The following is a 143,461-nucleotide window of genomic DNA, read 5'->3' on the forward strand; positions in this document are numbered from 1 at the left end:
ACCATGCCACTCAATGTCTACTCAATAAAAAAAACAGAGAAAAAAAAAAGTGACTTGTGCGGCAAGCAAAACAAGTAAAAAAAGTGGCGCAAAATTTCAAATTTTGGGCATCACAGTAGCGTGAGTTAACTCACGTTAGTGTTAACCTTCTACGTGAGTTAACTCGCGCAACCCTTACAACTAGCGTGAGTTAACTCACACTGAGCCCTACGCCTACTAAAATGAAAACGATACTACCAGCAAAACCAGCAAAAATGAAAGAGTTTTGATGGTACATTACCTATTCTTTGATGCTTGATGAGCGTAGAAATTTGTTTCCTGACGATTTGCAATGATTTGGAATGAAGATTTTTACCCAAAATTTTGCACTTTTGGAGTTTTTGAACGAAAATAGTACTTAATAGGAATTAACATGCGCTACGTGACTTAAGTCACGTAGCGCATGTTAACTTGCGTATGAACATTTCGATCATTTACTTTGAGAATAAACGGAACCATTTAGGTAATGAGCAGATGTAAGATTGTGATGCATGTGAGATTAGATTTTTAGAAGGATTTTTACGGTCAATATTTTTTAATTTAAGTTTCAATGATTTATATTAAGAATTTATAGGCTCTGAAACAATTTTAAGAATGTATCAGATTCAAATAAATTCATTAGTAAAGTACAATTTTTTTACATTAGAAGATCGCAAACCTTTCATGACACATAATTATCAAATATAAGACTAGATTGCGGTGAATAAAACTTAAACCAACTCTTCATATTTATAATAACTCTCCTTTTTTCTTCTCATTACCCAATATAAGACTTCGATGAATATCCACTTTGACATAACATATCCTCCTTTCATTTAAAGTCTCACATATCTTCACTTGAAGGGCGAATGGTAGTATGTGAATAGGGTAGCAATGACTACCCCAAAAGATTTTTTCTTTTGTTGAAAAAATAGTATAGTTTTGTACGTTGCTATCCCATTAATATATTACTTGGCTACTCCAAACAATTTTGTTGGTTTAAAGAGGGATAATATTAATAAAATATTGATAATCTATTTAATTTAGCGTCAATTATAGATGAATTTGACTTCTTAAAACTTTACAGAGTTCAACTTTTATAAACAATCTTTGTTAGATTTTAGTTTCTTCGTTGCTGTTTCATTAAATATAAGCAAAAATTATTGTAAATTTATTTTCATTATTGATTAAATTTCATATATTAGTTTCAAAAATATATTTTATTTCTTCTTTATATTTGACCCCCTCATAAAAATTATGCTAGCTTCGCCGCTGCTTCACTTTGTCGTCGACTTCAACTTCAAAGAGGGAACAGACATTCTTTTTATAAACCACATTTGCAAAAGAAGTATTCTTCAACTTTAATGTATTCTCTCTCATTCTTTCAAAAAATATGTATACTCTCTCATGCTTTGTAGATAATCTGTGAATTTCGGATTTATGCATTGTAATAAGTAAAAGTTGATCCTCTCATCTAACAAAGAAATATCCAACTTCAAGGTAGCTATAACACCATCTAAGAGAAAACTAAAATAAGATGACAAATAACCTCTCTTGAATGAATGGCGCAACATGATTTTCATTCTTCCCTTGATCGGAACCTTGCTTTGATATCGGTTGTTGAGAAACCCATAAAAGAAAGTTTTTTAAAAGTGGAAACACAACCACAAAATGAGCAAAACAAGATATAACTCACATATCGATTGTGGTTCAACACTTCATACCTACATTCACAATTTCAACAAAATATTTTAGTACTCAAACTACAACTATTTACAATAAAAAATTGCTAACTCTTTCATGACACACAACAACCCAAACTCATATTACACCCGAGAGACTAGAGATGTGTTGGCGAAGGAAACTCAAACCAACTCTCCATAGCAAGTGTGAGGTCAAAGTCTCACATTGGATAAAAAAGTGATTATTGAATAATACTACCTTTGTTCCTTATATTAGAAACAACTATAGAGCGAACTTAGACACCGTATCTTCACATAATATTATCGATTGTGGTTCAACACTTCCCCTACATTCACAATTTCAATAAAATATTTTAGTAGTCAAACTAAAACTATTTACTATAAAAAATTGCAAACTCTTTCATGACACACAACAACTCAAGCTCATATTACACCCGAGAGACTAGATATGTTTGGTTGAAAGAAACTTAAACCAACTCTCCATAGCAAGGGTGAGGTCAAAGTCTCACATTGGATAAAAAATGATTCTTGAGTAATACTACTACCTTTGTTCCTTATATTAGAAACAACTATTGAGCAAAATTGGACACTGTATCTTCACATGATATTATCATATATATATATATATATATATATATATATATATATATATATATATATATATGAGCCTTTTTACTTATATATTGTTTAACATTTACTTTTTAATCTAACGTGAATTTTTTGAATTTATACTTATGATCTTGTTAACTAGTGTCTTGGAGGCAGTCTTTAAACATTTTAAATTAAGTAATTATTCTTTCAGTTTTTAATGCACTCTATTACAGTAACTTTCATAAAAAGTTACCATTTAAAGTCCTTAACTAATGCCCATAAACAATTAGTTAACATTTCCCTTATTTGTTTATTTTTGAGTAAACATTTCCCTTATACTTAATACATCAACACTGGCTTCCACGGTGCTGGGTGAGAAGATAGATACCGTAATGATGATAAACAAGAGACAACAGCTATTTTCTTGATGTATTGTTGATTTATATAGATTTGACATGGAGAATGTGATGTGAATAGACCAACATTATTTTCAAGTCGGAATCTAATGTGACTCAAAATTGAAGGAGGTAATATCAATTGCAATTTTGACAAGTCCAACGGTACCTAATAATAACATTTAATATTCACAATTATCCTTTTTTTTTTTTATACTTTTGTGAGCATTACTGACCTATTCTTCATATTCGATTCCAACGTGTACCGTATTCTTTGTTAGGAATAATATAATTGTAATCCAAGTTTGAGATGGTTCTATAAGAACTGGAAACTAAATTCAAATAAGGAACTCCAATTAAGGCTATTATGAAAGTCTTACAATGGAAACAAAAAATTGTACTTGTAATGTTAGGGAAAAAAATGAAGTGGTGGAGATTGAAAGAGGAAATAAGTGGTGTAGAAGTAAGGGCAGAGTCAAATGGTACAAGTCTTGTGTTGTGGGTGTGGTGTGGTCCAATCCAACGGTTTAGGGTATGGTGGCGTTGGTCCTTTTGGGGACATGGTTGGTTGGTGCCCACTGCCCAGGAAATGTTAGCTGAGAGAATTTGACGATTGACTTGTCTCTGATATGGCCAGCAAGTAGCAACCTACACCACATTTACCCCCTCTTACCAACTCTCATGAGACAAAAGGTTTGAAGTATATAGTAACATAATCCAAATTACAGCCATTAACATTGCTAATTATTATCCTTTTTTTTTTTTTTTTTGTTAATTATCTTTGAACATGGACATGATTAATTGGCTTAAACTCGGTTTGTATTTAAACAAACTTCGACATTTTTGCTTCTCAAATTTTTTACAATAGTTGTTTGGTGATCTTGACGTAATCGAAATTCTTTTTTCTTCTCAAATGTTGTTGTAACACCCAAGGCTGACGAGGACGGGGAGTGGTCGCCGGTGCACAAGGCACGACAATGAGCGGCTCCTGACAGCTTCTAGAGGAACTGAATCACACCGGAATGAGAGGGTTCCTGAGGCCGTGCAGGTATGGGACTGCATGGTTGAAGGAAAGCTTATAAGAATTGTTGGATACTACCTATATCAACAAGATGCATCTTCTTTTCGGTAGCTCATTCCATGAGAACTCCACAGTTAAGTGTGCTTGACTTGGAGCAATTTTGGGATGGGTGACCTACCGGGAAGTTTCCCGGTAAGTGTGCGAGTGAGGACAAAACACGCTGAAAAGACTCGTGTTGGTTTGTGGGGTCAGTCGACAATGCTAAAAGCAGTCTGGGATGTTACAAATGGTATCAGAGCCGACCTCTCCCAGTACGGTGTGGTTCGAGGACGAACCAAGCGGAAGCTGGTGGGCATGTAACACCCAAGGCTGACGAGGGTGGGGAGTGGTCGCCGGTGCACAAGGCACGACAATGAGCGGCTCCTGACAGCTTCTAGAGGAACTGAATCACACTCATCTCTTGTTTCTCTAGCTTTCTACTTGCGAGATATAAGATAGATGACTTAAAAAGAACTCCTCCACTCATTCTTGCATCATCTTTAATGTTGATAGCAGCTGTAACGCCCTATTTCTATTAAAGCGATAAAACTCGCGAATAAAGCATATATTTAAGAAATAGACGCTACATCATCATACAATATTTCAAATTCAACATGCATGCATAAAAATCTCAACAGTCGCAGCGGATATATAAACCATTCACTTCGAAGCATACATGTCATGGATCAAATAATACATCAACATAGATAAATCTCTAAATCCCAACAATGGGTAAATCTCCAACATGAATAAATCCAAACATATAATCTAGACCAACATAAACAGACGCCTACATCAGAGCCATCCTAGACTCTACAAACACCGATACCGGAGATAGCTCCTCATATCCACCAAGCAACAATCAACTCACCAGAGCAAACTAATCATGCACAACGTCTACCCATCCATACAGACAGGTAGGCGGTCAAAACCACTGGGGGTAAGTATTACATCATCATAATCCACATAACAGTTAAGCATGAATAATTCAATTCAAATATCATGTACTTAATCAATGATAATAATAATATCCAGATGTATACACATACCATAATATCAATATCTTACATTAAGCAATCACCATTCACACGTGTCATGAACAATCATCAATCACATTTCACCAAATAGACTCATGTCATGATATGCACCTAGTTCGACACATGACACATACATGCATATGGTACCAAATCACTTCAAGGTTGTCACCTATATCTAGACCACCAAAGGTCTCTGCAAGACCGAAGCCCACAATCTAGATCACTGATGGATCTCTGCAAGGTCGAAGCCCACAAACTAGATCACTAAATGATCTCTGCAATGCCGAAGCCCAATGATGCAACAAAAACATCATATAAAATCTCAACACGACTATGATGCATGGACATGTAGCAAAGACTCGATAATGCAACATCACCTCACAATTTTCACAACAATATAGAGGACAACTTCCAAATATATTGATCATCTCCACAACAATTGCATCACCAAGTGTACGTCCACACAACGATCAAGTCATAATTCAAATAAGATTCATTATCACATCATCAATAATCAACAATATCATTCAACATTAACTACCTCATATAGTTTTACCATTTCAAGTATTTCTCACATTCTAAGTAAGAGGACATACAACATCTTATGACAAATATCATATCCAACATATAACCATTCATTCACACATCTTCACTTAGTCATATAAGAATAGTCACGATAGATCATAAGACAATTGACTTAAAAGAACCATTTCCGATAAAGTCTGTGTCAAGTGGCAAACGACCAACATTGACAATTCCCAAAACAAGGTAACAATATAAAGTTCGAAAACTCTCAAAACAATCTTAATCAATCATGCAGTCATGAGCTTAAGCCACTTACAAACTATTAAACCTTAGTTCAAAGAATAGCTTAAGTTCGTATGAGAAAACCCAAGTTCACATTTTCCATAATCCCACCCGAAAATCAAGTTTAGGCATGGCAACAAAACCCATACCCGTGGTTACCCGCCCGAACCAAACCCAATTTGACGGGTTTTCCCCGTTTTGATTGGGTTTGGGTATGGGTATGGGTTTTCCCCGATCTCAAAACACGGGTATGGGACGGGTAACAGGTATATAGGTACCCACCCCAAACCCATACCCAAACCCGTCTCAAATGTAAAAAACTACTTTATGTTGATATGTTATGTTATTTTGTTTGATAATTGTCATGTTAATAAAAACTACCATTGATATTTAAAGGATCAACTAAATAATTTTCTCTAACAAATGTGAAAGTGAGCTTATTGTTGGATAATGTATTACAACGTTGCTCTTGCGGATGCAAAAAAACTTCTATTTTTTTATTAAAAAAATTATTCAATACGAGGACGGGGATACCCGAACCCGTCAGGGACAGGGATGGGATTCAATTTCTCATCCCTGTTGGGTATGGGTAGGGTAATGGGTAAGTATATGAGAATCATGTATGGGGACGGGGAAGGTAAAACCCGTCCCCACCCCGCCCCATTGCCATGCCTAATCAAGTTTGACATGTTTAAGACATTGTACTAACCTTACAAGCCTTGTCTAAGTCTATATGAACTATAGACCAAGCTTGCAATCCTTTTTGTTCATAAAATTCCAATTTTCGACAATTTCCGAAAAATCGAAAACGACACAATTACAAGTTTCAAACTATTTGGAAAATTGAAGTTTCGACAAAGCCAAATGTGTTCCAATAGAAAAGTAAGGGAAAACAACAAAAGAACACTTCAAAACGATCGCCTAGGACCCCTACACGACCACCCCCAAGCACTCGGACACGGAACAACGTTCCCGTTGTCCTGTCCTAGGCGCCTGGCGCTAGAGGTGCAGCGCCTAGCGCCCTTGCTCAGGCGCAGCGCTCCGTAACGCACGTTTTCGAGTGTTTCTGCCGCGGGTTTTTGCCAATTTTGCTCCAAAATCGAATGTGTAAAACCCCCAATCGTCAAAAGTGATCCGAGGCATAACCCGAGATTCTAACACGTCGAACTCGCTCGTTTCGTGGCATTTTGAATAAGTTATGAAATTGTTTAAAATGATTTTTCTCAAAACAATAAGTCTTCAATAACAACAACAATTCATTTCTTCCAATTCAACACAATTCAACAACAACATCTCAACATAATTCATATCCAAGTCATGAAATGAGATTATCATCAACAATTAACCACAACCACAACTTATAATCATGCATGCCATCATATTTGAACAACATGTCATAATTCACCAATTGAATATAATTCACAAACTACCCATTTTTACAAAACCAACAACAACAACTTATTTCTCATCATCAAATCATGAATTATGAACCCCTAAACCATGAATCATCAACAACAATATCACTTAGCAACAACCACATCAATTGAACATGAATCTTACAACAATTCAACAACAACATAGCATAATTCAACAATTTGAGCATATTTCAACATATATCACTTTCTCATACTTTGAACATGAAATTTCACTAACAACAATTCAATTATCACCAATTTCATAAATTCAAACATAACATCATAATTGGAGCACGGATTTTAACAATTATGAACAATTAATCATTTACTCAATTAAGCACTTATTCATACAACAATTGAAAAATTGCACTAAATGATTATGATCAATTCTAACTCCCTTACCTTAGTTAGATCAATTCCCTAGCTCAAGCTTCATTTTAACTCCTAGGTTCTATCATCTTCTTGAATCTTCAAGCTCCTCTTCTCTCTAACCCTTTTTATTCTTTCTCCCACTTTCTCTCTCTACCTCTCTCAAAATATCTATGTAATGAAAATTGTGTGTTATTTTCTCTTAAGACAACCCTTATATAATTTATTCTCTTAATGGGCTTAACCCTAAACCTTAGTGGACTTAACCCACTCCAACTCAATTCTAAAATGTTTTTACACACTCAACGGTAAATTACTAATAACGGTCACTTAACGGTAAAATATCAACAACGGTCACATAACGGTAAAATACTAATTATTACCCCAGTAACTTAGCAAAATAATGGTTCTCACTAAACACTAAAAATAATTATCATCAAATTACTAATTTACTCTTACACCTAAAATGACCAAAATACCCCTGAGTCCAAAATGACTAAATTACCCCTCTAACACGGAAATCCATGAAAATGCACCCAATGATGAATGATCACACACAAGCACATATAAACACATATTAAAACAATTAAAAATAAATCTAGCGAAAATCGGGTTGTTACAGCAACTGTCTTGGTAACCAAATAAGACCTGGATTTGGTGGTCTGCTTTGTCACTTTTCTGGGTCATAGGTATTTGGTTTCTTGGGGGTTTCTTTCAGGATCATCTAATATCCTCCATGCTGAGCTCCCTGCCATTCATCAAGGCTATTGTTGGCTAAGCAGTTGAATTACTGTGATCTGACTTGTTTCACAAATTCTCTTCATAATGTCGATATTCTCCAGACATCAACTCCAAGGTTTCACAAACATGTTAGTTTGATTCAAGACATCATAGACATTGTTAATCAAGATTGGCAGTTCACATTGCTCACCCGCTCCAAGAAGAATATAGTTGTACAAACTTTCTAGATAAGGGACCTTCTCTCCCCATACTCTACGGGAACTTGGTTCCCTAGAGCTTTGTTGTTTCCCTCTTTTTTGTTTTGTTTTCCTTTCGCTTTAGCTTCAAAAAAAAAAAAAAACTTAGGATGTTGTCTAATTGACTTCTCTTGTGAAATGCATTTTGGTTATACGATAATAAAAATTGATTTTGAATAAATTGATTATGTAAAATTGATTTTACTTAAAAGTTCGTTGAATGTAAAATAATTTATGTTCGCACATATTTATATAAAATTAAGTCAAACGAGTGCAAAAATTATGTTTAAATTCAAAAGTTACAAATCATACATTCAAGTTAAAATCAATTCTAGAAGCAAAATCAATTTTATTCGAGTACAATCACACATATCAAATTCAATTTCACACATGAATAATCAATTCTAAATGTTCCAAACATGGAACCAAACATAAGACGAAGTAGTTTGCTGACTTACATTGTTAAAATATAACAACAGCTCTCGGTGTCCAAATTTGTTTGTTGCTCTTCACTTTCGTACAAATCTGACTCTGGGTCCTAAATATTAGTGTCGAATAAATTATGATAATTAAGAAAATTGGCACTCCATCAATTTTTTTTTTTTTTTTGTTGTTGACAAGGTTGGCACTCCATCATATTGATTTTATTTATTCACATAATGTAACCAATTCAATATTCATACAAAACTACATCCACGACTGACTATCATCTTTTATTTTATTTTTCATACTTATACATTTCAATTTTAATAAAAAAAAAAATCAACAAAAGGGAGAAAAAAGTAAAACCACGTTCTATTTAAAATTAGAGTATAAATAATTAAGTTTTCTTTAATTTGTATAAGCTATAATTTTTGGACACAGCTCAAGTGTTGTTTTTCTAAATAAATGAAATGTCATTTCTAAAATTGTTGAGATCCTCATTTAGCCAACACCGAGTTTGTTGGCTTTCCTGTCACAATCCAACAACAAAAAAAATCAAAAATTAAGAAAATTAAAATAGAAAAAAAAAATATGACAGAATTCAGAGGAGAAGAAGAAAATCAAAAGAAGAATATTGCAGCATTTGATTTTCAACAATACAGCTAATTCTGTCTCTTATTTTTTGTGTGAAGAATTTAAATTAATTCCTCTCATGATCATCAAATTCAAAAGAGAGATATAATATAATTATAATATAATGTCTTGGCAGCCTCTCCAGGAGGAGGCATTGTAGATTATCTCCTGGAACAAAAAATCATAAAATTCAAATATATGTCTTTACATATTGTATTCTAAGGTGTTCAAATGTTTTATAATTTGTAGCATATTTTTACAAATTCTTTGTAACATTATACATAGAAAAAAGATTAGAAAAAAATGGGAGACATTTCGCCAGAGAGAAAAGCAGGTTGTGGATTAATGACAACAGTATTTGGAAGACGGTCGAAAAAAACATCCTCTGTGGGTTCTGCTCCCATACCAAACAACGTTAATGATCCAAAACGACGACGTGGTGGTTCTAAAGAGGTTGTTTCTGTCGATGCACCTTCACAAAATGTTCCAAACACTTCAACAACTCGTTCTGTTTCCAAGACTTCTTCTTGTTCATCAAATAATAATCCACAGAAAACGACAATGCCACGTGGACCATCAAAGGTTTTAAATTCATCAACTACTGAGGGGTATGTTAATCAAGGTAGGAGGGTTCCAAAAGAAGCTGTTGGTATTTCAGGTGAGTTAGAAAGCATGATCAATGATCATCAAAAATCCAAAGGAAGTAGTACTCTTATTCGCGCTTCGTCTGGCAATGTTATGTTGTATGGAAATTTAGGGAATCTTAGGCAAGGAGATAAAAATAATAGTTATTCAAATGCAATGGATAATTATAACCAGTATTTTGAAAATGCAAATTCAAATGCAAGAGGAGGACACACAAATAATGTGACGAGTGTTCGTAAAGAAACAAAATCATCCACCAAGTTGAAGGAAGAAAAATCAGGTGGTGGTTCACTTTGTAGGGCTATATCAACTAGAATGGATCCAGAGCAGTTGAAAATAATGGGGAATGAGGATTATAAGAATGGAAGATTCGCGGAGGCGTTATCCTTGTATGATGCAGCTATTGCAATTGATCCCAAGACGGCTTCTTATAGAAGTAATAGAAGCGCTGCTTTAACTGCTCTTGGTAGGCTTCTTGAAGCTGTGTTTGAATGTAGGGAAGCTATTCAAATTGATCCTCATTATCATAGAGCTCACCATCGTTTAGGAAATTTGCACTTTAGGTAGGTATACATACAATTATGCAATATTAATTCAACATTTTTATTTGACCTTGTTACCAGATACACATGACTTTTTGCTTATATTTAAGAATGGAGCGGAGAGAGTGACTAATAATGTGCGTTTATTATTGCTGATTACAGATTAGGAGAAACAGATAAGGCCCTTTATCATTATAAACAAGCAGGACCCGAGGCTGATCCTGATGAGGTTGCTAAAGTGAAGATTCTTCAAGCTCATTTAAGTAAGTGCACTGAGGCTCGCAGGTTAGGAGATTGGAACACACTAATTACTGAGACCTCCAAAATTCTATCATCCGGTGCAGATTCTGCTCCACAGGTACTCATCAGTTATTAACTGGCCTACATATCATCATATCTTCAACGACTACTTTAGTTTCTGGCTGCACTCGCAATTACATTTACGCTACGATTCTAGATATTTTAGTAAATTGTGGCTGCAATTGTGATTGCGATATATTGTGGCCGTAAAAACAATTGCAGGCCGCAAATTAAAACTATTACCCTAATGTATCTTTCTATCACGCGCACATACATGTTATGTTTCATTTGATTATGTGCTGATATATATGACACTGGTTGCATTCAAGATATTTGCACTGCAAGCCGAAGCGCTGATAAAACTCCGTAGGCATCAAGATGCAGACAACGTGATGTCAAAGTGTCCTAATTTTGACGTTGATGATTGTACCAAATTCTTTGGACCAATTGGTAATTCAAATTTGTTAGTGACACGAGCTCAAGTTGATATAGCTGCTGGCAGGTAGTTAGCACTACTAATTTAGTTTCTACTGATAATTTGAATTTGAAAAAATATTGTAACTTGACAAATCACAATCATTTAATATTGTGTTATCAGATTTGATGATGCTTTAGAGGCAGCGCAGAAAGCAGCTAGACTAGACCCTAACAACAAGGTAGCAAACAAGGTGTTGAGAAAGGCTCGAGCTGTGACAGCTGCAAGAGGAAGAGGAAACGAGCTTTTCAAGGCATCGAAATTCTCTGAGGCTTGCGTTGCATATGGAGAAGGGCTTGAGCATGATCCATATAACTCTATTTTACTTTGCAACCGGGCAGCTTGTAGATCAAAACTCAGCCAATTGGAGAAAGCAGTTGAAGATTGTACCGCGGCGCTTAACTTACGCCCATCTTACACCAAAGCAAGGTTGAGAAGAGCTGATTGTAATGATAAGGTAACTAATATACATGTTTCATAGGACTTCATGAATATTTTAAATTGTTGGGATATGTCTATTCATATGATTTGTAACTAAAAAGGCTTGGCGGCGCAGCTTGTTGCCCGCGTGCTTTCTATTCAAGTGTAAATAATGGTTTATATATTTTATCGATTATAGATGGAAAGATGGGAAGCTTCAATAGGAGACTATGAAATCTTGTTAAGAGAGACACCAGAAGACGAGGAATTAAATCGAGCATTGTTGGAGGCTCGGGCACAACTTAAGAAACAACGAGGTGGATGAAAAGCACGACATTATATTGTTATAGGGATCGAAGATTGATGAAGATATCAAAGGAATAAACATTTGCAAGTATGACACACTTCGTGTTGGGTGGAGAAAAGAGCTTTTTTTTTTGTGCACCGGCTATTAAAGAATAACACACATGACAATGTGATCAATTCTTTCGAAAAGGAACAGAAATGTATGATGTTCTTAGCCGAAAAATGAAATTCACTGCAGAACTTTTCAGATGGAAAAAACACAGCACTACTTGTTGAGGCTAAAGGTATTAAAGTCACTAGTTAGTTATAGTAGAACTTGCACCTGTTATGCTGTGTCTCATGTACTCTTTTTGGTTTTCTTATTTCTTTTGTAAGAAACTGTATAATATTACTTGTTTATGAAGAATTTCAACTGTGTATATTAGATTTGTTCATAATCATATTATCATTTGATAGGCTAGCTTGTTCTCCTGTTTTCTGCTTCTACCACCTTCTGTCTTTCTTTGGCATACATGTCATCTCTGCACTTCTTCATATTTTGTTTCTTGAGAGGTTCTCCATATTCTGTTATTCAATGTCAAACAGCTTTTTGGATTATATTTATAGAAAGATTTCAATTATTGTGTAAGAACTTTCTGCAGCTTTGTGACAGTAAATCTTGTTCTAGTAACAACGATTTATCCAGCATTGACATGTCCTTGTCTACTGCCACTAACTAAAACCTCATAGACATCAATATCAACAAACAATACAGTAAAAGCAAAAGATAAACAAACATAAATAAAGATTAAGTCAACTAAGAAGGCAAAGTTAACAAAAGAAATTAAGACAACGAAAATGAGAATAAGAAATTAACAAACTCGGATTGTCTGCGGTCACTTACCGTGGAGACTGACCTCGATCGAGGTCAAAATTATGAGAGAGGTAGTGAGATTGTAGTGCGACCAAGTCACCGAAGGCCACACATTAAAATCACTAGTCACTGAACTGAATTTATTAAACCAAAATTCTGCAACCCTTTGTCATGATAATTGTGTGAAATGAATGTATAAATTACAAGCATGTTTTCCTAATGCATTGCATCACATAAAGATATTAAACTACCATACATATTATAAATAAAAATAATGTGCCAAAAGTAACACATAAACTTGCAGACACTAAAAACAAAACAAGAATCCTTCTTTCTTCTCCAGACATCTCAAAAACACTCATAGCCACTTATTTTCATCTGACTTTACTGCATCATTACAACATAAAAAATAATGCCAAGACTACAAAACGCCTTGGCAAAGCCAACATTTTATTCAATGATAATACATAAGGGTTCTAGATGAAGAACCGAAGTGACAACTCTACTTTGCAACCTAAACAAGGTCACACGTAGAACACTAACGGTATAGTGTCCTACACGTGCACAGTAGAGGCCAAAATTGAGAAATCAGACCCAGACTCAGAACTAACGGCATCAACGGTCTTTAGTTTATGATGGGCCTGGCCCAAATTATTATATTGGCAGTTGTTCCTAATAGCAGAAAGCTCGTATGGCGATGTGTCGGTAGCTAGCCACTGTTCCACCTCGAACTGCTGTTGAGCACAGGGAATGTGGGCCCCAGTGGTGGTAACCTCCACATAATTACAATACCAACCGTGATGAGAACCCGACCCATCTGAAGTCAAGTTCATATTGCAAACAGGTCCATCCAAACAAGGACCTCTACCACTGAATATATCAAGGTTGCCCCGCTCAAAGTAGTTATAACCCGAACCCATTAACCCGCCCCATGCCTCAAGATCCCTAATCAATATACCGTAACCGTCTGCGTTGTACAACGTGAGGGTCATGATTGAGTCTGTCCCTGCCTTGATGATCGACCCGGTTCTAACGTACACCGTGTACACACAATCATCCTGCAAACATTTATATGTGTGATACAGTGTCATTTTAATCGTATCAAATTGCAAACACATCATTAAATGTCTTATTCTCTCTAACGGACTAATGAAAAACACATTTGAATATTAAGATATGACTAACAAAGATAAATAATTACTGATACTGAAGTGAAAATCTTACAGATGTAACGGTTCCGGCGAAGCAAAACGAGAGGAGAAAGAAGAGAGCGAAGAGAGTCGTTGGATTTGCCATGAGATGTGAAGTGGGTGAAACTAACTTTGTTCAGAGATGAAGTTCATAAATAGAGGACTGACATGTGGGTTTGTGGGGGATGAATAATTGATCAAGTTTAGTACCACATGGCATATGTGAAAATATATCAAATTAAAATAGCCTATGTATGGTCCATGATTAGAGTGGCTCCATACTAGGGTCCCCTTTTAGGATATTTTGTGTGTGAAATGACTGTATAAGATATGATGGTGCATGATAAGCTCTAAAGCCCTAATACTTCAAAATGGTTGATGTATTCTATTCTCTGCGTATCCTGCACCGATACCTGTCCGATACTTTCCGATACGTATCAGAATAGTATTCGAAGATTAATTTTTATTTTTTTTTAATAATTATCTGATACTTCCCGATACGTATCAGGAAAGTATCCGATAATTATCCTGCATCTATACCTGCCCAATAATTCCCAATTAACGTTAAATAAAATAAGGCTTAATTACCTTTTTGGTCCTCTAACTATTTAATTGGTATCGGATTGGTCCTCTAACTAAAAAATGATTTATTTCGGTCCTCTAAGTTTCTCACCGTTACTACATTTAGTCATTTCTGTTAGTTTTATTCAAATAAACGTTAGGGTTTGTGTTATGTGGGTACCTGACCTCTTATTTCACACATACATATGAACTATAACATTTACCAATAATATCAGTCATTATTTAATCATAATACCTTAACAAGGCATAGAACCAAAATGATACTAATAAATAAAGTTAGAGGACCCACATAACAGAAACTCTAACATTTATTTGAATAAAACTAACAGAAAAGACTAAATGTAGTAACGGTGAGAAACTTAGAGGACCGAAATAAATTAATTTTTAGTTAGAGGATCAATCTGATACCAATTAAATAGTTAGAGGACCAAAAATGTAATTTAGCCATAAAATAACTTAACTCTTGAGTATAGTGCTTCTTTTTTGTATTGATATAGTATAACACTGACAATGTTTCTTTTGGATATAGTATAGCACTTATGGTATTTTTTTTTTTTTGGATATATTGTTATATAATTGACAAATCGTCACTCTCTTAATCATCAATATTATTTATATTTATGTTGACGTGCTACGAGCCTATGCCTGATTTCTTTTGTTTGTTAATATGTTTGCATATTAAAAAAATGGTTATAATTATATTGTACATTTAATTATATAATTTTTTTATTAACGTATCCCAGCCGTATCGTATCTTGATTTTTGAAATTTTCCCGTATCGACGTATCAGTACAGTATCGTATCCGTATCGTATCTCGTATCCGGACTTCACAGATGATAAGATATGGAGGCACTACTCCAAGACCCAAGCTAGTTAACAATTTAATTATCATAATTCCTTCAAAAAAAATATTAATTATCATAATTCTCCTTATATTGTTGATTTGATTATTGATCTAGGGTAATAAGAAAGATGGTCTCTTTCGAGGAGCAATCCGTCAAGATGCAAAGTGGAAGGAGTAGTTACAATAACTTCCACTGTCAAATCAGAATAAGAACAAAAAATGAGAGATATCAAACAATAGAAGTTATGTATCTTGCATTTGTGATCTTATAGACATAGATGTGTAGTTGTTGGGACGTTGATGAGAGACTCTTACATAAGGTGCTCCATCAATGTTGAGCTCATTGTCGATTCCAAGTCGTTGAGATGTTATGGAATGGGGGAGTCCAAACTAGCCCTTGAGACATTCATGGGATTGGAAAAATTCAATGTTTGTTGGACTGGATCCTTGGCGTGTTTGGGTATGCGATTTTGAGCCTAGTATAATGGAGTGTAGATCAGCTCCAGTTTTTAATATCCATTTACTGTCCTGTTCTTTGAATGGATTGAAGACACGTGTCAAAAACAGTTTCAATGACTCAGATTTTAAATTTGCAAATTAAGTTATTTTTAATAATTAAAAAAAAGAACAATTTCTCTTCTCTTCTCAGTGGAAAAAATAGAAAACGATCTCTCTTCTCTTCTCCGTCGAAACAAAACACGCTCAAATTTAGCAGCACACATTCACCACTACTCAGCCCTACTCCGCAGCTGCGCTGCCGTAACTTCCTGCCGCATACTAACGAAGATGATGGCGAGTTAGAGAGGGAAACCGGAAATCGGGTCGAAACACTGTTGAAATGCAGAAGAGAGAGAAGAACGACAACATACTAATGAAGAAGAGGAAGGTGGGGAGAGGAGTGACGGCGGACAGGGGTGAAGGAGGAGGGCAGAAGCGTGCACTGTTTCTCGTTGTTTTATTTTTGTTTTTGTCAAAGCAAAACACTGATTTTGTTTGTAAAATCTGATCCGTTGAAATTTGACCCTGCCACATGTCACACATCGGTTACATTAACTGGAAACTGGAGCAATTTTGTACTGGAGCAAATCTGCACTCAGTATAATGTGGATTTTAGGTCTCGGGCGAGTCCAAAACATTATTAATAAAATACATTGATCTTGTTTCTTAAAATAAATATGATATGTATAACAAGGTTTTATTATATATGCTCAACAAAAAAAATATCATATCTTGTATTTAATTTGCTCATGATAATAAATTATTATGCACATTTTAAGTGATTGTAACGAGGTTAATGAGTAGTTGAATAATTTTAAGGTTTTGTTAACCGATGTCCTAGTGTATTTTATTAAAATTTTCAAGTAAGTAATTATTCTTTGGAAAAGTGGCATCCCCCTCCTCCGAAACATTTCAAGCATAGTATTGATGGATTGTATATTGGTAGTGGTACTGGACTTGCAACTTGTGGGGGTCTCATAAGGGATTCTAAGGGCTTATATGTTAATGACTTATCTTGCAACATGGGGCGTTCTACTTCAAGTATGGTTGAGCTTTGTGGTTTGTCCATAGTTTAATAATGGCCGGTAGATTGGGTTTCTAATTTCTCATTATTGTTGAGACGGATGCCCACATTGTGGCTAAGACGGTGTATAGTTTGATTTAACAAAATTTCCATGTCTCCATGCTTCATTAATTTTATTGATATTTGATTTGATGTCGTGTCTCGTTGATTAGTTTTTGTTGTAATTTATTTTGAAAATGTTATATTTTAAAAACAAAAAACCGAATCTTTTAGTTTCTTAAACTTTAGTTCGCATATAGTTTTCTTGATGCATCGTTTTTACATAAAAGACAATCCCAAAAGTCCAAAAGCATGTGGTGCCCATTTCTTTATTCAATATAAAATATAAGGGTTCTAGACGGGGAACCCGATAGGTGACCAATTCTAGTTTGCGACCTAAACAAGGTCACGTAGGACACCCTACATAATAAATAAATTAAAACCATACCAAAAAAGTTTCGCTAAAATATATTTCCCAACAACACTAACAAAACAATCAAATAGAGCCACATCTTGATTGTTGACAATACCATTATTAGGTGGGCAACAAATAACCATAGAGATTTATTAACTCAAAATAGAAAAGTCGGATCTGGATCCAGACCCGGATCTAATGCTATCAACAATCTTTAATTTATGACGGGTCTGGCTCAAATCATTAGGGCAATAGTTCCTAACAGCAGAAAGCTCATAAGGTGAGGTGTCGGTAGCAAGCCATTGTTCCACTTCAAACTGTTGCTGAGCGCAAGGAATGTGTACTCCAGTAGAAGTAACCTCAACATAATTACAATACCACCCATGATGAGGACCCGACCCGTCTGAAGTCAAATTTACCGCACAAACAGGTCCTTCCAAACAAGGACCTTTGCCACTGAATATATCAAGGTTGCCCCGTTCATAGTAGTTATAATCCGGACCCATTAACCCACCCCATAACTCAAGATTCTTGATGTATATACCGTATCCGTATGAGTCATATAGCTTGAGTCCAATGATTGAGTCTGTTCCTCCTTTGAAGATCGACCCGGTTCTAACGTACACCGTGTACACACAATCCTCATCCTCCTACATGTTAGCATTGAAATATTTGATCAATAACAAACATAAAAAAAAGTCACGTAGATATAACTCAGTTGATAGATGCATGCAGAGACATTTGATATACACCAACGCGATTACATAATCTGACTTCATATGAGTTTCACCGCTAGATTATTTTAAAAAATAAAATAAAATATAGGATTATTTATTTATACTAAAGAATGAAGAGAACTTCTTACGGATGTAACAATTCCGGCGAAGCAAAACGAGAGGAGGAAGAAGAGAGCCAAGAGACTTGTTGGGGTTGCCATGATCAGAGATAGAGGTGAAGTGGGAAATTAACTTTGTTGAGTGATGATGGATACATATACAATGTAGTAGGTGTGTTCATAAATAGAGGAGTGACATATGGTAGATGGAGAATGGAGGATGAATTGATGAACTATATTAGGACAAGTTTTGATTAATTTGCTTTTTATTATTTATTTATGGAAATGTTACTGTCATGTCCTCATCGGGTTGGAAACCAGCTGCTTCGAAAAGAAAATGATTGATAACAAGGAAGTTTTTAAATGGTTTAAAAAAATTCATTTTTTTGGATCTATTTTTTAATAATTTTACTTATTATTGATATGTTTTATGGAAACTTAGATTTTTTTTAAGGAAAAAAAACTTAGTATTTTAAAAAAAAAATTATTTACATGATTTTTTGTGATTATATATGTGGACTTTAATTAATAAAACATACAGCAGTCCACCAATGATTAAGAGTGTAAACAAATGATGACATTTTATTTTAAACAAAATAATAGACTTTAATTTTTTTTTTAAAAATAACATTAATTTTCTTATTTTAATTAATAGTAAATGACAAACAACAAATACTATATAGATCCCTTAAAAAACAAATACTATATAGATTTATGATATTTCTAGAAAACTAGAACCATTTGGATCCATCGGAAGAATATGCGGGTCTTGGCAAAAAAGGTTCCTTTTTTTGTAAAGGAAAAAAAAAAGGTTCCATTTGAAATTGATATGTTAAATAAAATAAAAGGATTTAATGCAAAGCAGGTTTAGTCGATGCGGGGACCTACAATAATCATCAATTCAATTTTAAGCATTATTTTGTAGTCTTTGCCTATACAAGTAAAGAGTAAATAGTCAATTTCTCCTTGAAATTGAAAGTTTCATCAATTATCTCTCTGAAATTAATAAAACTTCAATTACCCCCCTGAAATTTTACAACGTTAGTCAATTTACCTCATCCGCCAAATTTTTCTATTAGTGAACATGACGTTTTGCAAATACCCCCATGAAGTTTTGCACTTATGTGCAAAATGCCCCCAAACTTAAAAATTTATATTATTTTTTTCTTAAAAACAAACAATTAATAGTTAAATATTAAAACTAACTATTAATTTTGGAATTTGGGAAAACTATATGCATATATACATCAAAATAGGCTCCAAAGTGGGGAAAAATATGTATTTTTTAAAGTGACAATAATGGGATGATTTGTGGATTAATATTGGGGGTTGTGTAGTTTAAATGGTTTGAGCAAATTGTTGAAGAAGTTGGAGGAGTTAAAATACTAAGATGGTGAAGGAGAAAATATAAATTTAAATCTGATTATTAATTTGTTTATAAACCTCTAAAAATAATAATTTGTCTATTAGAAATAATCATTATTGTCACTTTAAAAATACACATTTTTCTCTATTTTGATATATATATATATGTATGTAGTTTTTCCAAACTCCAAAATTAATAGTTAGCTTTAATATTTAACTATTAATTGTTTGTTTTTAAGAAAAAAATAATATAAATTTTTAAGTTTGGGGGGCATTTTGCACATAAGTGCAAAACTTCAGGGGATATTTGTAAAACGTCATGTTCACTAACAGAAAAATTTGACGGAGGGGGTAAATTGACTAACGTTGTGAAATTTCAGAGGGATAATTGAAGTTTTGTTAATTTTAGGAGGATAATTGATAAAACTTACAATTTTAAGGAAAAATTGATTATTTACTCCATAAACAAATTTGCGTTGTTTTTTTTAACTAAAAGTAAATTAGTGCTATATTATACACAAATTTATTTTTTAACATCGGATCAATATATCATGTTATATCTCATCTAATTCAGTGGTGAGATTATACATTGGATCAATACGTCAAATTTATTTTCTAACATTGGTACATAATATATCTCACCGTTTTCCTTTTTTTTAGGGGAAAATATATCTCACTTGTGAACAACAGAATTAACTTATTTTATATATTTGAATCCATAAAATAAATGCTTTATATTTCCAATCACCATGGGTGTGGTTATGATTTTTGGTTGTGTAAAGTAAATCAATAAATAAATAATGAGTTATATACATAGACATCCTTATGTGGCAATATATCCCTTGACATCTATATAAAAATTTGACACGTGATCATGTGGACCTCGTACACGCACACTTCCTCTTTTCTCTCCTCTTCTCTCTTCTTAATGTATGAGATGTACAAGGGTGTACGGAAATAAATGATGTCTGTGTAACATGTTGTTATTTAAAAATAAATGAATAAAACTTTAATCTTCTTTGAATCAAGTATATGACTTCCACTGTTTTTTGAAATATAATGATAAATCATCTTCCTCAATGATCAGCAAAATTGCCATTTTATCAATTCAACCATTTTGTATTGTGATGATCAATCTTTATCATGTTAGAGATAAATTGCAACACATATGTACTCTATTTCACTTGCTTCGCATCTCTTCTTCTCACTAATAAGTTGATGTATTCACAAAGAGTGATGCTAAACATCATGATAAAAAAATCCAACCAATGCATCGCGACAGGCAAATTCTAATGGTAACAAAAAAAAAACAAAAAAGGCCCCACCAACCATACAATGCTGTTCCAAAAAATAAGGAGTTTTTTTTTAAGCGATCGGGATGATTCATGAATCACCCTTTCGCTGGAAACAACATTTCTAAGTCACAAAACCTCTTTATTCATCTCCTTTTCATTCCTTTGTTTTGAAATTGTGATTAATTAGATACACTCTCTAGTTTGCGAGGGGTATTAGCAAGTAAATAATTTTCGTTAACTTCGTAATTCCAAACATTTTGTGTTAAAAGTTGAATCATTTAGTTAGTTCGCGATGGTAGGGAATTTGATAAGGTCAATGAATCTCATTGTCGTTTGTCTAAGGTTGTAGGAGATAACAATGATGCTTCTTCTTAGATTGATTTAGCTAATCAGTAAGAAGATAATTTTTTTTCTTTTAAAGTGCGGTGTTTTGAACACCTACCCTGTTGATTTTTCTTCAAAAAGAAGGATTTTATCTAAGAGGAGTGTTATTTGAACAACCAATTTGGTGACAACTTATTTGACAACCATATTTTACAAAGAAAAAAGTGATATTGACACGGAAATCATAACAATAGAGAGATAAAGTAAAAAGTAATGTGAGTATGAAGAGAGAAAGTTGTTGCAAAAGTTGTCACTAAATAGATGTTCAAATATCATTTCTCTTTATCTAATAGACTTTATATTTTGGCTATTAAAATGTGTTAGGTGCATGTATATTTAGTAAGGGGTTTGGAGTATATGTCGTTTGTTGGTCTTGGAGGAGAATACTTTTCATGTGTGAATTTGAGTTAGGTTTAGAATGAATTTTTTTTGTTTATAATTGTTTTGTGCAAGCGATTGTATTTGATCGATAGACATGACGAAATGTTCTTAGTGAATAATACATTGTCAAAGGACTTATAAGGTGTCAAGAACATTCATATATTTGAATATTATTCATATTGTGACATTATTTGGAATAAAAATGCACCTTTGAAAGTGCCTCTTTTGTATATAAATTTTTTTAATAACAAGTTTCCTACAATGCGGACTGTTGAATCACTCTTCTAAAGTTCAGATCAGCTATTAAATGCGTGTAACTGCGTGAAGCATTTACAGCAGGTGATCTAGATCCATGATTTGAGTCATCGGTGAAATCATCCACTTGGTGAAAACATCAACCACGTGAATGGTTTAATGTTTTGTTGTTAGCTTGTGGTCTACTTCAAGACACACACCAACAGAATGATGAAGCCAATATCCTCGGTGATGAATCCTGTGGAACCTAATATCGAATATCGTTAAAAGCCCTAATCCATTAATCACAAAAGAAAGCACATCAGTACAAGAAGACAAATATTATCCTGCCTTTGCTTTCGCTTTTTTCTCCATGAAGAAGTCTTAATTTTTTGGTTACCAATGAAGAAGTCTAATTGATAAGGGAGTTATAAACTAAACGAAAAACTAATACAGTATGAACTTTATAATAAATGCTTAAATTTAGGTTAAGTAAATGTAGGCCAAACAATGACGAAGGCTTGGATTTGAGCTTTTTTGGGTTGATGTAGATTATGAAGAAGAAAAAATAATCCTTAGAATTTAATTTAAACATTTGGAAGAAGAGGAGGATTGCGATGAAGGGAGAAAGTTGCTGGAATTTTGAAAAAATATTGATGATGAAGAGACGAAGTTGCTGGATTTTTAGAGCAGCAAATTTTGCTATTAAATTGACCTCTGCATATGTGGAATGTGACAGGGTAAACATATCGGTGTTTAATGTTGCACATCAGCGTATTTAACGTTTGAATTTGTTGGAGTGCCTCACTTCATAGACGCATAATAAATTGAGTGACAATTTGACTATTTCAAAATATATAAGGACATAGTTGGTTGATGGTAACAAATTTAAGGATGAAGTTGCGTACTTGCTTTCATAAAATTTAGGGTAAATTATACTGTTGGAACAAAATGTGTTTTACAATGAACCTTATTAAGTTTTGATGATAACAAGGTATTAAAAATTGTCAATTGGTTATTACTAATAATTGTTCAAGTGTACAGGACCAAAGGCTACTCAAGTTATTTCAATAGGTCTTGGAAGAACAATGGAAAGAAAAAGAAATTCTGAGCATCTGAAGAAAACTGCTCCTGAAGCTGAAGTGCTTCTGAAGTAATGACGTCATCAGAAGCAGAAGGTCATCAGAAGCAAAAGTTTTCATCAGAAGCAATATCTTCACCAGAAGCTACGTTTGATCCTTTAATCAAACTGAAGATTCAAAGTAGCTGATTCTCAATTCAGTCTTATCCAAGAAGAACGAAGAATTGAAAGGAAGGTATCAACGGATATATGGATAGCACTGAGCACTTGTCTCTCGTTAATAGAGTTGACAAAGTACAAGTGTACAACCACTACCTCCACTACTCTGTTTTCTGTCTACGCTACAAGACAAGACAACAGCCATGCCTGCAGAAGTTGTATGTTCAAGATGGGAATGAATTTGAAGTTTATTCTTCAAAGGACTACACCCAAATCAGGCAAAGGATTACTGGTGGATAATCAAAGGATTTCAAACGACTCTTTAGACGTGCTGATTATCTCAACGTCTCTTTCACGCCTCTATATAAAGGAGTGAAGACTTGAAGATTGTAGATAGAGATACATAAGTTCAAAAGCGCCAAAACTCTGTCAATTTGATTCTACAAAGCACACTGAATTTCTGCACTGATTTGATACATCTTAGAAATTCAAAGTCTAGAGTCTTTATTGTATTGTATTGTGAACACCACTGATTGTATATCAAGTGTTCAAGTCAAACTCAATTCTCTGTATTTTTGTTTGATCAGAAGTCTCTTGCCTGCGTGCTTGAGCATTAGAAGTCTCTTGCTTAGTGCTTGAGCATTGGAAGACTCTTGCGTGTGTGCTTGAGCATTTTTGTGAAGTCTCATACTTAGATAGTATTGAGCATTTGTAATCTTTGTGATTATAGTGAAATCTCCTTGGAAGTGCAAGGGGGACTGGACTACTTCCGTGTTGTGGAAGGAACCAGGATAACTGCTTGTGTCTTTGTCTTTCTTTTCTCTGCTCTGTTCTTTTCCGCTGCAATCTGACTCTGATCATTTCATCAGAAGCACTCAAACTGCTTCTGAAGTTTTATCAGAAGAAGTATTTTTTTTAAGAGAAAAAGAAAACACAATTCAACCCCCCCCCCCCCCTTCTTGTGTTTTTCACCTTCATATACTACCCTCCCTTGAGGTTTTTCTAAATGACAAACACCTCCTCTAGTTTTATAATAGATATTAACCTCCCCTAAGTTCTTTTAAAATAGTTAAATACATCCCTTTAAAGATTAACACCTCCTCTAATTTTATAATAGATATTAACCTCCCCTAAGTTCTTTTAAAGTAGTTAAATACATCCCTTTAAAGATTAACACCGTTTGCTAGCTAGCTGTTAAAAGTCAACACAAACAACTTTTTTGTAGTGTAAAAAACAAAATCTTCGTTTCCATGGAGGAAGACGATTTCATTTGTTGATGGAATCTAGCTTCAGAGCATATTAAAATACAGTAAAATAAAAAGAAATTATTATTGAACCATGTTGTAACCTCTGAAGCCCCGATACTTCAAAAATGGTGAAGTATCGTATCCGACACGTATTCGATACCGATATGTCCCGATACGGGTATCAGAAAAGTATCGGGCAATTAATATTTATTTTTTTAAAAAACAATGACCGATACGTGTCGGATACGTCCCGATACGCGTATCGCAAAAGTATCGGACAGTTAATATTTATTTTTTGAAGGAAAAAAAAAGACCGATACGTGTCGGATACGACTAACTTGTACTCCGACACAACTTACTTATACTCCGACACCTATCAAGTCTGACAGCGCTATCAAAATCATATTGTCTCTTCTAACCTAAAAAAATAGGGTTTCTCGTCACCACATAGCAATAGCTATTCTCTCTTCTACATTACCACTGATTGAATTCTACTCCGTTTCTCTTCTCTCTAATGTTATGTTTCTTCTGCTGTTTGTTTTCGATTAAGTAGTCAACATCAAACAAAGATGTTCTTTTTTTATAGTACTTATGATGTTCTCTTTGGATGGTACTAATGATGTTTAGCTATATTCTATCTAATTTGTGCGGAAAAAATATATAATTGTCACTTGTTTTGATCATTTTCATTAATGTGAATGTTTGTTTATCATCATTTTTAGTTATGTTTATACATTGTGCACTTATACTATTAATTTTAAATTTAAATTTTTAATAACGTATCGAGGCCGTACCGTATCGGAATCGTATCGTATCGGTATCGTGTCAGGTATCGGGGCTTCATAGGTTGTAAAAGTAAGGAGCCAATTTAGAAGAATAGAGTCTCTATCCTTTGTAATGATTCTACATCTTGTTTCTTCTCCACCCATTTGGGCACGTGATTACAGAGTCACATATTCCTTATTTTGCTTTTTTATTTCAATCGTTTCATGATTCTAGTTCTACATCTTGATTTCAAGTTTTATCCTGGAAAAAATGGGCATTTATATTTATTTCTCTGTTTTATTATCGTTAAAAAGTGGATGGTGAGAACTTTGCCAATTGCAAATGGATCAATTTTAGCAGTAGATAACATGTAAATCTTAAGAGTGAAAGAAGAGTTTTCATTGTCTTTAATTGATTGAAAATTGTTTTAACGGAGAATGGATGGAGATAACAGCAGGGGGGGTCTTTTTGTTGAGTGAGAAAATAGAGGGGAGGTGGGATGTAATTAGATAAACCTCAAGGGAGTTTAATGTAATTTACCCTAAAATTTAAAGATATCCAAAATAAATGAAGCTAGTTGGTATGATTTTGCTTTCCGTCAAATAAAATAGGCATATTGATTTTCTCTTGAACTTAACTCAGTCGGTATAAACATCACATTATATATGCAGAATTCGGGATATAAATCCTCAATTTTCCGCTTATTCACCTTAAAAGGTTGATTCTCTAGACACCATGTTTATTGAAAAAAAAAAACATGTTGATTAGTCATCCAAAATAGGGTAATCAATCAAATGTAAAATTGGGGTAAACCAACCAACGATTAGAATATTCTAAATTCAACCAATTGAACAAGCAATTTCAAGCTAAATTTTTAAACACAAGTATAATTTTTTTTTGATAATACATTGATGGATACTTAAAAAATGTTATCACGAATTCTAATTATGCTTGAATTCCAATTTATTATTAGTTATGTTTCAAATCTAATTATATTATTATTCTAAACTTAATCCTGGTAAATCCTTTTATAAACTTTTACATGTTCTTTAGATTATAGGATACTATTTACAATCCCACATATTTAATTTGAACCTTGAAGACTTCTTGAGTCTTGATGAGCTCTTAGAATCCAACCCACACTTTATGTAAATATCTATATTTTATGGATTTCAGAATATTTTAAAAAAAATGATATTGCATATCAAGTTACCAACTAGTTATAGTTTAAGGTATATTGGTTACATTTTTTTTTTTTTAATAAAAAAAAAACTAAAAAACATCAGTTTTCATCTGTTTGTCTCAATATTTTATAAAATTTGACAATACGAAAAACTAAAATCTAAAATTTTCTTCCTATGATGATAAATAATTTTTGGTAGTTTTTCTTGAATTTTTTTCTAAATGAATTTTCAAAAATAAAACATGATTTTTTAATATGGCAGTGTTACACCCAAAATTCAAATTATGTTTCGAGTAAATTAACAAGTCAAAATCAAGTGACAATTAATGTGACTTTGTGGAATGCTCAAGTGTAGTAGTCAAAACCAAGTCAATTTTACTATAAATGAAATTATTGAAAACATGTTGTATCACAAAACAAACATATATACTCGAAGAAGGATTTCCTTGAAAATAAGATAAATGCATTTTGAAGAAAGACAATGCCAAAGACAATTGCATAATCAAATAAATCATAAAAATGTAACTACCATGTAAAGAGTGCTACTACAAACGAAATTATTGAAAACATGTTGTATCACAAAACAAATATATATACTCGAAGAAGGATTTCCTTGAAAATCAGATAAATGCATTTTGAAGAAAGACAATGCCGAAGACAATTGCATAATCAAAGTGTTTCAAATCATAAAAATGTAACTACCATATAAAGAGTGCAAGTGAAGTTCAAATGAGTGGTTACACTTGAGATTTTATCAACTTTCAAATTTCAAAAGATTGGAGGGAACTTGTCAATGAAGTTTTTAGGTGGTTTAGGACATTTTTCATCCATTCAAGTAGTTAGTTTCTTTTTAGTCTATAAATAATAATCTCGTAACTCCATGTAAAGTTGTTCCTTTCCATTTCATAAAACTATACCTACTAGATAAATAGATCCACCGTCACATGATAAGACATTTTACTAACAATGTTGAAGAGAACGATGTATGCAACTCGATATATCGTTTTTTTTGTTTTGTTTTTATTTTTATTTTTTATATCTTTGCAAGCTTTGCATATGTACATTTTCCCCTTTTTCTTGTGCATTTAACTTTATCATTTTCGTCCACACGTTACTTGCATCTTCATAGAACATATCAATTAACGTGAGTCTTAGATTGACCTTTCAAATCATATGTTGGAAAGAAAGGATTTTCACACTAATAAATAGACAAAACACAAAACATCTTTTTTTTAAATATCCATTTACACATGAATTTTCCATGCCCTTTAGCTCTTAAATAAAAAAACTGCAAATCAAATAAACAATTTTATGTCAATAACATTCATCTAATTTTTTAAAGGAACTTTTTTTTAGGTTTTTTAGGTTTTTTTTTGCATGGTTCTTAATTAAATTCACTATGATTTTCTCAAATTCATAATTTTTTCAAAGTTTGTTATGCACAAAAAATATATATTTTTAATTAAAAACTAGTATATGAAAAACACCTAAAAAATTGTACCTAAATTTTTTTTAAATTGACTTATGTCGTCGGATTATTATTTATTTTAGACTTTAAAGTTTGAAGTCGGCCCAAGGCTATTTCCAATGAGGTGACAAATTAAAAAACCCCACCCTTCAAAAAAAAAAAAATTAAAAAACCCCAGTCGACATAACATTTGACCTAAAAAAAAGGACGACATAATATAAATGTTGATTTTTAATTACACAAAAGGACAAATGGAAGAAATTAAAATCAAAATCAAAATAAAATTCATATGATTGAATAACAAAGATTTTGTCAAAAAATAAAATAGAAAATAAGAAAGATATTTTTGGTAGATCAAATAACAAAATTTTAAAGTGCATTTAAAGAGAATAAACAAATATCCTGGTAAGTTTAGCTCAGTTGGTTGGGACAATACATAAAATATGTAAAGAGAACAATAAAGATTTAAATGTACTTTTGACATTTTTATCTTATTTTAAAAAAAAAGTTAATATGCGACAAAGAGTTTTTTTTTTTTTGGTAGAAAAAGAGGGCTTACGCCCGAAAAAGAGTTATTTTTAATATGGTTAAAAATGTTTTTAAGTATCCCGTTTAGGATCGAAACTCCCTCACTCACTTTTTATAAGTATCTTATAGTATTTCTTTTACATGTTAATTACAATATACTATGATTTTTTTTTCTTAAATGAGCTATTTATAGTACCTCTCAGTATATGTAAGAGATATTAAAAGGCAAATAAATTAATGAGTTGTTTTTTGAAGAAAAATATTATTTTTTATCATCTATAATTATAATAATTAAATCTTATTTATCAAAAGTGTCAACGAAATAAAATTAATTTTTTAAAATTTTTTCTACTCATAATTGAGAACATTGATTATTTTTGATGATAATATGTAAAAAAATTATTATAATTCTTATAAACAATGAAATGATGTTTTTTTTTTATTTTTTATAAAATGATGTTCTATAAAATATAAATATTAACAAATAGCTATTTATTTCATAAAAAATGATCGTTAATTTATAAAATTATAAAGCAGAAGTACCGATACACCTCACTTGTGAATATATCTTAGAAGTTCCCATATTAAAATGCTTATAAAAAAGTGAATGATGAGGGAGTTTTGATCATCCATTTCAAGGGTGATTAAACCACCTCAAATTGCCAATTCGATCAATTTCCCAAATCCAAACAAACATACAAAAACTACAATGATTTCTTCACAAAAATTAAGGATCCAAGTCTATCCATCTATTCCCAAATTAATGACTACATGTGCATGCATCACCTTAACCATTACATCATTCACAAATTACAAGTTCACTACTACTCTCTGTTCTTACTTAACAAAGAAAAAATCTCACTATCGTTCACATGAAGTATAATCATCATATTCTCTGAATCCAGCTCATTTAATACTCATATACTTTACTTAAAATGAAATCAGACAAAAAATAATCTCACTTGGGACTCGTAGACAGCACAGCAGAGTGTACTAGAAAACCAGCAGTGATCAAAGCATGCAAAAACACACTCCATGTCCATGCATATATATATATATATATATATATATTATATATCCATCCAAAAGGACACACAGAAACACCCGGCACTAACTCCGGTTTTTCCTCAAATATCGGTTGTTCCCTTATGAGATTCATTTAATTTCCTTACACCTTTCTAAACCGCCATATTCTCCTAATTTCATATATAAACACAACTCCACCACCTTTTTTTCACATGATATATACCATATTATAACTAACTCTCACACACATCTTTCATTCTTATCTTGACTACATTTATATATATCCTTTCTTATAACTGAAGCTAGCCATATGGTGGTGATAAGTGAAGAAATTGATCCTTATGGCGCGGAAGCCGAAGGAACTGAAGAGGTAACAGAAACTGAAACAGAAAGTGTGGACTATGAGGAGCTGAAGAAACGTATGTGGAAGGATAAGATCCTTTTACAAAAGCTCAAAGAAAAACAAGAGAACAACACTGAACCTGAGCAACAAGCAAAACAAGAAGCATCAAGAAGGAAAAAGATGTCAAGAGCACAAGATTCAGTACTCAAATACATGGCAAAGATCATGGATGTATGCAAAGCCAAAGGTTTTGTCTATGGAATCATCCCTGAAAAGGGTAAACCGGTATCAGGTTCGTCTGATAGTTTACGCGAATGGTGGAAAGATCAAATCCGTTTTGATCAAAGCGCGCCACTCGCGGTTGCAAAATACTTACCACTCCTTCGAGAAGACGAACATTTTAATACTATAATGGCTGACCCAAATTCTTACATACATCTCCTCCAAGATTTACAAGATTCAACTCTTGGTTCGCTTCTTTCTGCTTTAATGCAACATTGTGTGCCACCACAGAGGAGGTTTCCACTCGAGAGGGGAATTTCTCCTCCCTGGTGGCCCACAGGATCAGAAAATTGGTGGGGTGAACAAGGTTTGTTGGCCCAAGAACAAGGCCCACCACCTTATAAGAAACCACATGACCTTAAAAAGGCATGGAAAGTTTCTGTTTTGGCTGGTGTTATAAAACATATGTCACCTGATTTGGAGAAATTAAGGAAGTTGGTTACTCAGTCAAAAACTTTGCAAGATAAGATGACCGCAAGAGATAGTGCTACTTGGTCTAAAGTTATGAATCAAGAAGAAGCTTTGCTTGGAGTTACTGATAAATGCCATAAATTGACTATTTCAGAGGAAGGTGAAAGCTCTGGCGGTAGTAGTAGCAGTAGTAGTAATAACAGAAGCGAGAAAAGAAAGTTTGTTTTTGATGTTGGTGGTGATGATGTAGAGGGTCCACAGAGTAAGTTACCTATGGCTATGAGTTTAACACACCGTGTTCCTAAGTTGCTTGATTGTGATGCAAGAATTGAAAATGTTGATGATTGGTTGAAAATGGGAGAGATTGAAGGTGGGAAATTTGGATGGGATGTTGAACATTGGCTGAATGATGTGGATGATCATGAATTCGAAGCGGCACTCGAAATGGTGAAAGGTAATAACAACATGGATTTTACTCAAAATCAAGAGCATAATCTACATGGTCAGGAGGAAGAAAAATCTATTTGGGACTTTAGATATCAATATCCATCGCAAGACTAAATAGAATGTTCAATGCAGTTAATTAACTATACTATAGTATTAGTATCCCCTGTCACGACTTTGATTTGTTGTAATGCTTTAGATTTACTAACTTTAGCTATATCTATTTACCATATTTTCAGATATGTCTTAATTCTTACCATATTTGAATTGTTACTGATAATAAATATAGGAGACACAATACCACACTGTGGAGTGTTTTCTTCTTTAATTATTGAGTATCTTGGTGGAATGTATTGTAAAGTTTTATCAAGAGTGTTATAGGGATGCTAAATATCACAAGCAATGAATTGTTATGTTCTAGATCTGTCCGAAATTAGAATCGAGTAGTCAACTAAAGTGTATGAAAGTTGTTCGTTTATTCTTCTCGTGTTATTTTTAGCAGCACTGCTATAGCTCGCGAGGGATTTTGTCCCGACGGAATCATGACTCGTTTACAACCATATAATTTTGCTCCTACCACAATACAAGGGAGGGTATTTTTGTAATTAAGAAAAAATACATTTAGTTGAAATTAGCCCGTTGTGAGAATTTCGTTAGCTTATCTGTCACGATAACTAGCATTATTCTAATTTTAGTAAAACATAATTTCTCTTTTATTAATTTGGTTCTTAGAAAAAATATACAATCAAACAATACATGACTAAGTTGTAGCTAGTGATGAGGAAAAAGTCTAGTAAGTACGAGTCATACGACAAAAGACTACAAAGATATTTGATATGTATACATGAGGTGCATATTCAAACGCATCCACAACACCAATACAAATGAATCAACAAAAAAAGTAGTAGCTAGTAACTACCACGTTACGCTGTAAAACTTCAACAACAATACATCATTATAATCAATATATACCACAATTAAGTGGCTTAATTACTTAGAAGAAGAAAAAACTGATTTGTAAATAGTAACTAGAACTTAGTACCAACTATGATGTTCACAACAAATACTTAAACACTAGTAAATAAAACATGTCATAGTAATTAGTGAATAAAACATAACAAACAGAACAGATTATTGTTACTGATCAAACATCTGAATCAGACAAGTAATATTTAAGGAGTTGATGGCAATATTGAGGCAAGGGATCATCCTTGAAGTAACCCATAGCATTTGCATAGTGAAGATGGTTGAGGACACCATTTTTATAGTGAGTGAGCACAATGCTGGATCTGTTACGCCCAGGGTCAGGTGTATTACACGATGATATTGGGCTGCTAACAAGCACAGTTTTGCAAATATTGTCATGGTGGTCATTCTCAACCATTATGTTGTATGTTCCTGTGGAATCTGTCACTCCTTCCGTGTAGAAAACTTCGTCCATAGTCTTCCGGTCTTGGCACCTAATTCCCACCTTTGCACCTAATCAAGAATCGTCACAATAACATACACACATCAATCATAAGAAAACGTTAAATTAGAAATGATTTGATTCGTATATGCAAACGGTGCAAACCTTTTTACACTAAGGTGTAAAAAGTGATATGTTTAAAAACGTACACCTAATCAGGTGTAAAACATACACCTGATCATTAAAATGTTTGACTTCAATCGTAGACAGTGTAAAAACTTTTTACGCTAAGGTGTATAGAAAGTGATGTGTATATATGTACCTTGGATGTAAAATGTGGCGTTGGTTTCGAATCCAGCACGGCAAGTATCACAATAAACGCAACCTTTGATATGGAACATAGCTGTAGCAAGTAAAGGGAGGATAGAGATGAGGGAGAGGGCCATTAACAGCAACACAATTCTTGCCATGATGATTAGCAATGAATTTGGATACCAAGATGAATGAAAAAGAGAGAGGAGGAGAGAACTACTTGAGTTGAGACTTGAGGGAGGTTTGGCTAAATATATTTTTTAGTGCGCGCGTCTTGTGCGCCATAAAAAGTGAATCATGTCAACATTACTAGTGAAGTGAGATTAGTGCATTAAATTTCACATGCTCCTTCTTTCTTCGTGGCTTCCGTTTTTATCTATGATTTAGATTTGTTTAGGAGTTCGAGGTTTGAATTTGAAGGCTTACATTAGTTTTAGTTATATAATTATTCCTTTCTGTCACTATTATAAGTAAAAAATTATTTTTTAGGTTCATTGAATAAATGATGTATGTGGTCTATATTAATGGTCACATACAACACTCTTTCAATGAACCTAAAAAATAGTTTTTTATTTATAATAATGACCGGAGGGAGTAGATTTGAGATGCAGTCAATGAGATTTTTTATTAGAGATCTCAACGAAATTTGCATCTCATAGCCTATCAAACTACTATGAAGCACGGATATTGATAAGGACATCGGACACGATACGACACTGACACGTGGACACGGATAATAATTTAAAAAAATGTCATAGTTCAACATAATCATATGTGTTGGTGTCGACACGACACATATGTGTGACATCGGGACACGGTTAATACGAGAAATGTTTGTATTTCACAGCTGCCAATCAACCTCGCCTAGCACTCAAGAGACGGTATTTCATTTATTTTCATTAATTTAATAATATTATTAATGATAAACTTTTTTGATTTTTTTAAGCAGAGGTGATTGCTCTGTCACTAACAATGTTGATAGCTACGAACTGATTTGTGTGTGAAATATGTAACAAAGGATTTCAAGGGGGTAAGAATCATCAACTTTATAGAAGGGGTCATGATCTACCATGAAAATTGAGACAAAGGTAAGTTAGAGTAGACATATTTTTAGAAATCGTGGTTGAGCCTAATACAATCCCACAAAACCGTCTTGTGAGGTGAGGATTGCCTCCACTTTATAAACACATTGTCAGGTCATCATCTATCCGATGTGGGACTCTTAACACAGTCCCTCACGACCAGCATTATTGGGCTTGGTTCGTGGACATAAATGGTGGGTGGCCCGATAGCAGAAACCTGATGCATATGGTTTATGTTTGTCCTGAATCAACTTGTGTTCATCATGATCATCTAGAGCTTTAGGCGTTCATCATGTTTGTCTTGAACCAATTTGTTCGATCTTTCGTTAAACATGGATATTCCGGCATTATTGCTCCTCATACCATAATTAATTCTTTCCTCTAATTTAACGTTTCTCCTTTCTCTTGCCTCTACACTTCCGCTTCTCCCTTGAACCCGACCGCCGTGTTTTCTTTTGACCTTCACACTGGAAATTCTAGCACCTTCATCATTTAACCATTTAGATTATACACAACCTCCATTTCGATGTTGTTATGCCCTTAAATCAACACCCATTTTTTGGAATCATCATCGTTCTCCATCTCAATTCGGACAACAAATTTATTCTCTGTATGACCAATGTGGCCATACAAAGAACAGAACACCTCCAATTTCTCATACTTGAATTACAATGTGAACCATTCTCCTCTATTGATTTTGATTTGATGCCCAAACTTCAATGGTCTTCAGAGATCAATCTTAAATCCAAACCGCATATATTTCCTCTAGAGTCTACTCCTGTTATTATTTTCATACTCTAAAAATTCACCAATGTAGTTTAAGAACAGTTTTCCAACCTTCTCGAACATCATGCCTGTTGGTAAATTGCACCCAAAAATCCACATGAAATTACGGTATCTCCTTAATAGCAACCCCAATCTTCACTCTATCAACCACCAAGAAATGTTCTCAAAATTCCAAGGTCCTTCATTAAGCATTATCTTCATATCTAAAGGATGAGAAAATTGAACAAATATAGATTGACTTTGCCTCCTTATGTACCACCACTTCCTTGGCCTCCAAACCAGTGTGGACCTAATTTCCAATCGACTTTTAATATTTTATACTTTAGTGACCAAATTATCGATCATTATTTCAATCGATAAACATATTATAGTATTTTTTTTTTGAAACAACAAATTTTATTCGAGATAATGCAAGGACCATATACTCGCGGAAGAGGAAAAAAAGAATACAAATAGGTACCACATATATATGGAACACCCCAAAAACAACGCTGCATATTATAGTATTTCTAATTATTATTATTTTAAATTTTGGTGTGGCTATAACCACACCTTGCCATAACGTGGATCCGTCCGTGCTCTAAACCTCTGTCATCCTAATCTTCATAACATTACCACGTATAGAGTGATCATGTAAGAATCTCCCTACAAAATTGTAACTTAACAAATGTTGACCTAACTTTTCTTTATCTTCACCCTCAAATGTTATACCTCCCAAATTCACGTTTGCCATCATCACACAAGGTCGACGCTGGGAGCTATAAGAAAACAAGAGTTAAAAATCACTTTTGTTGAGAGCTTAGTCTACTCACAAACCCTAGTAGAGCCCTTTATCACTCTATTAACATGTGCTGATATTAATTTTTTTTATAAGAGAGTTATTTTTACATCCCACATTTTTTTTTAAAAAAAATCCGCATCTTTACAGATTTATCAATTCTAATGAAGAACAAAAACAATTTTTTTCACCCAGATAGACAGAAATGATTTTGAATATCATCGGAGGTGAAACAAACTAGAAAAATATCTCAATGTTTTTTTTTAAAAAATATGAGGTATTTTTCTTTACATAACACCACCGAAGTATTATATTTAAAAGGTTTCTCTTTACACATCTAGGATTGCTCACAAACACTTAAAAAACGATAGTTAACTATCGTTCACTATTCATCGATAGTTAAAAACCGAATTTTGCTCATTACCCAAATGGTTTCGCTCATTTTCAAAGTAAAAGACCATTTTACCCTTACGCAACTTAACACGCGCTAGTGCAAATTGGAACGTGACTTAAGTCACGCTGGTGCAAAATGAAACGAAACTTAAGTCACGTTACTTGACTTAAGTCACGCTAGTTCTGAATCTGGTAGAAAGCATGCACCAAAACCTACAATGAACAGCGTGAGTTAAGTCACGCTAGTTTTAACACTAGGGTGAGTTAACTAAAGCTGATGCTTCTGCTACGCACGCTGCAGACCAGACTGGCAGTGGCAGTAGCTGCTGCATTTGTTCCTTCATTCCCTGTTTAGTGAACATGCAATTATTCGATAATAATTTTTGTACAACCATTCATTGATTCAACCAGAACTCATAATTTAGAGAACGAATAATTTTAGACACACAATTTTAACGAAAAATAACATAAATGTCATAAATAAGCCCAACCGTGCAAATGTAAAAGTAGTACAACCAAAATGTCAAGAAAATACTACAAACATCCAAAAAGTCATAAAAAAAACACGTCATAAACTAAGACCCTACTGATGCTGCTCCTGCGGGCTATGACTCCTAGACCTCCTCCTCGGTACCTACTGATCGTCAAACACGCTATAATCGGTTCGGAGGCTCTCCAAGATGCTAAAGAAGAGTGGATTTAAAACCACCTCTGGAATCTGCATGGCATGCTCCACTCTACCTCTGATGTTGTTGATGACCTGCAATGGATCGGGAGGATGTCTGACCCACTCCTGGTCAACATGAATATCCTGGTACACAGGTCTCGGCACGACAATGTCAGGCTCTGGAGCAGGGTTGACGATGAGAGGATGGGATACACGGTAGAACCACCTAATGTACGCTCCTGAATGCTTCCAAGGCTCATCCTCCGGGACCTGACCACCCCGCTACTGTTGGGGAATGACATGCAGAGCAAACTCCAAGAAGGCAGCAGCCACATCTGCTGGGGCAAGAGGCATAACCGTAGTAGGAGGTTGGGGAACCCTCTAAACATGTTCGTACTGCCTCAGCACCCGCTCCGGCAAGTGACGCACCATCCTTTGTCTGTCGGCCATGATCCATCCGGAGTATCAGCACACGTCTTGAAAAGGCGTCATGTCTCGTCAATGCTCGTACGGTGTCCAGGTCACATGATAATGCTCCATCGAATCCAACAAGCCTCTGAAGTGGTCAGCATGTCTAAACCCCATTTGAGGTCTCCATCTACCCACAAACGGGTTATCCCGTTCGTAATCTTGATATCTCGACCTCGGCACCACATGTCTTAAGTGAGCTATAACCCATCCCTGTAAAAACAAGGAGACAAATCTATATCAGCACACGAGTGTCATACAAGAAACTATACATTTACGTTTAACTTTAAAAAAAAAAAAACTATATTACCATAAGCAAACTCATGTAACCACCAACTGAGCCAGCATTTGAGTCTGAGGTAAGATTCAACTGCTCATACAAGAAAACAAGTCCTATCGCACTCCATGGCCACGTGCCTATGTTAGCCAAATCCCGAATCACAAGCATCCACAGCAGACTAATGATTTTGTTGTTCTTGTTGGCAAAAAGGGTGTAGCTAACCAAGAGCAACAAGAACGCCTTGACAAAGGCGGGCCTAATACGACTCAACTCCTGCTCCTCCTCCTCTGATAAATCCTCCCCCAGCAAATGGTTACACCATCTTCAACAGGTACTCATAACGGTCTTTCAGGGCCGTGAAAGTGACAGAGGCACCAAAATCAGTCACCTGCCCAACCGTATCCTCCACCGGAAACAATAGGTGAGTGACCAGCAGATCTACAACATGGTCATGATCTAAATCCTCCTCGTGAATGAGCCTTCCAGCAACAGGGATGTCTAGGAGACAAGCCACATCATCCAGTGTGATGGTCATCTCCCCAACCGGCAGATGGAAGATGCTGGTCTCCTGATGCCATCTCTCAGCCATGGCACACACTAACCCGTGGGAGATGTTCTCGTACCCAGTTAGAAGGAGGGTCCTTAGACCCGATCTATCAACCGGTTCCCATAACCAAGGATTATCATCTACCGACAACGAAAGGGATAAGGCAGAAAGCTTCAGTTTCCTCCCGTGTGAAATGTTAGTCATCTTACGATCCACTTGCAACTGAGATAAAAAATAATAATTAAATATGTAAAATAAACATGAAAAAATAAACTATAAATAATCTAAGTAACATAAACTTGACATAATAATAAACTATATATATTCTACGTTAAAATAAATCAATTATACTTAAATATGTAAAATAAGCGTGACATATTCTACGTAGTTATACTTAAATTAAATAAACATAACGTATTCTACGTAAAATAAACTTCACATATAGTAAAATATCATTAAATTAAATAAAGCAAATTATACTTACTGTTTTATCGTTCCAAAGCTTGCATGCCACGTGTTTACCGAAGGCCGGCAAAAGAGACAACTCGTAAGGCCCCCTGGAAAGCCTCCATCCTCATCATCCTCCATAACAGGCTCTGCATGCTGTTGCTTAGGATGCTGCTGCTGAGGAGGCTCGACATATTGCTGCTCAGGTTGATACCCCTGGTGATACTCATATCCCTCCTGATACTGATAACCTGGCTGAAATCTAGGCTGCTCCTGATAAGCCTGCCCGTGATAATGTTGCTCATGTTGTTACTGTAGCGGGTCCACAATCTGGGATGCACCCGTCTGTGACGTCGATCCCCCCGTAGCATCAACAGTAGCAAGACTCGTGGCCCCCAGTCTCCCTCGACCAGCCGGAGGGTGTAGTGCTTGCTTCCCCCTCCGTGCACTACCAGTAGGGGCACGCCTCCCAGCCCTAAAATTGTCATCCTTCTCATGCTCAGACATATATGCACAAAAATCAAAAAATCTTTAACACATTTGCACATAATTTCGACAACAACACATGTGTCATCTTTAATAATACAACAACAACGCTATAATCAACAACAATGTCATTTGAATCCATAAACTACCACATTGCAGTCAAATTAACTATCATCAACATTAACAAACATAGCTCTAACTAATTACATCATTAACAATCCAAAAAAACAAAATAAATATCATTGAGACATTTCACCGAACACGTAGTGTGCATTTTTCAAACAACTGTGTAATCTGACATTTTCTAAACCCTAAACTACCACATTGTACCCTAAACAACATCTAAACAACAATTCCTAAGTTAAATCATCACTAGCAATCATAATCTTTAACATCCAAGACAATTTTTTAAAAACCTAAAAATGTTAATTTTCTACAAAAATTCGAAAATTTCAACCAAAATAATGCAAAGAAGTAGTATAACAATCACTTACTTGATATTGTGGACGAAATTTGGTTTGAATGGCGCAAGAATGGTGAAATTCGGATTTGGGGGTGAAATTTTCGTTTTTTGAAAAGTTGAAAAATGGAGGTTCTGTGTGGCTGATAACTGACTTAAGTCACGTTACCCTTATAACTAGCGCGTGTTAACTCACGCTACGAAAGTTAACATGTGTAGGGGTATTTTCGACTTTTACTTTGAGAATGAGCAATACTGTTTAAGTAATCAGCAGAATTCTTAAAAATCATTTATCTATTTTTAAATTAACCCGTGTAAAAAGTGATATATTTTGGCAGTTAAGTATAGGTGAAAAATATTTTCAATAATTCAAGATATATGTAAGCAATTGCTAAATACATAAAAAAAAAAAAAAAAAAAAAAAAAAAAAAAACTTCTTCTGTTTGCGTCTAGAAAACGCTTCCATTTTTTCAACCTATTAAATTACACGCAATTTCTAAAGGAGGCTGAGCTTTTTGCTTTATTGGCCCCTTTTAAGTCTGTGGTTCATAAAATTATGTTTGCTACAAATGGTCAAAAAAGAAGAGGAGAGCATCAAATGCATCAGCATCATAAGTAATTTTGTGGTGGATAACGATACAACACCATTTCATACATTCTTTTTCAAATAAAATGTTGGGCGCATCCATAAATCTAGAGCAATCTCGTGTTTTATGTGATCAAATAAATAGGTAAGAGGTATTCCGATTTCAGCAAAGTTTTTAATGGAAAAATGTATAACTTCCAACAAAGTGTGATTTTACCATAAATAAATTTAAGGTGTGTATTACAAGAAAGAAACATGCTAAAGTGCACGACATATTTTGTCCTCACTAGTGTACGAATGTGTTGCCAACTTGCCATTATGCTTGGCCATTCAATTACTTTCTCTCTTAATTTTAATTTGATCCAAAAATGCCAATTTCACACTTGCGTGCCACTCTCTTAATTTTTTTCGGGTTCAATTCTCTTTAATTGATGTGGGATAATTCTATTATTTTACACAAACACATGATATTATGTTCTACGAGTCTATTTCACTATTTGAAAATACCCAAACACTATTATAATAGATAATTTATCACATATGAGTTTATATGATTAAAGTAGGAGTTTGTTTAATATAAATGGCCTAAAAGTGGATCCTTACTCTTTTGAAGTAGGGTTTTTTTGGTAATAGTTTACTTTTCTCTCACAATTTTATAACATTTGTTTTAATGAGCATACAATAATTTTTCGAGATATTAATTCAAGTAATGTTTGTGCATATAGCATATTTTCCTTCATTCTCAGTCTCATTGTCTTGATTGAAAATATTTATAAGTTTAATGGCTATACATTGGAGTACATTTTATTTTCATTCGTCCACTCTGAGGCACCTCCCATTTCAAGAGCTGCATGTCCCTGGGATTATGACTGTCACAGGCATGCACATCATTAGAGTGTAACTATGATGCCGCTAGCCGAGCAAAAAAAATGTTTGAGTGAGCCACCAAAATAAACTATAATACACATATATATATTTTTTAAATAAGACTTATACACAAAATAAACTATCAAAAAATTAAATTATATACCTTAAAAAGTTAAAATAATTATCTACGCGTTTTAAGTGACTTAAAATGGTGATGCTAAAATGCATTGAGATAATAAGGTGAACCGCAAGTTAATTTTATTTAAAAATAAATGATATGTTAATAATTTTCCTATAAAAGATTAACCTTTTTTGGTGGGGTGGTTTGTGGCCCACACAAACCCTAAAGGAGCTCCGCCACTGCTAAACGCGATTACCAAGTAGTGAATAAAAAAGGATTCAAAAATGACTTAATAATCTTTTAACTACTATTTTGAATGAAAATTATTTCTTTTTTGTTGAATCAATATATGTCAAACATACCTCCTCAATTTTACAAATACAATTGGATTGTTGAGTTAAAATTGAATCAATCCCTTTAAATACAAACTTATATTTTATTACTTAAGGACAATTTAATACATTTGCTAAATGATACATCAGTATCCATTATATTTATTTATAATGAGGACAGTTTACTTAACGAACTTAGATTTCTCATTATAATCTATCTATATATCTGCTTTGCTATTTGAAAATAAATCCAAACATTGCACCAAATTAAAATGTTACTACTATGGCTAAATATACCAAAAGAAAGCAAACTACAAAACATTGAAGAGAAATCAACAAAGTTGAGATTATTGTTCCGAGCTAGATTGATCCAAATAAGAAGAAAGATTGATCCATACGTCAGTGGCCAAACATGAAGAAAATGTATTTTTATAGAAAAAAAAATTCCAATTATACATCTGATTAGTGCATTTGGATAGTTAAGTAACATTTTAGTGTTAATGGTATTTGACAAATAAAAAAAGGGTAAAAGTTTGGAGATTCGAAGGCATAGTAATTCCAGATAGAGAAGATCCAAAGGGTGGGGAAGGGAGTAGGGACCACCTGTGAAGAGGAACATGCATGATTTACTGTTACAGGACACAAATGGAAATTTTTATTTGACACTTGTATGCTTCTTACTTAATTTGACCATCCAAAAAGCCACAACACCACAAAACCTTTATCTAGTCACTAACTTGTCATTTGTCATAGCCATTTGCATTATGCATATCACATGATTCTGAACGCCATGTCCTTTTTAGTTATATCCATTATTTAATTCACTAATAAATGATCAAATTGCACTTAACTTTTTTATTTTTATTTTTTTTTTATTTTTCTAAAAGAGTGATTATATTCCTTAAGTATCATGAAAGAATTAAAAAGGGTGGTTATGGGAGGGCCAGCTAATTTCTTTAGCTCTTTTGATTTGAATGGCTGGACGCACCAATCGGGGTTCTTGTTTACAATTATTAGTTGCGTAATACACATGCTAATTTCACAAAGTAGTATTTATTTTTTGATAGAACAAAGTAGTAATTGTTTAATATAATATAATATTTTTTTAAGAGAAAATTGTTACGATAATAATTTACAAGTATACCATTTGCTTCAATTTGTTTCTTAACTTATTCTAACCAATACGCATTCACAATGTACTTTTATATTAAAGACCCAAACACTGCACACAAGACATTCATTAACGATCACATGATCATGATCAAACGTTGAAAAGAAGATTCATACATTTGATAAACATTCTCTTCAACATTTTTTGTTATTTCTTGTTAATGATTTCAAAGAATAATAGAGTACTTCTTCATCCAGAAGCAATGCTACTGCCCAACAGAAGAGGATCAAATTCCACATTCCGAGTTGAAGATTACAAGTCACTAACATTCATTGTGTTTCATGGATCCCAACGGCTTAAGAATAATACATACAATATTGAACGGTAAAACAAAATTATTATATTTTTCACTAAAATGAAACCCTTTTTTTAGGGACACTAAAATGAACCCGTTTTTTGTTTTTGGAGTAACTAAAATGAAACTTATTAGTATGTGAATGAGAGAGTATAAATCACACTTAGCCTTTGTTTGGTAGAAGAGAAATGTTGAAGAGAGAGATATCAAAGAGAGAAATAGCAGAGAAACAAACATTTTCTCTTGTTTGGCACACACATGAAAGAGAGAAGAGAGAGACAAATCAGAGGCGGGACCCACATGTTTTTTTGTTCTCTCCATGGCAGCGAAGAAAGGCATGAGAAAGTGCTGGTTTTCTTATTTTTACCATTCTGCCCTTTAACTTGTACCTATGCTTTGTTATTATATTACGTGTCTTTTCTTCTTTCTTTCTTGGGTTCATTAATTAATATTAATAAACTATTAATTATTTTATTGATTAAATAAAATTAAGTAAAAATAAAATAAATTCAGTTTAATAATTGAGGTATTTCAATTAATTAATTGAATTAAAATAAAAATAAAATAATTTGGGGAGAGGATTTTTCTCAAGGACATTTTTGTACTTTCAAAAATAATCAACACTTCTCTCTTCTCTATTTCTCTTTCCTCTCACTTGTATCAAACAATACCTCAAATCTACTCTATTTCTCACCTCTTTCTCTCTTTTTATTTTCTTCTCACAACCAAACATACCCTTACACTGTATTTTGGACCAATAATATATAAGTGGCCCATGGTGAAGGTCCTACTTGGCATTTCATCTGGTTGTTCTGTTCACCTAGACCGAGTCAATCTTCACAACTTTATCATCAAAATCATACAACGTGGCACGTACGTGACAATTGTCCACACTGAATAAACTAGTAAACCAGTAACATTTGAGCGTGCACATACGCGCTAGTACTCAAGATTCCAATAACTCATCGAATTTTCCCGAATCTGTGTTACAAGTGCCACGCATGCAACTGTTTGGTCCCATTCAAAATTGTCCTTTTCTTCTTCCTCGCTAACAAACGAAATCCAAACACCATTCCAGCATAAGCACTTGGCTTCTCGTGTTATTGCCACGAATCATTGTGTTCTCACACTCTAGAAACAGTAATCAGTATGTTCTTAATCCTTCAACTCTTCACCATACATGCCTCCTCATGTAACTTAAACCATCCAATTAATCGATAATGACTTCATAGATAATTTAAGTTTAGTTAGTTAGATTTTCATTAATATCCCCTTGTGTTGCACAAAACAATTCTGAAGAGACTAATGGAAAATAAGATCAAATGTATAAAGTTGTACATTTACAAATGACTTAAAATAAATTGAAGCACATTTATATGAGATGATAATAGATTTCTTTCAGCTTAATCAAGTTAAGTTCAAATTCACTCATGAGTCAGTTTGTTGCAAATAAAAAAAAATGATTTTGACGTTTAATAATGTAGAGATATTATAAATAAATAAAAACATAATCTATTTTATATTTATTTATCGTAATGAAAATCATTTTTAAAAAAATAATAATAATTAGAGATCATTTGCTATAGGCTTTTTAAGAAAAAAATCATTTTTTTCTAAAAGTATTGCTTCAATTTATTACGGTTTTTTTTTTTTACAGAAAAATTTAATCTGAAAAAATCTATGAAAAACTTCAAATTAAAAATAACTTCTAAAAAGTAGATTTTTTTCTTTCTATGGAACAGAAAATAAGTATCAAAGCGTTGATGTAGTTTGGTAAAAAAAAAAATCATCTAATAAGTTGTATACAAACAAACACAAAGAGTTCGTTTGAATTAGCTCATAAGCATTTGTATGACTGATTGGTAAATTAATTAAAAGAGCTTATCACAATTTGATAAGCTGCTTATTTTATGTTTTAATAAGTTCTTACTATATGCTTATCATTGGGTTTACGCAGAACTTTTCTAAAAAATGCCGTCTTTGCCAACATGACTTTTCTTTCTTTCTTTTCTTTCTTTTCAAATGGACACGATTGTATTAACCAATTTCAACACATTTATCCTTTTCATTTTAAAACAAACTTTTTCTTTTGAGCAAATACAAGACTATTGCATTTCATTCATAATCAAAGAGTATAAAATAAGAGATACATTATGGAAAATATAGCGGCTAAGATGAGATAAGACAACTTTAATAATATTATGAGTAAACTTATTTGCTTGCCTCTAAACAAACGACGCTAGTTAACAAAAGACTCTTACTTTGGGTTACAAGATCTTCAAATTCAATGAGCATTAGGGAACTAGTGACTTGCTATCGGTTTCAAATATAACACCATGCATACTATTGGATATTTTCATTTTAATATATTACAAGAATTCAATGGATTCCGCTTCAAGAACGGTAGTGAAGAAGTGTAAGTAATCTGATTTACCAATTAATGATCGTCGTGTTGATTCTCTAAAACACATACCATATCCGAGGATGGAATTGTTATTGAAAGTAGCAGCATCTACGTTACACTATATCATACATGTCAGATGCTTTTTCCATGAGGAGGTGTGATTTGAATTGTGAGCCAAATTTTTTGCTTTTCGCTTGTAACTCAATTCATGGAGGACGTCGTGAGCACATGTAACAATCAAGATGGGAAGAAGTATAAGTGGATTCCTAAAGCTTTGTGTTGCGACTCTTCAACAAACTCCGTAAGGTTATGACAGTTGAGAGCCTCAGCTGGTTTGGTAGCCTATCAAATAATTTAAACAACATGACAATAAGGTTATTTGCCACATGGAACAACTCTGTAATTATGTTGTTGATGTCAATTCTATCCTAACAAGCAACAACCTTGGAGATACAAAGCAGGTGTGCATGTGTGTTATTCCAAGAGATCAACGAGACACATGTATCGATACAATGGATGCTACACATGGTTAGGTTGGATAACGTCGAAAAACATTCATGTGTTATGCACCAAAGGGAGGAACAAACTCGAGGTAGGACTTTTAAGTTCCAAATGAGCTTCCAAGAAGTGGACTCATGTACGAGGTCTAAGCAAATTCGGCATGTTGACTTTATCGTATACGAGCCATTAGTTTTTGCTTTTCAGATACATGAATCTTCTCTTGGACAAGTGTAAGGAGGTATGGCGAGAATAAAAACACCGCCCAAATGATTGTATATAGAATGCACAATAGTGTGATTCCATGAAATCGAACCCATATTTATCAAGTGACTAACCGTTAGGTTCTCGTGGTGAAGCGATGGAGGAGTGGAAGGCTTCATAGAGAGGAGGTTTTGCAACCAAGGCATGTTTCACACATTAATTTTAGAGCCGTCACCAATCTTCCATATATGACCCAAAATAAGTCATTGTTGAGTACTCCAAAGACTCCTCCAAGTGTAGATTGGATATGACCAAGAGTGGCATTTGAGAAATCCCTTCGCTAGAAGTATTTGGCTTTGAGTACACGAGTAAGTAACGAAGAAGAGTTTGACAAGAGTTTCCAACTTTGCTTATCAAACATAGATAGGTTGAAAGCTTGCATATCACGACAACCTAGGCCTCCAACATATTTGTGAAGTGTGTGTTTATCCCATCACATCCAATTGATTCCACAACGACCGTTCTTTTTAGAGTTCCAATAAAAAAGAGTTCATTATTCTTTGAATTTCCTCACAAAGAGAGGTAGGGAGGAGGAATGCGCCCATGCAATATGAGTAAGTAACGAGGAAGAGTTTGACAAGAGTTTCCAACTTTGCTTACCAAACATAGATAGGTTGAAAGCTTGCATATCACGACAACCTAGGCCTCCAACATATTTGTGAAGTGTGTGTTTATCCCATCACATCCAATTGATTCCACAACGACCGTTCGTTTTAGAGTTCCAATAAAAAAGAGTTCATTATTCTTTGAATTTCCTCACAAAGAGAGGTAGGGAGGAGGAATGCGCCCATGCAATATGGGGAAATTGCTTGAACTACTGATTTGATCAAAACTTCCTTTTTATCATGAGAAAGTGATCGAGCACTCCAAGATTGACATCTTTTCCAAATTATATTCTTTAAATATGAGAAAACTATTTTCTTGTTGGGACCTACCATATAAGGGAGGCTTAATTATTTATCGTTTTTGATGGTATCTGAGACACCAGGAGAAGTTGATGTGGCGGTGATGGCACCTAATGAAGTGTTAACAGTAAAAGCAATAAAAAATTCGCGTCGAGTGAAGATAAAGTGGGTTGGCTTGAAGGAGGCCTATTTTTGGAGTAATAAGGCTAATGCGGTCCCCGAAATGACGTGATATTCTACAAAAGTGAGCGCAAAACCCATCGTAACAAGTATAGATTCCAGGTAAAACTAACTGGCACTATGAAGAGCTTTTGATATATCGAGTTTCATAGCAACTTTTTTCCGTTCTGTTTGCAGCGCAAATTGTGAAGGGTTTTGAAAGTCATTAATGCATTGTCCATGATGGAGCGTAAATGGACAAAGACCGCCTGCTCAGGAGAAATCCATTTGTTAACCAGAGGTCAGAGGTGATTAGCAAGAAATAGGCCTTTAATTTGTTTGGATTCCACTATATAAAAGAGATTTCTGTTCCAATATTACTTACATCTTTTTTTTTTTGGTAAGATATTACTTACACCTTTGATACTTATTTCTCTTTCTCATCTAAAAATTAGTTTTTGCAAATATACTTTTAGTGTTTGTTTGTTACGTATAAAAAAAATTGTGATTTTTAAATTTAATGTTTTATAGATTCTATTAAAAAAAAAAGAAGCAAAATCAATTTTGTGTTCATTGATCGTAATAAAAATCATTTAGTTTGTTGGATACAACTATATAAAATTATTATTTTTGTTACGAAAAACTTTTATTTTAAATTTTCTCTCATTAAAAAAATACTCTTAACAACTTTTTATTTAAATTTGTTTATAAAATTTCTTTTTGTTTTTTTTTTTTTAAAAGTTGTAGCAAACATATGCAATATTCTTAAAAATGATCTTTTTTCACTAAAAAAGTTATGAACATGTTACTATAGATTAAAAAAGAAAAAGAATTTTGAAATTTAATAATTTAAAAATTATTTTATAGAGATTTTTTTAGAAAGTAGAATTTATCTTGTGGTAATTTATTGTAATAAAAATAACTTAAAAAAAATATACTTTAGTTCATTCGAATAAGTGGAGTGTTATTTGAACAACTATTTGATTGACAACTTTTGGGACAACCATAATTTACAAAGAAAAAATTGATATTTGCACGAAAACCAAAGCAATAGAGAGATAAAGTAAAAAGTAATGTGAGTATGAGAGAGAAAGTTGTTACAAAAATTATCACAAAATGGATGTTCAAATATCATTTCTTTTTGAATAATTCTTTCCATCATTTAATGCTTATTTTCTCTCCCCTTTCCTTTGAATTGCTCTCTTTTTTTTTTTAAAGTTACTCTAAACTGCTTTTCATTTCGAAGACATTGTCAAATTTTTTAATTTCAATTTTCTTAAAACGCTAACAAACAAGTACAGCACTCTAAAAGTGATTATTATTTTAAAAAATGATTATTTTTTCTTACAAAATTATAACAACCTCACTCAATATAAGCCACGTGACAAGCACAGTGGCAACTTCAGTTATGTTTTTTCTATATATAGGAGCATCTTCATCTCCATTTCGGATCATCGATCGCAATTCTTTTACAGAGAAAGAAAGAAACAGAATCTTCCTTTTCATTTCTTTCTTCTCTAAAATCCTTCATTCTTTTCTTTCCTCTTCACAAAAATGTTTATCGAGAATTTCAAAGTCGAGAGTCCCAATGTTAAGTACACTGAAACTGAGATTCAATCCGTTTACAATTACGAAACCACTGAACTTGTTCATGAAAATCGTAATGGCACTTATCAGTGGATTGTTAAACCTAAAACTGTTAAATATGAATTTAAAACCGATATTCATGTCCCTAAATTGGGGTTAGTATCCTAATTTCATTCATAATCTCTGTTAAGTTTTTTTTGTTATTTTTTAATTTTATGTTGGTTTGATTTGTTAGGGTAATGCTTGTGGGATGGGGTGGAAACAACGGTTCAACCCTTACCGGTGGTGTTATTGCTAACAGAGAGTTAGTTTTCTTAATTCTTGATTTGTTTTTTTTTTAATTGTGATTAATCGGAATTTTATGGTTAATTAATTTTGATTATGATTTTCAGGGGAATTTCATGGGCCACGAAAGATAAGATTCAACAAGCCAATTACTTTGGATCCTTGACTCAAGCTTCAGCTATTCGAGTTGGATCTTTTCAAGGAGAGGAAATTCATGCTCCTTTCAAGAGCCTCCTTCCAATGGTAAATATTTCTCAAACCCCTTTTGTTTTAATTCATTTGTTTAATTGAAAGTTATAATTTTTATATGTTATTATGGTTAAATTAAAATGAAGCAGCTATTTTTGGTTCTGGGTTATATTATTGTTTAAATATACTAGTATATGATGATAATGATATGATGAAATAAAATAAGAATTGAAAGAGCCATTGCATGTCACATATAATGATATGATGATGAAATAAAATAAGAATCGAAAGAACCATTGCATGTCACATTAAATTGAATATGACTAATGGGATTTCAACAGGTCTAATTTGAGGTGTAAAAAATGATAAATTTTAGTGTTGTTTTCCATATTATTTTATTTATCATGTTATTATCAGTTTAAGCATGCTATAAGGAGTGATGATATATATAAGTGACGTGACATTTTTATTTTTTTTTAAATAATTTGGAGTCCAAGATGATTTGAGTTAAGGATTGATGAAATTGACCGAAAATTCGATGAAAACTATATGCAGGTCAACCCCGATGACATTGTTTTTGGTGGATGGGATATCAGTGACATGAACCTTGCTGATGCCATGGCTAGGGCCAGGGTTTTTGACATTGATTTGCAAAAGCAATTGAGGCCTTATATGGAATCCATGGTTCCACTTCCCGGTATCTATGACCCGGATTTCATTGCTGCTAATCAAGGAGAACGTGCGAATAACGTTATCAAGGGTACAAAGAGAGAACAAATCAACCAAATCATCAAAGACATTAAGTATGTTTCATGTTAATCTACATGCTTCTTGGTTTATGTTGCTATACTTGTACTTTTAACCAGCTTAACATTTGCTGAATATATGTTCCTATGTTGACATGAATTCAGGGAATTTAAGGAAGCAAACAAAGTTGACAGGGTTGTTGTACTCTGGACTGCCAACACAGAGAGGTACAGTAACTTAGTTGTAGGACTCAATGACACCATGGAGAACCTTTTTGCTGCTGTGGACAGAAATGAGTCTGAGATTTCACCTTCCACCCTGTTTGCCATTGCTTGTGTTATGGAGAATGTTCCTTTCATCAATGGAAGTCCTCAGAACACTTTTGTTCCAGGTTTGTTTCTTCTCTTTATTTTCCCTCTAAACCTGTCACTTGATTATTTTTGTTCATAGCTGTTAACTTTTCTTTTATTATCATCAGGGCTTATTGATCTTGCCATCAAGAACAACTGTTTGATTGGTGGTGATGATTTCAAAAGTGGTCAGACCAAAATGAAATCTGTTTTGGTGGATTTCCTTGTAGGAGCTGGTATCAAGGTACATTATATTCTTCATATTATTAATGTTATATTATGTGTTTCCAGTTTTACTTTAATGTATGTAAGACAATATATTATATGTTGTTCTGTATTTTTAATGTATGAATTATGCTAATTTAATTTTGCAACAAGAAAAGGATTTTAAGAGTTTTGTGAATAATTGACAGCCAACATCAATAGTGAGTTACAATCATCTTGGAAACAATGATGGTATGAACCTCTCAGCCCCACAAACCTTCCGCTCCAAGGAAATTTCCAAGAGCAACGTTGTTGACGATATGGTCAACAGCAATGCCATCCTCTATGCACCTGGCGAACATCCTGATCATGTTGTAGTCATTAAGGTAAATTTTATTTCACAAACTTTTCTATGATTTTATACTGCAACCTTTTCAGGTCTTTTACTCTCTTCACTTTGGTGCCTTTGCAGTATGTGCCTTATGTTGGTGACAGCAAGAGAGCTATGGATGAGTACACTTCGGAAATTTTCATGGGTGGGAAGAACACTATTGTGTTGCACAACACATGTGAGGACTCCCTTTTGGCTGCTCCTATTATCTTGGACTTGGTTCTTCTTGCTGAGCTTAGCACTAGAATTCAGTTTAAATCTGAAGCTGAGGTAAAGAACTCATTCCCTAGTTTATGTTGCAAAAGGACTCATTCTCTGTTCTGAGATTACAGTCCAGAGATTGTTATAAATGAATTTTTGTTTCTATCACAAACCTTCTGACACCTGAAATGAGAGTTCTTTGATTCTTTCTCCATTACAATATTTGTATCAAATGACTTAAAACTGTGCAACTTGCTCAATGGTTATGGACCAAAGGCTGTCTCCTTAATACTATAATTCCACCTGCTTTTAAAGAGTATGGTGTTGATTCTTGCAATGATTATTTATCACCAAGTTACACAATGACATGCAAATAACATCTAAAGCATTAAAGCTTTTTTTTGGAATTACTACTGTTTAGCCATTTGTTATTGTTCATAATCATGAGTTTAGTTTCCTTCACAACGTAAGTTCATAACCTTCCTAAAGCTGCACGATTATGTTGCTCTGAATTAATGTTTAGGCTAATTGTGTATATAACTTTTGTTTCATGTCTTTGGTTTACTTAATATTAATTATATCTCCAATATGTTATTCTCAAGTTTCAATTCAGATTTGAAAAGAAAAAACATTCTTCTTAATCCATTTGCATTTCGTGTCATTTTGCATGCAATGCTAATTAATTTCATTCTTTGATTGTTACTAGTCCTTGTATTATTTCTGAAGTTAACTATGTTGTGGTTCTTGCAGAACAAGTTCCACACCTTCCACCCTGTTGCTACCATCCTCAGTTATCTGACCAAGGCTCCTCTGGTGAGTTAATTCTACTTGATTCAATGATTGAGTACATATACACATAGAAATTCAGTTTCAAGAGACAAATCCAGTTATTATAATGTAATATTATTATCGTGCAGGTTCCACCGGGCACACCAGTGGTGAATGCATTGTCAAAGCAGCGAGCAATGCTTGAAAACATCATGAGAGCTTGTGTTGGATTGGCTCCAGAGAACAACATGATCCTCGAGTACAAGTGAACGAGGAGATAGAACCATAGTTGTTGGAACTTTCTAGTTTCTAGCTGAATCAGAAAACTTGCTACTGTCCTTTTTATTTTATTTTATTTTATTTTCCATTTGGTTTGCTGATGTTTTCACTAGTATAATATTTGATAGTCTTTGCTCCCACGTGCTTTAGAGCAGGGCTTAGCTTGTTTTTGGGTACATGAAAATATAAATATTTATCTACTTGTGCTCAATTGGTGTTTATTGCTTTTACCTTATGATACTTTTAAGAGGCAAGACCAACATAATATGGTATCTAACCTTTAATTTAACAACCTCGTTACATCCGTGAAAAAAAACCTGTTCACTTTTCAAAATCAACATAAATATTATTGTAAAGAAGTACAAAGGGTATCCCAACACAAGATAGCAACAAAGATCACATTATAAACAATCAAAACAGCATATATTTCTGAATAACAACTACACACCAATCAGACAAAGTTAACCCAACTTTTTTACTAGTTCTTGGATTCTTGCTATGAACCAATTTCAAGACACCAGCTTTACCTTTGCCATAAACACACTACAATCTGCTAACTAACTAGAAATATGACATTGTTTCTCATTAACCAAATAGACTACAATACAACCGACCACCAAATATTTCACGGCTATCCCTTTGAGAACATGTTAAATACCGTGACTATGGAAGATACCTTTGAGAATCTAATCCAATGGTGGAACATTGTTAACAATATATACAACATAGACACCGGCATGTTTAATATTTGAGAAAATGACATAATTAAGTATAATTGCATGTGTTGGTGTGAAATATTAATAATTGTCGGACACCATACATGTCTTCTATAAGTTAACATTGTATTTTATTTAGCGCTTCAAACATGCTGGCAGTGGCGGAGGCTTGTATGGGCTGAGGTGGGCCATGGCCCACCACCAAAAAAAGTGAAATTACAAAAATACCTCAGCTTATTTTATTATTTTCAACTGGCTCACCCAGCATTCTCAGCCTTTTCCCCTTCCTCTGTTACACCTTACACTCCTTCTTTCTCCCTCTTTCAAAACGCGACCTAACAAATCCATTAGCTTCAACCTAAATCATAGTGTCACCGTCGATTCTCATCGATTTCCCACCGCGAGACTGCCAGCGCCGACCACTCACTCCGGCACTCCCTTCTCTCTTTTAGAGAATATCAAACAAAACCCCTTTTTCTTGTTCAGTCTTTGTTTTTCCAATCTAAATGGAAAGGTAATTGCTTGACTATTGTTGATTTTCTTTTTGATTTTAGAATTTAAAGGTGTTTGTTTGTTGCTGTTTTCTGCTAAGATTGGTTGTTGTTTGATATTGTTGATTGATGATTGCTACTGTTACTAAGTTTGAATGTTAATTAATTTTCATGTTTATTGTTCTTGTTTGTTGATTGTTGGTACTGGTAATTGAATTTAGAAACTGCAATGTTATTTTGGTTATAGAGAAATTAGTATTTTGTACTAGCATTAGCAATGTTATTTTGTTCATATTTTTTTTGTTATGCCATCATGCCATGCGTACAGTAGCAATGCTATGAAGGTTACATATGAAAAATCATGATATAGGTGCTTCAATTGTGGTTCATGTGTTTGAGCTATAAAGGATGGGTTTTGTTACTTATATTCTTGGTAAATGTGTTCATTTGCAATGAATATGTTCTAATCGTTTCCAGTTAAACTTTTGAAGCATCAACCATCAATGATTTTTCTTTCTGGTGTTTTTCTAAAATCCCTTTGTAATGAGAATGTGTGTTACAGTCCTGTGTAAACTTGTTTCTTAAATATGTATAGCTCTGAATTAATATTTTGCTTACTTTATTTATGTTATATTGATAAAGTTATCAAGATTAGGTTGAGAAATAAGATGGGAAGTGAGTTTTTAAATGATAGCATGACGGTTTATATCGAAAGGGAAATTAGTGCAAATATTAGTTCTGAGTTAGTTATTGATAATTTAAAGTTAGTTGGATCGCATAATGACTTATTTTAATTTTCTAAGGTATGTAGTTTACTTTTTGATGAAACTTTATGTTTAGCGTTTATTACAACTGAAAAGTTTATGTTTATATATTAGAGTATATTTTGTTAGCCCACCCTCGATATTTTTTCTAGCTCCCCGACCGCATGCTGGTATTGTTATTCATGGAAGTAATTACGTGTGTGTATTCCTTTAACTCTTGATTAGAGCTACTCTAATTAGCTGCATTAAAATTGTTACAAATTTTGTGAGATTTAATACTTATCAAGGATTGCTCAAAAAAAAAAAAAAAACTTATCAAGGTATCAACTTATTTTGTGGTTTTTCAGAAGAAGAAAAAGAGGTATCAACATTAAAGCAGTTATTATCAGTGAAATTTAGCCAACGTCCTACCAACGACATATAATTGGTTTACTTTTTTGTGTGACGGGTACAATAATTAGTTATGAGACCCTACAGCGGGGTCTTCCATTGTTTCACATCACTAGTCATTCCTCAGGTCGAAATATTTTCAAAATTGTTCAATATGCACCTCAATTTCGCTTCTTATTAAACTAACATTTGATCAACTATTTTTATGTGTAAAATTTGATCGGGTCGTAACTTATAACTTATGATCGGTCTTTCTTTTCAGTCAAATGAACAATTTTGATGTACTTATTGAACAACCATCAAATATTTTTGAACCATAATTTATAGTTGGCCTTTGTCGACCCACCAGTCCCAAATTCGACCATTGCCCATTTATGTGAATGGACATCATTTCTCCTATCAAGCTTCAATCATGTTAGATTACGGACACTTTTTTTGGTTTTGTTTCTTTAAGATTTTATCTACGGTGGGAGATCATTCAGGAGTGTATTTTTTTTACTAAAAGATACTCATAGCATTTCACTTAAAACAAGGCATTGTTGAAACATCGGAGAAATATTGGAGTTAGCATGGACAACTCCCTTCACCTGTCTCCGAGTAAACTCAATGAGAAAAGAAAAAGCAACAACAGTTGCCTATAATGTGTCAATTTACATCATGCCGATCATAATTAAAACGATACACCACTTTCTTAACATCGAGTGCAAAATCAACCGGTCCTAAGTCCTAACTGCAACTCGTGTGTCCAAGTGAGAGCATGGAAAACACCCAATGGTTCTCCTATATTCACATTACATAAAGGCGAAATCCATTTTTGTTTTGGTGAGAACAAAACGGTCTTCCTCATCGCGAATGCAAATACCAATCCCAACATGGTTTTGATGAGTAGAAAGCCATCTCTGTTGACTGTTGGTTGTCTGCTCCAGCCCGTGATAGCTTGCTCTGGCATCACAGTAGCTTGTTGAGGGAGCATCAATTTCGCCCTTCTCTAATTTACTCATCCTTTGTTTCCAAATGTTCCAAGTTAGCAGGCACGGATGCACATAGGTGCAATTGGGGGTTGTTGACCCCACATCATTGTTATTTTTTTAACCCATAATTATGTATATTTATGCATATAAACCCACTATTATAATCTTATTGACCCCACATTAGTTTATTCATCACAATAAGGAGAAACTATAAAACTTACCGCAAACAAACACGTATATGTTGAACAAGTTAATTGGTTAAAAATTATGATGAGCGCAAATGGTAACACGTAAATCTTTTCAGGTAGGGAGTTGAAAAAGCTACACACTAAAATCTAAACTTCTTACATAATACACCTCATTATCGTATCAAGGGATAAATCTTGATACTTGAAGGTCTTATTTACAAAAACTGTCTTCTCAAGTAAAAAAGTATAATTTCCCGCAGACAAAATCTGAGACTTTTTTCATACGTTTAATCCTTGTGGTTTCTTGAATTTGACAATTGGTTGGAATATAGGGTATCAAAAGATACTACATTTTGCTTTTGTTGTTATTGTCATACCCTAAATTTTGACCAAGGATCCCACGGACGCGTGTCGTTTGACTCTAGCCGATCTCATGATTCAGTGAAAATTTCGGCAGGGAGGTATTTTAAAATACCTCATTTTTTGCTCCGATTGCAGGCACTTTCCTCTCGTTTTATTTCATTATCTAATTTCCATCTTTTATTTTTAATTTTAAAGTTAGTTACTTTTTTTTAATAGTTAATAAATGTTTATTTTCCAGTTTTTGTCCAATAAAGTTAATAAGTCCAAAAATTCCAACAAGGGTCCTTTTTTTTCTTTTTTCATTTCTCCTCCGTACGCCTCGTGTTCAGCCAATTTCACAGGGTCAATTTTTTGTTTCCAAATCTGGGAACGCGGTAGTAACTTCTGCAAGTTATTTCCTTATTCAATCCAACCCTAATGCTATAAAAGCAAACCTGCAAAATACAGAAAAGACAGAAAACTTTCCACGGCCGCAAACAAAAAACCCTAGCCGCAAGCAGAAAAAGCAGAGACTTTTCAACCGCAGTCACCTTATGAACAATTCATGAATGTTTATCCACAAATTTCCTATAAGCCACAAATTCACCAGAAACTCACAAACCACAAAATCGTATAACATCCAAATATTACCAGGAACCATGAATAATAGGAAGAGCATCTAATTTCAAACTCGAAAATCGTTCATCGCTAACAACAACGAATTCGAATCTGTCACCAACGTTCGATTTCGATTTGTTTTTTGTTTCAGGCTCATAAACAACACAACAGGTTCGTGGGATATTCGGAAGAGAGAAAGAGTCTTCCGACTCTGGCATAGCAAGCAGCAGATCAAAGTTTTCTCGTTTAAATTCACTCTTTCTCCGATCCAATCAGAGGTAAAACTTTCACTAACTTATATAGCATGCAGATTTGTTTCGATTCCGGATGTTTGATGGCCGTTTTTGTTTGTTCTTTTGGTCGGTTCTAAAAACTGTAGATCTAGAGGTTTAAGGTTCGATTTTGTAGGATTTAAGGCTAGAAACGAGTGTAGGAATAGGAGTAGAAGAGAAAGAGCTAAAAAAAAAAACGAAAAAGGCTAATTTTAAAGTCCGGTGCGGCGGCGCAGCCACCCTTGGCCGGCGGCCACCGCGCCGGAAAACTCAAAGAAGAACAGAAAAGAAGAAGAAAGAAGAGAGAGACGTAAGAACAGAGAAAGGAAGGAGAGAGAAATGAATGGGGAAAGTGAAAGAAATGGGTCATACACCCTATTTATATAACTTCGAACCGGGCGGGTCTAACCGACCCGCCCACGACCCGTTTCTGCTTAAAGCCCTTTTTTTTTTTATTCACTACAGTTTTACTAATTGCACCTCTGTTTTTGCTTTCTGCACCCCTTTGCTAAAAGAAAATTATCTAAAAAACTTACAAAAATATTGTGTTTGTTTTAATTTTTTATTTACTGTTTTTATTTTATAATTGCCATTTTTTATTTATTTAGAATCATCTCATGCATATTTTAATTTCTTGTCATTTTATTGTCATTAATTTTTTTTTTTATTTTTTTTTTAGTGTGTATAATTAGGAAATTGATGTAATTTATTTTGCGCATTTTTTTTTTATTTCTTATTATATTTCTCTTGAGACCATAGAATGTATCTAGGAGGGTATGTAATAGTGTAGTAACACACGCACCGACACTATGCCGCTTTATTTACCGCTTATTTTATTTTTGCTCCGTTACGTTAGTTTTTAAGGTTAGTCTAAAAAAAAATCAAATATGCAAAACTCCCAAAATATTTTCTTAATAAACCTTGGTTTGTAACCCAAGTGTTTTCCTTTTTATTTTCTTAATCAAATGCTTAATTGAATTAATATTCATAATAGACTTGACTTCTTTGTAATTAAAATTTGACCAACCTCACCTTATTTTATCTCATGCCTTGAGGCCTCTTATCTCTTCTTAAAACTATTTTCAAAAATTAAAATCAACCTAACCCACCAAAGAAATTCTTTAGGTGAACTACATTGGTTTTGATCCCTTTTCTTTAAGGGTATGTAGGCATAGGATTTTCATCCTTCCAAATCAAATAAAAATAATCAAAAACATACTTCCTCTTCCTCCATTCTTTCACTTAGATTTTTAGGTATTAATTTTCAAATAAGCAAATCAATTTAGCACAAGATAATTTAGGTAAGAGGTTCCTACGGAATACCGTAGATGCTTAGGGTGCTAGCACCTTCCCTTCGCATAACCAACCCCCGAATCCAAAGTCTCGATGAGGGTTTTTACTCATTTTTTCCCTTCCCACGAATAAAAATCGAGAGTTCACAGATTGAAGATTCAAATCAATTAAATGGTTTGATATCCGAAAATCGCGAGCACAGTTATCTTATAAGATTTGAGATTGAAGAACCCAAAGGTTGGGATGCAATTGTGATAGAGGGATTTTCAAATTTTAAAGATTTATGCTCTTCTTCAGCAAGTTCCGCTCCCACCCAGCCAAACCGACCAAAATACTCTTGCTTTTGTTAACTAACACGTGTGTAAATCAAACGTGACTTAAGTCACGCCGCAGGAGTTAACTCACAGATCTATTATACCCCGCGTGAGTTAACTCACACTAGTCCCACCCAACATTGTTTTTTTAGGCTCAATAATAATATATTTTCTAGTTGATTGTGCTTTGGATTTTTGTAGAAGATTCATCTTGTATTTGACTGAGAGGTGAATTTGGACCAAACAAGCTTTTGATAGGTAGACTGAAATTGTATTCTTTTGGATCAAATGTATTAGAACTTTTGAGTTTTGGGCTACTGGCCTTCCGGTGACCAAGTTCAAACCACAAATTTATTTTGTTTTGAGTAGATTATATATTAGTAACAATGGCAATCACACAATTCTTTACTCGTCTCTTATAAGCATTAGCTAAATACCAATACATGCTTTTTTATGACTTTATTTGGTATGTTATGGATGATTACCCTTTTAAGGTTTAATTGCACTTTTCGACCCCTATCTTTCCAAAAGTTGCGGTTATGGACCCCTAACTAATTTAAATACAAAACAGCCCCCTATGTTTTGATTCTTTGGCAGTTTTGGACCCCCAAGGCAAAAAAAAAAAAAAATTTGACACGTGGCACCTCACTTAGGGTGCTACGTCAGCGTCGACCGAGTCAACAATGGACTGGGGGTTCAAAACTGTCAAAGAATCAAAATATAGGGGGTTGTTTTGTATTTAAATTAGTTAGGGGGTCCATAACCGCAACTTTTGGAAAGATAAGAGTCCAAAAGTGCAATTAAGCCTTTAAATTAAGAAGTAGTGGGTACTGTCTATCGACGGATAGATACTGGCCATTTCCCTTGATGGATTTCAAAAAGTATTGACGGAGAAAGATTTGGTGTGCATGTAGAGTTCCCTTGGTTCTTAAACCTATATTATTATTGAGCCTAAAAAAACAATGTTGGGTGGGACTAGCGTGAGTTAACTCACGTGGGGAATAACACATGCGTGGGTTAACTCATGTGGCGTAACTTAAGTCATGCATGTATAAAATTAAGTCACATTTGATTTACACATGCGTTAGTTAACTAACGCGTGGGTATTTTGGTCATTTTGGCTGGGTGGGAGCGAAACTTGCTGGGAGAAGAGCAGAAATCAATTTGAAAAAGAAAGAAAGGCTCAACATCCATGTTAGAGGCGCTAATTGGGCTCACAATAAAAAACAACTTATTAAAGTTGTTATATAACAAGCAATCTGACTTGATCAAAAGAGAATATCATATTCAATTGACCCGCAACATTCAATGTTATTTGGCTTTTAATGAAGTTAGGGGTTGACATTTTGTGGCGGTGAATGGTGAATGACATTGACCCCGCTTATTAAAATTTCTGGATCCGTCCCTGCAAGTTAGGACAACCTAATGTGCAGCTATGTCAACATTAAAACATTGCATGTTTTCTACTGTTGCAACCACTGAGTTTTCACAGATGAATAAAAGACAGAAGATGGTCACTGTTTGGGTGAAAAATGAAAAATTTAGGCGGGTCAAAATGGAAATAAAGAAGATATTATGTGTAATTTTTAACATGTTTATCTTGACCTTCCTTCTTCACACATTATGTGGTACATCATGTACGAAAGAAACCCAAAAAATGGATTAGAAGGAGAAGATATGAAACCCAACTAAGAGATATTACTCCTTTTTCACACATTATGTTAGAAAAATTACACATGTGTCACTTATGACTTCTTCAACATAATAAATATATGTTCAATCTTCGTAAGCTTAACTCAGTTGTTGTTAGAGACAATATATAACATAATTTAAAAGTCAGAGTTCGAACCCCGACACTCCACTTCTCCACATTTAAAATGTGTGAGCTCCAGCCACTAGGTTAATTGACAAAAAAAAAAATGTCCTTCCTCTGTCATTTTCAGTAAAATATATAAAATTATCTCACCATCTAAGCCTATCAAACATTTCATCAAACAACAAATATAAAATGCATACTTAAAAATCACTAACAATCAGAATACAACACAAATCTATCTTAATAAGCATAAAGATGAATTTCTAGCATTGGAACTTGCTTTGGACAAAAAAGGCGTCACGATAGAAGTTGTTTGAAATGAAAAAAATATTCCTCTAATTGATGGGTTTCACAATGAAGAGGATGACATAAGAACAACCGTATGAGAAACATTCAAGCATAATGAAACATGGTAACAAATTTGAGCAAAATTCATCTTGCAGTCTTTAAATTGTTTAATTATATACAATATCAGTCTTTTGGGTTTTTTAAGGGAGATATTTCTTTTTAGGTTATCGGTGACTAATCTCCGCCAAAAAACTTGTAGGATATACAAGGTGGATTCTTCGTTCCCACCCGAATTTCTTACGTACGCATGATCCAGTATTTGAAGCCCTGAGCACATGCTTAAGGAGCCCAAAATCTCTTACCACTTAGACAAATCAGTTCTTGGTGGAGAGAGATTTTGATGGAACAACAATATAATATTGAATTTTCGTAATATTTAAAATCATATTAATTATGAGACTATTTAAAGTCTAAATTTAAACAATTGTTCTCTCTCTCCCTATAATTCCCCCATTTTGGAGAGGAGCCAAAGTCGGCTTAGGAGGGATTTTGATCCATCCCGTCTAAAAATTAGAACCAAACCACTAAAATTTGAAACAACATCTCCCCTCCCTCCACTAAATTCTCATTATGTATACATCTTTATCCTTTTTCACCCATGCATTATATTACTCCTACATGCACAAGATTGACCATGTAACCTACATGTACCTCTTTCATAGTTCCTACATGTAACTCTTGCACAATTTAGAATATGGTTAAACGATTTTGGCAAACATTGTGCGAGAGATAAGAAGAATTGCCCTATATTTTTGGTACATTGGGTAACAAAGTCATTTGAGCTACACATCATATTTATTGTATTTCTCGTGTGCAATATTTGTTCCAAATCATTTAATCTAATTATGTTACGGACTTGAGGTGCACATATGACATGGAAAGGGGGTGCCTATAGGATATGTTAATGTGACCAAGTTTATTTCTATAACACGTGAGAAACATAAATGTTTGTGTTTTTCGGTAATGAAATATGTCAAAAAGAGTGTGACGTACACATAATAGAACTTTTTTTTGTTTGATAGTACATTGATGGAATGAATAATAATGAGAGAAAAATAGCCATCTTTTGAATGATGTGATAGCAGCAATGCAAGAAAACAACACAGTAACAGAGATTATATTTGCTTTAGCGCAGAACTTGTTTGTCACATACGAAGTTTGAATTATTTGCAACGTGGAATTTGTGGAAAAGTGAGAACATAAAAATTTGAAGAAATGTTTCTGAAAACTATCAGGCGGTTATTGAACGTGTGAAACAGCTGCTGCTCTTTGGATGGCTGGTAGCACATAGGTGACATTGAGTCGTGTGACATTTATACTGTTCAACCATAATATCACAACTGTATAAAAAAATAAAAAATACTTGTGAGAGATAGAAACAACACTTGTGGTTAGCCAATATCACATACATTGACACCCAAATGCTACCCCTAGATGGCTAGTGCAAACAGCTGCAGAGTAAGCATGGGATGGATGCCATTGTTACTAATGTGCAGATTGTGGGAAATATAACAGATGGCAGAAGTGCTATAACGCAGCGCTCTCAACCCCTTTGTCAAAAACCGAGTCTTAGAAGAATTGTAAGTGCAATGTAGATGTGTCGTTTTCGAACTCTCTGAACCGTGTTGGATTTAGTATGTGTCTTCGAGATGACACTGAGAATTTTGTGAAAGCCAAGACGATGCGGACTAGTCCCGTATGTGATACGGTTGTAGGGGAAGCATCAGGGCTGTCATACACAATCCAGTGGATTCAAGAATTACAACAACAACTCACAAATGTTGATTTTGAATTGGATGCAAGAGAGTTGTAGATTATTTTAACAGTGGCAACAATGACATTTCGGAGTTCAGAGGCCACATTCGCTCATACCTTCGCACAAGATGTCACATTCTTAACTAGTCCTCATTACTATAATGATGTACTTTATTACATTATTACTTTGATTTCTAATGAAAAACTACAATATATTTTCCTAAAAAAAATAATCGAGAGAAAAACACTCACGAATCACACACTTTTTTTTAACAGTTTACATTATATTATTATTTGTTTGCAAGTAATATCAAATGCATTTGATTTGGTAAGGTGGATGAATTTACATGAAATATTTTATTTGCAAGTAATATCAAAAGCATTTGATTTGGTGTAGTGAAATTGCAACTGAAGTATAAGCATGTGTATTTTACTTGCAAGCAATATCAAAAGTTATATTTTTTAACAAACACATTATACTAATGATCGAATTATTTAATAATGAGAGAAAAAACACTAACAAGCCACACACATTTTATTTTAACGAAAAGCACAAAAAACAAGCACAAACTAATTAAATGATAATTGTAGCATCTTTGTTACTAATATTTAAAAACTTCAAGTCCTTGTTGAATAAGAGAAGAGAAATATTCAAACTCCTCACTTTTAAGTACCAACCCAAACTCAAGTCCACCTTCTCCATCTCCACTTTCAGCAAGAGACACACCCTTAAATGCATGCACCATCTCAACTTTAACAGGTTTTCCAAATCCAAAATTGGTCTCATAAACATTAAACTTAGGTGACCCATGCAGAAACAATTGATTTCCAGACATATACATAGTTTTACTTAATTCAAACCAGTCTTCTAATTTTTTAAGAGGTTCATTTTTTATCTCATTAACAGCCTTTTCAATTACCTTAACAACATCAACAAAACTATCTATTCCCTTCATATCCTTTCTCTTCATGGTTGCACTTTTAGACACTACACAGTTCCCAAAATACCCCTCTGGTATTGAGTACCCAAGTCTATCTCTGCAATCACATGTGAAACAAAAGTACTCATCTTTTTCATCATCATCATCACCACCATCATCATTTTTATGCATTGCTTCAACCATACTAGCCCAAACAAAAGCAGAAGTTACAACAAATTTAGATATAAATTTTGGCACGTTGATTTCATTATTATCATTTTTCTTCCATTGATTCAGCACCCATTTTTTCATCCCCTCAATTTCTTCTTTTCCAAAAGCAATAATTACCTTAAAAGAATCTTCATGTTCTCCAGTGCTTTGACTTTGAGCAATGAGTCTAAACTTCCATGATTTTCTTGTAAAAAAATAATCTCTTAAAATAAGATCCTCAAGTCCTCTAGGGTCCTTCAAAACTTCTCTATCAAAACAAGGTAGTGACTTCAATTCAGCTGCATCACCTCCTTGATGGATAAAAGACCAAGATTTCATGAAATGATTGCAACTGTTACCATCCATCACGTGGCAATATGTAATGCCAATGCAAACACCATGGTTGGGAAAAACTGAGACTTGCAAAGCCAACAATGGAAGAGTGAATGTGTCATTTTCAATGTCATTAATATCTTCAACCCTAGTTTTGTGTGTTAATATTGGAGCAAGGTGATTATTTTCTTTGAGATTTTTCAGGTGGTGTTTGTTTGAGAGATGGTTGAAATCTGACGAGGATTCAACGATGGTGAAGAAGACGGAGTCTTCTTCGGTGCAGCGAATAAAAGGTTTTTGTGGTGGTGGTGGAGAAATGAGATTTCCAGCAAGAGGGAAAAAATGTTGAAGAGCACATGAAAGAGACTGTTTGAGAGATGGAAGTGTTGTTTTGCAAAAATGGTTGGTAGAATGAGGAAAAGGATAGAAGAATAAGCGTTTAGCGTAGATTGGACCAGCAAAATGCAAGTCAAGAAATGTGAGAGGAAGATAAGTAGTTGTTGCTGTTCTTGTTGCAGGAAACACAAGAGTTTGCTCAATAAGTTTATGCTCTGCTCCTATAGGTTTTCCCATTTCTTAAATTTGATATGGATGGGATGATATGAAATGCTATTGGGAAGAAGCAATTTATACACCTTTAAGAGATGTAATATCACGTATAAAATATGGAAAATATTATGGTACGACAATTTTTTTTTTAAAATAATTGTACGATACTAATCCATTTGAGTTGATTCGGTGATGTTGGCTTGAGACTTTATGTTTGTTTTAAGATATTAAGTTCAATTCTTTCGATGTCAATTTGAATTCTTCAAAAAATAATAATTGTACGATACTACCAAGTACCAACTGCTTCTCTTTCAATCATGTATGTGTATTTTTTGCTAAAATAAAAATAAAAATCATGTATGTTCATTTTCTTGTCTCATATTTGTCTTATAGTAACTAGTACTGTTTTAGCATGTGTTATGATAAATACCGACGATCCAATGCTTAATGGGGTTGGAGGGTTTTGACGAGCATTCGTTTCGTTTGTATTCGTGTGTCATGTGTTGCGCTATATATATAGCATATCTCATAAAAGATACTCCCTATTCTCTCGGCAATGTAGAATAATACATATATCAACGAATTCAGAAAATGAAGCTTTATTTAATTTAAAGGTATCTCTAAAAAACCATTTGTCTCCATTAATTCAGAGATAGCTTTATATCAACGTTTCCATTTATTTTTATAAAAAAACGATCTCATCTCTTGTATTGTATCCATATCTCAATGATTTTTTGAAAGAACAATGTTATTTGAACAACCATTTTTTGTGATAATTTGTTGGACAACCAAATTATACAAAAAATTTTAGATAGTAACACAAAAATCAAAGCAATAGAGAGAGAAAGTATAAGAACAATGTGATTATAAGGGAGAAATCTTTTTCAAAAATCAATTCTCTTTTAAAAAGCATATCTCAATTATTATTCAAATAGTACTATAGCAGGTGCCAGGATGTGAAGAGACAATAACAATAATACTCCTTGGAAAAACTAGTTTTATAATAATAATACTCTGTCTCAAACTCCCAATCTCTGTCTGTCTGAGATCATAATAATAATACTCCTTGGAAAAACTAGTTTTATATTGTATGATGTTTCACGTGGTCCTGCGAGAATCATGCATGTTTCACGTGGGTCCTTCTCGATCTTATATTTAATCAATATATTTTTTAAAATAATTGTTATTTTTAGTTTTCCAACTATATCCCCTGTCCTTTTATAATTAGAATCAAGCTTTGCTCAAACAAAAAAAAATAAAATAGAATCAAGCTATAGTTTAATTTTATAAATTATATTAGTGGTCCTTTAAGTTTGAAGTTTGGTTAAATCAATGTTTTTATAACATTTGATTAACAGTATACTAAATTGAAAACGTTTACAAACTCAAATGACTTATGTGTAATCAAAATAATTTAAATGATCAATTTATTACAAACCTCAAACTTAAAAGGATTTATGTGTGACCAAAATAACTTAAACATCAATCTGTTAAAAACCTCAAACTTAAAGCCCTTGGTGTAGTTTAGCTTTTTTTTTTTTAACAAACTAAAATGAAATATATATTAACAACCAAAAAGCATTCTACTTAATACTGAATATACTTAGGGTGAAAATGACTCGAGTCGAGTTGAACTCATATGAGCTCGACTCAATAAGAATTAGTTCAACTCAAAACTTTACTCGAGTTCGACACGAACTCTTTTTTCAACTCATTTAAAGTTCATGAACAGTTCAGTTCAACTTGTTAGATTCAGTTCGTTTTTACAACTGATATAAAGTCCAATTTTTTTGTCTAAAAAATCAAAATTTATTTATCTTTGACCTTTTATATTAATTTTTGTAAAAAAATAAATTTTGACTTAAAATAAAGTTATTGCAATCAAACAAACACAAATCATACAAAGTTCAAAGGAGTGTAAATATGCGAAAAAAATATTTGAAACACGTAATAAAAGCAAAAAAGAAACCCGACTGTTGTAGAAGTGACTTAAAATTGAAGTTTGGAGTGCAAAATCATGTTTGCTGGAAGACCCAAAATCGGCGCCCGATTTGTGGAGTTCGGGGCCCGATTTTGGCTGCCTTTGGGAGGCTTCTGATTCGAATAAAATCGGCGCCCGATTTGGTAAATTTGGGGCCCGATTTTGCGTGCAGTTTTTTTTTTCAAAAACATATTTTTGGGCCAGATTTGTTACAATTTCATGGGAGTTACTTTTGCTATAAATATAGACATTGTATCAGTGTAAACCTTGAGATAGAGGGGCTGAAATAAGGGTTTAGAGAGGCAACACCAAAACTAGGGTTTGTATAGAGTTTGTCTATTTGAAACAAACACTAGGGTTTGAGGGTTGATTCACCTTGAGAAACACTATTAGGATTGAGTCTCTTGGTTACGGGAAGAGATTGGGACTTTGGGTAGAATTAGGCGGGAGACTTATTCTTGCAACCCATTGATATCTCTTTTGTAAAGTTACTCATCATAGTGAAACAGATGGTTGCTCTCCCCCATACTAGATCATTTTGGACCAAACTAGGTCAACAAATTCTTTTGTGTTCTCTCTTTCCTTTCTCTCTCGCTGTTTTCTACTTTTGGCTTGTGTTTATAATTGTTCCATACACTTTATTTTTTTGTTACTAGACTATCCCTTACTGTACACATCAAGTTTGTTATTGGTGCGGTTTTCTCATCGAATTCACAACACCGACAAAATTCAATAATTAGAACTTGAATTATTCTCAACATATTCTTCTAATTTCACACTCCAATAGCACGCACCTTCAAGACGAAATTGTATCAATTATGACAGAGTCACAGTTGCAACAACCTTCAACTTAACGGATAGCACTTGTGTGCCATTGGAATACCAATGTTATATAACATTGGCCAATAACGGGGTGACACGTAGCACTTCAAATGCATATCTTTTCTCTTTCCTCTTTAGTAATTTCTTACATTGGCTACATGGTACACCCTCATTGGCCAATGTTATATAATATTGATATCCCAAATCCCAATAGTACACAAGTGCTATCCTCAACTTAATCTTTACTCATTTAGAGAGCAATAAACTTCACACATGATGTGGACTCCAAAACAACAAATGAGAATGAACGTTGATCAACACTATTAAAAAGGTCTATATATCAATAAACAACTTAATAGATAAACAATTATAATATGCTAACAACATAATAAAAGGTCCTGAACTTTTGCTAAAAATCATAATACAAGCTCCTAAATGACATATCACCGGTTAGAAAAATCTGAACATTGCACTGGTTAGAAAAATCATATTTTCAAACATATGCCAGGTACGTTCTATATTTACAAAATGCTATATTTCGAAACAGCACAATAAACTTTGAGAAGTTTTATATACGAGTCAAGAGCAATGAGTATCAAATCAAACAATCATAGTGATATTACTTCCACAATATTTTCTTGTCAATTTAATGTTTTTTTTTTTTTTTTTGGGGGGGGGGTGAGAGGTATCTAGGAAAATTTCTTGGATAAATTGAGATACCGTCTGTTTGGATAAGGAGGTTAGAGGTTTGGAGGTAAGTTGAATTCGTGACTTTATATTGTTCTGCTAGGTAAATGGAGGTGAAGGATGCTAGTTGAGAAGGATAGTATGTGGTACTTGGGGTGTTCGCGGTCCGGTTTGGATCGGTTTTGAGGGGAAAAGTGAACTGATCCAAAATAAAAATCATGTGCGGTTCGGTTCGGCTTGGATGATTATTCTAAAAAAGATCTGATCCGATCCAAATATATGCGGTTTATTTTGGATCGATTTTTGGACATCCAAAATGGAACATTTCATTTTTTTTATTAATATTAATATTACACATGCATAGAAAAATAATAGGTTTGATACAAAATATAACACAAATGTATTAAAAAAGTTTTTTTTTGACAAGAAATGTATTAAAAAAATTAACATTACACAATGAAAATGATTGATTATATTTGAAATAAACGAAGTAGTAATAATATAGATTAAATTGATGCAATATATAATACTATAAAAATAATAAGTAAGAATTAAAATATACTTTTGTGGTTCGGTTTTCAAAAGGTGATCCAAAATCCGAACCGATCATAGCGGTTTTTCCAATACAACATCCAAAAATATTCAGCTTTTTGCGATTTTGGGTTTTTTTTGGATCGGTTTACGGTTTTATTTTGGATAGGTTTGGATTTGAACACCCCTGTGTGGTACAAGGTGTTGGTGGCTAGATATGGCCAGGTGAGGGGGGGATTAATGAAGGAGGGAGGGAGGGATCAATTTGGTGGAAGGATTTGGCGGGCATCAATAGAGGATATGGGTTAGTGGAGTTGGTTTGATGATAACCTGAGAAGGCGGGACGGGAATAGGCTAGACACTCACTTTTGGACGGATCCGTGGTTAGGTGGTGCCCCTCTGAGTGTTTGATTTCCTCGTCTTTTTGAGTTAACCGAAGTTAGTTTAGTGTCGGTGGTTGCGATGTTTGCTTTAGACTGGGGGTTGATGGTGAGGCGTGGAAGTGGTAGAGACGGTTGATTGTGTGGGAGGAAGGGCTGGTGGGAGAGTGTAGTGGTCTATTATCTAATGGTGTTTTGCAGTTTGACACTGTTGACAAGTGGCAATGGTATTTAAAGCCTGACAAAGGTTACCTTATACGTGGTGTATATCAGATGTTAACTACTACCGAGACCCTAATTCAATTTGCTCAGTCGAATCAGATTTGGCATAAAGAGGTGCCTTTGAAAGTTACGAATTTTGCTTGGCGTTTTCTTCGTGAAAGACTTCCTACAAAGGACAATCTCCTTAGGCGTGACATTTTATATCATGATAATCACCTGTGTGCGGGAGGTGCTGGGATGGAGGAAACGACAAATCACCTGTTTCTTTCTTGTCCTATTTTTGACACTATTTGGTATCAGTTGCGCCATTGGTTTGGTATTTCAGGGGTGGATTATATGGCTTTGACTGAGCAATTTTTTCACTTTGGCCAATTGGGAGTTTCTGTTGATGAATTAGTGGACAAGGTGAAGTTACTTTTTTTTTGGTGGCTGAAGTCGAAACATGTAAATTTTGCTTTTAGTTATCACTGTTGGTGGCTTAATCCTTTGGCATGTTTGGGTATCACCGTGTAATTTTTCTTTTCAGTACTTGTACATAGTAGATGAACTTTGTAAACTTTGTTTGTTCTCTGTTTTAGCACTCCTTGTGCTAGTGAGAAAGAGCGTTAATGTGATTTATGTCGGAACCTGCTCCACCTGTTAATAAAATATATCAATAAATCATCAACACTATTTTTGAAAGATTAAACTATATATAATAATCAAGATATAAGTTATTACTTTAGACTTGTTTCTGATCCCATGCAATACTCGAAGCTAGGGCCGAACTTTGGGGTGTTCAAAGAGCTCAATGGAGCCGGACCTCCCTATAGTATGGGCTTTAGAAAAAAAATTATAGCTCAATAGTACTATTAAGTACAACCCCAAATAAAAAAAATCCTTATTCTCTTTCTCTCATATCACGTATTTTATCACCATCACTCCATCGGACTTTCATTTTCTTGTAATATACACACCTCCGCATAAGATGGTTTTCATTGAAATGGATGTTGACTTTTTCAACGGGTTTTTCATGTCAATTACAATCTCAATGATGTTATGTATACTTCCTTGCTGAGTTGAGAAAATGGATCCTGAACTTAAGATTGATGTTTTGGATGATGAAATGCTTCCTGATGGGAACGTCGTTTAATCGTTGTGTTTTGATCATTATTTTCTGCTTATTTGAGAATGTTTTTTTTTTTACTTGTTCATAATGTTGAAGTTGTTAAATTTTAGTTTACCTATAAGTTCATTAAAATTTCGTTTCAATATTCATGGCATGTTTTTAAATTTTGAATTTGAAAACGATTATATTTTTGTGGAAAAATTTATATAAATTTTTTCTGATTGATTGATAGTTTGTTATCAACGATCGTTAGACTAACAAAAGAGGTTATACTTTTACAACATGGTGGTAAACTAAAATTTTTAACTCTCGGTTGAGAGAAATATCTATAGTTAATTTTCATTAATATCTCAAATAAAATTATTTCGTGTAGAAGGAACCTATGAGCTTATAAGCTATAAGCTATAAGCTTATTTAGTGAGCTTACAAAACAAAGTGAGTTTATAGCTTATAGCTTATAAGCTCGTTTGACAAAAAAAGCTCTGTTTGATAACGTTTTTTACAACAAGCTTATAGCTTATTTCACGAGCTTATAAGTTATTATGAAGAAGCTATTCCAAATAGCGTTTGAGTTTATAGCTTTTTATCTTTTCTTCCATTTTTACCCTTATTATTTTATCTAAAATCCAATTTTACCCATTATAATTTATTACTACTCTTATAATTTGGAATAACACATTAGTATAATAAATATGCTTATGACCTTAAAAAACAAATATGTCTCGTTAATACATGTGCAATCCTATATACATTCACTGTGTTTTTATTTTTCTTATGTAAGGAATTTTACTTCGTCTACTGTTTACTTGTTATATTCGTTTTGTTATTCAATGAAAATATATCACCTTGGTTTTGAACTAAATATAACTATAAAAAAATTGTTTTAAGTCTATTTAGCACTTACCTTGCTAATAATACATTTAAATAACTTAAAAAAAAGTAATTTAAATTACAAAATTCTAAATATTTGAATATAAATTGATATAAATTTTATTATGAATTAAGAATACCCTTTATTCCCGTGAGTTTAGCTCAGTTGGTAGGGATATTGCATATTATATGCAGGGGCCGGGGTTCGAACCCCGGACACCCCACTTCTCCACAATTAAATTGTGTGAGCTCTAGCCACTAGGCTACTTGACCAACAAAAAAAAATAAGAATACCCTTTTATGTCATTTTATATTTATCAGCTAGTTGAACCGCTAGTTTTACCAAACACTTCGACTAACTTATCAGCTATCAGCCATTAGCTATAAGCTATCAGTCATTAGCTATCAACTATCTGCTATTTTTAGTTATCTTTAGCGTTTTGTGTAACTATGACTTCTTAAAAAGGAAGTTTAACTTTTGTCAAAAAAAGAAGTTTAACTATGATGTAATATAAAAATAAAATAAAAATTGAGTAACTAAGGTACCGTTTGGCATGACTTTTTTTTTTCCAGCTTTTCTACATTTTTAAGGAGAAGTTAGGCCAAAGACAATATCAATAAAGTACCTTCGAAAAAAAGTATTTTTTTTATCCAAAAGTTGTTGAATGCTACTTCAAAAAACTACTTCTTCTCTATAATTTATTTCACAAACACTTCTCTTCAACTCACGCCCGCAGGCAACCTTATCTTTTATTTTTTAATATTATATTTCAATTTGTTTTTTCTTCCATTTAATTTTTTTTAACCGGTCCATATAATTTTTTTAAAGGGAGGATAAATTTAATTTTATTATCTATTTTTGAAGGAATTTTATTATCTTTTTATCATTTATATATTTAATTTTAATATCGTTTAATTATCACAACCTCACACACAAATATTTTTATTCATGTTGTCTTTGAATGACACCAAATATTTTTATTCTCTTTCTTCAACCTCACAAATGTACACATACACATTAGCGTTTAGAGTAATATTTTATGTCTGTATGTCTGTTTTTTTTTTTGTTACGCTAATGTATATTATTTTTTCAGTGTTGCGCAATGCGTACAATTATTATTTTTATAAAATTTTGATTTTAATTAAAAGTACTAGTATAGATGCCTAAAAAAATTATACTTATATATATATATATATTTTACACATTTATATTGTAACAAACTATGCATATCTTTTTCTTATTAAAAAAACTAAACATATCTTTTTCAATGACACCAACAATGTAACAAATAATATCATATAATATAAATTCTTATCTTTTTAAATGACACCAAAAATATGATATTCTTATAACAAAATTTGTTATATAGTATAATTGAAAAAGAAAAAACAAACTATTCTCTAGCTTAGCTCAGTTGATATAGACAATGTATAAATATATGTAAGGTCGTGGGTTCGAACCCCGGACACCACCAAAAAAATAATAAATTCAAAGTTTTGTACAATATTTTGCCAAACAACTTTTAACTTAAAAATAACTTTAGAACTAAAAAAAATAAAGAAACCAAACAGCTTTAGTTTTTTCCTTAAAGAGCTTTATTTTAACTTTGTTTTAAAGTAGTTTTTAGACCGAAAAAAAATCTGACCAAACAGTACCTAAATCTAAATTTGTCTAGAACAAGTTTTTGAGGAAAAACTTATTCCAGACAAAATGCATTTTCACCTAAAATTTTCCGATTAACTATGCACTCGTTGCAATCCATATATACCCTTTTTTTGGGTTAGTAAATATTTTATCGAATCACATTATGCCTAGCATAATTAGTATACACTCCCCATCTTCTAGAAGGATTTGAGAGGATACTCAAATTATGTGCTACTGTTATTACAACCAAGGTAGGGGAATGCGAGTGAAAAGGAAGCCAACAACCGCAGCGGTTATGAAGAACAAAAGATGGAACTTGTGTGTGACTATCATGCAACAACAGCAATTGAAAAGTTAACCCACTTCAATTAGTTTGCTTGCAGGGGCGGACCTGAACAAGGCATGGTGTGGCATACTTTTCTTTTAATTTTTTTTATCGGCTCATTGTTTATTTTTATTTATATATTAATACACACATCTATTTTTTTTTATGTTTATACATGCGTCCATATTTTTACTCATATATTAATACGGAGACATATTTATTTGTGTAATTTATATACATGTCTATATTTTTACTCATATAAGAGAACATATTTTTTTTTAATATACATGTGTTTATATTTTAACTTATATATTAATATGGGGACCGATGTTTTTTAATTCATACACATGCCTATATTTTTATTCATATATCAATGCAGAGACTTTTTTTTTTTAATTTCTATACAATTGCGACTTGCTTCCCGCTTTGCTTGATATTGGTTTGGGTTCAAAGAATGTACTCCTAAATTCGATTATCTTCATTATCAATTTTGGTAGACTAATTTATCTTTAAAAAAAAAAGAAAAAACAAGAATTGAAAAGTTATGAATATTCACATGTGTTATCTGGTTAGGTGGTATGCATATACCTACGGAGGTTTATAGTGACGGACGAAAATCTGTAGGTATTGATATGTTTTACCTACGGAAGTGGCTGTAGGTATAGGTATCTTAAAAAAAAAAAATATATAAAAAGTAATACAAGAGAGCGCGCCTAATGAAAACTATAGACCGGGAAAGATCCCGCTTTTTCCAATTTTTCCACCTCTAAATTGAAAATATATAAAAAAAAGCTCTAAGAAAAACAAAAAAAAACCCAACTCTTCCCATTCCATAACACGGTTTCATTCTTCACCCATTTCAGAATCCAAATCAAAATCTCACTCTTCCAAATCCTGAAATGGCCAAATCAAAACCTCACCTTTTCTTCCCTGATTGAAACCTCATCCTCTCTTGTTCTTCCCCGTTCCCAAATTGCAACACTTTTCACACCCAAATCGAATTTCTTGAAGATCAACTGAAAGAATCTGAAGTCAAATCCCTCTGTCTCAAAGCAAACGAGACCCTGTAAGTCATCAATTTTCACGTTTCTTCTGTTTTTACTTTCTATAAGTCATCAAAGGACAAAATTCTGTTATTAGGTTTTCACTATTTTCACTTGATTTTTTGATTTATTTTTACTATAATATTTGTTGATTTTTTGATTTGTTTTGATTATGGTTTTAGTATGATAGTAACAATTATCTTTCAAGGAAAGTTAGTAGGTTTATTTTTTGATTTGTGTTGATTTTTTGATTTGTTTTGATTTGTTTATTTTTACACAGCAGCAACAATTATTTTAATGAAAAGTTATTTTATTTTAAGGGTATCTTTCAAGGAGATTTAGTAGGTTTGGGGAGTGTTTGGGTTGATGTATTTGCTCTTATATACTGACATAAGTGTTGTGAGACTGTTATTTGGCAAGAACTTATCAAAACAGCTTATGACATGTTCATAAGCTGTTTTCAGCTTATTCTCATAAGTCATCGAAGATAGGCTATTAAAATAGCTAATAGTTTATGCAAAAGCAATATAACTTGATTTTGGCAAGAACTAATAGTTTTGTAAGACTGTTGTTTGGCAAAAACTTATGAAAACAGCTTATGACATGTTCATAAGCTGTTTTTAGCTTATCCTCTTAAGTCATCAAAGATCTTGATTTAACTTAGTTTTCCATTTAAGAAAATATAAAGAGAGGTTCTGTGAAAAGTAATGACAATGATGAACTAAAGACATATGTAAAAAAAACTGGTTAAAAAGACAAATAGCGAAGTAGCGAGACTGAAGCAATTATGGCCAAATCAACAGTTGTAACTCATTCACATATTTTCATGAATTTTCATTTGCTATATTTAGCCCCACATTACTTTTAATTTACATGTCATTTATTTATGTTATACCATTTGGAACTAGGTGTGAATCAAATGACGCATATAGTTTGAATGTTAACAGAAAGTTGAAACAATTAATGAGAGAGGTAGAGATGCTAGGTGTTAGTGTTGAAACTGAGCTGCATTTGTTCTTCCCTGTTTGGTTAGGCTTCGGTGTCTCTCCTTATAAGTCATCACTCATCAATGTCCACTGATGTAGTTAGTTGGATGTATATAATAAAGGTATATTCTTGTTGTGAGATACTAATATTGTGAAGGTAATATAAAACCAAACATATTAGTATTATACATCTCTGACTTAAATTGATGGAGTAAGTCTGTAACTTTGTTTTGATCTACGGTTGTAACTCATATTACAATTACTTAGTTATGATGCTTTATGGACATCTTAATATTACTTTGTGTGCTAATATATTGAGTTGAGATTATTTTAAAAATATTTTCATATTTAGAGCAGCAATGGCTAAAAGAAGGAAATTGAGTATTGGGCATCGAGAAAATAGTAATGAAGGAAGACAGTCCATTCCCACTAATTCAAACTCAACCAATGTGCAAGGAAGTAATGGTGCAGAAACTGGTTCTGGTCCTAGTCATACAGAAAGTGTCATGCCTGAGTCTGTAGAATCTCACTCAATTCCTTCTGACATAGAAGCTGAAGAAGAAGAAGAACGTATTGTGGAAGGTATAAATGTTATATACCATTTTCTATTTTGTTTGTTTTGTTAATTCTTTGAATTTGTTTTTATGTTATTATGTCTTTCCTTTTACTTGTGGATGTAGGACCTAAACGACGTAGAGGTCCAACAAGAATGTTAGATATATGGGAAATGGAGGATGATTTCATAATTGTTAAGTTGGATAACTTTGGACGACCAATTGGTGATGAAGGGACAGCTTTTACTCGTTACTTAGGTAGTATTGTTAGAAGGTCTCAATATGCACCCATCAACATCAAAACTTGGAAAGATATGCCCTCAGATAATAAAAAAGCGATGCTGAAACAAATAGAGGTATTAAGTTTGCAAGTTTTTTAATTATTTGTGTATCAGAATTTGTAATATAACTTACATTTTTTATTTAACATCTCTCAATGTGTAGAAACGATTTGAGTTTGTTCCTCCAATAACCGATGAATTGCGAGAAATGATAAAATCTGATTTGAATGAAAAATGGAGACAATGGAAGGGTGATTTAAAGGCAACTGGATTTGACCCAAGTAAAACAGTAGATGAAATTGTATCTGGAATTGAGTTACGTGATGCTAGGATTGACGAAGTTCAATATCGTGGGTTGGTTGAATATTGGTTCTCTGATGAAGCAAAAGTAAGTCTAAGTCATACATATTATACGTAATACACTAAAATGCATATTATTATGACTAATATTTTATACCAATTGTAGAAAGCGAGCGCAATCAATAAACAAAATCGTGCCAAGTATCAGGATGTCCATTGTATGGGGACAAAAAGTCTCCCAAAATTTATTGATGAAAAGGTTTGATTTTTGTATTTTTCATTGGATGAGTTGTATTTAAAAACAATAAACATATAACCTGTTTGTTTGGTTTTTAGATGAAAAAGGGAAAAGGAGTGATGCCTGGACGTCAAGATATTTACATTGAAACTCGCACACGTAAAGATGGGTCAATTGTCAATGAAAAAGCTGCAAGAATGATTGTAAGCATCTAACATTTTTGGAACGCATAATGATTCTCTGTTTTTCTGAATTTTGAATCGAATCCCTGTTATACCATTTGAAAGTATGATATCTTGCTGTTGTTTGATTTCTTGTAGTAGTTATGATTTGGTGAGATATGGAAAACCATGAGTGAGTAGAGTATTGTTTGTTGTGTGGCTTGTAAAATATAGTTTAGGTGCTTTAGCATGTTAGCAACAAGATCAACAAATTAAATGCTTGAGTAAATATTTTTGTCACTATGTTTTGCCAACTGCTTGTGTTTTAATAGCAGCGCCAAGAAACTCTCGTGCCTTTTCATGCATGATTGCCAACTGTTTTTAATTATGTTTTGGGTTTCAGGAAGAACTAAAAAAACATAGTAATGAAGCTGGAACATCTCAATCAACTCAAAACAATCAGGGTTCTATGTCTTGGAAGGATGACATATTTTCTAAAGTACAAGGAGCTGCAAAGAAGGGGCGCGTGCGATGTATGGGAAAGTTACCTAAATCTAAAAAATCAAAGGTTGATTTGTCTGAAAATGAAGAGCTGCGTGATAGAGTTAAGACTATGGAGGGCTTGTTAGCAAATGTCATGACTTTGATTCAAAGTCGATTTTCTGGAGAAGATGTGAATGAGATAATGCAAGTTGCTAGACAGGTACTTCTGAATTTTCTAATCTTCATATAAAACTACAAGTTGCTTCATTGATTTAAGAGAACATGGAATTTATATAATTACCTGTTTATGAAAACAATGTTGGTTTTGTGTTTGAGTTACACAATTCGTTGAATTTCGCATGTGGTGGTTCGAACCATTTAGCAATACTCTTGATTTAATACTAATCTTTATCTGCAATTTTCAATTTTTTGTGATATAGGTTACTGATGCTTCTAGTGTTCCTAACCCTTTGAATTCCCCTCGTCCAAGCAATAATGAAAATTAATGAAAATGGTATCCAATTAAATATCACTAAAGTTGTTAATATTTTCTTTGTTTTTTTAGGAGTGATATTCTCAATGTTGAATTGTGTTATTATTCATCTTTTCTTTTTATTTCTTGTAGGTGAAGATGAGGAGGCTAATATGGAGACTTGAAGATGAAAATTTGAAATTGGAAACTAGGCTAGACATTGTTTTGGTTCTTTTCTCTATTGACATAGTTATATATAAGGCTTTGTATCCCGAATATGGATTTGTCTTGTTTTGGTTAATGCTCTAAAGTACAATAGGATTGACATGATTTAGCTTTTTTTAATTTCTATGTTTGAAAGAATTGGTTTTAATCTTCAATATATATGGTATGGAATCTGTTTTTGATTTCAAAATATATCCATTTAATTGCCTAGTTTGTAATTTGATTAATTTCATAAAATAAAATTTTCAAATGATATAGCATCAAGAATGTGATGTGTACATTAATTGCAATGAAATGCGTACGGTAACAAATTTATACCAACAAATGATAGGTCTCGGCAAGTTTTTAGTGACGGAAATGTTTGTAGGTAAAAACCATTTGCAGTTCTATACCTACGTCCAAATCTGTAGGTAAAAAGTTTTTGCATTTCTGATTAAGTTCTATACCTACGCCAAAAATCCGTAGGTAAAACATAATTGTTTTCTCCAACGGCTATAGATTCCGTAACTATAGGCTGTAGCGACGGCTCAAATCCGTAGGTATAACACCAGTATCCATCACGAAAAAAATTGCCGTAGGTATAGGTAATTTGGCATATACCTACGGTAAAAGGATATTTACCTATGGTTTTCGGCTGTCACTAAATGTCAAGTTTCTTGTAGTGATGCTATCCTAATTGAAATATGTATTTATCTTCTGTTATACTATGTGTAACACCCCGATTTTTAATATTAGTTTATTAATATTATATTTAGATAATATTAGTATTAATGTTAGTATTTGTATATGTTTTTAGGTAGTATTAATTTAAATATTCATATTTATTGGAAGAATATGTAAGGAGAAAGTAAATGGGTTGGTTAGTCTGTTAAAGAGTGAGAGAAAATAATGTTTAGGAAGAAAATAGAGTTTTTAGAGAGAATAAGAAAGTAGAGTGTGAACGGAGGTGAATTAGTAAAAGTAAAAAAGAGGTGTAGTTAGTGAGCTGAGTAGTGTTTTAATTATTTAAGTAGAGGGGAGTGTGAATAGCAAGGCGGTGTAGTTACGAAAGAATAATAACAAAATATAGAGGTGCAGATAGTAATTTGAAAAGATTGATAACAAACCTATATAATAATCTAAAAAGATTGATAACAAACTCAATTAGAGCTTATAAATAGAGGAAAGAAAGAGATATTAAGCCGTAGCTTGTTGCCTACATATGCATGTACCTTCGTATACTTATTTCCCTATTTATATGTGTACCTACCTGACTAGAGTCTTAATCTAATGGATTATGAGTTTCATACCTAATACTTGACTAGAACTTCCTAAAGGGAATAAACGTAGTATAACTTAGAAACATAAGCTTTGTTATATATAATTATGCATAGTTGACTGTTCTTTGTGATTTTACCATTTAAATTCTCCTCTTGTAGAATTATTTGACTATGTATTAATGATGAGAATTGATGAGTAAATTTATTTGACGATATTGATGATTTATGCATTGATGTGTTATTTGACGATATATTATATAAAGATGTTTCATTTAAAAATGTGCTATATAAAGATGTGATATTTGAATGTGTTATATAAAGATGTGTTTTTCTGAAGATGTGTGATTTAAAGATGTGTTATATAAAGATGTGATATTTGACGATGATGCTACTTAATGATGTGTATTTGTCGAGTCATTTAAAGATGTGCATTGTCGAGACATTACTTGGTGTTCATGCATTCATGGTCAGTCCGATTTAAAGATGTGTTTAAAGATGGGGGATAAACCAGTTCATAACTCTGATATCCAAAACCGGTACCTAGGCATGGCAATGGGGCGGGGTGGGGACGAGTTTTACCTTCCCCGTCCCCATACCCGATTCTCATATACTTACCTGTTACCCTACCCATACCCAACGGGGATGAGAAATTGAATCTCATCCCCATCCCCGACGGGTTTGGGTATCCCCGTCCTCGCATTGAATAATTTTTTTAATAAAAAATCGAAGTTTTTTTGCATCCCCAAGAGCAACGTTGTAATACATTATCCAACAATAAGCTCACTTTCACATTTGTTAGACAAAATGATTTAGTTAATCTTTTAAATATCAATGATAGTTTTTATTAACAGAACAATTATCAAACAAAATAACATTACATATCAACATAAAGTAATTTTTTACATTTGGGACGGGTTTGGGTATGGGTTCGGGGTGGGTACTTATATACCCGTTACCCATCCCATACCCGTATTTTGAGATCGAGGAAAACCTATACTCATACCCAAACCCAGTCAAAACGGGGAAAATCCGTCAAATTGGATTTGGTTCGGACGGGTAACCACGGGTATGGGTTTTGTTGCCATGCCTACCGGTACCACATGCATATAGAGTCGAGTTAGAGACATTGCATACATAATTGTAGGTCTATTTGAAGATGTGTAATTAAAAGAAGTGATATTTTAAGATGTGTACGTATTTAAAGATGTGATATTCAATGACATGTTGATATATGATTATGTGCGAATGATTTGTATTTTATTAATGTCTACTTGATATTCTTAAATGTTGTTGATGCTTATATGTTCTTATAAGATGTTGATTGATGCCTATTTGATTTTTTATTAAATGAAATTTTATATTTAAATGTGAATGTTATCTGACTATGATGCATATATGTCTAAATGTAATTGTTGTGTTATTTTATCCGAATCTATACATGTGTTTATGCATCTCTTATGTTGAATATATTCTCACCCTCTAGTGGCGGGTTGGGCGCCTGCACCCCTGTGGTGTAGATTTGCAGGAAGAAGATCTTAGAAGCAGTGAGTCTCGGAGGACGGCGTTGGAGCCTTCTCCTTTTTGTGTATCGCTTTTGGGAGTCTTTATTGAGTCGATGCTCTGATCTATGACACTAGGGATTGGGGATTTATTTTACTTTAGACTAGGCTTTAAAAATCTTTTGAACTCAGTTTTGATTTGGAACTATAAATGTGAAAAATCACTTTGATGTTACAAGAACTTTTCCGCTGCTATGTTTTTAATTTAAATGAAGTATTTTTATTGAAGAAGAGGTGTGACACCCTTGCATGTTTAATTTTTTTAATGTATTTTTATTATAAAATAATATGTGGGTTTTTAGGATGTTACACTATGTCGTTAAAAATATCAATAAAGAATTACTTACATTTTTTCACTGATATACTTTTATTTATTGTATCTCATATCCATGTAGTTGTTTCACTAACGACCATTAATAAAGATATTTTAATAAACTAAACAAATTAAATTTTTTATTATAAAAACTAATGTGTTCAAATATGATTTCTTAAAAAATTAATGTAATAATCTAACACTTATCATCAGTGACATCAGTTAAACATGATAAACAAATTTTGTAAATTATCACTACAAAACAAGAACAACTTGCTAATATACATCGATGTCAGCTTGTTGTAAATAATTAATAATTAATAATTAATTACCTCTTCAAGAAAGAGCATGTTCTTGCTATTCCCACTCCCACTAATAAAGCATCTAAATTGTTAATGTCAATCAATAAGTGACACGAAACATCAAATACTTTTTTCATTTCCATTTGTATCACATACAAATCTTAATTTGATTCTCGTTAAATCCTCTTTTACCTTGCAATAGCAAGATAATTAGATTCTTGTCAAAAGAAAAACAAGATAATTAGAGATTAGATTGGAGACAGAGAGATCAATAAAACGGTCCCAAAAGAATATGAATAACATACGTTGAACTTAAGATATAGTTCTACCGATCTAAATATGTCAAAATAATGTCTGTGATTCCACTCTCACTTTTAGGACTAGGTATATTTCCTTGTTGTGGGGCTCCTCCTATAAAGTGAATTCAAAATTGATCAACTCAATTTGTTACCCACTAGTGCATTTTACAGTCACACATTTTCTTTTTTTACCTTTTTTGTTAACTTTTCTTTCACTTTCTCTTCAGCTCTTTTTATTTTACCTTCAAGTGCACTGATTTTGATTGAATATTCAAGGTCACTGATTGAACAAAAGCGCTAATTGGAGGAGGGGACCTCTTGAAATGGAGGTATGATAGGGTCCTATTGTGTGACAAAAAGAGCTGCGACTTTATGTGTGTTCCCACGTCCCTACAGAGGTGTCTTTCACCACAAGACCCCAATTCAGTCCATTTCATTTATGGTACACTTAAATTTGTTCAGTATCATATGATATTAGAGGGAGTATAAGTATTCAACTCATGGTGTTTTATTAAATACACTTATGGTGCTTTTAATATTTTTTTTATGAAGAATAATCTAGGTGAGTTCGATTTTGGGAGCTCACGAGGGTCGGGGCAAGCGTCAAACTTAAAGATCGATTGACCATCAACAAAGAGATCCCCAAAGTGAAAGTTGAACACGTTCTTTCTCTTACGGGAGTAGATTGGCTATGGTGCTTTTAACGCTATTCTTATACCTAAATCTCATCGATATAACTAAAATATATTTTAAAGATCTAGAGTATTTTTATTAACTTTTAAAAAGAAGAAAAAAGAATGATATAATAAATGTGATAATTTGATAATATGACAGAAAGTGAGAAATATAGAGAAAATGAGGTTTTAAAAGAGTATATAAAATATAGGGTTGTTTATCTTTCATTGTTGATTTCTTTAAGATGTGAAAACTACTTAACGTGGTGTGGTGCTACATGGAGTGTCTTGGAAATGAATTCTCTTGTAGAAATAATTTTTAGATTGTTTTTTGTTGCGGGTACAAATTTTAAGATTGATCTTTAGTCTCAATTTTTTTAACTCAATAAATTTAAATATAAATTATTTTTCATTCTACTTATTTCTTTTCAAAATCAATCAATTTAATTTTTAACCCCGCAAAATCAAATAGAGTTAATAGTGTTTTACCCTCCTGTAAAATATGTTATTTTCGGTTTTTTCCTCTGTAAATTTTTTTTTTTGAATTTCATCCTTGTAATTCGAACGCCGACCTCTACATATATTATCCATTGTCCAACAACTGAGTTAAGCCCATAAGAATATTTAATTTATATTTTGCCACATGAACATAACTCAACTTTAAGAGACAATGTATTGTAATATACATGAAAGTTCACACTTCGTGCATCCCATTTATTTATTTTAAAAGTAAATTCTAGTCATTAGTATATTTGATATGAAAAAAACCATAATGGATTACAGACATAGTTTCCAAAAAAAAAAAAAAAGATTACGACATACTAAAGTAATGCCGGTGTTGTGAGTGACACTAAATTATGTAACGATAGTGTTAAGTGACCATATTTTAAGGCTCTAAATAAAAACATTATAGAAAAGGGAAAAAGAAATAAAGAGTGCGACTTGGCGTCACCAAACCAAGTTCCTCCTTGGATCTTTAGAGGTATGATGAATTAATGTACCATCAATCTCCTTCATTCATTAATCACATTTATTTATTTTATTGAACTTTCCATTATTTTATGGAGGAAAAAACAAAAGAGAAAAGAATGTGCATGCTCTCGTGCCCCTAAGATCTACCACTCAATGAGAGGGTGATAAAGAAATGGACTAAAAAAATTAAAGTTATAGATTCTTGTTTTTTGTTGATAGCTCATTTACATGGCTTTTACGATTTTGGAGTGGGTCCAACATTTGTTTAGTTTTGTTGCATTTGATTTTGTCAACTGCCTCTCAATTACGTTTACCACTTTGTAAAAGTAACAGATTCTATTATATTGGACTTGCTAGCTAGTATTAATACCGTGCGTCATAAAACTTTTAATAAATATACTATTGATGTATGACTTTGTGGAATAAAGGGAAGCAAATTCATTTATTAAAAAAGGGAAGCAAATTAATGGAGTATAAATTATTGTTATTGTTCTTGTATGAGACTGTATGTGATGAGAGTAGTATCTACGGAGACTAAAAAAACGTTTTGATTGAGTTATGATCTCGAGTTATTAAAATGATGGCATTGTTGAGTATCAACTGTCGAGATGCAAGTTGGGTACTTGTATTAAGTATCAACAGTCGAGATGTGAGTTTGTACTTGCAAACACTCCAACACTTAAATAAGCAAGAGAGCAAAGAGTGTGAAGCTAAATCATAGATATTGTATCTCTTGAGTTGCGGTCAAAGGATCTTTTATATGGTTAATGGTGTGGCTATAGAAGTAGTCGTTGGCAACGGTTACAGACAACATACATCAATATTTAGAACCTTACAAATCTACGAGATCCTATGTCATTAGATTGTTTGAAGATAATGGATTTGCGTGATTTTGATGTGTTTTGTGTGGTTCATTATGTAAGGTTAAGAAGACATATTTGAATCTTAAAAATAAAAATAAAAAAACATAATTGGTTCTCTATATAATACCAAGAATAATATCTTGATTTGAGTGAATCTTGATTTTAAAATTTAAACTCCTTAAGTATTAAGTTCGAACCTTCTGTATCGATTAAAAAATTAGGGAAGGAGATTGCATTAGGTGAGCAAATCAAGTTTCTATATCATTTGTTCTTAGCAAAAAAATAAATAAATAGTTCAAGACTTCAAACTTGGTTAACCAAAGTCTAATAGTATAGTCTAAGAGAGGTGCAATGGAAAGAAAATTAAAGTCTCACATGAAATAGAATAAAGTTTGAAATATCTCGTCTTATAAAGACAAATTAGACTCAATATAAAAACATAATAAAATTGAAATATACCTAAAGAAAATACTTGAATTTATGATAACATCGTAAGATTATATGAGAAATTATATAGAGATTTCAGAGCAGTAAAGTTGAAATAGCTAGTAATAATTAATAATTGAGCAACAATTCTTTATAAAGTTTGTAGTAGAAAATTATGTTAATAAGAATCACTGGCAAAGACAAGTGTAAAAAAGCCATAAGGAGCATAATGATTGAGACAAAGGGAGAATTGAGGTGGTCCTTCTTTGTCGTAATTAAGTACACACAGCACACACACACACACACATGAATGACATGGTAAGCGTGACACTTTGTTCATTCTTAATTAATATTCTATGAGATAATAATAACTCATTATTATAATTATTATTCAAGTATGCAACCCTGAACAGTGAACCCTTCTTCAAGTACAGGCAGCAGTAGAAGCTTTTGCAGTGGCCGTGCACGGTGGTGATACACGGTGGTCTTCTTTGTTGGTGAAGGCAATCTTCCACTTTTCTTTTCTCTTGTCTTGTTTTATTTGTTGCTCCCTGCACTCCAAACTGCAAAATGCTGTATCTCCCCTGAAATTAATAATTTTGTTTCCATCATTAATCAGCTAGAAACAAAATTAATTACACTAATTAACCACAATTTCCTCTAAACATAAAATTAATTAATCAGATGATATAATGAACAAACAGAAAGCTAGCTTGCTTCAAGCAGTATACTAGTCAAACTACTAGAATGAAGGACATATTGTAAGTATTAATAACATAAGAGACAGTTAGGTCAACAAAACAGACATTTAAACTGATGTATTTATTTGAACATAACTAACTCTTATAGAATTGGAGCTCGTAAAACCTGACTTCACCTTCGACTGAACTTCGGATTACGAAGACTCTTGCCCTAGGCAGAGTAGGGTTTACACACAGAAAAAAAATACTAATGAATAATAGAAAAATATGGATACCTACCTATACATGTAGATGTCTCGACCAGGAGCCAAACGACAATTACAGAGGCCACAAGTTCGGAGAAAGTGAGGTGTACTATGTATGACATCATGGGCACTCGCACTCAAAGGATTAATAATATTGTTAGTGTGTGAAGGGAACATGACTGCACTACCCACTAAACGTTCATCAGACACCGTTAATTTACTTTGAATGTGTGTTTCTGTTCCCATCACAACCGTATGTGGATTCTTGATGTTGATGCCATGTTCTTGATGATCATCATGGTGTGGATGTGGCTGCAGAGGATTATGATGAGACATCACTGATTCTTTTTCATGATGGGATTCTAAGTTGTTGGTTTGATCATGTGCTTGCATGTCCACGGATAAACCACCACTCATGCTTCTTGTTCTTCTCATAATTGGTGGTCGAGGACGTTTTCCAAGCAACATGTTCTTCTTCTAATCTGCTATATATTTCTATGTGTTGATGTTAGAAATAGTTGGTTATAGCTATATACATCTATGAAATTCTAATACAAACCATGTTCTAGTTAGAGAGAGAGAGAGAGATGGGTGGAGTTCACACAAAAACAGAGAGGGTGTGTGTGACTGAGAAGGAATGGTGGCAATTGGACTCTAAGATAAACGAAACGTGTCAACCCTCTCACTCAATCTCAGCCGTTGCTTGCGGGAATCTTCCTCATCTTGCCCACGTCACACCTTTTTATATATAATATATGATTTTTAAAATGAAAAAATAGTGTTTATTTTTAGTATTTAACTATTATTATGTTAATATTTTTTATTGTCAGTATTTCAACTTTAAACTAATTCATTAACTTCTTGAACCTCTTACCTCTTAGCTTAAGCAAGTGAATGTTTCTTTTTTTTAGGAAGTTAAAATAAAATATATTAATTGAAATTCTTAGTCAAGAGGAAAAAGCAACCGTTACGATAAATATTATAGCTTTATTTTCTCATGAAGATGTTGTGGCTTCGGAATCAAAGGGAAAGAAGATAGAGTATTTAAATTGAACAAAGCTTTGTATGACTTGAAACAAGCACCTAGAGCCTGGAATAAAAAAATCGACATATTCTTTGTTGAGCAAGGTTTTAAGAAATGCCTAGCTCATCATGGAGTTTATGCGAAAGGGAGTGAAGGAACAAGCTTACTTAATATATGCTCGTATGTAGATGATCTTATGCTAACCGGAAGCAGCATGCAAGATATTTAAGACTTCAAATCAGTCATGAGGTCGGAGTTTGAAATGACTAATTTAGGTAAGCTTTCTAATTTATTAGACATGGAAATCCTCATAAACTCAAAGGGATTGATACTCCATCAAACCGACTATGCTAGTGAGATTCTTAAGAAATTCAATATGTTAGATTGCAACTCAACCATCACTCATGCAGATGCTAACATCATATATGAAGTAAAAGAAGAAGATGAAGGTGTTGATCCAACTATGTTCAGAAGGCTCATTGGTTCATTGAGGTACTTATGTCAAAGCAGACCAGGCATAAGCTACTTAGTTGGAATTGTTAGCAGGTTCATGAGTAACCCTCTAAAAACTAATTTCTTATCAGCTAAGAAGATTCTAAGATACATAAATAGTACATTGCAATATGGAATTTTATTCCTTGTGGTACAAGCAACTGAGCAGCTCGACATGGAAGGCTATTCAGATGCTGATTAGTGTGGGGATAAAATAGATAGAAGAAGCACTACATGCTTTGTGCTCATGCTACAAGGAGCGCCTATTTTTTGGTCATCTAAGAAGTAGTTAATTGTTGCTCTTTCAAACTGTGAAGCTGGGTATGTTGTAGGCTCATCTGCAACTCTTCAAGCAAACTGGTTGCAGAATGTGCTAGAAGACTTAATGATCAAGCTAAAACATCATATTAAGCTTCTGATAGATAACAAGTCTGCAATTAACTTTGTTAAGAATCCTATTGCACATGGTAAAAGCAAACACATTGACACTAGATTCCACTACTTGAGGGATCAAGTGAACAAATGCAAGATCAAGGTTGAAAATACTGCTCAACAATGGATCAAGTAGTTGATGTTTGCACTAAACCAGTCAAAAGAACCCAATTTCTGAAGCTTAGAAGAGAATTGAGAGTAGTTTGCTTTGAGAGTTTGAATTAAGGAGGAATTTCAGTTTGTAATTCAAATCTCTTTTATTCTTTGTTAAGTTTGTTTAGGGTAATTTCCTTGTTTCCTAAGTAACTAACCATTTTCTTGTTTTTAGCTAAGATTGTTACATCTATAGTAATTACTTGGTGTGAAAGCTATTGGAGGAACACTTGTGTGTATATTCTGATTCCTCAATGAATAATAGCTAGTGCATTCACATTCACTTTCTCTTAATCTCTTAATCCCTCATTCTCTCTTTCTCATTCCTTAATTGTTTCTTATTTCTCAAGTTACAAAAATTCACAAACCCTAATCAATTGTTTCCCCTACCAATTTTAGAGTGTAATGTAAAATGGATAATCACAATCTTTAATTAACAAATTAAAGATCGATATTATAGATATATAATAACAAACCATGAGTTTGTTACCATAACAACCTTTGATTTTCTTACTTTACTTGCTTTAGAAGATCCTTACCCTTTTTTGATTTATTGTTCTTGGTCTCATTGGTTTGTTGCGCATGTATTTTGCCCTGTGTTTTTTAGTTTTTGGTGTGTATTTTGTTTTGTTTGTTTTTATGTTATGTGGTGGGACGCTGATATGTACTTTTGCGTTTGTGAACACATCTTGTGCTTGGAATTTATTTAGTGATGAACTTATTTTGTTTTCTCAAAAAATAAAAATATGGTCATTATAAAAATGCAGTATATGATTTGTCATAATTATTACCAAATGATATGTCAACATATCAATGATTGTATGTGCAAAAAATTTAAAACTAAATCTATATATAAATTAAACTCATTTCCAGCTCATATACTTAAAATATCATTGTACCAAAAAATTGTGGAAAAAATAACTATTTTATAATTTTTTTTTAGGGATATATTATAATTTTATAGGTGCTGTTAACCAGTGTCCCAGGAGCACTGGATAATGACAATTAATATGCATTAAATAAATGAATCTCACTTAATCCATCTCAATTAAATGTAAAATATGTCAACTAATTAAAATAAGAAATAGTTGTATTTAATACTGTATATTTTCTTTCCTTTACACATTTAAATATCACACGCACGCATGCTTCTCATTCTTTTTTTTGTGATTTCAATTTCGGAAATCATTCCCATTATATCTGGCCTTCATTTCTTAATAATTTTTTTTTTAAACTTTACTCAAGGGATTTTTTTTTACGTGATGTTAAAACAATAACATATAAAAACAAGAAAAAAAAAGTTTGAATAATACCTAATAAATTCGGACTTCCAATAAATTGAGCGTATAAAAGAAATATCATAAAAAAAAAAAATTGAATAATAATTGCAGAATAGAATATAGTACTGATGATGGCAGAGAGATAATAGATAGCAGTCATATGGTTGTGTAAACAGATGGAATGGAAAGGACACGTCTCTATATTAATGGTTGTACCTTTAAATATTGAAAGAATATTGAATATAGCTTTTATTATTTTTAATTAGTTAACATATATTATATTTTAATTGAGATGAATTAAATAAGATCTATTTATTTAATTACTATTTATTGTTCCTTATCCAGTGCCTCAGGGCACCGGTTAGCATTGTCCTAATTTTATTTATCGGTGCTGTTCTTTGACGGAGGACATTATTTTCATTAGATGTAATTAAATATTCTTGGGTGGCGGCAAAAACCTTGAAGCAAGCTTAGTTTACAATTTCTACCATTCCTATACTAGATATTGTAAGATTTGCCGGTGACATTAAAGCAGTAGGACCTCACTTATGTTTAGGAAATGACTTTTATAAAATTATTTATTTCTTTATTAATGGCAATGAGGAAGAAACAAGAAAATAATTGAAAAAAGAGAAATTAATAAATAAATAAAAGTATAATAAGAAGCAAAAAATGTACACATAAACTTAACTCGGTTGGTAGAGACATTACATATATTATATGTAAGGGTCGGAAGTTCAAGCCTCGAACATTCTGTTTGTTCATCTTATAAAGATAAAATTAAACTCTTCCGACTGTTATTTGAATTTTTCGCTTGGTTCTTCCCCCTTTTATACTCAGTTAAAAAGCTAAATCATATTTTTTGCAAACTTTGAATCCATTTTATTTTTATTTTTTTGATAAATTTCAAATAATTTTAAATTGAAGATATATTATGTTCTATGAACTAAATAAAATTGCCCTCCGATAGAATTGACTATTAGTTCGTCTTCATGTATCATTGTGTGTAAGGAGCTCTTATGTTTAACATTCGTTATTTTTTAACACTTATTCAACATCTCATTTTCTTTTTAATTCACTACTCTTATCACATCATCTATGTATCATATTTACCATGTAACTCTCTATTTCTTTTTCTCTCAAAGTAATACATGGGTGTATGAAAGTAGAGAAATCATTTTCTTTGTGTAAGTATGGTCCTATATATGTGCTAAAAAGGGTTTACCGCCTTTATTAATATATTCCATTTTTGTTTCTTAAAAAAAAGGTATGATCCTATATATATGAAATCGAGATATTGACATTCCAATCAAATTGACCCTTTGACTATTCCCTCTCAATGCACCATTTGTTAATTGTTTTTGAGAAATGAAATTTGAATAATACTTTTTGAAAAGTGATAACTTTTTTTCCATACTCACATTTTATTTTTACTTTTTCTTTCTATTGCTTTAGATTTTGTGCAAATACTCATATTTCTTTGTATATTTAGGTTGTCCTACAGATTATCAACATATATAAATGATTGTTCAAATAACACTTTTCTTTATTTTGGGTGAATAATTGAGTCAAATTTTACTTTTTTGAAGGAATGGAGTCGATTTTATTTCTGTTTTTTTTTTCCTTACAAATTATTTACTGTTTCATGTGTCCTTGTATATATTATCATGTTGCCTAAATTATGAAAATTAAAAAATGTTGGTACTATAAGTAAAAATATGCGGACAACTGATCATATGTTAGAAGAGTATGGTGTTAAAAAACAAAATTAATTCCCATGAGCTTAGCTCATTTGGTAAGGGATAATGCACAATATGTGCAGGGATTGGGGTTCGAACCCCGGACACCTCACTTATTCATCTTTAAGGTGAATTTCTCTAGCCACTAGACTACTTGACAAAAAAAAAACAAAATTAATATAGTTAAAAATTTGAAAGAGTCTTTTAAAACAAGACAATAAAAATCTCAAGAGAAGAGGGAGGGGAACAAAGAAATTTTTTTCATTTTCTTCTCAACTTTCTTCGATGATTGCAATGATAAAAAAAAATTGACTAAACTCTTTCTTTCTTATCTCTCTTAAGGCCGTCCTTTGAAGGTGGGAATATGCCCAACCATCATGTAAAGATCTATGACTTAGTCTACGTCACAGGTCATGTTAGATTAGACTCTTTTGTTAAATATAAAATGTTAAAACTTTTTTATAAGTCTATTTAGTTAAAAAGGTTAGACAAGGGGTTAAAGAAAAAGTCTTTTAGACCTATAAGGTGGATGAGAAATATACTAATTTTGTTTTCCTAATCAAAGGCACCATAGATAAAGTGATACGGTGAAATTGTTCAACCACGGCTACTGTTAACTTTTTTTCTATGGCGCCATAAATTTGGAACACATGTCTTTTTTGACACTCTGAACTCTCATCAGCAATCTCCCACTTTTGTCAGAGCTATTATTGAGGATTGTATCAAATTTTAATGGACTTTCCATTGGGGATCCTGTGTAAACAAAACGAACATTAATAAAAGGGGGTAATGAAACTGATGTCTACTTCTTTTTATTCACTACTTTGAAACCTAAGATATTGCTAAAGCAGAACCAAATTAGCTTGAAATGCTTGGTGTGTTAGAAATCTCGCAAACCTCTTAATTTACTAGCAGTGTGTCATCCTTCCTCCATGGATTGTGCAATGCTAAATATTGATGGGAGCATCTTGGTGGATTTTAGGAAGAGCTGGATTTGGAGGTGTTTTACGAAATGGAAATGACGCTTAAATCATGGGGTTCAATGGATGTATTACCAAATAAAAAATGATTATGGATAAATTGTTTTTATTCTTAGAGGATCGCAACTTCTTAGAAATTTGAACATTCCTCAACTAGATAAAACTACTTACTAAGTGACCATATATATCAGCAAACATAAGAAAAACTATGAGGGGCTAGACCCTTAACTGATGGTAAATATAAGAAAAACCCTTAACTTTAGACATAATCTATGACCATATCAGTAATTTAACTATGTCAATAAATGAACCTGATAGGCTTTCATTACCAAAAACGACATGGTTACGATGCTTCCAAATTGACCACACATGAGCTAACCATATCAAATGAAGATATTCCTTTACTTGCTTTCTTTGAGGGCTAGACCTATAAGTTCCAATATATGATAGAAGTTATCGTTTGTCAACACATAAATTCATAACCGACCTTAATTTACCAGCAATAAAGCAGTCCAAAAACAAATGTTTGGATATTTCATTCAAAGTGCATCACTCTGCATACAAAAGGCAAGCTTAATTTTGCACCCCTTTGAGTATTAAATTATTTCTAGTTGGAAGGTGATCATTTTGTAATCTTCACTCAAATAATAGCGAAATCTTCGATGGAATCAAATTGTTCCAATTAATTATATACAAAGGCGAATTTGCTACAACTTCAAAATTTAATATGAGCACATATGCTTCTTTTACAATATATATATATATATATATCATCAAAATTAAGGTCGTAATTTCATACATCTTCCGTATTATCCTACAAAGTAATTTTAAATAATAAATACCTACATTCCTCCATTAACTCTACCCCCCAAACAAATAAGTTTCTTTTCAAACTCCGCCGCCCACCACTCACCTCATCATGCCTCTCAATGCTAAAAATATCCGTCTACAAAGTCGGATCTTTAGTCACCCTCGCCGCAAACACTTTTTCATTAAAAATCCATATTTATTAACCAAAAACTTATGTCACAACCCTTCTTAACCTCCTACACCACTTCATTAAAAGAGCTAGGTTAAAAGCTTTTAAATTTACCACTCCTAAACCTCCTTTTTGTTTAGGCCAATAGTCCACACTTTGTTTCAATGAACCTAATAAATTTGACAAGCTTTTTCACTCTCACCCCATAAAAAAGATTTTAAAAGAGTCTCAATTTAAATACAGCCGGTTATGTAGGAGTAGGGACCTACCCAATGAAGCTAAATTAATTTTCCCCAATTTTATAGTCATTATAGTTTTGCACCAAAATAATATGTGGCAACACATCATTATCATTAGATGCACAAGTAAAATATTTTTACATTCAAAGGCCAAGCAAACTAAATCCTAAATTATTTACCTTATTATATTTCCTTTCTAAAAAATATCTCTCTTAAGTAATAAATTACACACAAACAAAGAAATTTTAAGGGCACTGGAGTGAAGTGTTCAGTAACATCAGGACCTTTTGTTAACTATGATAAAGCAGTGGGTTTGGCTTGGCACAAGGCAGTGCAAGAAATAAAAAGATGATGTAAGAGGAGGCAGTAGGGCCAATCTCGTGGTGCTGGCAATTGATGACCGAGCAATGTGGACAAATTGGAGCTCCCAACAAGATGTGGTAATGATTGGGTGAGTGGGCACAAGGGCACAATGCATGACCCCTTCCCAATAGCTACATTAAAGTATTATTGTATCTTGAAGTTGAAGTGATAAATGTATATTAAAGTTGTATGATGATGGTTAAGCATATACATTATAATATGCTATGCTTCGAATGGTACTTGTGTTCATGAATTTTTGCATGAGCCCTTTGAATGTCTTATTAAAGTTGTGGTATAACGAATACCACAAAACTTGATTATGCCACATCATACCCATACATGCCAAATGAATCTCCGTTTTCCATTTTGTTATGGACTAGGCCTAAGCTCATTCCATTAAGAGATTGAATCATTAAGGAGCATCTTATAAAGTTGCGATGATCTAATTAGCATCATTTGATGGAGATTAAACATTGATCCGCGAATCACACTGGATTTGACTCACATATTTTCATCCTATAACCCTAAAAATCATCTATGAAAAGGACATGTGCAGATTAACGAGACACAATTATATAGTCACATAACCCCTCACTCTCGATGACAAACTATTTTAAGTTTAATCCCTGTATTTAATATAAAAAAAATTAAAAGGTAAAATCCCTACATAAAAATAAAAAATGAGTTATGATCATACATAGGTATCTCATTTGATTTAATATTGGTTGGCTGATATAACTTTTCATATTGAGCAAAGAAATAAAAAAATTAAAAATAAAGTGATTAGATAAGGATGTGGAGCAACAACAACCTCAAGAGTTTGAAACCATATATACCTATTCAAAATCTTGAGACGTTAAATACATGATTCACCTATCTTATATATCACTCATCATTCATTTACTAAATTATAGCCAACTAAAACTAACACTCACACTTGAATTTAAACAAAAAATATTTAAAAAGATTATTAGTATTATTATGTATTTGATTTAGATTTATAAATGTGATAACAAAAAGGGACGGCGACATGATTTAAATTCAAGAGTATATGACCTTAAGAGAAGAGTTTGAGTTCATATACTCCAATTTGTTGATTAAACAAATTAAGACACTTGAGCCTTGCTTGTCCAAAGTCTTGATCGGTTAAAATCCTTGTATTATTTATATAAACTATAATTATAATGTCCTAACAAATAACAAGCATCGTGGGATGAATCTAACAACATCATCTCTTCCATCACTAGAAGTGTTAATGGACCTTGAGAATGAGAACAATGATAGTGAAAATAGAATACTATGGGTGCTGAATCCTCCGGAGCCACCGGGCATGCTGCACCGGATCATCGAAAATATCAACCTTCGAAATAGATTCTTTTCTCTCAAACATCAACCTTCAACCAAATTAGTATTCCCTTTGTTGCAGTGTGTTTTTCCAATCCTTAATTCATTCAAAAACTACAATGTTCAAAAGTTTAAGTGTGATGTCTTGGCTGGTCTTGTCCTTGCAATCTTTGCTATTCCACAGGTTTAATTATAAATAAATCAAGTTACATTAATATATAGTTCATAGTTGTGACATGTGAAATTTTAAGAATTGCGGCACTAACGATCATTTTACATAGAATTATTAAGACCGATGCTTTTCGTTCTGCAGGCGATGGGAAATGCGAGTTTGGCGAAGATGAGTCCTGAATACGGCTTCTGTAAGTTAAATATTGATTTATAAATGCTATGCACATTGATTTTAAAATCACTATGTTTTCTTTTAATTAGGTGAAAAATTAAGCATGGTTTATTTATTTACTCAGATACAAGTATTGTTCCACCTCTTATTTATGCTTTGCTAGCAACTTCAAGAGAGGTGGTAATTGGACCTTCAACTGTGGATTCACTGCTACTTTCTTCAATGATTCAAACATTGAAAGATCCTATAAATGATTCCATAGCTTACACTCATCTTGTTTTGACTGCAACATTTTTTACTGGTGTTTTCCAAGTTGCTTTCGGATTCTTGAGGTATATGTGTCATCTTATCGCATAATTGTTTATGTATAAGTTATTTCAATAACAAAATATAAAATACATTCACGCTGTTTTCATATAAGTTATTCGGAATACTTTATGAAAATAAGTTGAAAATAATTTATGAAAATATCATAACATTCTTTTATAAACTCTCGTAAAGAGTTATGGAAGTACTTTTACCGGTAGATAAACTCAAATAAGTTAACTTAAAAAAATATTATTCTTATTTCCACTTACCAAATCATCGTCTAATAACTCAATTATCCGATTCCAATAGTTCATAATTTTTTTTAATTTCAGGTTTGGGTTTCTATTAGATTATCTTTCACATGCCACAGTCCTAGGGTTCTTGGCAGCAGTTGCCATAGGCATTGTACTTCAACAATTGAAAGATTTATTTGGAATCGCCAACTTTACCAACAAGGCTGATTTAATTTCTGTGATTAATTCTCTTTGGACTTCCTACAAAAACAATGTAAGGAAAATAGAACAGTGATTAATTCTTTTTGTTATTTGTTTAATTGTTGACATTTTGTTTTCATTGACCTTTTTCAGTCAGAGTGGCATCCTTTCAATTTTATTATTGGATTCTCATTTTTGTCTTTCATCATATTTACCAGATTCCTGGTTAGTAAAATTTCTAGAACCTTGAAACTATAGCTAATTAATTCTCTACTTGTTGTTTATTTTTACTATCAGAATTTACTGCACTAAAAATTTAACTATTCTTGAATATCTAATAGGGGAGAAGGAAAAAGAAACTCTTGTGGCTTTCACACATTGCTCCTCTTCTTTCCTTCATTATATCCACGTTTATTGCATATAAAGTAAATGTTCATCAACCAAAACTTGAGGACTATAAAATTGAAGTGTTAGGTCCAATCAAAGGTGGTAGCTTGAATCCAAGTTCACTCAATCAATTACAACTTGATGGTAATGGTAAATATTTGGGTCCTTTGATCAAAATAGCTTTGACTGTTGCTATTATTTCAACCACGGTAGGGTACCCTAAACTATTTATGTTAATTAATAATAATTGATTTTAATGATAGTAGTTTTACTAACTATATTGTATAACCATATGTTAGCAATCTGTAGCTGTTGGAAGATTATATGCATCGCTAAGAGGTTACAATATTGATCCAAATAGAGAAGTTTTATCTTTAGGCATAATAAACATTTTTGGATCCTTCACTTCTTGTTACGTTGCATCAGGTGAATTCTTAATGTTATTTTCAGAATTCATTATAGAATATGCACTAGTAAAGATCCAGTACAAAATAAAGTGTGCTATATTTTAATATTAACTATGACTAAATAAACCATATATGCAGGTTCAATTGCACGTACTGCTGTAAATTATAATGCTGGCTCTCAAACAATGGTGTCAAGCATAGTGATGGCACTGACAGTGTTGGTGTCCCTTAAATTTTTGACAGAACTCTTGTATTTTACTCCCAAAGCAATGCTAGCAGCAATAATTCTTTCAGCTGTACCAGGACTTATTGATTTTAAAAAAGCATATGAAATTTGGAAGGTTGATAAAATTGATTTTCTTGCTTGTGCTGGAGCCTTCTTTGGAGTGTTGTTTTCTTCTGTGGAAATGGGCCTTGCAATTGGGGTATATTTTTCCCTAAATAAGCCCAACTTATATTTAAACTTGATAGGCGCACCTTCTTTTCCCACCTGTTGGGTTTCTCGTGCGTTCTATGCAGTTCGGATTATAGGATCCGAACGGCATAAACATCATATAAACCTCTAAAACACGTTAAAATCCGAACAGGGCATGCGAGAAACTTGTAGGGTGGTAAAAGTAACTACCAACTTCATATACATGTCATACTCGCCAACAGCGGCAAAAAAAAAATAACTAGGCCCTTTTTTTAGATTTGAGTTTTTCGTTTTTACTTCAACTGATAAACATGTGAGAATATTGACTCAATACTTTGCAGGTCATGGTATCATTTGCAAAGATAATTGTGATTTCAATTCAACCCGGTATAGCGGTTGTTGGAAGGCTGCCGGGAACTGATGCATTTGGCGACGTGGAACAATATCCGATGGCGATTAACATGCCTGGAGTTTTAGTGGTGTCTATAAAATCTGCTTGGCTTTGTTTTGCAAATGCAAGTCCTATTAGGGATAGGTATGTACGGTCTTTAATTATCTGCATTTAGCTTGTTATTTGTGTACATAGATCCCTAGGTTAAGCTTTTTATTAATGATAAATCTGACTACATATGTGATTTTTTTAAAAAGGATCGAGAAATGGGTGATTATTGATGAAGCTGAAAATGGTAAAGGAGAAAGCATTATCAAAGTCGTCATTATTGATACATCATGTGAGTCTTCTTGGCACAAAATTTACCCTATGTATCTATCAATCGATCATAATCGTCGGTTCATAAAAAACGTTCACTCATTTGATTGATTGTAATGTAGCGATAGTGTATTTTTCATTTTACACTATACAAATTAAACTTTATTATAATTGCGAAATTGAACGTTGTTATTTTTATTTGATAGGTCTTGTGAGTATTGACACCGCTGGCATAGCTTCTTTAGTGGAGCTGAATAAGAATCTTATTTTACATGGAGTGACGGTGAATTTTTCTCCATTTTTTCTCTCTAACAGTTGATAACAAAAAAATTTGTACATAATTATAGTTTTAGTTTTAGCCCTGAAAAATGGTATTAATTCCTCCTATCTATTTCTTTCAGTTATCCATAGCTAACCCAAGGTGGCAAGTGATTCACAAGCTAAGATTGGCAAACTTTGTGAGTGAAATTGGAGGAAGGGTTTTTCTGTCTGTGGGAGAAGCTATAGATGCAATACTTAGTGCTAAAATGGCTACAATATAACTAACGTCATTTACCTAATGCATTAAAGTTTTCACTTGTAGTTGTTCTTGATCCAATTTATCGATCCAAATTTATATGAACGGGTGTGGATGAAGAAGCTAATTCACGGGAGTGTGATTTATTTTGGAACACCGAATATATAAACATTTACAAGAAAATCTATGAAAAAAATGGACATATTATGATTATGAGAATGATCCATTTCATGTGCCAACATAAAACTAATTGAACGGGTATTGTTGAGACAAATTCCTAATGATATTTTAAAGATAACAAATTTCAAGATTAAAGATAAAGATATTATGGTTAATATGTCTTTATCTCCTATAATTTGAGCGAGTTCCGATTTATTCCTGTAAAAAAAAGTTTAGATTCCGTCCATGAAGTATGAAGATTCTTTCGAAAACACCCCTGATTCCATTTGACACACTCCACTTTCTGTTTTTTTATCTTCATATTTCATAGACGAAATCTAAACTTTGTTTTTACAGGGAGATAAACCAGAACTCGCCCAAATTACAGGGGTAAAAATATATTAACCCAATATATTATGATCCATTGTGTTTTCTAACATGTGCTCTTTATTGTATTTTGCTTAGATAAGTTATAATCATAATCGTCATTAAGGTTCATAAAATTTCACTTAATACAAGTCAACTTTTAGGTGAAAGAAATGAACTTCTTCAAGTAGTTCAAGTTATTCACCATCTTCAAAATGATCACCATAATCATCAATAAAAGAATCATTCTACATGAAAATAAACAGCATTACATTACTCCCCCTCTATTATCATGCCTCCTATATTATAGTTGTGTTGGTTTTCTTCTTCTACAAAACTGTAAAAAGAGTCGTCGAGGCCAAATTATCCACTCTTGGTGGCTTTGACAAATTCTGACATTCCTAGACTCTGTGAGCTGAAAAATATTTTATTATCCTTACTTTGACTAATGACTCGTTCGACTATCTATACATCAACTCACCCTTAATTTAGTCTAAGGTTGTTTTTCTTAGATTATTTTTAAATGTTAACAACAATAAAAAAATAAATAAAAAAAGTTATGTTTGTTGGTCTTAAATCTGAATATTTAGGTATTTCCACATATTAATATTAATTAAAGACTAATTTAATGCATGACATCAACAATGTAAAGATTTTGATTTATGTGTTAAACAATTTTTTATTAGACTTCACTTACCTCTCGACTAAACTTTAGATTATCATATCTCATTCCCCTGAAAATAAGGGATTGTTAAAATAGTACAATTTTTTTTTTTACAATTTCAATTGAATCTTCTTAATATGGTTCTGATCCAACTATGAATATCTTTCTTATCAACTCGTCACCGTGCATAAAGAAACGATTTTTTTTTTTTTTTTAGGGAATAAAGAAACGATCTAAAAGTAACGGTTCATATTATATAGACCCACATTTTTAAGGTCCATATTAAATTCTAGAACGGAGGAAGAAGCAATTTGCAAATCCGGTGATCAGTGCAGTAGTTACGCACCATGGTTTGGATGGCTTCCATGTCATTCACTTGTCACACTCTCTTCTATTCAATGTGGATTATGGTCATGGAGGGCCTAATTAGAGTGCTCTTTTCACCCAAACAAAAAAAGAAGCTCTTCAAAAACTCGTCTAGATTCAATGCATCTGGTAGCTATAGTGTTGTTGCAGGAGTACTTAATTAGTCGACCAAAGACAAGCTGCTTAGGTGCTTTGGTTAGTTCATCGACAATGATTCCTGTCAATCCCTATATAAGCAAAAGTAGTCTATAAAAAGAAAAGCATCATTCATCTACAACTGCGAACACTAATTCTCTCAAAATAAACAGTAGAGTTTTATTTAAAGGTTCGACTTCTACCAACATATATTTTTTATAAAGAGTGATCGATGATCAAATTTTAAATCAAATGATTAAGGAGCAACAAGTATCTATCACTTATGTTTCGCTAGATTGATAGAAAAAATAGTGATTTATACATTATTAGTTAATTCTATTTATTTTTAAAATTTAATGAAATATAAAACTAAATTCATCAAGTTACCATTTCTTTTGTCAAAAAAAGAAATTACAATTTCTCTTCATTATAATTTCTTTCATGAGAATATTATTAATTGAAGACTACCTTTGAAATGTTAACATAGATATTAGATATGACCGGTGTGGTTGGTTGAAGGATTAAATTTACGATTATGAGAATAACATTTCCTAAAACATTATTCTTGTGAATCTTAATCCTATTAAAGTGTGTGGTAATTAATTTAGTTTCCCAAGAATGTTTTTAAATATATTTAATTTAAAAACAGTGTGATAGTGGAAAGTCATGGGTGGTTACCTCTTATTTCCATAAGAATAAAAGATTCTTGTACTTTAACATGGGAATAACAAGTGAAAAAATCATGTGTAAATTTTATTCTTAAGAATAAAATATACATAGATATAACTTATGAAAACTTGAAACAAATATGGGAATCATTGATTCCCAATGTCACATTCTAAAATAAATTTACAATCTATGAAGCAAACATCTTAGAATTTGTTTGTATTTGAAATGTGAAGTTAGTTATCTCTAATTAACAATTAGTATATCTCAACCTTATGATAAATACTCTCTTCTCTTCGATCTTAAATATAAGGAAGAAAAAAAATATGATACAAATATCATCTTCTTTTTACTTAAATTATTACAATGAATATTGACTTCTTAAAATCATATTAATATCTTCAATCTCATTGTTAACAATTTAAAAATGAACATTTTAAAATAAAATAAAAAACTGAAAAGTATTTTGAGAAAGACAGGTCGAAAGTTGGTAAAAATGATTTTCAATTAAAAACAACTATAGTAGACTTCAAAATAAAGTTAACAATTTTATTTCGAACCGGCATAAACCGGTGTGACTCGGTCAAACTCGCTGAAAACCGATGAACCGACAGTTTTGATGAACCGGCCTGGTTTGATGCTGAAGTAGAATTTAATTAAATAATTTTAGTAAAAAATGGCATGGGTGGGTATAGAACACCGCATGGAATCTTCTTATGAATAGTAAATACTTCTGCATACTTATATATATTAAAAACATTTTCAAATAGGAAAACAATTTAAACGCATATATTGTAACTTTAATAAACATATCTTATACTCCTTCAAAAAAAAATAAACATATTTTATATATAAATCATTAAATTGTAACCTTAAATATAATTTGTCATTAAAATGAACTATACTTGAATAAAAAAAACTATTATAAAATACAAAATAATTTCATAAGCATTTTACTTGTATAAAAAAGTTCATTAACATTTTATTTGATTACAAGGGATCTATCAAGATGTTTCTATTTATATTATTAAAATGTGCTTTTGTTTAGTGTAAAAAATATATAATTTTTTAAGATCAAAGTCACTCAATTCAGTCTAATTCAATACAAAGAATCTTTTTTTATAAATACCGAGTCATTCGGTCAATCAGATTCTGTCATACGGATCGACCAATGACTCAGTGGTTCAACCAATGACCCAGTGATTCAATATCATTGCCGATTCGATCGCCGGTCCAGTTTTTAAAATAATGTTAAATAGTACAAAAGTGTCAAATTCTTACAAAGATTCTGTCTGATGTGTGTACTAGCTAGACAATATTAAATAGTATTTAATTTCTCCTACATTGTAAAGCAATCCTTTTTCCCCCTATATAAACAAGTTCCAAACATCTAATCCTTCCACTTCAAAACCAAATTCATCACAGGTAAAGTTTGATGAGAGTGTAGTAACATTAATTTCACGTGACAGAGTTCACCCAAACACTTCAATATGACTTCTTCAGTAGTGGAACCCTGCACCTTTGAGGATATGCAGGTGGACCTTGAGAAGAATGTTCAGCAGGATGTAAGGTCTCAGTGGGTGCTTAATGCACCTGAGCCTCCAAGTCCTTGGCATGTGGCTTTAGATTCTTTCAGGAAAACAGTCTCTAATTATAGAGAAAAAACTTCTTCTCTAAGTGATCAATCATGTGGCACACTCCTACTTTCAGTTTTGCATGTTGTTTTTCCTATTCTTGTTTGGGGCAGAAGCTACACTGTTGCTAAGTTTAGGAAAGATTTTCTTGCTGGCCTCACTATTGCTAGTCTTTGTATTCCTCAGGTACCAATAATTCTTCTTGATGTTTAAAACATTTTTCCTAATATGTTTAATAAAACAACATGTGGTAAGATTCTAAGGTTGTTCATATATTTATTTGTACATATTCTGCACTAAAGTATAATTATAATTATAATATGTATATTGAACATGTCTTGTGTCTGATTATTTTTTAAGTTAATTCCAACAATATTAACTAACTAATTGATTTCATGTTTCAATTTAGAGCATAGGATATGCAACATTGGCAAACCTTGCTCCTCAATATGGACTTTGTAAGCTACTTTTTTAAAATATATGTTTTTCTTCCCCTTATCTTCTTCTAAGGAAATTATATTATAATTGATTTACTTTATATACAACTTTTGCGCAAAAATAAAATTACATTATCAATTAATTATAACTATATGATCATAATCAATTTGTGCGGAATGAAATGAAATGAAATAGATACGAGTGTTGTACCACCGCTTATATACGCTGTAATGGGAACATCAAGAGAAATAGCAATTGGTCCTGTGGCCGTGGTTTCGTTGCTGTTATCATCGATGGTTCAAAAATTAGTAGACCCTTCTACTGATCCAATTGGTTATACAAAGCTCATTTTTCTTGCCACACTCTTTGCTGGTATCTTTCAAACTTCATTTGGACTATTCAGGTGAAAATTATCTTCTTGTACTAACTAATAACTATGTCTATAGCCATAACCTCTTTTGTTTTTCTTTATGTGTAGTTACTACATTATTAATGAAACGGTTTGTTATGTAATAACAGGTTGGGGTTCCTTGTGGATTTTCTGTCACATGCTGCAATTGTTGGATTTGTAGCAGGAGCTGCCATTGTGATTGGTCTTCAACAGTTAAAGGGACTGTTTGGAATTACACATTTTACAACCAAAACAGACATAATCTCTGTCTTGAAAGCTGTTTGGGAAGCATTTCATAACCCTGTATGCTACTACTTTTTCTTCGTTTTTACTATAAATAGCATATAAACATGTTAATCCAAAAACTCAAGTTAACTTTTTTTGTACTACTACACACCAAGAGTTTACTAATACTACTACTATCACTTTAGCTTTTCTTTTCCTTTTTGACCTTTTTCTATGAAAATTGTTTTGTAAAAAAAAAAAATGAAAATCATGATTAATGATGTTTAAAATTGTGGTTAATTGCATTCAGTTGATAGTTAATTAGTTATAGCAACTTGTAATATTAATTAATTATCTAGTGAGCATAATTAACTACATATCTGAATTATGTTAACCATCTAATTTATTGTTGAAATTTGATATCGAATTTGTGTTCTAATAACACGACGTAATAATAATAATAATAATATTAACCATCTAGTTTATTTCATATGAACCTGCATGCATCTAATTTTCCTTTATTTGCAAACAACACATTCTTTCGTTTTTGCAATACATTCTTTAGTTAAAAATTTGCAAGAACTAAGATAAATGTAGTTTGATTAAATAAATATTAATAGCATAAATTGAATTACGTGCAGTGGAACCCTCATAATTTTATCCTAGGAGGCTCGTTCTTGGTGTTCATCCTAACGACTAGATTTGTGGTGAGTGTGATTGCTGAACCACCTTTATAATTAGCTAGGAATTATTTTTTTGGACAGAATTTCCCTCAAATTGATGCTTAATATTATTACATTGCAGGGTAAAAGGAAGAAGAAGTTGTTCTGGTTGGCATCAATTGCACCACTTGTATCAGTTATACTGTCAACTCTAGTTGTTTTTCTAACAAGAGCCGATAAAAATGGAGTTAAGATTGTGAAACATGTTAAAGGGGGACTCAATCCAAGTTCCATAAATCAGTTAGACTTTAACAGTCCCCATGTTGTAGATGTTGCCAAAATTGGACTAATTGTTGCTGTTGTTGCCCTTACTGTGAGTAAATAAATATTAATTTCATTTCATTTTGACCCCTTTCTTTCTTTTTAACTATTTATCTTTTTGCCGTTCCTTTCATGCTAATTTCCACCATTGTTATAGGAATCTGTTGCTGTTGGACGATCTTTTGCATCGATCAAAGGATACCAACTTGATGGAAACAAAGAGATGATGTCAATAGGCTTCACAAACATCATAGGATCTCTCACCTCCTGCTATGTTGCAACTGGTACTATTTTTTAACCGTCAACTATTTTTTTTTTTAAAAATTAGGGAAAGAATAATTATCATTTATTATAATGATACTGATAGTCATTTTACAAATGTTTTCAAAAAAAATCGAATTTCGTCTTTGAGATTATAATAAGATCGAACTTTTACTATGAATTGACACTAGCTAGTAACGAAGTAGAAAGATTTTTTTTTTCTTTTGAATGCTAAACGCAGCACATACTTATGCAATATGAAAATTCAGTTGTCTTCTTAGGGCTGCTACATATTTATATATGATTCTTACAAGAATATTTGATTTTGGTAAGACAGATTAAAAGGTCAAACTTTTACTATGATTAACACCTTATGAAAATAATAAAATTGAAGGAATATTTTTTTTCAAATGCTACGCGCATATTAAATTTTTTGTTTAGTTTTTCAGCATCTATAGTCTTTTTGGTCCCCAATTATCTGAAATTGCTTTTAGAAAGCACAAGACAAGTTCCATCAAAGAAAGCACAAGAAAATATACCTATTAAATTTAAACCTAAGTAGAATAAAAAAAATAAAACTCCATTAGCATTAAATAATTGAACTGAATCCATTACGGTGTCCTCTTTAGACCTCTGGCAACATAAATAAATTAAGAAGGTTCTTATTTGATTACTATATTTACTAACTAACAAAATACTTTATGCATTAACATGTCATATGTATTGTGGCAGGTTCATTCTCTCGAACCGCTGTTAATTATGCTGCTGGATGTGAAAGTTTAATATCAAACATTGTGATGGCCATTACAGTGATGATATCACTGCAATTTTTGACAAATCTATTGTATTATACACCAATTGCTATTATTGCTTCAGTGATTCTCTCTGCTCTACCTGGACTCATAGACATAAATGAAGCTTACAAAATTTGGAAAGTTGATAAGCTTGACTTTCTTGCTTGTGCTGGTGCTTTCTTTGGTGTACTCTTTGCTTCTGTGGAGATTGGTCTTCTAGTGGCGGTAATCATTTCTCAATTTGTGGCATGACTTTATTTTACAACTATTCATATGTAAAATGAGTTTTAATATATTCAATCCATTACATGAAACTAACACCTAATAAATTTGGAAACATCCTATCATAGTCATCAAAAAGAATTTCCAAATTTGGAATTGGATAGTTTGTAGAAGCATTCTCAAGCATTTAGGTGTTGTAGGTGATCTCGACCGTTTATTTAAGATTAAACAATTCAAATTATACTGTCAATAAATTAATTTTAAACAATTTCGACCATTAGTTTAAGATAAGACGACCCAAAATGTAATTGTGTCACGTAGTTACAACAAAGAATCCAAATCCTATAAATTTATGGGTTTAAGTCCTCTCATACAACAAAAAGAAGTCCATTTAAATATCCATTTTTTATTAAAATAAAATGGAAAGAGAAAGATAGTTTATAATGAAATAGAGAGAGTGAAAAACCAAGGGTTGAGATTGAGGAAGAAATATATAGAGGGGATCAATTCCCCTAATAGAGCAAACAGCCCCTAAACCTAAATAAAATCTGATGACTTAGAAAGGAACTCCACCCTACAAAGTACAAATGAATCATATTCCTTGTTAATGGGAGGGTAAAAGTACAAAATATAATCTATTGTGAAATTAATTTATTTATCAAAACTATAAATTATTTAAAATAATGTTTTTATTTTAGTGGTATATATTCAATATATTACCTATCATTCCTTTTTGTATAATCCAATTGGTGAACACTTGCCTTCTATGTGATCTCTGTTTTTGCTGCAGTTACACCACTTTGATAATTTTTGTCCTTGTTTTGCTATAATTGGGTTGGATGATTCCCACTCAACTATAATTTTTGTCTATGTTTTATCATGAGTGTCGTATTAAATTATTTTTATATAAATTAAAAAATATTAGTGAAATAAAATGATAATTTTATTAAATTAAATTTTATCATTGGTGTATTCATCATTATCATAAATAAAAAACTATTAATTAAAGGAAATAGTTGGGATTAAACCCCTCGGATTAATTGGTCTTTAGACTGGCTACCGAGTTTTCAAAAAGAAAAAAATAAATAGTTATAAAAAAGGATAAATTATATTTATTTTAAGAGAATGAAGAAATATATGGTTCACACACAGCTACATTATTTACTTTTTATAAATAAAAGGTGAACACTCACATTTTTGTTGGATATAATATCCAACATTTGATGTTCCGTTATTTTTTATGTTTAATTTTTCTTTTAAAATTGTGGAAGAGGAAAGCATTATTAATAATTCTGACATTAATTACCATTTTACAATCGTTTCATTCGAAGTTTGAAATTTATCATTTAAAATTACAAAGTTAAACTTTTACCACCGTACTAACGTCTCTTTTATAAATTTTGTGTTAATTTTGCCTTAAGTACCTAAACCAGTCTTTGTTCATGGGATACGAAAGAATACTCATAAATTAAAACATCTCAATTATTAATTTCCTAAGATTCTTTGAAGAATCAAGACTAGCATCTTTATTGTACATCACTCACTTGAGATTCAAATGTTCACTCCACAAGAAATAACAAAGTTATAGATAAATGATACTTTTATATTCCTAGTTGTCAAAGCACCAACAAACTTGAGTGCACCGTAGAACAATAGTTATGAAAGACATTACTCTATGAACACAATGACATTACTAGTGGATATCTTGCAACATAGTTATTACACTATTTATGGGTATGCTTCCATATAGCCAAACTTGGAAATTCTTATTCAACTATTCATAATAATTAATTGGTGATGGCATGTGCCCAAACCTTATTTTTTTTTTCATATATTGTATTATAATAAGTTTATTATTCCCCACTACATCAGGGGAACAACATATTTGGCACTAAGTGTGATACATAATGGATGTGGAGCATTGAAAAATCCCACTTGTTGGGACACGTTTATCTTGAAAACTATAGCAACCTAGTGAATTCTCTGTTTTAGAATATGATTTTCCTAAGGTTGCAATCACACATAAAAAGTTATCAAGTATCAACAAATTTCAAACACTTTATGGTGTGAGGTCAACTTGTATCTTTGTTGGAATTAATAATGGATAGAGTTGTAGCTTTCTCTTTAGAAAGTTATAATCATAAACAATTTTTTTTTAAGGAGTAATCGTACACAATTATTCATCGACAAATTTCACAGTATTTTGTACTAACATAAACACCTATGAAGCACGGATATGGATACGGACATCGGACACGACACTGACACGCCGACAAAATTAATAATTTAAAAAAATCACATAATTTAATATAATTACAAGTGTCGGTGTCGTGTCCGTGCTCCATAGAGAAACACTCTAAATACATTTTGGCCAAAGAAATTAAATCATAGCATAATTAATTATGGAACATATATTATCAAATATGATGTACTCATTAAATTTTTTGATTGTCTTAATTGGCAGGTGGTAATATCATTTGCAAAGATAATTGTGATATCAATTCGACCAAGCACAGAAACTTTAGGAAAACTTCCTGGAACTGATCTGTTTTGTGATGTTGATCAGTATCCTATGGCAATTCAGATTCCAGGGGTTATGATAATACGTATGAAATCTGCATTGCTTTGCTTTGCAAATGCCAATTTCGTTAAAGAAAGGTATTATTTGCTACTATATAGTTTAGTAGTTGGAAAGATAAACTAAAAAATAATTGTGATCAGTATAACCTAATTATTTTCAACTTTCATTTCAAGGATCATCAAATGGGTCACTCAAAAAGGATTGGAAGATGACAAGGGAAATTCAAAAAGCACCATTCAACTTGTCATTCTTGACACTTCGAGTAAGATTTTTATAATTTCTATACTTACTCTTTCTTAAAATCTCGCAGTTATTTTCTTGTCTGATTGATCAATGCATGGATGATATTGTTATAGATTTGGTGAACATTGACACCTCTGGAATTGCTTCTATGGAGGAACTGTACAAGTGTTTGTCTACACATGGAAAGCAGGTAACTTCATTTTCTTTTTAGGTGTATATGTAAATATAAATAAAAGGGTGTTTCTATAAATGTTTTATTGGATGGTAAGCACACTGATCTTCATACCTTTTTGGTTATGATCGATAACTGTAACCACAAAAACCGCTTAAATGATAATAATGAAAAATCATTCATTTTCATACATGTAAAAATACATATCTTATCTTATGATCCATAATTTGGACCTCTAATTAACTGCCTTTTGATTATTCCGGATAAATTCAGTTGGCCATTGCAAATCCGAGGTGGCAAGTGATACACAAGCTAAAGGTGTCAAACTTTGTCAGCAAAATAGGTGGCAGAGTGTATCTCACTGTTGAAGAAGCTGTTGCTAGCTGCAAGAGTAATCATTTCTAACTAAGTTGTTTAATATTGTATGGATGGATATGGCTACTAGCTTATAATTCAACTCTCCTTCTATCTCCCTATATGAATAGGGAGATGCATGCGTGTGTAAAATAAGCTTATTTGCTTTGTGTGTTGGATTTCCAGTCCCAAAGTACGTTATGCATGAAATTGGGACATTGAAATAAGTTACTACTAATTTCGAAATTCTTGTTAGAGATGTACTATATGCTAAGTTTCTGTCCATGTATGTGCCTACTAATAATTTAACCCAGTTGATATGGTGTGTACGAAAAATGGTTGGAAATAACTTTTTCATACAAATTTAATCAGTTTCTTTTGGGTCCCTTGTCTATCAATTTTCTCAACTGACTAACGTGTTGCAAGCGCACTTGAATACATTGGATTACCAAAAATAATCTTGTAAATCACTAAAAATAATGAAAGATTAACTTATTTCAGAAATACCTATACCACGTTAAATAAAATCACTACAAACTAATAACATAAAACTAATGAAAGTTTAACTTATTTTCAAGGTAATCAGAACCGAGATGGTCGTTGGACCGGCGTGCTTATGGGTCAACTGGGGTCAGACCGTTTCTGAACTAAACTAAACTAAAGTGAAAAGTGAAAACTAAATTGAAGTAAAGTCAAGTGAACTAAACTAAACTAAGCTGAAATAAACTAAAGTCAACTAAACTAACTGAAGTGAAATGAACTGAAAAGTGACTGAACTGAACTCAACTGAACTAAACTAAACTAAAGTGACTAGACTGAACTCAACTGAACTAAGCTCAACTTAACTGAACTCAACTCAATTGAACTAAACTCAACCTAACTGAATTGAACTAAACTAAACTACAGTGAACTAAACTGAACTAAAGTCAACTAAACTAAACTAAAGTGAAATGAACTGAACTAAAGTGACTGAACTCAACTCAATCTAACTCAACCCAACCCAACTCAGCTCAACTAAACTAAACTAAAAAGAACTAAACTCAACTAAACTAAAAAGAACTAAACTCAACTAAACTCAACTAAATTGAATTTTGAAGCATGGGTACTTATGGGTCAACCGCGGTCGGACCGTTTCTGAACTGAACTTAACTAAAGTGAAAACTAAAGTCAAGTAAAGTAAATTAAACTGAACTAGAGTGAACTAAACTAAACTGAACTAAAATCAACTAGACTAAAACTGAACTAAACTCAACCTAACTCAACTCAACTCAACTCAACTCAATTAAACTAAACTAAACTAAAGCCAAAAGTCAACTAAACTAAATTAAAGTGAAATTAACGGAACAAAAGTGTTTGAACTCAACTCAACGAAGCTCAACTTAATTGAACTCAACTGAACTGAACTAAACTCAACCTAACTGAATTGAACTAAACTTAACTAAACTAAACTACACTGAACTAGACTGAACAAAAGTCAACAAAACTAAAGTGAAATGAACTGAACTAAAGTGACTGAACTCAACTCAACTGAACTGAACTCAATTGAATTGAACTAAACTAAACCAAAGTGAGCTGTACTAAACTAAACTAAAGTGAATTGAACTAAACTAAACTAAAGTGAACTAAATTGAACTTTGAAGCATGGGTACTTCTAAAATGGTGAAGTACCCGTATTAGATACGAACTTGTACCGTGCCTATTTTTACTCAGTTGGTTCAGGAAGGTGAATACGACAAAAATGTGCAAACGTTGAAAAAAACGGCAGAAAATATTTTGATTTTTTTAATTGTATTTCAATTATCTCTCTTGCATTTGATGAAAATGGCATATGCGGTGGACAAAGAAAATAAATCTCTAAAACATGATGATCGGAATGTGTATTTCGTACCTAAGCATCATAGAACCTCTGTTGTCAATAGCGGCCGAACGCGGCGCGGAGCGGCCAAAAACAACAAAGCGCGACACAGTACTCCAACGCGGAGCGTTTGGAGAAAGCGGATGAAGCGGGCGCAATTGCGGGCAAAAGCGGGCGCAATGCGGGTCAAAGTGGGCGCTTTTGACAACCCTGTGTGAAATACTAGATTTCCCTTCATTTAAAACCGTTTTAAGGGTCATTTTTGTAATTTTCAAAACCCTAACTATTACTCTTCTCCACCAGAACCAAATACACAGCCACAAACTCAACTTCTTCATCGTACCAACAAAAAAAATCCATCTCCTCGTCTCATCATCTCAGAACCCATCTTTGTTCTCCTCTCTTCATCTCTTGATTTCAAAATTTGTTAATTTGTCAATTTGTTAATTGGGAGGATGAACTTGTTAATTGTTAATGTTTTGCAGTTTTGTTACTTTAAGCTTTAGAGGCTTAAAGTGTCGGTTTCCTTGAATTTTATTAGTATTTTTTGCAAACATGTTTTATGTTTTGCTTAAGACTTGTGACTTTTATTTCAAATTAGGAATACTTCATGAATTTTGAGTAATGTTTAAGGTATTTTAGTAATTTTTTTTAACAGTATAGTATTTTAATATTAAATATATTAGTGTCCGCGTCACCGAAATAGCGCCCGCTATGTGCCCACACCCCGCGCCGCGTCAAATTTTGGGGTGGCCGCGCCGCGCCGTATTTCCGCTTTGACAACAGAGCATAGAACTCAACTCAGCTCAACTCAACTAAACTATCATCTTTTTTACTTGTTTTCCTTTTTTCTCTTTGTAACCAAAGAATATAAAGGTGACGATTTAAGCATATAAATCTTGTTTTTCAAATTTTAGAAATCGGAAATAAAAAAACAGGTCTAACATGTTTAACCGGCTCAACCGCCGGTTTTGTTGGTTTTCATCCGGCTTACCGGGTTTTCCTCTTGTTCTATTGCAGGCCAGTTATTGGTGTCAATTGGACTGGCCATAGGTTCGGTTCCCCCCAATTTTGATTACCTTGGTTATTTTGCACCCCTCACAAGGGGAGCATGTACAAGGGGATACAATGAAGTATGACAATCTTATTCTATCATTAAGACACATGTATAGACTACCAGTAATGATCCGAAAAAAGAAAAGAAGAAGTAAACTTTGAGCTTATAATTTATTGAACTCACTTATGAAAATGTAGCATCCTATTAATGGATCAATAAACAAAAATCACCATACATTACAAGCATGCCAATTGCAGGCAACACAAAATTAAATATGAAACCAAAAAGAAAGTAACAGAAACCACCTTTTCTCATCATGTACGAGTACAAGTTGAATCAAAATCATCAGGAGCCACACGAGCAATCCAACTACTAAGCGTTCTCTTAATATCAGAATGATTAACATAAGCCAACTCATACATACTACACAAATTCACAACAATAGTCTCATTGAGAGCAACAGTAGGAACCCTTTCAAGAGCATTTTCCAACACCTTGATCGAATCGGACAAATCCCTCAAATACATCAAACAAAGAGCTTTATTATTAAAAGCAACTATGTCACTATGATCCCTCTCAATGCACACATCATACTCCCTCACAGCAGATACATAATCCTTCCCAACCATATAAATCAAAGCCTTGTTTCTATTCGCGAGGTTTTTAAACTCAACCTCACTCAACGACCCATGATTCTTCCCATCACCTTCAGCTTTCAAAAACGAATCTTTCGCTCCTTCTAAGTCACCAGTTTGCAATTGAATATACCCAAGTTGCGAAATCAAAAATGGATCTTCAGGATCACGCGAAATTAGTGTTTTTATCAAACTCAAACACACTCCAAATTCCTTATGACTCAAATGGTGCCCAATTATACAATTCACAACAAAAACCTCTCTTTTTCGCCATACACGAACAGAAGCACTTAAATTATCATCTTCCTTAATCCTAATCTTCTCCCTCACGAAATCTAGAAGATTATACAATCGATCAATTCCTTGTTGACGTTGCCCTAATTTGATCGGAATTAACGCATGAAGCCATCGAAGTGAGAAAGGAACCATGGATCCAACACGGTTAGGGTAGACTTTGGGGTAGGTTTCGTAACGGTAATGGGAACTATCGAGATCTTCAACAGAATCGAGTTCTGAAGAAGCTTCATTGAAACGACGTAGTTTTGTGAATGCGAGTGCGTTGAAAGCGAGGTATGTGAGATGATCGTGAGGCTTTTGGAGAAGAGAGAGGGCTCTGGCGCGTGCGACTTTGTCGATGATTGAACGCCACGCGCCGCGGTTGGCTAGGTCTTGGAGAGAGTGGAGATCGTGGCAGAGTTCGTCTAAGGGGTTGATGAGAGGGTCCGTTTGGGTTTCGGATCTTGGAGAATCCGATTCCATTATGAGTATCGGGTTTAACAGGTGCGGTGGAACGTTGTGGCCGGTGCTGGAGAATTGATCGGAGTTAACTTTAGTTTCGTTGATTATTGGTTGGTTGATGATTCTGCAATGAATTGGGATTTCTCTTCTTGGGCCCTTTTTCTAGAATAACTAGAGCTTTATAGGAGTTGTTATTAGCACTCCCTTTTTCTATTATTACAGCTCCATGACATGTTTCAACTTTTACTATGCAATGAATTGTGTCTTATTTATTTGGGTTACAATTATTTTAAGGTTTAGGGATCTATCTAACTAGAATTTATTTAATATTACAAGCTTTTTGGATGTTGGATGCTTAAGTGAATGTCAATCTCCTGCAGTAGTGCACATTGTAATAATTGTAAAAATCGTTAGATCTAAAGAGATCAATTTTTTCTTTCTAAATCTAGCGATTCTTATCGATAAAGGTGAGTTTTTGAAGTCTCAAAATGCTTGACACCAAGTTTTTCCATCCATTAAGGAGGTAGATATTTTAGGTTATAGAGTGGTTGAATGAGATTGGGATTCAAAAATATAACTAAATTGCAAACTAATGGTGAATAATATTTTTCAGAATTATTTGTATAGGAAGAGACAAACTTTGAGGAAACTACAATGTCTATTGCAATCAGCCTCCAAATAGTATATGTGATCCGAACAAAAATTATAAAAGAGAAACAACACTTAAAAGAAAAACATTGTTATTGTTTATCGATAAGATATGTTTATCGATAAAGAAGACTAAAATAGACGGTAAGTTTAGCGAGAAAGAGGATTTAAAAACTTTCAAATCGTACAACCAAATATAAAGTTTGTTTGAACGATATTTTTTTAACTTTTGTTTTAATGTGTCAAAAAAAATTGTAAAAGGTAATAGTTTTAACTTTTAAAACATGTGTATGTATCTTGTGTGCATCTCTACCAATTAACGCAATATTTCAACTCATCCATGAAGTATCTCATGTGTATTCATTCGTATCCGACAAAGTGAGTGATTTTTAAAATTCTTATACTTGTAAGATGTCTTCATTATAGGTCCTAATCCAAACTTCTTGGATGTTTTGATTTGCATCGAGTTTGGCAAAATCACGGTGCCACCATTATTTCATCAAATCTAAAGTTATTCCAAACATACACTTAATTGTTGAAGATGAGCCACTACAGCTAACGTAGAAAAAAGAAGTCAAAGAAGAGAAGTCATCAAATAAGAGTTCTGGCAACAACATTATAGATTAACAAATACTTCAAAATGGAAACAATAAATTAAACTACTACATTCTTATTTTGACATAATAACCTACTAGAAAATCTACATCACTGTGCTTAAAAAAACCATTTTTTTTTATTTTCCTTATCATCTACATAATGGAGCAGGCATTTGGGTTTTCATCACTAAACATGGTGGTGAGGTGTGGCTCTTCATATGCTCTAACAGTTCCAGTGGTTTCCAATCTCCTTACATATCCAGGAGGAGCCTTCTTGTCATAAGAAGGAGCAGCGTATGGATGAACCACCATGTTGTATGGCACATAAGGCCATATCTCTGCCTTCTTTCCTGTTGACTTTGCTTTCTTTAGCACCTTATTTGCCTCCACATACCCCGTTACTGTTACTTTTTGTTGTTTCCTGTTTATCTCCACTGATTTTACTCCTGCATCACCACAAAAAAAATAATTAACTTCATACTATGTCCATATATATAATGCAAGAAAGTTATAAAACACCGACACCAGATACGACATTCATAATGACACACTGATTATTATTTAAGGCAGTGGACACACCATCAATATGAAGTGTCGGTGCTATATAGAGAAAGATAAATAGAGAGAAAATGTAACCTACCATTCATTGAAGAGAGGGCTTTCTTGACCTTAAGTTCGCAACCATCGCAATCCATCCTCACCTTCAACTCTACGGTCTGTAATTGCTTTTTCTTCTTGATCTTGTGATGGTGGTGGCCACTTCCCATTAGATCAGATAAGTATTCTAAAGTGCCTCCAACTCCCATTTTTGTGTATATTTTGATTCACAACCACAAATGGCTTATACTTTAAATTTTAAAAAAGTTTTTTATCAACTTGTCAATGCCAATGTATATGGACAAAACACAAGAGCACAATTCAAGGCTGAGAAAGTTCTTGAGTTTGTGATATTAGAGGGAAGCTGAGATGAGAAAATTTGATAATTAGTAAGAGTGTATGTTAGTTATGGCCTTGTGGGGATGGCGGAGGTGAGCTTTATATTTGAGAACAAAGGGAGGGGGCTCCAAAAAAAAAAAAGAAATTGCAAGGAACTTTCATGCAAAACATAAAAAAGATTCCTTCTTGCCTTATAATGAATGATCTTTAAATAATGTAGCTATCTTAAAACTTCTTTTACTTCCCTTATACTTTTTTACACGGGCCAACTTATAAAGTCATTTTTATCAGATTCATAAAGAGAAGTGGAAAGGTAATTTCCCCCAGTTTCAAAAGTGTACAAGAGCCTTTTTTGGGCACCATGAAAGTAATGGCTATAACTACTTAATGGAGAAATTTTATACTTGGAAGTTCAAGAAAGAGTAAAATTTTATTGCACTGTTTCAATATGGTGTATATTCGGTTGACATTTGACAACATTAATTGTTTATTAGGGAATAAAAATTGGTATAACAAGTGACAGCTAATGAGAACTCTTTGATTGAGGCTTCAATCCAAATTGAAGAATAATGATTAATAAAGGAAATTGTTTATTACTAAATGAACAACTATCAGATGGTGACACAATTCAGAATAGAAATCAATGGGACAAGGGTCGGTCATGCTTGATATTACAACGGCTATGAATCTTTTACCTTTGATTAAATCTAACTTCAAATCAAAGCCATTTACTTTATACTTTAAATTCAAATGAAAGTCCTTGTGAGTTGTGAGTAACACTAGCTACTTTGGCAAAAGAGAGTGATTGCCTGTTGATAATGACATTCCTTTTTTTATCAAATTAACCTATCAAGGAATCTTAAACAAAACCTTAGCTTAGCCATGAAGAAGTTATATGTTTCATGCATGGTAGCCGTGGTTTACCAATAAGGTATCAAACAATGAAAAATGTGTCATTAATTAGCCATCAACCAAACACATGCAAAATTGAATGGCGTCTGTATCTAGCGGTTTGAAATTGGGATCAATGATTCTTCCATTATACCTTTTTTGTAAAGTTAACATTTGATTTCAACGGCTTCTCTTTATGAAGTATTAACCAAAAGAAGCAATTTAAATAATTTAAGCAATCCGTTGCAATAGCTTTTTGCAATCAACGTAGAAACTACGTACACAAAAGCACTCGGTATCACTTTTGGAAAACAAAGTAGAGTGAAAAGAAAAAGGTAAGGAAATAAAAGAGTGCAACAAAAAGTGGATGAATACGGAGTGGAGAAACATGCATCCCATACCACCCCCAACATATAATAGTTTGTGAAAAGAACCAAAACTATGTCAATAAAACAGTATAGACAAATTAAGAAAAGTTTTAAAAAACTATTAGTGCTGCATATATCAATAAAATACAACATTTTTCCGCCTAGCTTAGAACTCTAATAAACGTGTTTAGCTTAGAACAATTCTAGAATGAGTGACAGCAATTGACCTTTGTCAATCTATCTAGCTGGTGCATTGTGAGATATAAAATAGAACTTTGATTTTCATGGTAAGAATTGGCAATCAATTGATCGCTGTTGCTTTTAGAAACTTGATATGTCATATGTGGACACATGATAAAATGCAATTTTTTGTTTCTAAATTATATAAGACTCATCCAATATTTGAAGGACGGAAAAGGCTTAGCATTGACATCTTTTTGTGTGCTTTAATTCTTCTTGCTTTTGGATTATAGATTCTATTGGTTTTTTATTATAAAAATGAGCAACTTTAACAAGGAAACGGGGAAGGAAGCTACAACAAAAGGTATAACACGTTGTGGCTGGTCGATATGGTGGGTCTTCAGAAGCATGTTTAAAAGAGATTTTACCAGAAGTGAAGAGTTTACTGTAGAGTTTGAATCCACTTACTCACGTTTTTACAGTCTTAGGATCCTTTTCAATGTCTAGTTTCTTTCCCTTTTCAATGATCCAGCACTTACACATATAACAACAATACATCAACGCCAACATATATTTCATAAAAAATTAGTTTAAAATATAGACAACATGAAATAGCTGTAGATACAGAGAGCAGTTGGTAGGAGGCATGGTGTTGTTTGGTCCAAAGAACCAACATATTAAAAAATGAATATATTTCTCCATTTTTATTTTTTTTGTTTCTAACGCATCCCATTCTTGATTTAGTTCATGATCCGTCTTGGCCTCCTTGAAAGTCAGAGAATATGACAGCAATACGAAATTGGTGAAGATGGATTAGTACAAGCTCACATCTTTGAAATAACACTGTACCTTAGTTCATCGTAAGCTGGACTCCCTCCGTTTAATATTAAATTTGTCAACTTTTAAAAATAAATATTGTTTTTTCATGTAATAATATTTTCCCCTGGTGTTTTGCTTTCAAATAAATAACTTTTACTCCCACGTACATTTATAACAATTTAATACTTCATTCCGTAACAAACACAAAACAACAAGCAACGACAGCAGAAAGTTGCTTAAGGCTCAACGGTAGTTCAACGGAGATTGGGTGGAAGTGGAACAATAAATAAGCCTTGCATGAGACAGGACAGGAGACAGTGGCAAAAAGCTTATGATCGACATGTCTGATACCTAACTGACACCGCACCGCTCAAGTTCAGATTCTAGAATCAGGACTTACCCGATTTGGCAGCCCAACCCGGTTTTTAGGGTAGGATCAGGTCAATTTGAGTGGGTCTTCTGAGATTACCCAGCCTATATACAACCTGATCATAGTAGGTCATTGCAATATTGCAGATTTTACTTGGAAACCTATTTACAACAAATATCAAAAGATATTATTTTCCCTAAACATCCTATTTTCTGGTCTTTCATAAAAATACTTGAAAATAGAAATGCCAAGGCCACAGATATTTCAGTCCACAAGAATTATAAAATAAAATAGGTTTAATAAAAAAAATGAATTCAAAATGTTAACAAGGAAAAATCTTCATACCCAGCAAATTAATTTACATAACCTCACCCAACCTAGAATGGGGGTTAAGGTACAAATGTTTCATTATGAGTTCTAGGAATTTAATGCTGACAAGGTTAAAAATAACAGGCAGCATTAAATGGAGTAAGAACTAAATTACTTACAAACCTAAGGCCAAAACAGACAGATTTAGATACACATGTAACGCTTTTTAGGCAGGCTACTATAAATAATGAGAACATGAAAATGTTTAGTAAAAGACCGACAGAAGATGAAATAGAAGCAACCAATGGCAGTGCCAATGTCGCCAGTATGAAATCATATAAGATGTCTGAGATGAAGCAACTGAAGGTTTTTGAGGAGCCCTTACAGCAACAGCTGGAGCAACTGCATGCCCTTTGGTTCTTTGCTGCTCATCTGCAGGCAGCTGACTTGACGATGTCCCATTCGGAGGGGAGAGGGGCATCCTCTTACCTAGACTGAGATCCTGACCTACAGATGCATCATGTAGACGGTGTAAGTCAAAGGAAGAGAGGGAGAGTGAAGGATAGAAAAAGCATTTGCATCAAATATCACTAAATGGGAAAGAAAACTAAGGAGACAGCTTCATTACCTAAACGAGTAAGATTCCAACTTAAGCTAAAATATATATATTGACAGTAACACATGAATTCAAAGTCATGGCATCCTTCATTCTTTGGATGCACGTGACAAGGGGATATATACCCATAGTTTATTAAAAAAAAAATGAATTAGTATGTTTCATTGAGAAATAAAATGACTCACAATTGGAGTGTGACCATGCTAGCTTCTTGTTTTCCCTATCAAATACCAACCGGTATCCCGTCATGAAATTTTCTGCAAATAATTTTATCAGATTTATGATCAGAATATTCTTCTCTCCAGAATCAATAATAGGGGCACAATCAATATATTTTTCTAGAGAAATATGCAAACTTACGTCCAATTGTTCCCATACCCCCTTCAGTTGGCTGTATTGCCAAACAAAATCCATCAACTCCCTGCATAAAAACAACAAGTCTTTATAATTTAGATACATCTGTTACAAGAGAATGGCCTTTTTTCCATTTGCCTTATTTCTAAAACAGCTAACTGAAAACGGAAACATGTTACAAGAATGCAATGCAACTAGAAAAATATAATCTTTTTCACAAGGCAGTAAAATTATTGTTGCACCGCCTTTGTAACAAAAAATTGTTACAATTCAAATTTACTGTTACAATAGGCCGCCTGAAGATGATTATGAGTACAAACTACAAAGATTCGAGCAGTTCAAACCAATGTAGCCCCGGCCCCCAGTAATGAGTATGAATGTAGGATAAAATTTGAAGCTTGGGAGTTGGTAAAGAGGATGGCAGTGAAATCATGGGTATGAATGTAATAATGTGTTTGATAAAAATTCTATTTTGTTCTTGCAATGTAGAACAAAAGAAAAATAAATTTCTTCATTGCTCGCATTGTAAATAAAAGTTCAAACAGTTGCCACTTTTTTTTCTATTGGACTCCATGTAAGGGAAGTGTTTCTCAATTAACAGGTTCCAAATAACTAATCTATATTTATGATAAAACCTCTTAAGAAAAAGGAACTACTTATCCACACCCACCTGCTCATTGTAAGATACAAACACGGGATTATAGACCACAAAACTGTTGTTCTGTTGGAACATGAGTGTCAATGTGGGAATCTTAGGCAGCTGTTGCGAACTGCTTCAAAAATACAAAAAATACAAAAAAAAAAATATCAGAAAGACAAGAAAATTTTAGCAAGTGTGGTGGGGGAGACAGACAGAGATCTATCGAGTAAATTCACCTGGGTACATAACAATACTCCCAAGGAGATCCTTGAAAGGTAGATCTTGTAGCATTTACTTGTTTGTCAAACTGTAATAAATAAATAAATCATATAAATAGCCAGAGAAGAGATTTACAATCATGAATTCAAAAGACAAAAGTACCTCCTCAGCTATTGCTCCATATGCATGACCAGGAAGAAACGTAAATGATGTTCCACTGTCAAACTGAGCATTAAAACTTGTTACTTTAGGACAAGAGTTCCCAATACAACAGGTCTCCACTCCAACAATGTAGGTTGAACTGAGCAGAAAATTTATCATAATTAGCAAGTGACCATTTTCTAAATTATTGTAGTATAAGGTTGTAAAATAATTAAATGTAGATGATTTCATACAACATTCCATCCACGAGCAAGAATGGAGTAGACTGTTGCACGGTTGATCCCTGGTCACCAAAAAATAATCTACCAGAATCATCTTCATTAAAGCACAACGAAAAAGAATCACGAATTAATCCTGATTTAGCAAGAAAACTTGGAACTGAACTCTCCCCAGGTCCTAAACCAATGAGACCATCCGGAGCAGTGCCATCCAAATAACCGCCACTTTGCTTCATACCACACCTGCATTCAACAAAATTGATGTCAGTTAAAGGACTGGGAGATACATTTTCAAGAGTAACATCATCATCAGGCAAAGGGACGTCCACATACCCGACAACAACTGGAGCCTGAACAGAAGAGTTAGATGTGCTGCCATCGCCGGATTGAAGATGAAATATATCCTCAACTAACAATCCAGAACTTGATGTATTATCTGATAAGTAATTAATCGTGTACGGACACTGCTGTTGCTTCGAGGTTTTACAATTTGAACCCATATCACACAACCGGTGGCTGCATGATAGATGCTTGCTGGATAACGAACGAGAGGGACTATACTCATTCAGATCTCTATCCTGCATAATAAATGCCCCATATGTGAAGGAGCACCTGCCAATCAATTACTGGAAATAAGTGCTAAACCAGTTACCAACTCTTACCTTAGAATCTAAAACTTCATTCAAACCTATGCAAGTATTTTCCTTAACCGTGTCACGAGTGTTTATGCGAGTAGATAAGTTCAAATAAGTTAATGGAAACAAACCCTAAAGTTTAGGAGTTAATGCACATACCAAATTGGAATAGAAACTGGCAGACAAAGGAGCACAGTGTATACAATCACAAGGAACCCAAAGAAGATCACTCCCAGCATCCAACGCAACAAGAAACGAAGTACTCGGTGTTCCTATATCAATCCACGTGTAATGTAACCAGCCAAAGTCATTTCCAAACGACATCGTTTTGCTACCTTGAGAAGGAAACAGAAGCTTGTGGCGAGCACCACCGAGGTTGATCTTGTGTCTGAGAAAATCGTTTCTAAGAAGCTTTTCGTGGTAGTGCAAGGTGCGCCGGTCTGGCCAGTCACCGGTTTGAACCTGAACCGGTTTCATTTCTTCGGAGAATCGGTGAAACAGCTTTACAGAAAAGGTGGTTTGAACCGGCATTGTGGATGTGACTGTTGTTGAGAGTAAGAAGAGAAGTAATAACTGCCACCGTGACGGCATCGGAGATCGAGATCTACACTTACTTTTTCCGAAGTGATTAAGACGAGATTAGTTCAGATAAGTGTTGATTAGTGAAAGTAAAGGGTGTAATTATTTAAGCTTTAAGGGGTTGTGATTGTGAGGGAGAAGTACATAGGAATGAAGAATGTTTGAGTGAGGGGTGCGCAATGTGCATCATTATTCATTCATTCATCTTTGTATGTTTGTCTCGGTGACTGTGAGTGTGACTGGATAAAACAAACTTTGTTCTGTTTTTGGGGCCGAGGAATAAAGTACTACTGCTAGGGCTGGTTAATTAATTAATGGAAAATGTTATCAAATCTGTTAAGATGTTTAAGGATTTAAAATAAATTTTTACATAAAAAAATATGTCATTATGATTTTGATATATTATGACTTATTTTTAAGAAAAATGTGGGAAGCAAGAACACGGATATATCATATTCTCATATCAAACATAATCAAGTTTGATTTTAACATAATCTGCTTTAGCGCGGCGTTTTAAATAATGATTCTTGCATGTGTGTTGGCATGTCTGGATCCTTGGAAACTTCTAATCATTTGTTGTTGGATTGGAATATCATCGGTCCTCTCATATTATGCTACGGATCACTTTAAAGTTTAATCAGTTCACCTTACGCGGTGGTGGCTCTAAGGTGCGGCAATCTATCTCGCTTTTGATTTGGTTTGCTATTGTGTGGGAAATTTGGAAAGAAATAAATAACAGGATCTTCAATGGTAAAGAGTGCTCGATAACGATGTTAGTCGACAAAATTAAGTTGCTTTCCTATTCATGGTTGAAGGCGAAATTTGTTGATTTTCCCTTCAATTTTGATGATTGGTGGCTTAGTCCGTTTGCAATGTTGGGCACTGTCTAGTTGTTATTTCTTTTCTTGCTATTGTCGTTTTTTGCTTTCCGTTTTGTAAATATTGTTTGACTCTTTTGTTCTTCCTTGGCACACATTGTGCTAGGAATGACACATTGTTTTGGTAATATATTCTATTTTAACCTGTTCAAAAAAAAAATTTGATTTTAACATACATAGCATTTATCATGATTAGTACGCATTTCACTTTATTGTCTTAATCAATAAAATGGATAATGACAATTATGATCAATCGTTCTTATTCAACGTTTTTTTTTAAATAGAGAGAAAAATTAAGATTTATTAGTTGAAGCGTTGAAATCATAGTCATTTGACATAAAGTCAAAAATATTTCTCTTTAAAATACTCTCATGTTAGGATATTTCTGAAATTTTCAAAGAATAAAGTTTTTTAAAAGATAAATCTATTATTTCATGAGCAGGAATATATTTTCCTATAAAAGATACTTCAAGACATTCATATAGCAAGATATTGCCAACTGAAGGGAAAAAAAAATGAACTTACATACGAGTTGGTTCGTTTAGCTTTTACGTGCGAAATTGGGATGAACAGGGATTCTGAAGCTTAGAGATGACAACAAAATAGTCAACAAGAATTTCTTCCACAAACCGATTTGAAAGTGTCATATCTCGATCGAGGGGCCATTTAATTTCTTCTATAGGCATACTTTTCTGCGGAACATTGAGAGACAATTGTATGTTATTCTCACATAAAGCAAACATGTCGCCAATCATGGGCGGTTCCACCGTGTAGCGACCCCGGGCGGTCGCCCGGGCTCGGTCGATAATTTTTGCACATTAGACTCAACCCAAAAGCCCATTAACACATTTATAAAAAGAAAAATTTGGGCAATCTGAAAATTGTCACACGTAAATAGGTCTTGAAATTTTATTTGACACACTATTGACAGTTTCATCTCTCTTATTTTAACGGGTTAATTGTTCAAATTGACTCTTTAATATACTTTATGTTTGAAAAATGACCCAATAAAATACAAAATATATACTCTAACATTGTAACTTGAATTTCTTCTTATTTAATTTTGACCACCCTATAATATACGTGTAGTCTAAACATGTGACCTAAATGTTGAATTTTTTCACTATTTTTTTCTTACATGTTTAGCACGTTAAAATATAGCTTTACATAAAATTAAATTTCTTCGACCAGGGATAAATTAATTATGAATTTTTATTCCCTCATAATTATGAATTTCTTAAACAATTTATAATTAATTTGTATCTCGTTTAAAATTTACAAAATTTCATTGTGAATGTTCCTTATCATGTTCTAGTCATGCCTACAAAATTAGGGAACTAAATTTGACTTGTGAGTATACGCTTACGCGGAACAAAATTTCAATTTTGCACGTTTCAGTTGAAAAATCAAAATAAATTTAAACGATTTCGAAATGCTATGAAACTTTACAAATCCCTTTTATGTATTTTTATAGATGTCTTTGCAAATAATGAGCTCAAAATTTGATTTATAGATCGAGATTTCTGTTGTTTTGTTTTTTGAGCTTTTGACACTTTAAAAATTCATAATTAATTTGTCGTTTGTCGAAAATTTATAATTTTTTTGTTAAAGCCATATTTTAACGTTCTTAACTCGCCGCTGGAAAATCATGAAAAAATTCAATCTCTCAGTTGCTTTTTTGGACTTCGCGTATATTACAGGTTATAAATAATAAAAATCTCGAATTACATGGTCAGAATACATGTTATTTAATTACAGGGTCAATTTTCAGACTTCACGTATATTACGTGGTTAATTTAAATTAATAACCCTATTTTAAATTGTCCTTTTGTTGATAAAATGATAAACTTCATTTATTTTGATTTTTTTTAGGTAAAATAAAAAAAAATCGATTTATGATTGTTTATATATTATGTCACATGTGAATTTACGATTAATTTTTCGCCCAGGCTCCATAAATTTCCTAGCTCCGCCACTGTCGCCAATGTCAGGTTATCATAGTGCATGCATCAAAGGAGAAGATGCCTTGGTTTGCGTTAGAGGATTGAGGATTGTTTACAAGTATAAGCTTGCAATTAACACTCGGGTTTCCAACATATTGACGCACTTGATTGATAATCACTGCAATAGAAACTACGCTTTCTCATGAACCTGAGGTTGGCCAAACTAAACTAAGTGGCATTTTCGGATGCTATTGACTTGTGCTTAAGGGACAAACAAACAAAATCGGCAGACCACAACAAATCCACGTAAATGCAACAAAAAGTTAAAAGAACAAAAAAGCAAAGATAAAAATTGTAGTAGGTTTTCTTACATGGATAACCTTAATCAATTACATGTGCATTAACATTTATGATTTGTTAAAGCACTTAAACTTTTCATCAATTTTGTTCAAACATAGAGTTACGAGCTCCTCAAACAACCAAACTTAAAATTTAATTCATCCTTCAACACTCTGTTTGAAATCAGCGCTCGATTGTGATTATTGTACACATGTTATTGTTGCTGCATCACAAGTTGTGACAACGGCCAAAGTCATCGATCCTTTTTTTAGTGTTTTGGTCCACAACTTTCTTTATTTTACGTGTGATGTTTGGTCCACTAAGTGCATCAACCTTAAAATATTGATGCACTGTATTGACCAATCCTCGCAAGCCAAACCAAGAGAATATGGAGCAAAATATTTCAAAGGATAAAAAAAGGCTCAAGAACTTTGACACCGTCGACACATCTTGTGGTGAGCATCCCAACATCGGCTCAACAACCACAATTGATTTCTAATTTTAAATCAGCTTTGAAAGTTAAAACAAATCAATTCTATAGTAAATCATAATTGGATTGATGCACGGTTTAGGGTTGAAGGTTATGCATGTAACAAACATACTACATTTTTCATCATTTCAACTCATTTTAACTTCCCTTAATAAATAAATAAAACTCTCTTTTGACTTTCTTTTTTACGATCAACTCTCTTTTGACTTTAAGTAGCATTTATATGGATTTTTCGTGACATGTCCATGTTTTTGTTTGACAAGAGTCTGTTGTAAGCATTATTTTGTAACAATACTACGAATTTTACTTGAAAACCTATTTACAACGGATATTAAGATATTATTATCTCTAATGTCATATATTATGATTTTTCATTAAAAAAAAAATATACTTCAAAACTTAAATGTGAAAGCCACAAATTTCTAGCCTAACAGAATCATTATAAATATAATTGGTTTAATAAAAAAAAAAACGACTTCAAAATGTTTATAAAAAAAATCTGCATGCCAAGCAAATTACTTTAGATATATAACCTCACCTGGCCTATAGTGGGGTTAAAATAAAAATATTTCATTACGAAGTTCTAGAAATCTAATGTTGGCAAGGTTAAAAATATCAGGCAACATTAAATAATGTGAGATCTAAAATACTTTTATATCTAGGATAAATAAGAAAGATATAGATGCGCATGTAGTGTCCTCGTGAGCCTAGCTCAATTGGTATTGTTAACTATAAAATATTATTGTTAACTATAAAATATCTATGTCCCCTTTATTTATTAGATGTATATCAAAATTCAAATTTTGAATGAAAATGTAGCATGTTTAAGTAGAGAAAAAAAAAGTTTTTATTGTTATGATTGACAAGAGTGATCAATTGCCCCTACATATCTTCCTATGCGATAAAGAATTCAAAGTTACAATGTTTTATGATAGAAAATGTTTGTTTTGTTGGTTGATTTTTAAAGAAATATTTGTTGTAATGATGAATTTTGATAAAAATATATTGTTGATTGGACAAATGAAAAAGATCTTGAGTACGAAGAATCGATTATAATGAGTTTGTTGGAGCATTGATGTGATGTTGGAGTGTGGGGATTTCACATAAAATAGAACACACATATTAGTAGTGTTTAAATTGTGGTATTTAATTTTAAATACTTGATAATGATAAAAATAATAGTAATTATTATTTTATTCGAGAATATCACTTTCCATAAATTTAGCTTATGATGGTTGTGATAAGAATAATAATTTAATTATTATTATATTTCATTCATTCAAATATAATAGTTTGTTTCCTCCACTTTTGTGGATTTGTTTCTTTTGATCCTTATCCATTATAAATAGAGGACTCCACTTAGTTCAAAAACACACCGAAATTCACAGTTGATGCTTCCTGTGTTTTTCCTCTCTTCTCCCTCCTTCGACTTGTGTTGACAAGTCCTTCTCCTTTTTCTACTCCTTTATGTCCCTTCGGAATTAAGAGTGTTATTAAGACCATAGTCCCTTTTGGGTTTAATGTCCCTTCGGAATTAAGAATGGTCTTAAAACATAGTCCTTGCGATAATATATGTCCCTTCAGAATAAATAGTACTTTTAAGATCATAGTCTCTATTTGGAATAACAATGTCCCGTCGGAATTAAGAATGATCTTAACGGTATATATAAAAAGTAGTTCAATATTTTTTATTTGAGGAGAAATGGTGGTATCACCATATTTGAGTGGTCGTAGTACCATATTGATAGTTTGGAGAACTTAAAGTTAGAATGGTATTAACACCATATTTGAGTGGTCTCAGCATCATAACAGAGTAGTAACAATACCATATTAAAGTGGTTTCAGTAGTAAAGAGTTGTCTTAGTACCATATTTGGAGGTGTAATTTTCGAACGATTTTCTACAGTGCAGTAGTTAATCGAACAGTTGTAGCTGAGCTTGTTTTATCCTGGAGGCGGCGTGGTTGATAGTCTGCCTTGCACAATTTTGGGCAGTGCCACGAAACGTCTTAAAGAGAGCGACCTGGTCGTGACTCAACCTAGTAGCAACTTCGGTAGATAATAGAATTTGGAAATCCAAATACAACAGTTTGGAAATCCAAAAACAACAGAGTTTGATTGGTAGCCAATCTAATTAGAAAATGCTTGCGATGATTGAATTAAAAGAGAATTTAGTCTAACTATTGACTTTAAGATTTATGCAATGACCAAACTAAAAGAGGGATTGGTACAATGATGGACTTTTAGATTTATGCAATAACTATACCAAAATAGGATTTGACGTAGTCATGAACTTTGAGATATTTTGCGATAATCAAACTAAAAGAAAATTTTACGTAGTAATCTTTCTAGGTTTATGCATAGTGACCGAATCAAAAGTGAATTTGGCGAAGTTATTATTGTTTTTACTGGGAAAAAATATTGAACATTTATAGATTAAAAAAAAATGCAATCAGTCACGATTAAAGTAGGATAATAACATAGGTGGGTTGAGGTCTAATTATGTACATAATACGATTAGCATGATTTATTATTACATAGGTCTAATTAAGAAGAAGAAGAAGAAGAAGAAGAAGAAGAAGAAGAAGAAGAAGAAGAAGAAAGAAGAAGAAGAAGAAGAAGAAGAAGAAGAAGAAAGAAGAAGAAGAAGAAGAAGAAGAAGAAGAAGAAGAAGAAGAAGAAGAAGAAGAAGAAGAAGAAGAAGAAGAAGAAGAAGAAGAAGAAGAAGAAGAAGAAGAAGAAGAAGAAGAAGAAGAAGAAGAAAGAAGAAGAAGAAGAAGAAGAAGAAGAAGAAGAAAGAAGAAGAAGAAGAAGAAGAAGAAGAAGAAGAAAGAAGAAGAAGAAGAAGAAGAAGAAGAAGAAGAAGAAGAAGAAAGAAGAAGAAGAAGAAGAAGAAGAAGAAGAAGAAGAAGAAGAAGAAGAAGAAGAAGAAGAAGAAGAAGAAGAAGAAGAAGAAGAAGAAGAAGAAGAAGAAGAAAGAAGAAGAAGAAGAAGAAGAAGAAGAAGAAGAAGAAGAAGAAGAAGAAGAAGAAGAAGAAGAAGAAGAAGAAGAAGAAGAAGAAGAAGAAGAAGAAGAAGAAGAAGAAAGAAGAAGAAGAAGAAGAAGAAGAAGAAGAAGAAGAAGAAGAAGAAGAAGAAAGAAGAAGAAGAAGAAGAAGAAGAAGAAGAAGAAGAAGAAGAAGAAGAAGAAGAAGAAGAAGAAGAAGAAGAAGAAGAAGAAGAAGAAGAAGAAGAAGAAGAAGAAGAAGAAGAAGAAGAAGAAGAAGAAGAAGAAGAAGAAGAAGAAAGAAGAAGAAGAAGAAGAAGAAGAAGAAGAAGAAGAAGAAGAAGAAAGAAGAAGAAGAAGAAGAAGAAGAAGAAGAAGAAAGAAGAAGAAGAAGAAGAAGAAGAAGAAGAAGAAGAAGAAAAGAAGAAGAAGAGAAGAAGAAGAAGAAGAAGAAGAAGAGAAGAAGAAGAAGAAGAAGAAGAAGAAGAAGAAGAAGAAGAAGAAGAAAGAAGAAGAAGAAGAAGAAGAAGAAAGAAGAAGAAGAAGAAGAAGAAGAAGAAGAAGAAAGAAGAAGAAGAAGAAGAAGAAGAAGAAGAAGAAGAAGAAGAAGAAGAAGAAGAAGAAGAAGAAGAAGAAAGAAGAAGAAGAAGAAGAAGAAGAAGAAGAAGAAGAAGAAGGTTTTTTTACTCAACTTACATTTTATGTTTCTATTTATACTCAAAAACTAGGTTAAAATCCTTGTTGAATGATGAAGAGGCCAAATTGTGCTGGTGAGATTGTAAGCAGTGTTGAAATTGCAGGTTGGTGGTTGTAGAAAATGCAAAGCATTGTAGAAGAGAGAAAAATGTGAGAAATAGAATAGATTTGATGTAGTGTTTAGTATAAGAGAAACAGAAGAGAGAAGTGTTGATTGCTAATAAAAGTACAAAAAAAAAAAACCTTGATTTTAGAAAAGTTCCTTCAAAATAATTTTTCATTAGCTATTTTTATTTATTTGTAGGCCTTATTTGAATTATAACTATTTTAGATAATTAAGTTAACTATTGATCCAGTTACTAAATTTTTTATTTTAATAACGTAGTGGGTACGTGATTTTAAAGTCTGGAAACAAAAACTACATATAACAACAATGTGTGTGAAACACATGAAACAAAAGGGCAATATTGGAAAATTGGAAATTAAAGGGTGCTCTCTCCACTTTCTTCGCTACCTTGGAGAGAAGAAAAAAAACATGTGGGACTCAGTCATATTTATTCTCTCTTCGATACTTCTTTGATATGTCAAACGTGACCAGTAACCATTTTCTTTGCATTCTCTCTCGTTCGTACCTTTCTCTCTCGTCCCAACTTCTCGCGTAACAAACACACTATAAAGAGCAACTGAAACCATGTTTGAAATAGACTTTGAAACTATTATGTAGGGTCTGTAACAATATTTTTTGTTTTCTTCATTCTTTTGGTTATTTGGTGAAATTGGTAAAAGAGAAAACAAAGTGCAGTATTTTTTTTCCCTAGCAAAAAATACATGCAATCTTTCTTTTATTCTTTCATTTTATATATTTATTTTTAATTAAAGATTAAGAATTAAAATAAAGACATTTTTTTAGGTGTTATGAGGAGATTAAATATGGCGCAAACATGATAGAATTAAAATAGTTATTGCATTTTTTTTATGAAAAAATAATTTGTTGCACAAAATTGAGATACTAGAGTTACCAAAATGAGTAAGACTTGAACTTAACCTATAATATATATTGACATTAACACATGAATTTAAAGTAATAACATCCTTAGTTCTTTGGATAGAAAAAGAGCTCCAGTATAAAGATCTTCATTAGTACGTAAACCGATTGTATACCACCACTGATAAACATCGGAATAGGCGATATTCACTAGGCTAAGAGCACCCCCTCGAGTAAAAGCTTCTACAGCCGGTTGACCAAAATGGGGATCCCAAATTGCATGAGCAATAGGTCTTACATGTAAAGGATCCTACGTATTAAATTTGGATTCTTGTATCCGTAATCTCTTAGTCTCGACTTTAGGAATCATTTTTTTCGCTATCTTTTTTAGAGGATGTAAGGGACATATACCCATTGGTAGCGCTCGACATAATGGATCAACCCGCCTGACACTAAGGATTATTTGAGCATTCAGTCGGGTTTGAATTGTTTTTTCTTTGCCGAGGTTTGAACCCTGGAATAATGCAAGATCCATACTACGAGGACGGTCGGGTTTGGATTATATTCACATGGAAAATGCGACATATGCTTCTATGGAAAAATAGACTCAAATTGATAACAAATTTTTTTGGCAAAATAACACTTTTAGCCTCTTAACTTAATTTCAGGTAACAGTTTAGTCATTTATCTTTTTTCATTTCAATTTGGTCTTTTTTGTCCATTTTCATATGAATTTTTAAGCTTAAAATTCATGATTTTATTTTCTTATGGTCTTTCGGTCTTCAAATCTATGATCCTCGTCTTTGTTTGCATAAGAATATTAGATTTGAAGCTTGAAAATGTATATGAAAATGGACAAAAAGGACCAAATTGAAATTAAAAAAAGATAAATGACCGAACTGTTACCTAAAATTAAGTTAAGGGACTAAAAGTGTAATTTTGCCAAAAAAATTTAAATGACTAAAGTTTGAATGAATTTTTTAGAGAGATTAAGAATATAATTTGATATATTTAGAGGGAATAAACACATATTCAACCCAAAATTATAAAAAAAAAAAATCAAACTTAATAAAAGGTTAGTTCTAATTTTTATCAATTATTTAATATTAAGCACACATTATTTCTGTCAACAAAAAAAAAAAAACACTTATATAAATAAAATGTATCATATATATAAAAGCAAACATCGTATATTATGGATTATTTTTTATTCAAAAAAAAATATTATGGACTATTTTGAGAGAATATTTTTTATAAAACTTTAAAATATGTATTTTTATGAATATGTTAAAGAATATGTTTTGTTGCCCCCAAATCCAATACAAAAAATTCATGGATTAGCCATCAGTGTTAAAGTGAATAAAAGTCGTGCTCGTGAGTATAGCTCGGTTGGTATGGACAATGCATAATATATGCAAGGTTCGGGGTTCAAACCCCAACCACCATAAAAATAAAAAAAATAAAAAAAAGTGAATAAAAGCCTCATTTGATAAAAAACAAGTTAGAGAAAATTGTGTCCGTTATAATGTTTGATGTTTTAGCGAAAAATGTTAAGTTCAAACTATTTGTATGGTTGTTCTTAACCTAATATCGAGACTTCCACAAAAGTGCAGACTCCCACGTAATCCAACATTGGTTGGTATCTGAGATGGTGGTGACCGACTTCTTGCGTTGATAGTAAGGAGACAGATTGGATGAAAATTGACATATATAAGCAAACAGCGTTCTTATACCTTAAAAAAAAATTGATGGAAATATAATGTACAAACCATAAGTTTTCTACTCAACATAACGTTTAATTTGGCCCAGTCGAAAACTTACATGCAAAACTTGTCGAGGGGGCTAACAACATGGCACATCATCTCAATTATATAGCATAAACATGAGCCTACAACTATAGATAAAATATTTTAAGTGAATCATCATCCGTTCGTGAAAATTTATACATATTCCCTATCTATTAAATACTAGAGTCCAGTAAGATTTCCTCTAAAAAAAAAAAGAGGAATCTGGTATGATAAGGTAAAACACACCCTGAGTTTATGTCGCACAAGTAGCAGCAACACCAAATATTAGATGAAATTAAGAAAAGCAACAGTAATAATGTCAAAACTAAATCAGTAAAAAAAATCACAGGAGGAATTTTTCTTTTGGTACAAATACTTTATATGATTGTTTTTTACATTTAATTTACTCCCAAATATGCATAAGTTTACAAATTACAACCCCATAAACGAAAAATTGATAACAGCAAAAGGCATACAAGAAACTCGAGGCAGACCTGATCTCCGTGCCCCTTGCTTGTGTCTAAACTAGGAAATGAATGATCAAATTACAAAAGAATATTACGACAAAAGAATTGTTTTGTTTGGGACTGATTATAGACACAAAAAAAAAAAAAAAAAAAAAAAAAACGAACAACTGTTGATATATACACTATGGTAAATAAATTAAATAATCCAAAGGTTGAACAAAATTTCCTTTCCAACCATGAACCCTGTGTTTCAATTTCAAAGCATGACGCTAGAGGTAATGGGTATCATTTGTTAGACCATTGAAATTCTATTTCTAAATTTCTTGAAGGACCGCTTTTACTTTCTGGCAACAATGTGTACTCTCCCGATACTGTCCCCAGCATCACCACCCGCTCAATCTGGATCGTCACTTTCCCAAATGAACTCTGTCATCAGATAAAAAATTAAAAGGGGTTAAGTGTATGAGCAAAATAACTGAAGATGAGAAGAGTTATTTATTATTAGTCCAATTTTCCCTCAGTTACCTTTCCCATTTTACTCTTGTTTTTGCAAGAAATTTGAAGCTTCTGGCCTTTTGGAGGACTCTCGAAGGACCATGAGAAACTCTCATCCCACTCTGGGTTAGGGCCGGTTGAGACCACCTGAGCAGCATAATTATCATGTATTAGCATATTAAATTTCCCAGGAGAAAAAACAAACTAAAACAGGTTGCATATAAATTACTAGTATTAAGCTGAAAACACATGTTCTGTGTTGAACATAATACAATCACACACTCGCCAAAACATTGTCCTTCCTTTAAGTGGCTCGTCCTCAAGAGGCCCAAGAGGAAACGAACAAGGATTTGACAATCAAGTAAAACAAACATGTCACCCATGTCAAGTAATGCTAGTGCATCAGAGGAGAAGATCATAATGAATAGGTATGAAATTGTATTTTATAAAATACCTTGGTTTGCCTTGGAGGATTGTTTCCAAGTGTAAGCTTGCAGTAAACACTCGGGTTTCCAACAGACTGCTTCATATTATTACCACACTTGATAATTACCACCAATGTCCCCGGTAAACACTGCAACAGAAACTCTGCCTTCTCATGAACCCGAGGTGGGCCAGACTGGAGTAAGTACTGTAACATAGGAATAGCATCTGCGGCTGCTATGGACTGGGCTCTTGAAACTTCTGCTGGGCATGCTGACCAAGCTTGCCTGAGCAGAAAAAGTGCATCTAACGCAGCTTCCTGAGTGGCCTCTGAACCTGACTTTAAGGATGTAACCAGATGTGGAATGCTAAGTGTTGCTGGTTCAGTTGCTCTCAGGTGTGCGAAGTTGCTAAATAGAGAATTTAAGGCTTTAAGATACTCGTCGTTCACCGCTCCAGTAGCCCATAAATCCTTTTCGATAGCAGCTACAAGATCATAAAAAACCTTGTTAGGCCTTACATACTGAAGAGAGGCAGAAAGAGATAAATTATAAATGCGAGTATTTCAGTTAGCTTCATGAAGCAACTTATAAATAAACACATGATAAGTTGATACAAGACCGTAAAAAACTTTGTTAGGCCATGCTTACGTACTGAAGAGAGACAGAAAGTGATAAATTATAAATGAGTATTTCAGTTACACGTGATATCACCATCATTTATCAATACACTCAAGATTAAAAACAACAACTTCATCTCCGTTTAACAGAGTCTTTCAAGTTAGACAAATATTTTCGGTCACTAAATGAATACCTAGTACAAGCCTACGTGCCCATTTTTGCTATAAGAGTTTATATAGCATAAACATGTCCAACAACAACAGCCTGGCTTTTCCTACCAGTATGAATTGATTACATGAATCAAACAGTGTCGCTTTCCAAAAATCAGCTTTAATATTTTTCAAAAGATTTGTTAACTTGTTCATAAGTAACATTATTGGTTTTTTTAACTGAAAATATTGTGGAAACCAAGTTATGCACCAGCTTGCAAAAGCAAGAAAAATGCATTTACGGAGATTTATCAGTTAGTTGATGAAACAACAACACCCAAGCCTTATCCCACTGAGTGGGGTCGGCCACATTGATCAAATTACGCCATAATGTCTATCATAAACCGTATTTGGATCCATTAAGTTAATCTATGAAAGGATAAAAAAAAAACCTGCTTTTTAAATGGCCGCATAAAAAATAATGCATCATTTTTAAGTAAAAAGAGGATAAGATATCACAAAATTGTTCAGAATAAAAACAATTGTTAACATCGCATGGTGGCAAAGAACTTACCAGTTATCGCTCTGACTGTTTCACTAACGGCATACTCTTGAATAGTATGATTTGAAAAGAGAAGTTTAATAAACATTGCAGCCTGAACAGATGTTTCAGGATCACTTGAACCAATCAGATCCAGTATAACCTGAACCCCACTGGCCTCTGCAACTGCTCTTTTATTTGCTCGACTGTGCATCACAAGGTTCTGCAGAGCACATATGGCAACAACTTTCATTTCTTCAGTGGGTTGGTCTATAAGCACATTCACTAAAGCATGACAAGCTGAGGCTGCATCAGCTGTCCGAGCAAGACTCTCATTCTGGAATAGATCACCAAGAGCCAAAGTTGCTAATAACCTCGCTTGTTGTGCTTGAGTTTGAGGATCCAACAGGTACTGGGATAATGGTAAGATGGCTGATTTAGTGACCTTTGTTTCTCTAATCTTTACATTGTTAAGCAATACTTCTAAGAGTCTTGCGGCAGTGTCCTCACACTGATGAGATGTAAGGAGCTCCAAGAGAGCCTCTATGGCACCACTTTCAGCCATTGCCTCCGCAGCTGCACTAGTTTCATCATCACTTTCCAACACAAGAAGAGCATTTAATGCACCACTAATTGTGCTCTCTGATCCAGATTGAAGCAACCTTACCAAAACAGCAACAGGAATTTCTAAGTAGAATTCCGAACTAAATTGCAGAATACTTGCCAAAACAGAGGCAGCAGATTCCCATAAAACATGAGGAATGGAAGGGTCGGCTTGCAATATCACTTTGGAAATTTCAATAACACCACCCTCTTTTGCAATTTCATTGGGCCATACATCTGCAATACTGACAAGGGCCTTCAAAGCTCTCTGCTGCAATATTTGCATGCCTGAACCAAGAACTCGCACAAGAGGGCCAATTACTTGTTGTGTCACTGGATCCTTCTGAAGGTCTTCTTCTAAAAGTAAATGGGATAGAAGCTCGGCAACCAACTGCTGCACTGTATCTGTTTGAGAATCAAGCAAGGGGATGAGCGGTTCAATAGTTTGGTGAGAAGTTAATCTATAATCAGCACGGCACTGCGGATGCTCTAAGATATTAACCAAAACCTGCAACACACTATGTTGTCCATTGGGCCCAAATTCTTGTCTTGTTAGCAAAAAGAACAGGGGTTCAACCACTTTAGCAGCTGATGATCCTTTGGCTATGCTAGCATTGTTGGTCAATATACGTAACAATTCAGCAAAAGCTGCACAGAGATAATCAGGTGCTTCATGAAGGATGTCAAGTATGCATTCAATGACACCAGCTTTCACCATTTCCATTTTACAAGAAGGTCGATCTTTTCCTAACTTGACCAGAGCTCTGGAAATGGCCTCATGGAGTACAAAGTTCGTACCAAAAAGTAGGCCAACAAGAGGAATAACTGCACCACGTGCAACAACCAAATCAGCCAATTTCTCATCGCCAACAAGCCTATCCAATGCCCGTACAACTGAATGATGAGCAGGACTAAACTCAGTTACAAGGAGAGAGACCAGAGGTTCAACACACCGTGCAGCAGCCACTGTGGATCGAATCCTTGTATTTCCAAAAAGAACGCAGCATAATTCGGCAGCATCCCCTTTGAGATCCATTGAACAACCTGATGAAAGAATTTTGCAAAGAACATCAATGGCATTCGTCTCAACATCAGCAACAGCAAGTGCTCTTGCAGGATTTTCACTCAGTAACTTAACTAACGCAGAAATCGCAGCATGTTGCTCTCTCTCTAAACCAGTATTAAGAATCTCCACCAAGGGCTGAACAGCTTGCCGAGCAGTCTCTGCATTTCTAATGTTGTCAGCTGAGAATAAACTTTCCAAGGCTTTAGCAGCACTATACCTTGCAGCTCTTCCTCCTAAACGTAACACGGCTACGAGTTGAGTAACAGCACCAAAGGCTGACTCGTGTCTCCTTATCTCAGCATTGCTAAACAAAATACCTAACAGATCTGTAGCAGCTTCTTCAATGGCATCTTGTGGACCCAGTGAAAGATACTTAGTAAGTGCCTCTATGGCCCCAGACTCTACCATTACAATCTTATTTGATGGGCAATCTCTAGCAAGCTGAGTCAAAATCCCTAGTGCTAGAAATGGTGCTCCTGGGCGATCTGGAATCGGTTTGAGCAGATCAACTAGGGCAGGTATTGCCTTCCGAGAAGTGGCACCAACTCTAATGTCATCAACTCTAAACAGCCTCTCAAGAGCAACTTGATCGGGAAAAGGCACCAAAGAAAATTCATTAGACAGTTCCAGAAGATCCCGTATATCAACATCAGCACAGCCAAGCAAGGAGATAAGTCCACCTGCCACCCCAGAATTTGCAACAGATAGAAGAGTTCCCCTGCTACCGTTACAGACTAAGCTAGCTATTGACTGTGCAGCAAAATATTTGTTTGCTGATTCCTCTGACTTCAATAAATTGGCAAGGGCTGGTATAGATTTCATTGTTGCATGTGCTCGTATGATATCCCTATCTTGAAATAATATTGCCAACAACATAGCACAAATCCACATGCTGCTATCTTCTTTATCGTCAATCTGCATGGTCGCCATAGAGTAGCAAATGTTGATATACAAAAATTATAGGAATACTAATCTGCTATTTAACTATGTATTTGATGGCTAAGGGCGACTTCATGCTGATAAGTAAATATTTGACATAAATAGTACTATCTATTTACGTCAGAATGAATGAAAAATAGTGAATTAGGCACTTGAATACCTGATTGTATTGTGAGGAAAAATTTGCAATCATGTCGGTGAAAATCTCAATCGCTCCAGCCTCCATTATTGAAATTCTACATTTTTCGTCATGACAAGCAAGAACAGAGAGTAACCATAAAGCTACATCAGCACCAGATATGCTGTTTGTCAATTTACCATCATTGGCGTCTTTTGTATGCCTGCAAATGCTGATGAGTTCCTTGTTGACATCGTCCTGATTGATCAAAGTAGCCTGTGAAGAAATAACCATATCAACGAGCGACTGTACAAGATCTGCACACAAGTTTGATAAATTTAGATCCTCCACAAGCCTTTGATGATTTTCTTTAGCAGCACAAATCAGAATTGCAGCTCCCCCAATTTTGACCTTCAGATTTGTAGAAGTGGAATTGATTATCCTCTTAGCTATTGAAGATATGCATCCAGATGCAGTAGCAACATTCTCTCCTAACACAGAAGGCTGATCCTTACATAATCGAGATAATATTTCAATAGCTTTATCCTGCAACACTGGTGTTGAATCGGAAATTGACAGAACTATTGGGCTTATGCTTTTAGGAAATTCGGCCAAAATCATCCAAGCAGGTTTACTAATTGCAGTGGTCTCTTTCAACCTTGATAGAATGGCAAGTGCTTCTAGAGCCTCTGTTGTTGCAACAGGTTCATCAATAGCAGAATCTAAGAAAGAAACTAATGCAAGAACAGTACCAGCACGATTCACACAGTCATTTACAGCACAATCAACTTGCCTAGAATGCAAAAGGCGAGCAATTGCTGCTGCTGCATGTGTTTTTCCATATTTTGTGCCTTCACGCAATACTCTGGTAGCAGGCAAAATAACTTCCTCCACAACAGCATTCTCAGCAACTTCACTATCCAAAAGAAGATTTGCCACAGCACAAGTTGCCAGCTCTGCTACCTCCAAAACTGAAGAGCTAGCTAGTGTAACTAGGGAGGATAATGCATCTCTCGCATTAATAGCTACCTCCCTGTTCTCTTTGATGGAAAGAAATATTGCAGCTAGGCAGCGTGAGGACTCCACTAAGATACTTCTAGATTCAACATTAAGCAACTTGATGGCTGACCAAAGAGTTTTAACAGCAATTTTACTTTCTCGCACATCTTTCCTTGTTTCAAAAATTCCTGACAAAGCTGATGCTGACTTTGCCTGAGTTTCTTCTTTTGTGCAGCTCAATAATTTTATCATTGTATCGATTGCATCACTAGCAGCACTACCTTCATGTAGAAGGTCACTAAGAGAAACAACAGAAAGCATACTCCTCAAAGCATCTAAAACATAAACCTTAGACTCAGGTAGATCACTGGTCAATAATGCTGTAAGCTGACTGATAGTTGCTGTATCAGATTTATGAATTAAGTGATTCAAGGTCTTAGCTGCAATCTCCTTCCCATTTGGGCTTCCATTCTTCAATAGCCACAACAGCGCAGGAACTGCATCAGCGCTTTCAACACAAGCACGTATATCCTCACTGTGATCACATAGGTTCCTGAGGATTGTTGCCGAGTCTTCCTTCGCTTTTGCAGATCCTGACTCCAAAATTTGAACAAGTGGAGGTATACCACCAGCAGCAGTAATGGACCATTTACTTTCATCATTTTCATTAGACAAAAGACAGAGCAGGGCAACAGCGCATTCTTGTTGCTGTTCTGATGAAAGCCCCAAAAGAGATATCAATAGCTGAACTCCTTCGCGGCCTTGAAGCGCACGCCATAGACTGCATTCACTATTGCACAGTGTCAAGAGAGCTTTTAAGAGCTCATCTTGCACTTCATTAGCAGCCATTGTTATTAAACCAACAAGCAAACGCTTTGCATCAGAATTTGCAAGTTTAAGTGAGAGTATAGGATTTCCATACAAACTGGCCAGAGCTTCGATGGTCCTTTCCTGCACAAGGAAGGGCGAGTGAGGTTTAAATTGCTCGAGTAATGTCTGCTCAACAGCCAAAGGATCTGATGCTCTAGTAGATTCTGCCTTATCGTCATATATCATAAGAGCTGAAGCTAAAGCTCCCAATGTGTCGGAAGTTTGGGTCGGTGAGGAGCATGATTCAAGGCTTTGACCAAGGCTGGAGATGACATAAGACAAACCACCAGATATGTTTGCAAGAGCACACATAGCATTCTCCTGTATTGCTTGAGCATACTCACCTTGCATGAACTCTTTGGAAGGAGCTATGGTAGCATTAATCAAAGCAGGAATGCCATTATAATTGGCTATCTCTTTCCTTGCATCTTGGCACTGGGCAGATAGAGATTTAATAGCACCAGCTGCTTCAGCTCTAACTGGGGCATCATTACCAGGGCCTAAAAGTTTGAGGAGTTGTTTTGTTGCATCTGCTGTCAATACCTTTGAACAAAAAGATGCATCTTCCATCATCATACAGGCAAGTAAAAAGCACACATTCGCTAATGTGCTAGACTGTCCTGTTGTCAGTAACTTCAGTAATATGTCCACTCCTCCAGCCTGTATTGTCGAATTCCAGAATCTCTCAGTACTGCTGTAGAGATTTTTTAATGCTCCAGTCAATAAACTATCTACTACACTTCCACTTTTTAGGCCCTTTTGCAGCTGTTCCCAGAGCACTGGAACAACTCCTTCAGTTGAAAAGATTTTTGATCCAACGTGATCTTTGGCATCACCTTGAGAAACAGCAAAAATGGTCTTTGCAGCAGCTACTTGACCTTCTTCTGAACTGGACTTCAGTAGACCGAGCAAAGGAGGAATGCATCCTCCAAGCAAGACTTTCACCCTTAACTCGTTTTCTTTACAAAGTGAGCCCAAGACAGTTGCTGCCTGTATCTTCACACTTAACGACCCTGATCGGAGAAGGGAAACAAGCACCGGAACTGCCTGAGAATGAGATCCAACTGCACTGAAAGCATTTTCACGCGTATCAATAAGCTCCAATAATTGCTTCAAGGAATGCGCTTTCTCTTGCATAGAAGACGAGTTGTGACGCAGCTGCTCAATGCATTGAGCAATACTTGCTAATGTCCCATCTGTATCCTCCATGCCGCTGCTGCTACGTTCTCTGCAACCCGTAAGGAATATAAGATACTAAAAGTTACATATTAGAATTTATGCTCAACTCAAATTCATATTATTAAGTCTGATGGTTCTAAGATTAGAGAGCATATACGCAATATAGCCAAAGCCTCACAATCTTATCTTCCATGAATGAGATTCTCAGGAAAAAAAAAAAACAGTTTTAAGTCTGACTTTTTGGGATGACAGCCTATAACACAACAGGCGAGATTCACGGATGCTAGCTTACTTGGCAGCAAGCATCGGCACAATTGCCAAATCACAAAAATGTGTCAACACAAGGAAAAAAAATACATTGATTTTAGTAGAGCATTTCAAGCAACTGATTCATTGTTTTGTCCAGGCTGAAGAATATTCCTTTTTGACATAATATTTAGACATGTTTTACATTGTAACCGACCTCAATCCCATTTTCAGAACAGAATGGGGAGTTGGAGCCTCAGAATCTTGAGCCTTGCCATCACCATTTCTTTCCTGCAATTGAAAGAATGACAGTGGAGAAGGTTAAATGGAATGTATGTATATCTCTAAATTGCTAACATTGAAAGTAACGCTAACATAATAGGGGGAAATGCTAGATGCGGTTATGGATAAATATCAATCTTGAAGTTCAACTTTATTTTTTTATTTACATGTAACATGCAAAACCCGTGTACCCCTTTATTCTTGCCCTTATTCACAATGATAGCTACAGATAGAAAGCTAATAATGGTATGAGGAGAAACAGAAATCAAGTTGTGATGGATAATAGGTCAACCATAACATATCACGACTTGATTATACTCCATAGTCCATATCAAGAAAATATTTTCTAGGTATTGATGGTTGTAGCTTCCATAACAGTTTACTTTTTTAATTTAGGATTGCATCTTACTGAGCAAAACAGAGAAGAAATTCAAAATGGAGTATAAAAGTATACAGCATATGTAATGTTGGTAGTGATCCACATTTATATTGCGCTCTTGTGTGGAGAAAACGCTACAACTAACCCACTTATAAAGATGGTCATGAATGCTATGTTAGATTAGATACGTAAACAAACAATCTAAAAATGCCACCTTTTTTTCGATTTCTAGTATAGCCCTGCACCCCATTTTAGGATCAACTGACAATTATATGCAGCAGCGTATATTAACAAGATTTAGTGCGTAACAGATAATCCTCAATATCTAAAATAGAATACTTCTCATCATATATACATAAAACCTTGAACGTCTTGTTTTGAAGAAATAGAAACTGGAGATGAGAAGAAAAAAATAGTAGAATGAAACCCAAGAGCCTCGACTCCAAAATTGTTTGGTAGAAGGAATGCACTCAAAGTGGTCTTAAATTGCAGTCTAAAGCCTTAACTTCGGTTTTACAGTTATTTTTAATTGCAAATGTTACTATATCATCTCACAACTGTCTGGAATTTCTGTTATACCAGAGTAACTGTAAATTAAATTTAAAATCCTAAACAGTCGCCAATTTTACTCTGTGAAAACAGTTTCTATTTTCATTTTCTAAAAAATGCACGCAATTGTTCAACTTCAAAGAGTGTATGATCTTTTTGTTAGCGAGTAAAATTAACACAAATTTTAGGCAATGAAAATAGAAAATATTTTCACAAAGTAAACGAAGATCCACGAAACTACATCTTCATCTTCATGCTCATTACCAATACGAATACAAACTCAAAATCCTAAAAGAATAGAAAATATGAAATATACCAAATCATTAGCAGCAAGGGTGGTGCCATTGTTGGAAGCAAATCTCCAAGTCAGTGCGGTCGCCATCGTCACTCCAAGAGTCTCTCTAAAGAAGGATCAGTTCCCTTCTCCAGATCTATACTGGAGACAGTGTCAGAACATCAAAGCCTCACTGTGAAATCATGAATTTGACACGGTAATTGAAGTTGAAGCATAATTATAAATGCAAATTTGAGAAATTAATCAGATCAAGCACGCGATCAAAAGATGAATGTGAAAAGAGTGCAGTGTATGTATGAGTCAACGAAAGATAGAAAAGAACCTTCAAAGAGTGAGAAGAGAAACGGTTACACGATGCATCCGTATGAGAGAGAGAGAGAGAGAGAGAGAGAGAGAGTTGAAGTATGAATTGTAAGAAGAAGAAGAAATAGAAATAGAGTGTTCTGATTAGTGTTTTATTATTATTGCATTGCATGTGCGAGTTGAGGAGTATGAGTTGTTGTTGATTTTCATTTCATTTCATAAAAAGGAAAGGAAAGTGTGTGCTGTTAATTGAATTGAAGAGGCTTCGTGTGATTCTTACAGACAAACACCACTGAGTCACCGACAGACACGCCAAGTGACAACTGGTTCTTTGTGTGAAAATTACATTTACCTAACCACTGTTTTTCACTAACGGTTTCGAATGTCTAGTTTGGTACTTCGGTTGTCACATTTCTTTTGCACATGTGGACTAATTTTTAGTTAATTGAGATTTTGTTTTACAAATTTACAACTAATATTTTTTCATATGCACAAAGATCAAAATTAAATGAAATATCTCAACTATCGAGTAATAAACTTTGTTAGCTTCTACTTACCTTTAAGTTGAATTTTGGATTAACAAACCTTTTTTTTTTTTTAAATTTGAGGGTTAACACCAGTAATAATTTTAATTTATTATTTAAGTGGTTTTATTAATTTAATTTTAATTATTTTTAGTATAAAATATAGCTTAAGGCCTAAAAAAGAATTAAAAAATATGTTACAGGTAGATTTTTAGGCCACAAAATGAGACTTTGAAGCTCACAAGATGACGACTTCATTTATTTATCATAATATTATTTTTACTAAATTTGACTTCAAAAATATATACATACAAATACAATGATGAGTTGAACCTCCAATTACTATACTATAGCAGCGAAAAAAGAAAAAACAAAGCCTCCAATTATAGGTGCTTAGTGCTTCACATCACATGATTTTAACTTGAGTTGAACTGGTAAGATTTGATTGTGACCTTGAGTTACGAGTAAGCTGCAAATAATGGCATGGATCTATCTCCAATTCTTTTGTGCTTAGTTGGCAAGCAAAAGTACATTATAGTAGTATTATTAATTGATCTTTCTCGTTATTTTTTACTTTGTTGCACATTGGAAGAGTTGATACCTCATGGTAAAATAGAAGAAACCTTCGATTTTTTAAATGGGAACAATTAATAAGGCACGTTAGATCATTAGAATGTTCTTGTTATTTATGTTTTGTAAAGAAAACTGGTCTTATTATAAAGAGGAGAGGTGGTGGACAGTGGACTCTAAAGTGAAAGACAAATTAATTAGCTGCATGTTCAAATATTATTCTATTATTATTGTGTTATTTGCATTAGCAGCACGAGTCATACTAGCTGGAAATGCAACTGGCAATATTACGAGGTTATTTGATTAGATTATAATGCATAAAACCAAAGTATATGTGTCAATGAGTCATATGAATTGCATTTGCTGCCCCATAAGCATTTGCTGTTTTCCCCCATGATTGGGGTTCTTCTTAGTGCTTATTTAGCTCTATAACGTCACTCGTTCTTTATTACTAAATTGGGTTTAACTATGCATTTGATCCATAATATAAGATGTTTTTATTGTAGTCCTTGTAAAAAATATATATTGTTGCGTTGGTGTTTTAAAAGAGATGTAAATGCAAATACTTTTTTTTATCCGAAAATGTTTTCTATCCTTTTTTTTTTTTAAGGAAAAATGTTCTCTATCTTAGATTGTGACATCAAATCATCATCCTAAATTTTTATTTAATAAATAAAAGTTATGTTTATGTAATTTATTTAAAAAAAAACTTTTAAAATGGTCCCTCATTGGTGTTTCTTATTTAAAAATGTTGTGATGGCTTGTATTTACCATCATGGCAACTAAAAAT

At 33.3% G+C, this 143,461-nt stretch overlaps 16 protein-coding genes across 22 annotated transcripts; 7 read left to right on the forward strand and 9 right to left on the reverse strand.

Moving 5' to 3' along the window:
- The first annotated feature begins 9,497 nt into the window (after window positions 1-9,497).
- Window positions 9,498-12,369, forward strand: LOC11422187 (TPR repeat-containing thioredoxin TTL1). The gene is made up of 5 exons (XM_003601930.3): window positions 9,498-10,636; window positions 10,778-10,973; window positions 11,245-11,417; window positions 11,514-11,847; window positions 12,010-12,369. Exons 1-5 carry the CDS (start codon window positions 9,732-9,734, stop codon window positions 12,133-12,135), a joined length of 1,734 nt encoding a protein of 577 aa, XP_003601978.1. The 5' UTR covers window positions 9,498-9,731; the 3' UTR covers window positions 12,136-12,369.
- Window positions 12,370-13,123: 754 nt separating this feature from the next.
- Window positions 13,124-14,378, reverse strand: LOC11416115 (PLAT domain-containing protein 3). The gene is made up of 2 exons (XM_003601931.4): window positions 14,194-14,378; window positions 13,124-14,027 (listed from the first exon to the last, which is right to left on the reverse strand). The coding sequence occupies exons 1-2, from the start codon at window positions 14,263-14,265 to the stop codon at window positions 13,524-13,526; spliced, it is 576 nt and encodes a 191-aa protein (XP_003601979.1). The 5' UTR covers window positions 14,266-14,378; the 3' UTR covers window positions 13,124-13,523.
- Window positions 14,379-17,446: 3,068 nt separating this feature from the next.
- On the reverse strand, window positions 17,447-18,612 carry LOC11427799 (PLAT domain-containing protein 3). 2 transcript variants are annotated; one of them, XM_039831634.1, is made up of 2 exons: window positions 18,428-18,612; window positions 17,447-18,209 (listed from the first exon to the last, which is right to left on the reverse strand). In XM_039831634.1, exons 1-2 carry the CDS (start codon window positions 18,497-18,499, stop codon window positions 17,715-17,717), a joined length of 567 nt encoding a protein of 188 aa, XP_039687568.1. In that variant the 5' UTR covers window positions 18,500-18,612; the 3' UTR covers window positions 17,447-17,714. The 2 variants fall into 2 exon arrangements, with proteins under 2 accessions (XP_039687568.1, XP_003601981.1); XM_003601933.4 differs by having other exon boundaries at window positions 17,447-18,212; window positions 18,428-18,606.
- An 11,101-nt stretch (window positions 18,613-29,713) lies between these two features.
- LOC11427800 (ETHYLENE INSENSITIVE 3-like 5 protein) lies at window positions 29,714-31,321 on the forward strand. Its single transcript, XM_003601935.3, has one exon. It carries the CDS (start codon window positions 29,824-29,826, stop codon window positions 31,108-31,110), a length of 1,287 nt encoding a protein of 428 aa, XP_003601983.1. The 5' UTR covers window positions 29,714-29,823; the 3' UTR covers window positions 31,111-31,321.
- Window positions 31,322-31,878: 557 nt separating this feature from the next.
- On the reverse strand, window positions 31,879-33,025 carry LOC11417621 (protein DOWNSTREAM OF FLC). The gene is made up of 2 exons (XM_003601936.4): window positions 32,724-33,025; window positions 31,879-32,472 (listed from the first exon to the last, which is right to left on the reverse strand). The coding sequence occupies exons 1-2, from the start codon at window positions 32,869-32,871 to the stop codon at window positions 32,138-32,140; spliced, it is 483 nt and encodes a 160-aa protein (XP_003601984.1). The 5' UTR covers window positions 32,872-33,025; the 3' UTR covers window positions 31,879-32,137.
- Window positions 33,026-48,157: 15,132 nt separating this feature from the next.
- Window positions 48,158-51,910, forward strand: LOC11422703 (inositol-3-phosphate synthase). Its single transcript, XM_003601939.4, has 10 exons — window positions 48,158-48,451; window positions 48,532-48,600; window positions 48,689-48,824; window positions 49,326-49,573; window positions 49,682-49,908; window positions 49,996-50,111; window positions 50,281-50,457; window positions 50,544-50,732; window positions 51,414-51,476; window positions 51,581-51,910. The coding sequence occupies exons 1-10, from the start codon at window positions 48,264-48,266 to the stop codon at window positions 51,698-51,700; spliced, it is 1,533 nt and encodes a 510-aa protein (XP_003601987.1). The 5' UTR covers window positions 48,158-48,263; the 3' UTR covers window positions 51,701-51,910.
- Window positions 51,911-62,462: 10,552 nt separating this feature from the next.
- On the reverse strand, window positions 62,463-64,045 carry LOC11411494 (coumaroyl-CoA:anthocyanidin 3-O-glucoside-6''-O-coumaroyltransferase 1). The gene has a single exon (XM_003601946.4). The coding sequence runs from the start codon at window positions 64,022-64,024 to the stop codon at window positions 62,591-62,593; it is 1,434 nt and encodes a 477-aa protein (XP_003601994.1). The 5' UTR covers window positions 64,025-64,045; the 3' UTR covers window positions 62,463-62,590.
- Window positions 64,046-73,377: 9,332 nt separating this feature from the next.
- Window positions 73,378-77,419, forward strand: LOC112420329 (uncharacterized). Of its 2 annotated transcripts, none has more exons than XM_024779180.2 (9): window positions 73,378-73,637; window positions 74,953-75,182; window positions 75,281-75,510; window positions 75,599-75,823; window positions 75,902-75,994; window positions 76,072-76,176; window positions 76,538-76,837; window positions 77,058-77,131; window positions 77,243-77,419. In XM_024779180.2, the coding sequence occupies exons 2-8, from the start codon at window positions 74,960-74,962 to the stop codon at window positions 77,121-77,123; spliced, it is 1,242 nt and encodes a 413-aa protein (XP_024634948.1). In that variant the 5' UTR covers window positions 73,378-73,637; window positions 74,953-74,959; the 3' UTR covers window positions 77,124-77,131; window positions 77,243-77,419. The 2 variants fall into 2 exon arrangements, with proteins under 2 accessions (XP_024634948.1, XP_024634947.1); XM_024779179.2 differs by having other exon boundaries at window positions 74,958-75,182.
- A 6,667-nt stretch (window positions 77,420-84,086) lies between these two features.
- LOC11416116 (FCS-Like Zinc finger 5) lies at window positions 84,087-85,566 on the reverse strand. Of its 2 annotated transcripts, XM_024780153.2 has the most exons (3): window positions 85,221-85,565; window positions 84,962-85,190; window positions 84,087-84,565 (listed from the first exon to the last, which is right to left on the reverse strand). In XM_024780153.2, exons 1-3 carry the CDS (start codon window positions 85,393-85,395, stop codon window positions 84,406-84,408), a joined length of 564 nt encoding a protein of 187 aa, XP_024635921.1. In that variant the 5' UTR covers window positions 85,396-85,565; the 3' UTR covers window positions 84,087-84,405. The 2 variants fall into 2 exon arrangements, with proteins under 2 accessions (XP_024635921.1, XP_003601999.1); XM_003601951.4 differs by having other exon boundaries at window positions 84,962-85,566.
- A 683-nt stretch (window positions 85,567-86,249) lies between these two features.
- Window positions 86,250-86,645, forward strand: LOC112420243 (uncharacterized mitochondrial protein AtMg00810-like). Its single transcript, XM_024778993.1, has one exon. The coding sequence runs from the start codon at window positions 86,250-86,252 to the stop codon at window positions 86,643-86,645; it is 396 nt and encodes a 131-aa protein (XP_024634761.1).
- Window positions 86,646-93,713: 7,068 nt separating this feature from the next.
- On the forward strand, window positions 93,714-97,692 carry LOC11418102 (early nodulin-70). Of its 2 annotated transcripts, none has more exons than XM_024778327.2 (12): window positions 93,714-94,136; window positions 94,266-94,314; window positions 94,420-94,627; window positions 94,937-95,111; window positions 95,192-95,263; window positions 95,380-95,634; window positions 95,725-95,851; window positions 95,971-96,257; window positions 96,610-96,782; window positions 96,896-96,978; window positions 97,163-97,239; window positions 97,358-97,692. In XM_024778327.2, exons 1-12 carry the CDS (start codon window positions 93,822-93,824, stop codon window positions 97,496-97,498), a joined length of 1,962 nt encoding a protein of 653 aa, XP_024634095.1. In that variant the 5' UTR covers window positions 93,714-93,821; the 3' UTR covers window positions 97,499-97,692. The 2 variants fall into 2 exon arrangements, with proteins under 2 accessions (XP_024634095.1, XP_003602001.1); XM_003601953.4 differs by having other exon boundaries at window positions 93,719-94,136; window positions 96,589-96,782.
- A 3,514-nt stretch (window positions 97,693-101,206) lies between these two features.
- On the forward strand, window positions 101,207-108,410 carry LOC11417405 (sulfate transporter 2.1). Its single transcript, XM_003601954.4, has 12 exons — window positions 101,207-101,649; window positions 101,873-101,921; window positions 102,097-102,304; window positions 102,421-102,595; window positions 103,159-103,224; window positions 103,322-103,552; window positions 103,658-103,784; window positions 104,494-104,780; window positions 107,242-107,435; window positions 107,532-107,620; window positions 107,715-107,791; window positions 108,047-108,410. The coding sequence occupies exons 1-12, from the start codon at window positions 101,320-101,322 to the stop codon at window positions 108,176-108,178; spliced, it is 1,965 nt and encodes a 654-aa protein (XP_003602002.1). The 5' UTR covers window positions 101,207-101,319; the 3' UTR covers window positions 108,179-108,410.
- Window positions 108,411-111,179: 2,769 nt separating this feature from the next.
- On the reverse strand, window positions 111,180-112,570 carry LOC11413300 (trafficking protein particle complex subunit 12). The gene has a single exon (XM_003601956.4). The coding sequence runs from the start codon at window positions 112,431-112,433 to the stop codon at window positions 111,354-111,356; it is 1,080 nt and encodes a 359-aa protein (XP_003602004.1). The 5' UTR covers window positions 112,434-112,570; the 3' UTR covers window positions 111,180-111,353.
- Window positions 112,571-113,648: 1,078 nt separating this feature from the next.
- On the reverse strand, window positions 113,649-114,729 carry LOC11433789 (heavy metal-associated isoprenylated plant protein 23). The gene is made up of 2 exons (XM_003601957.4): window positions 114,297-114,729; window positions 113,649-114,102 (listed from the first exon to the last, which is right to left on the reverse strand). The coding sequence occupies exons 1-2, from the start codon at window positions 114,460-114,462 to the stop codon at window positions 113,810-113,812; spliced, it is 459 nt and encodes a 152-aa protein (XP_003602005.1). The 5' UTR covers window positions 114,463-114,729; the 3' UTR covers window positions 113,649-113,809.
- A 2,800-nt stretch (window positions 114,730-117,529) lies between these two features.
- On the reverse strand, window positions 117,530-121,218 carry LOC11419127 (aspartic proteinase-like protein 1). Of its 3 annotated transcripts, none has more exons than XM_024777705.2 (9): window positions 120,533-121,218; window positions 120,072-120,350; window positions 119,754-119,981; window positions 119,521-119,659; window positions 119,376-119,446; window positions 119,170-119,272; window positions 118,506-118,566; window positions 118,331-118,402; window positions 117,530-118,036 (listed from the first exon to the last, which is right to left on the reverse strand). In XM_024777705.2, exons 1-9 carry the CDS (start codon window positions 120,610-120,612, stop codon window positions 117,795-117,797), a joined length of 1,275 nt encoding a protein of 424 aa, XP_024633473.1. In that variant the 5' UTR covers window positions 120,613-121,218; the 3' UTR covers window positions 117,530-117,794. The 3 variants fall into 3 exon arrangements, with proteins under 3 accessions (XP_024633473.1, XP_024633474.1, XP_003602006.2); XM_024777706.2 differs by having other exon boundaries at window positions 120,072-120,316; window positions 120,533-121,008; XM_003601958.4 differs by having other exon boundaries at window positions 119,170-119,269; window positions 120,072-120,316; window positions 120,533-120,955.
- A 10,166-nt stretch (window positions 121,219-131,384) lies between these two features.
- On the reverse strand, window positions 131,385-141,804 carry LOC11411495 (protein CELLULOSE SYNTHASE INTERACTIVE 1). Its single transcript, XM_003601960.4, has 8 exons — window positions 141,597-141,804; window positions 141,296-141,446; window positions 139,987-140,060; window positions 136,518-139,572; window positions 133,783-136,333; window positions 132,471-132,925; window positions 132,047-132,163; window positions 131,385-131,947 (listed from the first exon to the last, which is right to left on the reverse strand). Exons 2-8 carry the CDS (start codon window positions 141,359-141,361, stop codon window positions 131,807-131,809), a joined length of 6,459 nt encoding a protein of 2,152 aa, XP_003602008.2. The 5' UTR covers window positions 141,362-141,446; window positions 141,597-141,804; the 3' UTR covers window positions 131,385-131,806.
- Between the last annotated feature and the right edge of the window lie 1,657 nt (window positions 141,805-143,461).

This window comes from Medicago truncatula, chromosome 3 (genome assembly GCF_003473485.1).
Source record: "Medicago truncatula cultivar Jemalong A17 chromosome 3, MtrunA17r5.0-ANR, whole genome shotgun sequence".
Lineage (NCBI taxonomy): Eukaryota > Viridiplantae > Streptophyta > Magnoliopsida > Fabales > Fabaceae > Medicago > Medicago truncatula.

Coding starts and splice junctions, on each gene's coding strand:
- LOC11422187 (XM_003601930.3), top strand. CDS start 9,732: ATGGGAGACATTTCGCCAGAGAGAAAAGCAGGTTGTGGATTAATGACA. Junction 10,974..11,244: donor GTGCAGATTCTGCTCCACAG/GTACTCATCAGT, acceptor GTTGCATTCAAG/ATATTTGCACTGCAAGCCGA. Junction 11,418..11,513: donor GTTGATATAGCTGCTGGCAG/GTAGTTAGCACT, acceptor TTGTGTTATCAG/ATTTGATGATGCTTTAGAGG.
- LOC11416115 (XM_003601931.4), bottom strand. CDS start 14,265: ATGGCAAATCCAACGACTCTCTTCGCTCTCTTCTTTCTCCTCTCGTTT. Junction 14,028..14,193: donor TCGCCGGAACCGTTACATCT/GTAAGATTTTCA, acceptor AAATGTTTGCAG/GATGATTGTGTGTACACGGT.
- LOC11427799 (XM_003601933.4), bottom strand. CDS start 18,499: ATGGCAACCCCAACAAGTCTCTTGGCTCTCTTCTTCCTCCTCTCGTTT. Junction 18,213..18,427: donor TCGCCGGAATTGTTACATCC/GTAAGAAGTTCT, acceptor GCTAACATGTAG/GAGGATGAGGATTGTGTGTA.
- LOC11427800 (XM_003601935.3), top strand. CDS start 29,824: ATGGTGGTGATAAGTGAAGAAATTGATCCTTATGGCGCGGAAGCCGAA.
- LOC11417621 (XM_003601936.4), bottom strand. CDS start 32,871: ATGGCAAGAATTGTGTTGCTGTTAATGGCCCTCTCCCTCATCTCTATC. Junction 32,473..32,723: donor CGCCACATTTTACATCCAAG/GTACATATATAC, acceptor ATTCTTGATTAG/GTGCAAAGGTGGGAATTAGG.
- LOC11422703 (XM_003601939.4), top strand. CDS start 48,264: ATGTTTATCGAGAATTTCAAAGTCGAGAGTCCCAATGTTAAGTACACT. Junction 50,733..51,413: donor AGTTTAAATCTGAAGCTGAG/GTAAAGAACTCA, acceptor TGGTTCTTGCAG/AACAAGTTCCACACCTTCCA. Junction 51,477..51,580: donor ATCTGACCAAGGCTCCTCTG/GTGAGTTAATTC, acceptor ATTATCGTGCAG/GTTCCACCGGGCACACCAGT.
- LOC11411494 (XM_003601946.4), bottom strand. CDS start 64,024: ATGGGAAAACCTATAGGAGCAGAGCATAAACTTATTGAGCAAACTCTT.
- LOC112420329 (XM_024779180.2), top strand. CDS start 74,960: ATGGCTAAAAGAAGGAAATTGAGTATTGGGCATCGAGAAAATAGTAAT. Junction 75,511..75,598: donor CGATGCTGAAACAAATAGAG/GTATTAAGTTTG, acceptor CTCAATGTGTAG/AAACGATTTGAGTTTGTTCC. Junction 75,824..75,901: donor GGTTCTCTGATGAAGCAAAA/GTAAGTCTAAGT, acceptor TACCAATTGTAG/AAAGCGAGCGCAATCAATAA.
- LOC11416116 (XM_003601951.4), bottom strand. CDS start 85,395: ATGTTGCTTGGAAAACGTCCTCGACCACCAATTATGAGAAGAACAAGA. Junction 84,566..84,961: donor CGAGACATCTACATGTATAG/GTAGGTATCCAT, acceptor TATTAATTTCAG/GGGAGATACAGCATTTTGCA.
- LOC112420243 (XM_024778993.1), top strand. CDS start 86,250: ATGGAAATCCTCATAAACTCAAAGGGATTGATACTCCATCAAACCGAC.
- LOC11418102 (XM_003601953.4), top strand. CDS start 93,822: ATGAATCTAACAACATCATCTCTTCCATCACTAGAAGTGTTAATGGAC. Junction 94,628..94,936: donor GTTGCTTTCGGATTCTTGAG/GTATATGTGTCA, acceptor TTTTAATTTCAG/GTTTGGGTTTCTATTAGATT. Junction 96,258..96,588: donor AAATGGGCCTTGCAATTGGG/GTATATTTTTCC, acceptor AATACTTTGCAG/GTCATGGTATCATTTGCAAA.
- LOC11417405 (XM_003601954.4), top strand. CDS start 101,320: ATGACTTCTTCAGTAGTGGAACCCTGCACCTTTGAGGATATGCAGGTG. Junction 102,596..103,158: donor GGGAAGCATTTCATAACCCT/GTATGCTACTAC, acceptor AATTACGTGCAG/TGGAACCCTCATAATTTTAT. Junction 107,436..107,531: donor GCCAATTTCGTTAAAGAAAG/GTATTATTTGCT, acceptor TTTCATTTCAAG/GATCATCAAATGGGTCACTC.
- LOC11413300 (XM_003601956.4), bottom strand. CDS start 112,433: ATGGAATCGGATTCTCCAAGATCCGAAACCCAAACGGACCCTCTCATC.
- LOC11433789 (XM_003601957.4), bottom strand. CDS start 114,462: ATGGGAGTTGGAGGCACTTTAGAATACTTATCTGATCTAATGGGAAGT. Junction 114,103..114,296: donor AGCCCTCTCTTCAATGAATG/GTAGGTTACATT, acceptor GTGGTGATGCAG/GAGTAAAATCAGTGGAGATA.
- LOC11419127 (XM_024777706.2), bottom strand. CDS start 120,964: ATGCCGTCACGGTGGCAGTTATTACTTCTCTTCTTACTCTCAACAACA. Junction 120,317..120,532: donor CCAGTTTCTATTCCAATTTG/GTATGTGCATTA, acceptor TTTATTATGCAG/GATAGAGATCTGAATGAGTA. Junction 119,982..120,071: donor CAGGCTCCAGTTGTTGTCGG/GTATGTGGACGT, acceptor TGTTGAATGCAG/GTGTGGTATGAAGCAAAGTG.
- LOC11411495 (XM_003601960.4), bottom strand. CDS start 141,361: ATGGCGACCGCACTGACTTGGAGATTTGCTTCCAACAATGGCACCACC. Junction 132,164..132,470: donor ATCCTCCAAGGCAAACCAAG/GTATTTTATAAA, acceptor TATGCTGCTCAG/GTGGTCTCAACCGGCCCTAA. Junction 131,948..132,046: donor ACAAGAGTAAAATGGGAAAG/GTAACTGAGGGA, acceptor ATCTGATGACAG/AGTTCATTTGGGAAAGTGAC.